The sequence below is a fragment of the Abramis brama genome (assembly GCF_963993115.1).
Source record: "Abramis brama genome assembly, chromosome: 23".
Taxonomy (NCBI): domain Eukaryota; kingdom Metazoa; phylum Chordata; class Actinopteri; order Cypriniformes; family Leuciscidae; genus Abramis; species Abramis brama.
Window position 1 is genome coordinate 27,326,055 of NC_139985.1, and position 128,995 is coordinate 27,455,049.

Here is a 128,995-nt window from a genome sequence, read left to right on the forward strand (position 1 = left end):
AGTCTTTAAGTCCTAGCAATACCGAGCACATTTTGACAAGTTCCTTTCCCAAGAATATTACAGTTGTACCAAAAAAATGCTTCAAAATGGTTTTCAAAACAATGCTTTTTCATTTCTAAAATGAAATGAGTTAAAGACGCACAGTCTTTTGTTATCTCACTAATGAGGGGCACTTATTACAAAAGGGTTGACCCTGTGATTGGATGCATTATTAGAATAGTACAAACGATTTCTAAGCCTCAATCGTTGAGAACAACAGAATGAATTGTGGAAACTGTATGCAAAATGATGTGTGGAAATTGTTGCACTGAATTAAAATGCACTTTTGCAAACGTTCGTCAAGCTCATGTTTCCAGAATGTTTCGCTTGAACCATAACCAGTATAAATCTACAATTTTGCAAAGTGATACATTGGGGTGGGGGGTGGGGGGCGTGGGGCAGGGGGGGTGCAAGAGATTATTTAAACTACATTATTTAAATCAAACTTTGGCAACACGTTTGACGCCCGTTTTGATCTCACTTTAAGAACAAAACAGACGCATTTTAAAAAAAAGATGCAAGATGGTATAAAGCAGCATTTTTCACAGTTTTGAAAACAAAAGTTCTTTGAAGTAGATTCTCAGATCATTATTTAATAAATTTGACATTGTTATGAAAGACTTCACAGAAAAGGTCCAAAAACTGTTCTTTTCATGAGCGCATCACTCAGTTTCAAAGGACAAAAATGGATAATTTGGTCAAAAACAGCTTATATTGTTAATAGTTCCACGTTCTAGAATGGCAAACTCATATATAATCTTAATGAGGATGACATGCTAGCTTAATGACGCTGCAGTACACACTTCTGTCCAATCTAAAACCGTGTATATGCTGCGAACCACTGGCAGAAATCTATTAACCTAAAAGCTAAGGAAGTCTCAACCGCATTCTTCCTCATGAATATGTATGTATGTAAATGAGCTTTACATTATGCAAATGACTCCAGTCTAAAGACTCATCCTCAGAAACACATTGTAGTAGCTTTAAATGACTGACAGCAGCAATGCCACATCACGGTGTATTTGAAAATAGGAAAATATACAGATCAAAAAGGGTAACTTGCTAATTTGATCAAATCTCTTGTCATAGCTTGGGAATCCCGCAGCGCTTGATGTGTGATTCTCCATGCAGTGGGTCGTTCATCAGATAAAGCACATCCCCGTCGACGGGAAATAAGAGCTTCTCGTGTACACGACTGCGTTCAGGTGGGGAATCGCCACGGGCCGCCCAAAAATCTCTGTGATAGATGTGTTTCATTAAAAAAAGAGTGTAAATCTGGGAAAGCCAGAGAAGGGAGTGGCGTGTGGCACAGCAAGATTGATGGCGTAAAAATAAACAAAGTTGCATGTGTTCCACCAAGACAAGCTCGCAGACGCCCACAAACCCCCATCAGGCACGGCGAATCCTCCGATGCAGAGGAGGCTGCTTCCTATTTCATTTAACAGGGTGTGAAACTCTGAGAGAAGGACTGGAAAACACACTGCCGGATCTGACCTACTTTACCACGGCTGCTTTTATCATGGAGGGAGAAACATCAATGGCTGATGTTCTTCTCAGAATGATTTTACATCTTATTAGGGAGAAATAGAGAAATAGAATAGAGAAATAATACTTTACTAAACTTATTGTCCTTCCAAACCTGAATGACTCTCTTTCTTCAATGGAACACAAAGGGAGAAGTTTAGCAGATTGTTCCAGCTGTTCTTTTTATTGTAACGACAATGAACGGAAAGAATTAATAAAAATAGTCCACTTGACTTGTGCACTATATTCCAAGTCTTCATACCTGTGTGACAGATTTGCTGGAGAAACACACTAAAGTCATTATAGATGTGAGACTTCTTTAAATGGCAGAGGAGAAACAGATCATTTTTATTGAGTAACTAATTGAATGGACTGTTTGGCTTCAAAAGACTTTGAATATAGAACAACAAATTTATATATTACTGTTTTTTTCTTACATTTTTGGAGCTCAAAAGCTGCGCCCACTGGAGCGCCATTGTATGGAAAAGAGCCGTTTGAACAATCTATTACATTTCTCGTTTTAAGTTCCACTGAAGAAAGAAAGTCAAAAGTTTTTATTTTTGAGTGAACTATCCCTTAAAAAAACACAACATGGACCAGGCAGGCTAAGCACCTCAAAGAAAATCAAAAGGCGTTGTGCAAATTCTCATAACACTTATAGAGGGTAGGCATAATATAGAAAAATATAGGGCTAACAAAATGACCAAATTTATAATATCCAACAATCCAGTGTTAGATTGTCTGAAATTCGGTTTGTCGTACCAGGACTGTGTCCAGCTACATGAAACAAAGCCTGCTGAATCCTTTTGTACTCTCCTCAGGGGATCATTGCCTTCGATCACATGCTTGAGCCTGAGGAAACATCTAATTCTGCCGAGAACTGTCTGCAAGTGTCACCAAACTCTACAGTCTCTCGATGAGACGGGCTTATTACCCTCAGAATGTCCACTCAGCAGACTCTGAGTCCTGCTTTACACTTCTGAGACCTCGGTTCACACATCTAGCAGACAATAAAGAAGTGCAAGAAACCAGAATCAGGGAAGGTTTCACACACACACAATCTAACTTCAAACCTGAGGTAGAAAACATAAAATTCACAGCAGGATGGAGCGAGCGAGGTTAAAAGCAAAGGAAGCCTATCGGAAGAGGGTTGTACACTGTTTAAGGAAGCCATTAGTTATTTGAAATGTTCATAGAAACCCCCTGAAGAGGAAGGCGTTGGAAAACGTGGTGGTCAGTACTATTGCACAATGTTTTAAGGGAACGTGGGACTGGGATTGACGGCAACTCAGCTCATCCTTAGTAAACGCAAAATCTTCTGGATGCTGAAAAGAAGTGATTCGGTTTCTGGGAATAGGTCAAGGCTAAAGTCATATGGCTCTCTAAGAATAAAAAAAAAGGATCGTTCAGTCTCCTTGACGTGATAAATATTCAGAAGTAAAATCAGCAGCTACAGATGAAGTCATCTCAAGAACAGGAAGTGCAGAAGGACACTTCAATGTACAGATCACTCAGTTTCGGCATCACCAAAATGGCACCTTAAAACATCCAGAAGAAAGCAACCGGCAGTTCCTCAGACGATCGCGTTCCTCGGATGCGGTTGAAAGAGTCGTGTGTCCTCTAAAGCAGACGGCTGTGTCTCATCTCCCTGAAACTGGCCCTCTGGATTGAGACGGCTGACCCCTGGACTTCTTTCCCAAGGTCGGTTTCGGACACCTAAAGTTGTGGCGTCCAATTAGCCCAAAAAGGCACCATCGATAACAAGCTTTCCAAAAGGAGGATCTTCACCTTTTCTTCCCCATCTTCGGATTCCAAATCTTCACTCTCATGTCACTGTGTGGGATGGAGAAACAAACAAAAAAACAGACATAAATTAGAGGTGGAGGAGATGCACAAGGCCAATAATCAGAAAGACCGAATCTTCAGACACTCTTCGCACTGAAGAGACGGCACAGACATCAAAACCCAGAGTTCACAAAGGGAACCGCCACACGAGTCCCCGCTCCTCTCACCAATTAGGCGCATGAACTGCTTTATCCCAATAAAAATCAAAACCCTGCTGTGTGAAGCAGCCCACAGAACCACACGCTCGCGTCTTAACTAACACGCCGCGTCTCGGAAGAGAAAGAGGAGTTCTGAATCGCAGCGGGATGCAAATGAACGAGTCATCAGGTTGGGATAAAGTTCAAATAAGTGCACATTTATAAAGATGTCATTATTTTTCTAGAAAAAAAACAGGATTAATTCACTTGAGATAATAATACATCTATATATTAAGTGCTATCAAAATTAATGCACAAAATAAATGTTTCAGTTTAACACGTTAGAAATATTATTAACGCAGTATTTAAGAAGGATTAATCTATGTGTAATTTATAATTTATGCAGTGAAGACTGTGAAGTGTTTGATAACTTTATTCAATTTCTGTATATATCCGTTTACTTGAATTAAAAGTTGTTATTTTATTTAAAGCCTAATAAATGTAATAAAAATGTTAGCTTTCAATTATACTGTAATGCTGAATGCCTAAAATGAATGGTTAAAATTGAGGACAAAAAAGTACTGATATTACTGATCATTACTGATACTGGCCTTCATTCATAAAAAGATGCCATTAAACAAATATTTAAAATATAGACTACTGTCTTTGTTGTTTCTGCGTTAATTTGGAGATTAAATGTGAAATTATTACAATATAAAAAATATTAATGTTCAGTTTTATTAATCACGATTAATTACAGAAAAAATGTGCGATTAAATAGTAAAAAAATGTAATTGATTGACAACACGCATACATACATACATACATACATACATATACATATACATATACACATACACACAACATATACATATACATATGCATATATGCACACAACATATACATATACATGACCCTGGACCCCAAAACCAGTCACATGGGTCAATTTTTAGCAATTTATACATCATCCGAAAGCTGTATGCATAAGCTTTCCATTGATGTATGGTTTGTTAGGATATAACAGTATTTGGCCGAGATACAACTATTGAAAATCTGGAATCTGAGGGTGCAAAAAAATCGAAACATTGAGAAAATCTCCTTTAAAGTTGTGCATTTATGTTTGTGATTGTGCTGCATTCACTCACAAAAATAAATGTTTGATATATTTATATATTTAGAAAATATCTTCATTGAACATGATCTTTACTTAATATCCTAATGATTTTTGGCATAAAAGACCATACAATGTATTGTTGCACTAATATACCCGTGCGACTTGTGACTGGTTTTGTGATCCGGGGTCACATATATACAACACATATGCTGTGTGTGTTTCCAAAAAAAAGAAAGAAAAAAAGATCAATTCACTTGATAAGCAAAATTACGTAAGATATTAAGATTGAGTTTTCAGTTGGGATGAAGTTCAATATTTATAGTATATATTTTTATCATCATTCCCCCTTCTGAATTCTGTAAAGTTTTGTTCTGTCATTGTTTTTCTCCATTTTTTCCATGTGTGCTTTGGTGAACATCAATTTATGATTCCTTATATCATTTGGTTATTAGATGTCCTTTTGGAGTCCCAAAGTATTTTTTTGAAAGAGACAAATTTACGTTGAAAAAGCTTGCAGGTATATATATATATAAGCAATATTACGACGATAATACCACATTTTTAGGGAAATATAGCTTAAATTAAATAAACCATTACTTAACCCAGTAGAAAATGTTTTTTCATATTTAAGGCATAAATCATATGCAATTTCATGTGATTTAAGCCAAAAAAAACAAAAAAAAACCCTTGCTGATTAGATATGAAAAATGTTCTACGAGAATGTTTTAGCCTACATTTCTAACACTGACATCATGTCTTGCTAATATCACTTTGGCTTTGCGCTAGCACATGACCAGCTAAAAACTGCAGTGGATGCTGGTAAAGCAGGGCGATAGTGCGATGTATCTTGTGGTTCCTAGACCTTAACTTGAACCAATTAAAAGGATTTACGCCACCGGTGGTCAACACAATTGAAGGTGCAATACGTTTTTATTGCTCTCTGAAAGACGAGAACACTGAAATGGGGGAAAAAACAACACATGGAGTTTAATTAGTGAATTCTTCTTTACTGGGCCAAAGTGAAAGAGCCGAGGGAAAGTTCTGTGGAATCAGACATCTGAGAAGTTGGCCTGTGAAACAAAACTGGTGCAAAGTATGAGAGGGCTGGAAACAGAGATGGATGATGTACAACTGACAGAGTGAGAAATAATTGACAACAACAAAAAGACGCAGCTGAGCCGTGTCGTTTGTTCTCCGACAGTGCAGCTCGCGTCCCCTCGAGCGCATTCACTCAACTCGTCTTTAACCTTCAGGAACTGTCACGCCTTTGCTCAAGTGTCTGCCAGAATCCCATTCTGTTTGACCAGCAGTGTTAAAGATGGGACGGTCAACCCACTGAACCAGAGTAAACGGCCCAATATCTCCCTTTCTCTCCAATATAGCAAAGCACTGAGTCAGATTCATGTTAGAGAATCAGTCTATTTAATGAATTCATCCCAAAAAAATTGATTTACTGATTTTCATATAGATGCTTCCACAAAATTTTATGCTGATATATAACAATAAATATTAGATTATTCAAAATTACGAAAAACAATTATATCTGATATTTATATTTATTTTTATTCATAATCTTTTTTTTTAACCAGTTACTCATTTCAAACAGATTCGTCACATCATTAACAAAATGATTTGGGTAACACTTTACAATAAGGTTTCATTAGTTAACATGAACTAACAATGAACAATACTTCTATGGCATTTATTTAATTAGTTAATGTTAATTTCAACATTTACAAATACATTATTAAAATCTAAAGTTGTATTTGTTAACATAAGTTAATGCACTGTGAAATAATATGAACTATCAATGAACAGCTGAGTTTTTATTAACTGACATTAACAAATGTATTGCTCATTGTGAGTTCATGTTAGTTAATACATTAATTAACTAATGACCCGTGTTGTGTTCCCATGATTTGAACAGACTTCACTGATAGGCGAGTGCTCTTGTTTACAACACTGCACATTTGTTCATCATTTTGTAAACATTTGAACATTTGAATGGAAGACCAGCAGAGAGAGTGTTTTTATCTGTCACTTCAATGTGATATTTATATCACAAGACCTCCTTCAGCAACAGCTCCTTCATTTTTACCAAGCTTTTTGTAGGTTCTTGTTTTGTTTTTGTTTTAGTTTTTTGTTCCGCTCCAGCAATGTGAAGACGACAAGCACTCCTGCTCACGCTGACTTAATGAACAACATCTCACGAATTATTCCAGTGGAATAAACTCGAGTTCTCTCCCTAAATCCTCACTTATGTATCTCTCTTGGTCTATTTGACATTTTTAAGGGGGGGATTTAAAGTCGGCGTGACGTCAAAATGGACAATTCTCACATTTTTATGGAATAATGCGGTATTTATTATAAATAATTTATCTTTTTTTTAATTCATGTGCCTCATAATCTTGAATCAGAATAACTTCCCCTCCCTCTTGCAGCATCTCTTCTCTGATGATGAGGGCGGGGCAACCTGTCACTCACATGAGATCCACCAATCACAAACCACAACCATCCAATCAATTCCTTACGGGCAAAAGCCCCGCCCTACATTTTTACTTTTCACTCGGATATACATCACAATAGGGAAGAAAAGGCTTGCGCAACTTCCGTTTCATGCCGACTTTAAAACTTTACTAGCTCCCCTTGTCTTCACATTTAAACCATTTTTTTTAAACATTCTGTTGAAATGTTTGCACACTTTCTGAATATAACAACCCTCTACAATGCGAGTAAAACACTCGCATATGTAATTAAATCTTCACTCTGTGCGACTAAATAATGTCTATCATTAGCCATTGGCTGATAAACTCTTTACTTGAAGTTCTGGAAGATTCTTGACACTTTTATGTGCAAAACGCATCTGATAATCACAGGCGCACCGTCTGAGGCTGAAACGACCACTTTCATGTGGTAAGTATGCTGTGTTGTAAGAGTTTCAGCTGAGGACTTGTCAGAGGGAAAAGGGAAAAGGGGAGAAAAGTACTGAAGCGGAGAGACATTAGAAGATGAGCGAGAGAAAGGACAGTACCAGAGGGAAGCAGGCAGGAGGTGGTTAGTGGAGGCTCATGGGAGGCTGGTGGCCCGGCCCTTGATGGCCAGGACCCGACGGGGCAGACAGGGCGTGAGCCCGGGGACATAACTCCACAACTTCACACGACAGTCACTGCAGTTATGAAGGCATGAGAGAGAGAGAGAGAGATGAAGGAACAGGAGAGCCGTTAATGAAGAACAGTCAAACAATCCCACAATCCCCTGCCTGCACCATCTGCTCTACAAACAAGCACCCCGAAATGCACAAAAGTAGGTCTTAACAACATATTAGTCTGAGTGAACATTTCTAAGCAGTCTACTGTCTGGAAAAAAGACGTCACAGGAGAGTAAGAGACTGAACAGTGTCACAGAAACAGACGAGCAACACATAACGGACTCGTTGAGCTGACGACCCATTTAGAACCATTACAGCGCCGCAAATAACTGCTTATATTATCATTTCAAAATGACCATATTTAAAACCTGTTCTCTTCATCTTGTTTGAAGTTTACTTCTCACCTGAGAAGTTTCTGCTAATTTGGGAAGTTCAACCACGAACAGGGTCTTTCGAACAAACAATTCGTCTTTTAGATCAATGCATTTCCACACATTACGTGACATTTAAATGCTTTAAACTAGGCATGTACAATATGTATCATCTACGATAATATGGTAATTGTTGTTTTAATGGCAGTCATTTTGTCTCTTGCTCATTTTGTCTTGAGATAGAATACTTTCATTGCATGATGTAGTCTAGTTGAAAGCAGTAACAATCACCCTAAATTCAATATATGGGTGCAAAACTGCCTCTGTATGAGTTTTTGTCTTATATTTCTATGATATCGAAATATATAATACAGACTAATGCTGTGTCTGAACGTGCCTACTTCTATATTACTACTTCTGACTTCCAGCAAGTCCAGCATTCGATGGACACTTTACTATCCCATGAGGCCACAGGAGAGGATTTATGACTGGAAGTTATGCAACACAGCGCAATGTCGTAGGTCACATGACAATGACAACATGGCGGATGCAGTACGACCAAATTGCATTCATACTATATAGAACTTTTTTTTTATGGTCACAAACCATACGTTTCAAACCAAATGTAGGACCTACTACACAGCATGCAACTTCAGACGCATCATGAGTTCCTGCTGTTCCTAAACGCTTCCACTTTCCAATAATACCACTTACAGTTGACCGTGGGATATCTAGCAGGGATGAAATTTCACGAACTGATTTATTGCAATGGTGTATCGTGTCACAGTACCACACTTGAATTCACTGAGCTCTTCAGACACATTTTTTCACTGATGTTTGTAAATGCAGACTGCATGGCTAGATGCTTGATTTTACACAGCCGCCACGGCTGATGGGTCTGTTTGGGTCTGATTGAAACTATTGAATTCAGTAATTAAGAGGCGTGTCCCAATGCTTTTGTCCATATAGTGCAGCTCCAAGCAAAGCCACGGCAGAACTGAAGTGCATCTCTGAGTAACACACAGGAGTGGTTCGTTCCTTATCCATTCATGCTCAACTCATAAAGCTTTGCTCCTGAACGAATCAGCTTTTTGAACAAATCGGTTGAATAAATGATTGAGTTTCATCGCAACTTGAAACTTAGTGTTCAAGTGTGAAAATTAGTGCTTATTTTGCAGACCAGTCTAAAAGACTGAAAGAACCAAACACACAACATTGTGCATGAGTTGCGTATCACTAATAATTTAGCTTCTTCCTGCATGAGCTACGTACCTGGAGGCGGTAAAGATCTGTTTGGAATTAGTGCAGATGGCATTGATGGGGCTGTCATGGCCCTTAATCTCTCCGATGGGCGTGAAGTTGTCCACGTTCCACACCTTGAGCATTCCCGCCCTGCAGGCGCTGAGGAGCATGGGCCGCCCGGGTACAAACGCAAGAGCACACACCCAATCCTTGTGCGCATTTGGGATTTGCTGTGGAGAAATAAGAAACATTCGATTTTTAGACAACCTCTCCTCTATAAAAACACAAAGTCCCTCCAGCAGGAGTTCCTCTATTTATCTTTGGTTCACTGTTTCTGAACTTCCTGAAACGCCTCCATTGTAGGCTTGAGTTTTCTTCAGGGAACAAACATATCACAATATTCCTCATATAAATAATTGATACGCAGAATAAAGGATGAGGTCTGGTTGAGTTAGTGTGTTGAGACTGGAGGTTATGGTAATGGTAAGTTGTACTTTATCTTTCAACATACCTTCTGATGTTCACTGATGTTTATTATTACTAGTTAAGCGGAAGAGATGAACCCAAAAACAAAATCAAGACTTTGAAAACGGCCTCTTTAACTCTTCAGTTTAGGTGTTAACCTCAGCTACAGTAAAAGTGACAGCAAGCACCACTAATAATAAGACTACAAATGAGTTCAACAAACTAGCCAAATTAAAATTTAAACAAGCCTCATAGTAACAGAAATACAGAAATATAAAATAAAATTCAGATACTAAAGAAGGATTATACAGATGCAATAAAAGAGCTAAGAGAATTATGAATCTTTTTTTAACCACTAAGCTCCAGCTGATTCAGGCCTGTGGGGAAACGGACAGAAGATCTCATAAAAGAGAGCAACCAAAGCACTTTATCATGGCAGATTTCCCCAGTGGTTCAATCAGAGAGGACAGGCGTAATGTAATGTGTGTGTTTAGATAAACTCACTGCTTACACACTGTTAACTGCACTGGGATTTAAGCGTCTTCCTATTGAGGGGAATTCTGTCAGTCAATAAAATAAAAAATAAATAAAAAAGATATGGATGTGCAATAAAAGCTGTGAACCGATTTAGCCCAGATGTGCGTGTGTATTTAATATAAGAGTGAGGGAGCGCTGCATACATTTACATAATGAAAAGAAATTAAAGATTGACGTGAAGATATCGCTTTATATAAAGGAATCTTTCATCTTCATGCCCAAAAACTGACAATAAACTGAAAATGTTTACAGGTAAATACATTTAAAGAGCTTCCGGCATCATGGCACATTATTTCTCCAGGTGATATTTATTCTCTATTTCCAATTTCAGCATCAAAATGCGATGAAATTATCAACATGACAATGAAATTTACCTGTGTAATACATAATTCAAATATCCTTGACTGGTAGGAGACTCGATATGTCGAACCCATTTTCATGTCGTCTTATAATAATCTTCCATTATTTTTGACCTTTAAGCTCTGGATGATGGGAACGTTGGAATGTGTTTTTGTCTAATATAATCAGCTGGAGAAACCATTCAAATCAAACTTATTACTAAGAGCTTCCTCAGCAGTCAGAGCGCCATGACGTCAACCTCCAGTGATGAATCAAGCTATTCTACATCCATTGACACAGGAACAATAGGTAAACGCTGGATTATTACCTTATGAAACATCATTTGTCTGTGTATATATTATTTTTCGGGTTTGGATATTGTAATTTTGTCGCTGTCAATCATGTCTTAACTTTAATACAATTGAATCTCTTCAAAGCACTAACAGCTTAATAGTCAGACAGTTCTTTGCTTATTTTTCCTAAATTAATATTTAACTTTAAAAAAAATCTTACTGACATTTTTTTGAAAGACTAAATCTACATTTCATCTTAGTTTCTTTTGGTAATTACGGGAAAAGAAGGAAAAACATTCTCCACACATGGCTCTTTGCTTTGACTTTGATTGTACATAGCACAGGAATTAATATATTTAACCACAATTAGTTAATACATTAGAAACAGGGTGTGTATTATGGGTGGGGTTCATGCGACATGACATTACGTTTTCACGCATTAATACAAGACCAAAATGCGCATACATGTAATAGTAATCTTTCATTTTTACCTGAATCAGTTCCTGCTGTCCCAGATCCCATTTCTTAATGCCGTTGTCACGGGAACCACTGAACAGTATGTCACCGTGCACAGCGAGACACTCAATCCCATCGTAATGAGGGGGCTCGAAGTTATGAGCCGGTCCGATGTTGCCCTGGGCTCCCTCCGCAATGTCAAATATCTGCATTAAAGGAGTCATGAATTGAGAAATGAAATTTTCCTTCATCTTTTCGACATAGTGCTAAAAAAAACAAAAACATACTGAAAGTTCCAGAACTCAACTTTCTTGTTAAGGTCCGTTCACACCAAGAATGACAACTATAAGATAATTATTATAACGATAACTATATTAGCGTCCACACCAACGAACGATATCGTTCTGTTTATTATTAAGTGAGAGCTATAGGGCCCTATTTTAACAATCTGAAACGCAAGTATCAAGCGCGAAACGCAAGTAACTTTGTGGGCGGATCTCGGGCGCTGTTGCTATTATACCGGCGGGATAAATGACTCTTGCGCCCGACGCAAATCTAAAATGTGTTGGTCTGAAGTAGCTTCATTACTCATAGGTGTGGTTTGGGCATAACGTGAAATAAACAAATCAGAGCATCATCTCACATTCCCTTTAAGAGCAGGCGCGCTTGTTCCATGGCGGATTGCTATTATAACGGCGGATTTGCCAGACGCACGCCAGGAGCGGGTCACAGCCGAGGAGATCGACGTTCTCGTCAGGGCCGTAAAACACAGAGAAGTGACATTGGGGATGGAGAAACACACCCAAATTAGCTTCGGTTAAACAGGCGTATAATCATTTTGGTAAATGTGTAAGCTTGATTTATGCCTATTTTTCACATCTTCATGGACACAACAGTGATTTCCCTCGTGTGTTAATATTTGTCCTTGTAATAATGTATGGTTTTATAAAAATGAGAACTACTGCGTCTGTGTGTAGATAAGATAAGCAAAGTGTATGTGCGTTGTGCACACGTTACATTGATTATGGCCAGCATGCGCCCTTAAAATAGCATCTGAATAACATGTGCAACGCGCCGCTGACTTTAGACTAGGTTTCTCCTGGTCTGTGGCGGAATTGTTTTCTAAACCTGCAAAATAGCACCAGGGAACGTTTGCGCCGGAACACGCCTCCTCTCTTCGCTGAACCGCCCCCGGGAGCGCAAGTTCATTTCCTAATTTACCGACGTGCCTCTGTGGAGGGAAAAGTCCGCTGTGCGCGGGTGCAAAATAGGAATGATACATGCGTCGATGTACAAAGTCAATTGCACTGGGTGCAAGATAGGGCCCATAGTTTTTGTCATCTGCTGCTTTAAATGCTTGAGCTCTTTGAAGCAGGATGGATTCTGATTGGCTGTCAATGTTTTTAGATTTTCTTATGGGTTTTTCAATTTATGTGTGAAATGAGGTCTGTGGTAAACATAACTTGACGATATTTTAACGTTTTACTCCACAACGTCAATTACACACACACATATGGAAAGTGTGAATTTTGAAGCTGTTCTGTTTTTAAAAAAACAAAAAAAATATAACAGACATAATGTTTTTTTTATAACGTATGTTTCTAATAAGTAACTAGATAAGGCAGTTTGGGGTGTGAGTGTGTGAGATGTTCAAGTATCGCTAAGTTACGTTTACCACAGACCTTCTTCTGTCATATACAGAATGATGTCATCGCCAGTGCAGAGCTTTCTCAACATTGGCAGCAGGTGTGATGAGCGCATCTGCACACACAGGCAGGCAAAGACTTCTGGACAACGGCCTGGTGTCAGGAACGGCAGCAAAGAAGCCAATTCTTTCCAGGAAAAACATCAAGAACAGACTGAAATTCAGCAGGAAGTACAAGGACTGGACAGCAGAAGACTGGTGCAAAGTAATTTTCTCTGATGAAGCACCCTTCCAACTGTTTGGGACATCTGGAAAATTGATTGTCCGGAGAAGAAGAGGTGAACGCAACCATGAGTCCTCTGGTCATGCTGACAGTGAAGCATCCTGAGACCCAAGAGAGTGGGCTCTCTCACAATTCTGCTCAAAAACACTGCCAGGAATAAAGAATGGTATCAAAACGTCCTGCAAGAGCAACTTCTCCCAATGATCCAGGAGCAATTTGGTGGTGATGCATATATTTTCCAGCATGATGGAGCACCATGTCTCAAAGCAAGAGTTATAATGAAGTGGCTCAGAGATCATTACATTGAAATTTTGGATCCAGACCAGGAATCTTAATCCCATAAGAAAGCCTGATGTGGCCAGAGTGGAAAAGTAGAAGCCCACAAATTGTGATCAACTCCGAGCACTAATAAGGCGAAGGGATCACCATCAGTCAGGATTTGGCCTGATATCTAGCATGCCAGAGTGAATTACAGAGGTTATGAAGAAGGGTAAACACTGTAAACATTGACTCTTAGCATATCTCAAATGTTTTTGCCAATAAAAGTCTTGTTTTCATAGTATACCATAGAAACATGTGAAAAAATAATCTTCAAATACTGAAGCTGCAAACTTTGCGAAACACAAAACTGATGTCACTGCCAATACTTTTGGCCACGGCTCTAGAAGAAGTCTATATGAAAGACACAGACATAAATAAAAGGGAAATCAACTAAAATGGTTAAACGGACCTTCACGTAATGGTCTTTGGATCCAGTGATCACCTGATCCTTGCCTCCTCCAGAATAACCCACTGTAAGACACATGACTGACCCAATGTGTCCTGTCAGCTTCCCAGTGGCCTGCATTCTGCACACAAAATCTTAAAATCAGCCAACTGTACCACAACATTTATTATAAAACACTGACGTGTTTTGAGAACAGAATATGCACATGGTGATGAACTCTGTACAGCACACTTGCCTGGTGGGTGTTTGAATTCATCAATAAATGGACATCAATAAATGCTAATACTACTTCTGCCTGTACTTGGCTTAGGAATAAACTATGCACCTGTTGAGGTCCCACGTGCGGACAGTGTTGCCTGCAGAGGCATAGAGCACCGATCCGGTGGGATTGAGGGCGATCTGGTTGATCTGATACTCGCCCTGGGCTGTAGTGATGGTGCGGGTGGTTGTACCAGCACAGGCATCACCTGAGACCACCTGACCCGACGACCTAATGATGGACGGACAAAGTTTACACTTTCGTTCTAAACTTTAAGCTAGGTGCATTCAGATGCTACAGCTAATTGCCAGTTTCAGACACTGAAAAGATACTCACGTGAATGTTCGGACACACTTGACAGAATCACGAATGTCCCATACTTTGATATACGAAGTGGAAACGGTGAAGACCAGGCTGGAGTTGCTGCAGTATTTGACAGACACTACGTTGTTAGGATGTCCTCTCAGGGTCACGATTTCCTGTCCGGTCACCAGATTCCACATCTTGCAGGTTCGATCTGAACACAAGGTAAAAATGTTTTAAAAAAAACATTGTTTTTTTACTATTCATCTCATTTACGATGCACTATGGCAGGCGTCTGCCACCTTAAGTCCTAAGTGTACTTCCATTTTGATGTGAACACTCAGCAAATTAAAAAGAACTGTATAATATATTTAATATCATGCGCAAGCACAGCCGGTTGACACGCACACTAGAAAGTGCTATTTCTCTCCAGAAGTTACTGTGTGAGTGATAAACATGTCTTTGTAGTTTGTAGTTGTGGGTGTCCCTTAATCCCCTCACGCAAGCGCTCATCAATGTGGGAGTCTCTCGTTGCGTCCTTAAGTAGTTTGTTGTTGTGCCAACTCGTTTTATTTTTCAACTGTGAAACAATGGCCCGGGGCAGTTTTGCATGTGGGCCAATTACTTGGTGCAAACTAGTAAAGCCACATGCGCAAGGTGACCATACAGAATATGTGAGGTTAGAAAAATCAGGCTGCGTTTGTACAGAACAAGCTTTCTATGCTGAGGACGAAAAAATTTATCTAGCATATGCATAAAAACTGAAGTATATTTTGGGCTTTAGGCACACAGCACCACTGGCAGAAGGTTAAACATTGGCTTTATGCTGAACGTCATATGAACAAACAGGAAAACAGGTCTCATTGCATCCATGTCCCGTTTATATATATAGCACTTTATACAATAGATTGCTTAAAATCAAGCAGCTTTACCGTATTAAACATGAAAAACAGTGTCAGTGTCTCATTTCATCAGAAGTACAGCTTAATTTTCTACTATAAAGCAGCTCCTCCAGTGTGTTCGTGTTTTCACTGGCGGACGTCTGACCGCAACGGACTCGTGAGGAGAAATGAACTGGAAAAGATTTTCACGTGAAAGAAGGCGGAGCCTCCGCGCACACCTACCTATTACGTAATTGCCATGGACCAATGGTAAAACAAAGGTGTTTACCAGCCAAAGCAAACCTTTCCGGAAAGTTCGCTTTGGCGAGCTGTTTCGAACTCTCAAAACAAACTTCAAACGAAGTTCGTTTTGGCCTGATTTGGTTCGAAATGTCACATCAGTTCGTTCTTCGATTTCGCTTGAAGTACATCGGGACCTTTATGCTCAACTTTGCTCACTCCTTTAAACGCTCTATATTTAACGAAGCCCATACAAATGACCTGAACCGAAGCAATGTGACCTGTTTTACAGAAAATAACCCCCATTAGAGGAATATTACATGCTTAAAAATAATTGCAGCATTGTGAGTAATATCTATAGATTCAAAAGATCAAGCTACCCACGGTTAGCCTTCTTTAAAGCAATGGGATGTTGAATAGCTCAAAGCATGCTGAAACTTTGACCTCGAAGCAAAGAGAAAATGTATTTCGAATTGGCTCAAATGTTTATGCTAATGGATGTTTATGTTTTCATGTCAAAGGTTCAGCGAGAAATAACTGTGAGAATGAACCTTAATGGTGCACACTGTACCTTTGGAGCCGGTGAAAAGCAGCTCGTCAGTGGCATCCAGGCAGAGCACAGGTTTGGTGTGTCCCTCGGCCATTGCCACGCACTGTAGAGGAGCCGTCCTGCCCCCCTTCAGCCCACCTGTGGGAGTGATCACACCCCTGCACAAAGACACGCAGCATTTCACTGTAGTGAAGTGAGGAAGACTGTGAGGTTAGTCTCAAAGCGAGTGGGTGGAAAGGATGCAACAAAGCTTGTTTGTGTTCAAATACAATGTGTGCCATCTGTTCCACATGGATGAACAAAAGCCTTTTTTTGTGTGTGGATGTGAGAAAGAAGAATGAGATAGGGAGAACAGAAAGAGAAAGAAAAGATAGAAATAGGAAGAAGGTCTCCCGATATGATAAATCCCGATCCATTAACCTAATTACTGTGAGGTTTGTGGAGCCACTATAGTATCACTACCAGAGTCCGCCTAGGACCACAAATGGTAATGGATGATTTAAAGCTGTAAAGATTGCTGTGTTTATATGTAGGGTAAGAGACTTAGGGTATGGACTAAGCTAGTATGCTATGTTAACATTATGCTAAACAAGTACATTAAGCTGTTAAGCTGAAAAATGCAAAGATTAGTCTATTTACCACTATATGTAACATCATCTTAAAAAATATGAAAAGTATTGAACAACATGCATCATAAAGCAATTTTGATGATTTTTTTTAATCAGGCACTGAATAGAGTACTCATTAAATGATCTTTCAGCCTGCTTTGGGGTCCTAGGCAGACTTGATTGTTTTGTGAGATCCGGTGGATGAACCCTGCACACTTCAGACCTTCAACCTTCGGTTACTCTCCGTGGAGTTCATTGTCAACGTGCTGATATTTCATTTGATTTATCAGACTCCAGCTGTGTTCAACAGCACTCTCGTCCAGTCCGCCACTCAGGCTCCACGGGTCACCCAGCATATGGCCATCAGCCAGGCAGACGGACATCAGTGAAAACAATATAACAGACTCCATATATCGAGCAGGTGTTAATAATGTCCTATAATAGTGTACCAGTGCCAAGCAGCAGGGGAGCCGATACACGTGACGTCGATGTCACACCGACTGCAAAGCCGAATGCACACTTGAAAGGGAAGCCTGCTTGACTGATGCAAACTGCAGCCAAGTCCTCCGTGAGTTGTGGACTTTGGTTCAAAAGCCTAAATCCGCATTTCAAAGTGGCTCGTTTGGTCACTGCTGACTTTGCAGGGTGGCACAGAAAGTGGATCTATTTTAAGACATCTTCAATGTCCATATGCTTTGCAGAAGCATGATCGACTCTGTTGTGTTGCAGGTGAAGGTATAATGTTTATCTCTAGACCCCAAAGTTTGGGACTGATGCCGATGTTAAGCAGCTTGGCGCGGTTTTCCATAGTAGTAGCATACAGTAGTAATAGCATTCCAAAAGTAGCATATTATCTACTATAACTCGTATATCTCTGACATTTTGGAGGGTCGGAACATGTCAGGGTCCCAAAAGGCACCTGGGCACAAGTCTTTGGAGCCCACTGCAGTCCCTAATTGCAAATCTGTATCTTGCATTTTGTGGGCCCTCATTTCAAACATGCACTCTACTGTATGTACCACGGTGTTCGCTGGCCAATGGGTCATATGCAGAAAGTGTTCATTTCCTTAATTGCATATTTTGAGGCTTTTGATGCCACTTCCTCTATTGGCCTAGTCCATTATCCAGTCGATATGCACAAGAACAGGAAGTAAATATAACTTGTGCATGATGCTTGTGCACGTGTGCTGATGCAGCACGGAATTTGCAAATGATCTCCTGAAACTCTTGCACTCAGGCAGGGATGAAAAGGATCCCACCATGTCTGAGGATGCAGAGCAACACAGGGCTTTTTAAACTTATTTATATCCACATAAATTGTTTAAAAGACTCTTTGCTGGAGACAAGCGGCACTTCTTCCTCTTGACAGCCTAAGATGGTCCCAATTATGGACCACAGAGTTTCCCAGCAGCTCCCAAAAGACACTTCAGATCTCTTCCACACCAGTATGAACACCGTCAAACTGCCCATCAGTTTTACAGCCTGTCAATCATTGAGACTGCAGCCAGATAAAGGAGAGGCAGGAAGAGTTGCTCTCAACCATGTTGGGACTCGTGTTATGATGTCACCATTTTGTGGTCTGTCTAATGGCTGACGGACTTGGCAGAACCATCACACAACACCTGTCATAGTCGCTCACATCACATCGAGGAGCGGACAATGTTTCGTCTTGGACTGAATCCACTGGCTTTTTCTGTTTTCCCCCAACAATAGTGCAGGCAAGCTGGTGTGCAATTGAAAACTGCAATCTCCACATCCATCGTTAACAGCACCACAGAGCCAACTGCAAATGGATGTAATGTTTACTGACAGCTGGCAAGCCAAATTTCTGGTGAGATTTATGATGGACCACTGGCATGGGCTAAATGAGGGTTTCTATCGCAAGAGATATGTTCTAAACACACATGTTGTTTTGATGGAGGAGAGGATTCGTCTATAAAACTGCTCCAGAATTTCAGGAAACAAAAATAAAACGTAAAGTCTCAAGGACTTATACTTGAGGGACCAAGACAAGTAAAAATGACTTTGGGGTTGATCTCTCATCTCTTGTCTTATTTCGGTCTTATTTTCCCATGTTCCCCCTTGTGCAGAGCGGAGGATGCATTATGTCAGTTGGGGCATTTTCAGCTCAGTACTGACCCCTCCTGGAAAGTTGACAAGTCATTTCTCAGAGTAAACAGGTGGAAGTAATCTGTCAGAAGAAAAACAAAATCAAAAGTAGGAATTGCTTTTTAAAAATCACCTTTCTTTTTGGTGTCAGTTTTTGCTGCCGAGAAAATATTGCAACTCCAGTTGTGGCTGCCAATTAGCCCACATACAACCTGGCATGGCTAAACAAGCCTCCCCTTCCCTAAAAATATAATGAGGCTCTTTCCCTTCAGGCTGACAGCGTTCCCAACCAGCCCAGACTCAGAACGCTCTTTCCTGCCGACCGAGCGAGACGGAAATGAAGCTGGAGTTTGGGATGAAGGGAAATTGGTCTCCTGTGGGCTGAGATCAGCCTCTGTCCGGCTCAGCGCCTGTGAAGTCCTAATGATGGTGGAGCCGTCAAAGCCTCTGTGCAGGCGCAGTCGAACAGAGGTGACAAGAGGATGGCTGATTAAAGAGGAAACTGGGACATCCCGGCTCTCTGAGGACAGATGAAACGCGAGAGGCTGCTGTTGGCACATTTGTGCTCTCTAAAGTGGAAAAAACTCCAGGGATGTCCGGCAAACAGGAACTGACGGTGATCGGGTTCCAGACGAACATTGTGTGAGGGGTTTAAAACATTAGTAACTTATGTCTTTGTGATACAGCATTCAACTGAAGCCATGTTTACATTTCATTAACATTTTTCAATTGTATATTCAACTAGATTTCTTTCCATCTGAAGAAAGTATAAGTGGTGTTTGCCCATGCAAAACTCATGGCCTTGATGTTAGGGTGTTCAAGGTGGTTTCCAGGGCGTTGCTATGTGTTTGCTAACCAGGTCAAATTAAGACACATCATCGTTTCTAGGTAAGACTCAGTCTCCTTCCTTCAGACATTTTTTGTTGTCTTTTATTGCCCACCAGGCAAAACAGTTCACAGCTGAGAGTTGGGTAATGGTGCTGATTGTCTTAGCAAGCTCCAGTAATGAGCACTAAACAATTTCTCCACACCATGCAGCTTAATTTTTTGCTCATTTGAGTCGATAAGTGAGGAATTAGAGTTTAGAGTGAATAAGGACATTTTATTTCTTACTGATTGTCAATCAAACAAACTCAATACAGGTGTAGTGCCATGCTGTGCTTTAAACATTACAGCCATAAACCAAAAATCAGCCTATGCACACACAGCAAGAAACTAAACATGCAAGCCCTGCGATACTAAAAACGCATGAAAAAGGAAACACTCCTTGTCACATGAGTGCAAAAACCAAAACATTACAACAGCAAACTTTAAGGAATGATGATCTAAAAACTAAACCATCATGCAGCACATAACCAATGAGGAGTGAGCTCGTGGTTTTGGACCCTTCCGCTGGGTTGAAAGCAAAGAAATCAGATGTTCTGAGAAAAACATGGTGTGAAGGGGGAGGGGGATGGGGGGTGTTGTCCTGTTGCCTCTTCTCCAAGTCTCCTCAGTAGAGAAGACGAGCATGAGGAGGTCAGGATATGGAGGTTCTGTGCTTTTCATGGATAAACGAAGAGGGGGGTTGTTATGAATGAACCTTATCTGAACATTCCCATAGCAGGATTTAGAGCAGACTGCTGCAGTTCAAAGAATAAAAGCCTTCCCTACTGACTCATTCAGCTTCACGCCGATCAAAGAGGCTGTTGATCTTAAAAAACACACACACAGACTAAAAACACTAATCCAAAGTGCACACTGGCCCTAGATGTGACAATTTAGCTGAAATAATAAGACATCATAGCGTGAAATTCATCATCATCATGCTGTTTTGTTTCATTCTGGAATAGTTTATCACCACTGACTCACTTGGTGAACAAGTTAAGCCAGCTGTCTGTGATTCTCTCCTTAAACAGATTTGCCTCTCAGAGGAAATTTGGGGCCGAGTTGTTCCAGGCACTCCATGTTCCATCATGGAGTCATTAACTTCTAATGGGATAACGAGAGCAACTCGAAGGAAACAAGAAAAATGCGATTGTGCTGTCAGGATAATGGGGTGCTGAGAAATCACAGTGTCGCTGTATTGGATAAGAAAAGAATATTGAGTAACATACTAAATTGAACCTGTGGGGTTTGTGTGAACCAATTTTCTTTTGCAGCCTTTACAACAGAGACCAGAAGAAACAAAGTTTTTGCCAAAAATAAAATTAGATCAGTGGTGGTTCAAAGGACCAAAAGATGTAAAACTTGCTGGACATGTTAACAAATTCGGCCGGCATCTCTCTAGCCAATTTTCCAGACAATTCTTTTATTAGTAAGCCTTATTTACATAGTTGTTGAAGAATCACGAAACAGGGCATCTCTCAGCCAGTGGGTGTTAACCCTGAGTTAATGGCCCTGCTGACTCAAACAACTTCTGGACAGCTTGAAAGAATTGACCGGTTGGTGAGGCAGACTCTCACGGCCTTGGCAGCAACCAGTGAGGTTGTACTCTGTCAGATCTGGTTATTTTGACAATTTTTCAGGGAAATCAGAGAAAAATAAAGGCAGTTGAGTAGGCTAGTGGGATGCCACCTTTTGATCCCAGTCCAGAGCTGTTGCGAGATTCAAATAGGGTTTGTAGCAGGGCCTTCCCAACAGATCGCCAGGAAGCAATCAATCCAATGATTTTGTGTCAAAAGCTGACATTTAAGCAAGTACATTTAGTACACGATTTTGAAATAGTTTTTTCCTTCCTTTGAACCTTCAAGATCGTTAAAGCTATTCAATCAAGTCCATCCATAAGGTTCATTCAATTCTTACAGAGTTCACAGCACAGGACGCAAATGGAAGGGTACATGCATGCTCACGCCGTGACCACACCTGGTGGGGGTGTGACCAGGCGGGACAACCAGACAACAGGGAACAGAATGACAGACAGAGATCTCTACCTGAACACCTCCGAGAGAGAGGAGTCGCTGTCATCCGACCTATAGGGCAGAACAGCAGTTGGGTTAGGGGAAGGCGGGAAGAGTCAGTAGAAGACAGAGAGGGAGGGGGAAGGGGAGGAGCCTTCCAGGGAGCAGGCAGGAGAAGGGGGTGGGGCTAGAGCAAAAGGGGAGGGGTTAGCAGGAGGGTTATGCAGAGTTCATTGGGTGGGGTTACTGGAATAAGACTCAATGTTGACAGCAAGAGCCCACTCCGAACCTTAGCTCTGATCCACGTTTACAAGCCTCACAGTGATGTATTCCCACAGCTCGTGTTGTCGTAATGGGATGCTTCATGTCTCAGTTCACTCGGCTGTTTGATCTAAACTGTTTTTATTGTGACTACCAAAGAAATAAAACATGACTCTAATAAAAGCAGCCAGCGTTTTAGTGAGACGTATTATCAATACACGTTTCATTCATGCAGCATCTCCTATTGAAATTGCACTATAGTGCTCTAGGCTAAATGACTCCCACTATTCACAGAGACAATATACAAGTACATGAGATTCAAAAGCCGCACGCTGCAATCATCACTCACACATTATTCTAAGTGCTATTATGTGAACGTGGATGATTGCGGATGTTAGGATAATAAAATATGAATGATATATAAACAAATAGTTTTCTTTCATCAAACAGGAAGACTTTTTAAATTATTTAGTGATTAAAATGGATAAAATGAGGAGTTAAATTGGTGTTTTGGAAGTGGTGAAAGTCTAAAACCAGGTTAGGACACAGTATTAAGCTCTACTGACAGTATCTGTGAGCTACAGTTGATTACTACGGACATACAGAATGTTCATCAAAAACAGCTTTTACAGCAATGCATTTATAATGGACGCCTTTGGGGCAAGACACTGCACTGGGATAACTGTTAAAAATAAAATACATGACAGTATGGGCATAAGACTTAAATATTATATGATTTATCATGAGACTAACAAGTAACTAACTCATTAATCATGTTAGTGCAGAACATTTCATTAATTCTATATCAAACTTTATATTACTAAATCTCACAGGGTTTTCTCGACTCGACTTTATCAGAGCGAGATCTGGTATAACTGCGGAAAAAATAGAGTGGCCACAAGGGTTTAGGAGCCTTCTCATTCTGAACAGGAACTAATTCATGTGACAAGATCATGGCCCCGGTGATCAGGGTTAGCCCCACTAATCATCTTCCAATTGCATATATACGTGCGACGATGTTTAATGAAGTCAGTGCTGAGTCTAAGAAGTCTAAGAGTCAAAAGAATAACAATATGAACCACTGGCGGTCCCTCGGATAAGCATCTGATTGGCTGAGATGTTAATAAAGTGTCAAGAATTAATTCGCTACATTAAAATAAAGATTCAGTCAAACTAGAAGTCCAGAAACTTAAGACATGCACACACACTTTAAATGAGAAACGTATTAATGAGTGTGTGACCAACTGGCAGGACGCTTTGATTCACTGACACCAACACTGATTTGAATGTTGATGAAGCTTTATTAATATTGGCCTGCATGAATGTCTTCCGTCTGCTGTCCGGTTTTGTTATTCTGTGCTAACCCAAGCAAAGACTGAGAGGCTGTCAGGATTCCAATCTAATCAAGTCAGACCCGCCCACTGGGGACCAATCAGGATCAAGAGGAGAAGAATAATTAAGATCACACTAGCTTATTTACCGAGACTGACGTGCACATAAACAGGTGAGATGTAAAAGCATGTCAACAGACATGAGAATAGGATCTAATTTAAAGTTCTAAATAAAAAGGAGTCGGAATAGAAGTTCATTATCGCCATATGAAAATCATCAAAATTAATTTCCATATGACGACCAGCGTAGACAGAAATGTCACATCTTCAAAAACACAACTACACTGAGTGCTAGAGCTGTTGTTAGTATGTTGTTATGCAGTTTTGAGTGGTTACTTATTGGTCCAAGTAAAAAAAAGCCCACACCAAAGTCTCTGGTATTCTGGTCCCTAAATACTGTATAATTACATCAATACAACTTTAAACCTAGAAGGGGGTGTTAGTATGTAATAATGTTTATATCTTTTAATAAAACCCTTAACATTTTTTATCCTTTTCACAATTTTTCACGGCCTCCAAAATTTTTTGTTGTGTGAATATCTGAACATGCAATATATCAAAAGAAAGAACAGACGCTCTACTTTTAAACAAAAGCAACATTTTGAGCAAAAAGCTGAGAGAATCGTGTTTTAATCAAAGACTACATCAGGATCGGATTCAGAACGGTGATCAAAACACAGATGCAGTAGATCGAGTCCATCAACACCCCCAAAGCTTCACAGTCCTGTCATCGGCAGTTTTGATTTATATGCTGTTTAATATTGATGATCGCGTTGTTTTGCATATGCATATGATTACATATGATATCGTATGTTTCTGCATTTTCTTTACATGTGTTTTGATCAGGAGATTCAGCACTCTTTCAGAAGGCGTGCAGTAGCGCCCCCTACAGTATAACAGTGAAAACATGGAAAGGCGGGAATTTCCGTCAATGGCAGGGAAAGAGTTAATATTCCATTTATTCCTCCCAAATCTTGGACAGGAATGAGAGTCTCAGCAATGCCAGTTACATATTTGTTGGTCATAAGTTTAGAAAAAAAAAAAAGATCAGTATGACCTCTATGCATTTTTGGACTCACCATGGGATTTTTCTGTCAAAAGTAGATTTGTCAATTATAATATTTAATACTTCAACACTTCATGGATTACTCAATTTTACTCAATTTCATATTTTTTTATTTATTTTTGGAGACAATTCAAAAGGATCAAAGTATACTACAGATTTTTTTTTATCGTTGTTACTGTCATATCAGTATTAAAAAGGGATTTCACCAGTCAAAAGTTTAGACACACTTGAATTAATATTTTTTCATGATCTAAAAAATGGTTCTCAGCAAACCTCCAAAGGGATCACAGAATGACTTAAATACAAATAAATAATCATTTTAAGTCATTTCGTGACCCCTTGGAAGTTTGCTGAGGCCCCCTGGTTGAGAACAACTCTATTAAAGGCAGGGTAGGTAGGATTTATTAAAAATTAAAGATCCAAATTTGTTAAAACTTTCTATATATATCAATACATAATTAAAATGTAAGAACTCTGAAAAAAAGAGTATAAAAATCAAGTGACTCTAGACCGTTTAATCTGTATTAAACACAGCTCATTATTTCGATTCGGGACGAATCAAAGGATTGGCTTAGGCGACTGTCACTCTCTCGCAACCATGGCAACCACCCTTTTGCCACACAGCACCTACCCACTTGCGCGCGACCGTTTGATTTGAGGAGTGCGAGAGGCACGGAACCTGATCACACCTCCGTCCAGTAGATGGCGGTAATGCACTATGTTTGCAAGCTGCCAATAAAATCTATCGAAGAAGAAGAAGAAGGCACTGAACCTAGGAATACCAAAACAATGGCAGAGAAAGAGCAATCTAAATTTACAGTACCGGCATATGCAGTTAGTGAAGGCAAACCAGGCAAAAAAATGCCCCTTCCCCTCCGCTTGTCTCAGGTAAATAATGCGTCCTCTAGCTCAGCGGTCGGAGTCGCGCGTTCATGTGTTTTGGGGACGTGGCTTTGGAAGAAGCACAGAAATGAGGGGGTGGAGTGAATGGAAATAATGAGATGTCTTTAAAACAGTCGTGAGAGGTCTACAGACACTCGATTTTGATACTTTCTTTTTCAGAGTACTTACATTTTAATTATGTATTGATATGTACATAAAGTTTAAACAAATTTGAAAAATAAAATTTTTAGACCATTTCTACCTACCCTGCCTTTAATAATGATATTAATATCAGTATTAATATTAATAATATTAAGAGTTACTAATATTAATATCATTAGTAACACTTAATTAAAATGCTAAAAAAAAAAAAAAGATATAAATTGCAACATTAAGATTGAATTCTTATTTCTTTTTACTCTCAACTATTGTTTTTATTTACAATGTATTTATGTTTTTTGCTTTTAATAATAAGAATAATAATAATAATCATTTAAAGTTACCCCGTGGCCCCCTTGGAAGATTTGAGACTTCTGGAATCACCAAATGAATATTAATATTAAAAAAACTTTTACTAATAATAAATAATAATTTTAAGTCACCCTGTGGCCCCCTTGAAAGTCTTGAAACTTCTGTTCTGTGTGTAAAGTAATTTACAGTTGCTGTTATTTATTTATTGTGTGTTTGTGTTGGACAGTGCAGGGTTCTCAAGTCAGAAACATTGAGAACCAAGTAGGTATGTCTAAACATGTGACTAGTAGTTCACATTACTGAAACATTAAAACATTGTTGCATAATAAAAACAATTATAATAATTAAAATAACAATAATAACAGGATGCCTTTTTCTTCTGTATTTTCTCTTGGTCATGCTTTCTAGGATTTTTCGCCCATTTAAAGCCTAAACGCTAATACAAGTAACATTGTGCTTCTCCTCAATAATCCTGCAGGATCCGAGGCATCACGGTGCGGGACGACAGGTTACACTTAAGTTTAATACCATCAGGGGTTTGCTCAAATCCCTAATTCTAAGTATGAGCTACAGTAATAGTGATGCTAGCTTAAGCATACGGCACTAATTATGGTGATTTCACACGGAACACAAAATTACTGTGCTAAAGGTGCTTGAATAACCACCAATGGGATGGCAACCCAAGCGTTGTAAACACACTGCGGAATGATACGGCCTGGTAGAAATTACATTAAGAGAAATCTACAGTCTGTCCTACTCCACACACACATACTAGAGCGCAATATACAAGGGGTTGGAAAAATAATGAGATAAATCCCTGACAGGCGCATCAAATGACCAATTTAGATCTCTATGGCAATATCAGACACTGCGGATTCAATTATGAAGGGAAAGTGCAAACAAAACCCATCTTCAGAGGGTGGAATAATTGGTTATCCTACCCTAATGTGCCCACTTGTGGCGTTATAATGAGAATTCACAGGAGCCGAAGAACTGACGCTACTTCTGCTGTCGGCTTTGAGTTATCCTTACCATTCGACTGCAATTAGAGATCGCTCCTGCCGGCGGCACGCGCAGGGTTAACGCTGAGCTACCAAACTAGTGGATTAAAATACAGTAATAAAGCACTCGGAGTAACCTGGCAGAAAGCAAAGTCATTTACTTGTACTGTAGCGGAAGGAGTAAAAACTAGCTGGGTGGAAAAGGGAAAGAGTTAATAAAACTAGAGAACATGTGGGCGGATGCAAGATCCCATGCGCAGGTAATTGGCCTCTATAAAGGGAAATCATCCTCTGATGAATTTTCTTATGTAACAAGATCGTTCATGCTGTCTGTGTGTGTTTGTGTGAAACTCACTTGTCGAGCGCTGAACCCTGACTCTGGTTGCTCGTCAGACGGGAGAACACGTTGCGGTCGTTACGTGTTCGAAGCGGAGGGGAAGAAGGAGGGGTGTAGCCTACATCTGGACTTCTGGCATAAAAAACACACACACACACACACACAAAAAAAAGAGGAAAGAGTATAGCATACAGAACATTGAAAGTTAATTTTTCTGAACATATCAATTGCTACCCTGGCACACATCTTTAAGTATGTTCATTTTGTTAATCTTCAGGTTATGTTCAGAATAGCATACTACCAAAACATACTATTTCTGCAGTATATGTCCATGTCAAATTTATCTATCTATCTATCTATCTATCTGTCTATCTGTCTATCTATCTATCTATCTATCTATCTATCTATCTATCTATCTATCTGTCTGTGTGTCTGTCTGTCTGTCTGTCTGTCTGTTAAGGGGCATTTTCCTACAATATCAATTATAAAAACCAATGTATACTTAAATATATATTTAATACATATCATAAAATGTTGTTTGCAAAATTAAATAATTGGCTTTAATGCTGCCATTATACTAACAGTCTAAGAAAATGATTAAAACACTATCTGAAAGAATATCCTTACTCTTAGATTTATAAACCAGAAAGTAAACATTTTTCAATGTATGTTTTTATTACTTTATTTTAATTTTAAAAAGTGTTACTGTATTATTTTTTTCCCCATTTATTTTGCTAAAGCAACAGAAAAGCCAAAATAGGGGTGTGATGAGATCTCATGGCGATATTAAAACGTGAGGATCAATGAAACCATATGATAAATTGCTTTTTATCTTTTATTTGAACCTATTTTTGCCTCATTGTTATTATACATGTATTTTAAGTCATTTTAAAGGCTATTGTTCACTTAGGTCTATTTTTATTAATCACGTCAAATGAATCGACTGATTGCTTTATTAACAATAATGACAGCCCTAGAAAATATTGTCTTGTCTCATTTTCGTCAACCCAATATCATGTATCATCTCGTCTTGTGAGCTAAGTGTATTATCACACCCATTCTAATACAAAGTATTCTTGAAAATACGTACATTGCAATAATATAGATGGCTGTCTATAGAATAAATTGTGTATTCATTTTGTGATTTCTATCCAGTCTTTAGAAAGAAACCCCAGCACTAGCCTTGCATTCTGAAAGCATTATGTGTCAGATTCGCGCTGATGAACGCACCTATACGGCTGGCCTCGGTCATATGACTGCCTCCTTGTTAAGGGAGATGTGTCGGACCCTCTGGACTGCCTTGGGCTGAAAAACAAGCATACAAACTGTGTTATGTTCTAAAAAACTGAATAATTGTGAGGAGACAGATTACGAAAGGCTGATGATTACACCTATTTTATTTGAGCTGCACTCACAAAGTGTGTCCTCTGACGGGCAGGCTGATGGTCCGAGACACCAGCTCTCTGGAATAGGCCTCTCTGAGGACCAGGCCGTTCTCATGGATCTCTGACAGAGAGGCCAGGGACTTGGTGATGCTCTTGGAGCTGAGGTCCAGAACAGGGCCCAAATACTCAGCTGACACCGCCTTCATTTGTACAGAGAGCCGAGGCTCGACCTGTAAGAGGACACGCAGTGAACATTTCAACAAAATACTACACTGCCACCTGCTGGTTATCACACACACAACAGAAACTAAGAGCCATTTAATACAGTCATAAATCGATTAATCGCGATTGATCACATCTAAAATAAAAGTATTTGTTGACATAATAAATGTGTGTATATACTGTATATTTACATATATTATATATATGTGAATGAGTATGTGTGTGTGTCTGTGTATAAATACACACGTTTTTATATATATATATATATATATATATATATATATATATATATATATATATATATATATATATTCTGTATGTATAAATATATAATATATGTTTATACAATAGCGTTTATACAATAGCAGCAGAACTGTTTCCAACTTTGATAATGAATCATCATATTATAATGATTTCTAAAGGATCATGTGATAGACTGGAGTTATGATCCTGAAAATTCAGCTTTGCATCACAGAAATAAATGATAATTTAAAGTATAATAAATTGACAACCAATTATTTTAAATTGTAATAATATATCACAATATTACATTTTTTTCTGTATTTTTGATCAACTAAATGCAGGCTTGATGAGCAGAAGAATCTTCTTCCAAAAACATTAAAAATAGTAATGTTTCCAAACTTTTGGCCTGTACTGTACATATAATTATATATATATATATACACACATATATTATGTTAACAAAACTTGTATGTTAGATGTGATTAATCTAATCACAATACTGTTTGATCAATGCTAAGACACTAAGTTTGAGTTGTACCTTCATCTTAAAGTCATCTTGACTTGCAGACAACTTCATTTGGGAGAAACTGTAGCAGAAAGACGAGCAGTGATGTTCAAACTGAAACCCTGATAGATCATTTCATGATAAAGTGTGTGTTGATGTGGAAGTAGTCATACCCGCTCTCTGACGCCTGACTGAACTCAGACACCTCCTCATCTGTGCTTGCATAACCATTCTCTGAGGAATATAGCAAACCAAAAATCACTAATTAACACCATAATTACAAAAATGTGGAATGTATTTGAAACTATAATTATTATCCATTACTTTCTACATTACTAAAGTATGTCAGTTTGTCAGCTGCACATAGAAAAAGGAATATTTCTTGTTTATTTCATGGAAGAAAAATTAAAAGTACAAATATTTTACACATTTGATCAAAAGTATAGTAAAAAAGAACAACAAAAAACCTTGCTGGACATTGTGGATTAGGGCATGTAGCTCAGGGATACACTCCGCCTTTTCCCTCAGAGCATCCAGGATCATGTGATTTTGGGAAGAGCCAATCACATCAGTCTGCCGCAGCTGACCCTCCAGCAGGCGAATCTGAGCCTCTTTCTGAGCAACTTGCAAGCCCTACACACACAAACACACAATCATGTTTCATGTTTTTGAATGAAGTCTCGCCAAAGCTGCATTTACAGCAATATTGTGAAATATTATTATACATTTGAAATAACCCTTTTTTAATCGCAATATATTATTTAAATGTAATTTATTCCTGTGATCAAAGCTGAATTTTCAGCATCAATCCTCCAGAAATCACTCTAATATGCTGATTTGATAATAATCAGAAATGTTTCTTGAGAAGCAATGTTGAAAACATACAGCTTAGTATTTTTATGGAAACCATGATAAAAAAAAATTCTGGATTCTTTAATGAATTGAGAGTTCAAAAGAAAAAGATATTACTGACCCTAGACTAATAGTAGTGCATCTGTCCGTTCTCTCTTTATGATTTGAATCGGTGCATGACCTTAATCTTGTATTACTTAGTCTGGATGACCATAAATTAAAACAACAAAGAGGATTTGTCTGCTTGGATTCACCTTGTCAATGGAGGCTTTGAGGAAGTAGTCGAGGAGAGAACGAGCTTCAGCCAGCGAGCAGGAGCTGATGACCACCGATGTGTCCACTGAGTCCAGCTCATCCTACAGCAATGAGTTCACCGATTACAAAACACCCTTATGTCAATATAAGTGCAAGTTGTGCGGATTCAATTACATACACGCAACCATATGTGACCCTGGATCCCAAAACCAGTCATAAGTCGCACGGGTATATTTGTGGCAATAGCTAACAATACATTGTATGGGTAATTATCGATTTTTATTTTATGCCAAAAATCATTAGGATATTAAGTAAAGATCATGTTCTATGAAGATATCTTGTAAGTTTCCAACCTTAAATATATCAAAAATTTATTTTTGTGAGTGGATGCAGCACAATCACCAACAGAAATGGACAACTTTAAAGGTGATTTTCTCAATATTTTGATTTTTTTGCTCCCTCAAGCGACACGCAGCGACATAATCCCATTCATTTCAATGGAGCGCAGGCGACTTCCGGCGACACGAGCGACAGTGACCGTTGGCGACAGAATGTGGGCGTGTCAAGCGACGCGAGACACGCGACAAAAGTTCAGAAATTTCAACTTTATGCAAATGAGAAGCGATTTTCACAAGCGACAACCAATAGGAAAGAAGACTTTCAGTGGAGCTCAGCTCACGTCACCGTCTCGAGTGCAGCAAGACAGAAGAGTTCTAGCAATTTCACTGTTTTATATGATTTGACTGTAACCTATAATTAATACATTGATATAATAAAATGATGCATGGACAAGAAACTGTCGACAGTCTCAGTGAGTTTAATTCACACATTTAGCTCGAGTGTTGTAATTATATGATGCAAGTTTAGCACTGCTGCAGTTCATTTTACAGTTTCCCCTGCATTATGTTGACTATTAGGGACAAGAAAATTGATTATTTGTCAAATTCGAATGACGTTTTAGTAATTTATGACAGTATGAGTTAATTTGTTGATTGATCAATCGTTAATCTAGTAGGCTAAATGATTTAATATTTAATATAAAAACACTCTCCCAACAGCATACTGTTTCTTTTGAGCCTAATTCCTAGTCAGATTAAAATGATATAGTTGTATATATCACTTGTGATGGTATTTTGTATAGATATGGCCAGACGTGCAGTCTACCAATAACATTAGAGCGACAGCACAACGAATGCCCACAAGTGACCTCACAGTACAGAGACTAGCGACATACAGCATCGAAGTCGTCGGCGGTGTGAACGGGGCTTCAAAATCCAGATTTTCAAATAGTTGCATCTCGACCAAATATTGTCCTATCCTAACAATGGAAAGCTTATTTATTCAGCTTTCAGATGATGTATACTAGTGATCGACCGATAAATCGGGCCGATATTTGCGGGTTTGACGTGTATCGGCATCGGCCGATACGCGGCTGCTGCGTTCGCCGATAGTTTTTTCCGGCATTATTTACAGACAGGCGTCCGCAGGCAGCTCTGTGTTGCTGGAGACCATGCAGTTCACGTGCAGCCCATGCACTGCCCCTCCCACACTAGCAGAGTGCTGGAAGCCTCTTCAAGACAACAGCCAGTTTTAAACTTTCAAAGCATCTTTTAACTGTTTGACTTAACTGGAATATTGCCATACACTTCGAAAGTGGAAACACGTTGCTCTATATGTGCGTGCAACTAAGCAAGTTTGTGGGTCCAAATGGAAAACGCGAATGCCGAATGCCTCATCTATAAAACTGCTTATCATTGTGTTTAGGGAGCTGCAAATAGCTAAGTTTGAGGCTATCCATATGCATACGGCAGCTGTTACAAACACTGGTCATAGGATTAAATAATGCCGACGTTGTTCGGTGATTCCGTGATATTTGTGGGAGTTTTATTCAGAGACCACCTGGCTGAGATTTGGACGTGTGCTCATAAAAGAAGCGACGCGATTGCGACACGCATGCGATGCAGCGCGCTCGTTTGTCCAGGCGCTCCTATGCCGTGGTGAGGTCATGTGACAAAAAAACAACTGACCTTTCCATCCATGACAACATCGAAAGCTCGGCCGAACAGCTGATCATAGCTGGACAGGGCGGGTTTTTATTTCTCATCTCCATAAATATATGTAGTCGTAAAGGGCTAGAAATAAATTAATCCTTACTTCCTCGTCATCATGGAGAGCGCATTTCATGGTTGCATAGAAACGACAGACGCCACGGGAACGCATGCGCTTGTAGAAAGGAGAAAGCGACGCGGCCGTGCTTTCCACACGTTTATTTAGACGCGATATGTGAACAGTCCCTAATTCATAATAGACTGAGAATCTATTTGGTTTTAAATCGTTTTTGTTTTGTTTAAAATGGAGATCACGATTACATATATCAGACAACTACACAGAATAACATGTTCCAGTCAAATTATTTTATTTATGCTTAAATATTTATTTTCAGAATTTATTTTCAGAATTTGAATTATGCTTAAATATTTATTTTCAGAATTTATTTTCAGAATTTGAATTATGCTTAAATATTTATTTTCAGTATTTTCAGCACTGAACTTTTTTTTTTTACTTGTTCTACCTCACATGTTTTTAATATTTGTCAAATATTGTTTTTTTTAAGTTCAATAAATGTTCCTTTTTTAAATTGAGACTTGTAACATTTGTTATCATCATTGTGTCATTTTTATGATTTAAATTGAGTGAGCAAAAGCAGTATCGGCTCCAAATATCGGCCCAAGAAAATCGGCAGCCCGTATCGGTCATCGGCTAAGGCTGATGAAAAAAAATCGGTATCGGCATCGGCACTAAAAAATCCATATCGGTCCCTAATGTATACGTCTCAATTTAAAAAAATACCCATAAGACTGGTTTTGTGGTCCAGGGTCACATATGGATGTTACGACAGTCACATGTGAGACGCCCGTTACCTTGGTCTCCTCGATCTGAACGATGGTGGCCTGGCAGTCTGACAGACTGTCGCTGATGTAGTCAATGTTGGCGTTGAGAACCTCGATCTCCTCGTTCATCTCCTGAAGCACTCTCTCCTCCTCGTCCTCTCTGAAGCCCTCGTTCAGTAACTTCTCTCTCTTGCGTAACAGCGCCTCCTGCTGCATGGACAGCTCCTCGCGTTTCTGAAGACACATTACCACACCGTCTGATCGATTCAAAATTACACAACAATCCCGTGCAGGAAAAAGCACAGGGTTTCAGGAAGATCACAATAGAAGAAAAATAAGTGTAACAATCACCTTGATGAGGCGATCCATATCAGCTTCCACGTTAGTGATGGTCATTCTCTGCATCACGATATCCATGATCCTCCTCTCCAGAGACTGCCACTTCTGACGGGCTGTCTTTGAGAAACTTGCGCTCGTTCCCTTTCGCTGGAACTTTTTTCTGCTACTGAAATCAAATAGACTACAGTTTAAATCGGAATGAAAACACTTTTTCACCTAATTATGGAGGCTTGTTTCCGTCACTGAATAAAGAATAAAAAATAAAAAAGGTAATTGCGACTTTTTATCTCACAATTCTGACTTTTTTTCTCAGAATTGCAAGTCATAAAGTCAGAATTGTGAGATATAAACTCACAATTCTGAGAAAAAACTCAAGTCTTTTCCCCCTCAGAAGTGGACTTTATAACTCGTTTATATCTCGCAATTCTGAGAAATGAAGTCAGAATTGTGAGATAAAGTCGCAATTATCTTTTCAATTGTTTTATTCCGTGGCGGAAACAAGCTTCTATACCTTATAGATCTAAGATTAACCATTAAATAAATGATTTATTACATTATCCTTTAAATTAAAAAATTAAACTGAATTCAAAATGCATTTGACTTCCATAATGTGCTGCATTTCTGACTGAAAAACATTGGAAATATTCTAATAAATATTCTAATAAATGTAAGACAGGATTTGATCCATAGTGATTTGTTTGAACTGACATATTATTATTATTATTATTATTATTAATAATAATCATATTATTATTATAAAAAGTATTTAAAATGTTGTATTTATTTATAAATAAATATGTTAAGTATCAAATGTGACAGTAAAGACATTTATAATGTTACAAAAGATAAATGTTGTTTATTTGAAGCAGCGTGACTGTATTCAACATTGATAATAATCAGAAGTGTTTCTTGATTTTTCATTTCATGATTTCTGAAGGATCATGTGACTCTGAAGACTGGAGTAATGATGCTGAAAATTCAGCTTTGATCACAGGAATAAATCACATTTAAATGACATAGAAAACAGCTATTTTAAATTGTAATAATGTTTCTCAACATTATTGTCTTTACTGTATTTTTAATGAAATAAATGCTGAGCAGAAGAGACGTCTTTGAACTCGCTGACCTGGCCAGGTTTCCTCCAGTCCCGTTCCTCTCGCTCTCTCCCAGATATCCATTCATTTTGGTGTTCCAGTGGCGTATGATGCTGGAAACGGAGCGTGTGGAATCGGGTTCGGAGGATGTTGGTGTGGTGCTGGTGTTCAGCTCTGCTCCTGAGTCCACACTGGTGATCCTGCGGGACACTCGGCCGGCCGCGCGCTCAGACATGGGTTTAGCCAGCCGTCTCAGAGCCGTCACCTCCTGAGTCTTCCTCCGCAACACCATCTCCTGCTGGCGCTTCTGGGACTCTAAAGAGCGGATCTGATACTGACGGAGCACGCAGAGCAGAGGAGAGACTTTAGTCACCACGCTAAACAAATGCTAGGACACGTTCAATTGTTAGTCACTCAAACCTCTTGCCGTCGCTGCTCTTTCTTCAGCTGTGCGATTTCTCTGTTCCTCTTCGCATCGATCGCCCTCCTCCTCTGCTGTTCCTCCTTCATCTGCCTCATTAGCGCCACCTATGGGTGGAATGACAAACAAGCACTGTGAGAAACACTACAGAAGTCTTATAGTTTAGTTCGAGGTTTCAAATCATATTACATTTCCATTCTACAGTATTGTTGCTCATGAACAAAATGAAGTTATTTTGGATTTTTAAATCAATTGTGTACAAATTTATTAACTTAATGTCTTTTGGCTGCACTTATTTCTGCATAATGCACATTTTACAAAAGTAAAGAAAAATGTAAATCCTTCAAAAGTTTGTCATTAAGATTTTTTCCAAAAGTCTCTTCTGCTCATGCATTACTTGATTAAAAAACACAGTAAAAATAATATTGTGAAATATTATAATTAAATAACTGTTTTCTATTTGAATATATTTTAAAATGTAACTTATTCCTATGAATTTTCAGCATCATTACTCCAGTCTTCAGTGTCACATGATCCTTCAGAAATCATTCCAATATGATGATTTGCTGCACAATAAACATTCCTTGTTGAAAATAGTTTTTACTGCTTAATATTTTTGTGCAAACCATGATACATTTTTTTCTGAATTCTGATATATAGAAGGTTCAAAAGAACAACATTTATTTGAAATTAAAATCTGCTGTAACATTTTAAATGTCTTTACTGTCATTAATTTAATGCATCTATATAAATGCTTATCGCTTTAAATAATTCCTAGTGGTCCCAAACTTTTGAGCGGTAGTGTATCTAGGTATAGCCACTTTTCCAATACTTTTAGTACACAGCATAAGTATGCAAACTGGGACACGGTCTACGTTTAAAGGATCATCAACTTTCATCAAAAAAATTCTACACTCGTGGGAAAAGTGGTGCTTTTTTAATTACAGTCTTAAAATAAAAAGCTGCCACTGTCTTGATTACAGTCAGTTTTCTGTACAGTTGAAGTCAGTGTTAGTCTCTTGAGGGCCTCTAGGGGGCGCTGTGTGTCTAAAAATAAAGCTCTCAGCGCTCACCTTTGCTTTCTTCATCTCAGTCACCTCAGACTGCAGTTTCTTGAGCTCTCTCTCGTAGCGGCTCTGGTTCTTCAGCAGACGAGCGTGTTCTTTGTGAGCGGCCTGCAGTTTCAGCAGATCTCTGTTCATCTCCTTCAGACGCTTCTCGTACTCAGATTTGATCTTACAGGCTTTCTCTTCAGTGTAGTTCTCCATGGACACTAAAATCACAATGAAAATTGTGGAAGAAATGTTTACTGGGATTATCAAAGTGCCTTAAAACACCCATTTGTATAACACAAATATTACAACTTAACATTTTACAGCAGAGTTCTTTGAAAATTATTTGTGGAACATTTAGGGTTGCATTTGTCTGCCACAAACATCATCAAGGGATGTCTCATTTCAGAAAACAAAAGTATCAATTATAAAATGTTACTGTTAATCCTTGTGAAGCATAAATTGTTGTAATTTCCTTATGACTTGAAGGCACTAAACTGCCAGAAACGAGTCGTCGTTCCAGTCTCACTACCTGCTGAATCTGCATAGGTTTGTATTAATTAAAACAGATTTGCATAATGCCAGTCTATGTTCTTCATTGGCTGCCGTGAACAACGTCTACTTTGACCCTCAAACACTGTAGTTTATCTGAGACTGGAAGAGTTTGGTTCGTGTTGTTCATGTGGAGAAGACGCTGTTTTCTGCTGACAGAGCAAATCCACTTTGATGAGATTGATACGGTAAAACCGACGCCATCGTTACTGTTCGTATCACTGAGTGTCAAGAGCTGAGGAAGATCCGGAGATGAAATTCAGATATGATAATGAGCGTTTAGTTTCTGACACACACTGTACACGGCCAAAACAATCACAACAGTTTACTCGTTTACTCTGCTCTAATTGGTCAGATGACCCAGTCTGTTGTGAGTGGTCTACTCTGCTCTGATTGGTCAGATGACCCAGTCTGTTGTGATCGGTCTACTCTGCTCTGATTGGTCAGATGGCCCAGCCTGTTGTGATCGGTCTATTCTGCTCTGATTGGTCAGATGGCCCAGCCTGTTGTGATTGGTCTACTCTGCTCTGATTGGTCAGATGGCCCAATCACAACAGACTGGGTCATCTGACCAATCAGAGCAGGCTCTCAGAAAGGGGAGGTTTAGAGAGACTAAATCCTTGATCGAACCGTTTCAGACACTGTGAGACAAGAGCAGATGCTGCAATGTATATAATGAGAAAATGAAAGTGTTTTTTGACCTTGTATGCACGTAAACCTATTGTAGGAGACTCCAAAACAAAAGAAGGACCCTTTAAAATAGCCTAATAGGGGCTTTAAATATTGCTGTTTTGCCCTGAAATACCCATTTTATTCTTGTAATTTTGCAACTTTTTTCATTTAATTTTGACTTTATTCTCATAAAACACTGCCAAATGTGTTGTGAATGTGGCAGCCGCTCACTGAGGTTGTGCAGCACGCGGTCTCTCTCCAGCTGTGTGTCTCTGATCTTGTTCTGAAGCAGAATCAGCTTCTCCTCATACTGGCTCTTCAGCGTGAGGAGCCGCCGCTGGCTGTTCTCCAGCTCATCGATGAGCCTCTGCTTGATCTCGATCTCACACGTCAGGTCTGCAAGATCGGCCTGCAAGTTCACTGAGAGAGGAGGAGCCGCAGGTTAAAGGGTTAGTGTGAATGAAAGGGGCTCATGGGACGTTTGTAACAAATGCATCCCAGAATGCACCTTTCTCCTCCGAGTCAGAGTCAGAATCCACCAGGCTTTCGTCGCTGTCAAACTCTTCCTCCTCCCTGGTCTCCTCTTCCTCCTCATCCTCATCACAGCCGCTCTCCTCGCGATCATCCTCCACAAGGGTATACATGCCATCCTGCACACAGTGAAAATAAAGCAGAGCATTGTTTGTAAAGGTTTTTTAAAGTTTATATAATATACACATTATTACATATATAAACATAAACATTTCTTTCATATACAGTAATTACTGTATGTCCATCTCTAAATGTTACAGTCCTGTAATATTAAGACTAAATATTTAAAGAAAAAAAGTCACACAGCAGTGTTTTGTTACATTACGACTTTATTCTTGTAATTTTATGATTTTATTCTTATAAAACACTGCTTTATAACCTTTATTTTTTTATATTAAGACTTAAAGGGATATTTCACCACTGGAAAGATGAATGTGTATTTAAATTGGGTCATTTATGTAGTAGAAATGTGAAATTTTTTAGAAGTCGGTGCCTTCTGGACTGAGAAAAGCCAGAAAATGTATTTTTGGATCATGTGGATGAAAGACAACAACTCCCAGAATGCACTTGCTTCGCTGCCCTGAGGCCACTCCCAAGCCACGCCTACCGGTTACAGAGGGCAGTGTCGGAGGAAATGATACAGCTAGGCTACTAGTCGACTGGAAACTGAAAAGACGGCGTTTTATCGTGAGATCCCACTATGGGCAGGTTGAAGACATGCGGAACGAGCTCCTCCTACTGGCTGGAGTCTCTCGCCTCTGGACAGAAAAGCCTCTGATGACGATAAATGACGATTTTTGACGTTTTTTTCCAGACACACAATACAGAAATCTCTGGTCTCAGGGGGACATGAGGGAGGGAAGCACGGTCATTCGAAAATACTACCGGGTTTCTACTGATACAAAGCTTAATGCTAATCGGTGAAGTATGAATAACTTTATTATTGCAATATTATGATTGATCAAACACTGCTGTACGACTTTATTCTTATAATATTATGCCTTTATTCCCAAAAAAATTACTGATGTATGACATTCTTTTTTTCTTTTTTACATTTTACAACTTTATTCTTTTTTATATATTTATATCTCAAAACTTTATTTTCATAAAACAATATTAACTGCAATATTGTTTTTTTTCCTTCTCATTTTACAACTTTATTCCAAGACTAACGTTTCTTAGAAAATTAGAACATAAGTGAAAATTCTTTGAAAGTTCTCATTACTTTTTTATCAAAATATTAAGGCTTTATTCTTGCAAAATTACAGCTTTATTCTCATTAAATACTGCTGTGTGAATTTATTTTCCCTGAAATATTAATTTTAGTCTTGAAATTTTACTGCTGTACCATTACAATTTCATTCAATTTTGTCTTGATTCTGATAAAACACTTCACTTCACTCTCATAACATTACACATTCATTTTCATAAAACATTGCCATGCAACTTCACAATATTACACCTTTCTTTCTGATGAATAATACGATGAATACATCTCCTTTCTCTCACCTCTTCAGGTTCATTATCAGAGTCTCCATCTCCATTTTCTCGTCTCTCTTCATTCTCTCTGCTCAGTCCATTCTCACTCTTTTCTCCATTTTCTTGAGGATGAAGTTTGGCTCTCTTCTTCAAACCCTTTTCTTTCTCAGGACTAAAAAAAAAAAGACAATAGTGAACTATCATTAAAGCTTCAATAGACAAATTGGCAGACTGACAGATGAAATCAATACAGCATTCATTCATTCACAAAAAATAAGGGATCAGGCCATAATTCTGTCAATCCGATGCAAACGTCATTTAATAGTCATGTAATCGCACCACAGGGACCCATTTACCAGGAGAGATTTATCCTGGCGCTTCTGCTTTTTACCCTTTGCAGGACAGCCGAGACTTCTAGAAGTAATTCTGTAATGATGGGTTCACAAATTACCCATGGCCTCTCTCTCGTTACGGCCACATTACAGCTCATCCGAAGAGCGGGACGTTCCTGTAGTCATATTCTTTATAACAGACAATTTACTGAGGGATACTTGTCTCGATGCCAGCTTGCTGTCCTTAGATTGAGTCGGTCAGGACATACTGGCACACACACACAAACACGGAGATAAATCTAATTCTGGCACATTTTACAGCCTCTTATTGGCTCAGTAACATAAAACTGGAAGAGGTCAAGCATATTAAAGTCTTCTAAACGCACAATCAATGTAATAAGACCTCAGCTAAAGCTAGAAAAAGAGAAATAATAGAATAAAATATTGAAATAAAAGAATGAAATAAACAATAAATCGTTAAAACTATCACTGACGCCTCGTGGAGTTTGTTTTGACGCGTATGCGCTGCACTGAACGGGACAATTCAGATACGGATTTAAAACAGACCGATGAAACGGAAAGTATACAGTGCTAACATGAATGATCAAGGTATAATTAATATATTAATATTTTGTATATTTAAAAAGTACAGTACATTATCATGGTTCAGTACGATTTTTTTTTTTTTTTTTTTATGAAGTTCAGCACTATTTTATGCTTGTTTTCATGCAGTATTCATTTTAAAAACTATCGGTTGATTCGACCAGTGTGGGCCGACCTAGTTATAGTTATCGGTAAAATCCACTATTGGTCGACCGCTAATATAAATAATTACATAACATACACACACATACACATGTGCAGACGCTTGGTTGCTCCTCAGACCTCACCTCTTCCTCCTCTGATTTCTCTCCTTCTTCTTCAGCCTCTCCACATCTAATTTGGCCTGACGAATCACATCCGTCATCTCTGCATCCATGGAAACCGAGGGGGAGGAGCCTAGAGGGTGTGCTGGAGAGGCCGGGTACGAGGAGCGCGCGGAGAGGCGAGACAAACTGCGCCTCAGAGACTCGTTCATGGCCTCACTCTCCAGCAGCTTAGACCTGCGAGAGAGAGAGAGAGAGAGAGAGAGAGAGAGAGAGAGAGAGAGAGAGAGAGAGAGAGAGAGAGAGAGAGAGAGAGAGAGAGAGAGAGAGAGAGAGAGAGAGAGAGAGAGAGAGAGAGAGAGAGAGAGAGAGAGTTTTGAGTCATTGTGTTTTATTGCTACGATAAGACATCCAAATACAAAAGTGTCACTTCTATTGTTACCTCAGCTCTTCAATTTCTCGAATGTAGTTCTGGATTAGATTGCCAATCTCCTCATTCGTTTCACCTGCACAAAGAGTGATAGATTTATTTAGCAAAGAAGAAATGACAAGAAATAATGATGTTTGTTTGTTTTTACACCACGCCAGCTTCTTTGGCTGTTTTCATGGCAAAAACTATGAGTTACTAAAATATAAATAATATAAAATTATTTTAAGGTGATGTAGTTACATGTACTTACTCAAAGTACTGAGTAATATTAATTAACTACATGTATTTATTATAGAGAGTTATGGTTAGGGTTATGGGTTACACTTTATATATTTAAGTACTGAATAATATTAAGCAATTACATCTAATTACTGTAGGGTTAGAATTTGGATGAGGGTTAGTTGCATGTAATTATGCATAATTTACTGTTATTACTATGGTAAGTACATGTAACATATGTAACAAGGACACTGTAAAATAAAGTGTTAACGGGTTATGGTTAGGGTTAGTTACTTGTAATTATGCATAATTTACTGTTATAACTATGGTAAGTACATGTAGTAATGTGTAACTATGTCACCTTAAAATAGGTGTTTCCAAAGATGCATGTTTCTAAAACTAAATTAGAATTAACTTGGTTAAAAACCTTTTCAAGGGTATCAACAGAAAATAATTTTCTCAGAGGAGTGCAAATAATACATTACATCATAATACATATTTCCAAGAAATAATGAAATGTTGAATAGAGGCCTTTAGTGGCCAACTAAACTAGTTACATACAGAGTAACTAATACACACTGCTATTTTGCCTTTTCTTACAACTAGATTTGGGAAAATACTCTGCAATGGTGCTGACTTATGAATGTGCATATAAAACACCACATAAGACATATAAACAACATTAAAAGCTTGATTTCTACCACAGGTGAACTTTTCAATAATTTATATAATTCACTAATGTTAAATGTCTAAACAATGCAAGAATAATCTTCAAATAAACAAAAGATATACAATGGAGTTTAATCTAGCTAGCACAGACTTGAATAATTATTTAATATCTCACTGAATAAACTAAACTAAACTGTTTATTAATAAGGCGTTTGCATTACTAGATTCATTTTGGGATTAATGGTGTTGCCATTGAAACACATAATTCCAGTGTAGAATGTGTCGGGTTGTCGTCTAGTTTTTACAGTAATTACGACATGGCATGAACGCAGCGTCAGAGACACCATCAAGTGTATTTTAGAAGTGAAAGCAAAACTGTTGGGTAACTTAAGGCCGTGTGTCCACCAAAGCATTTTTAGCCAGCTGAAAACACCTAGCTGTGGCGCTTGAGAGCGTTTTGCCAGCGGTGCGTTCTTTGCTTGTTATGATACAGAATATCCGCGAAAGTGTTACTAGTATCTCATTTGATTCTATATTAAAATGTAGATACAATGTAACACATTTTCTCTGGCTCTTGTTTTAAATTATTTTGTTCCGTTATTATGCTTGTTGTTGTCCTCTGTTGACGTTGCACAAGCAGAATGTGGCGGTTGGTCGGTGTGGTATTAGTCCCGCCCCTCCTCCACTGTGATTGGACGGTCGGGTAAAAAGTGACAGTGATGAGCGCTGCGTTTTACCCAAAGCGGAACATTCTTCAACTCTCGGCGACCTGTAAAAAACGCCAAACGCTCAGCACTTCAGCGTGAAAAAGACGCTCAGCGCCTCGTTACGCTCATGGCGCTTTAAAAACGCGGCGTTCCCATTGAAGACAATTGAAAAAATACACCAGCCGCGTGAAAAAATACTTTGGTGGACACACGGCTTAATGGTAAAATAAAAAATGAATTACAATTATTTCAATATTCATGATGTTAAAATTATACCAACAACAAAAATGAATACATTAAAGAATACAGAAATGTCAATGGTGATGCCCTGTCCAACCACTAGGGGTCCCTCACCAGTCTTGGAGAGCAGCAGGCTGACTCCGTTGGTGAGCAGCTGAGTGACCCGAGTGTTGAGGTGGTCGATGGTTTCCTGCATGGCTTTGACCCGCATACGAAGAGTATCGTTCTCTTTCTGGAGCATCGAGTTCTCCTGAAACAGATCGCTAAAGCCCTCGGATCCATCGTCACAGGCCACTCGCTTTCCCTGAAACAAACCCAAAGAGCAAAACACTGAGCAACAGAAAGCTAGGCATCGACCTCGTTCTTCCCTAGCGACAGACCCCCAATGCTTTCGTACTCGGCCTCTCTGTCAGGACGGCTCATCTCTCTCAACGCCATCACTGCTAATCGCTAACTTCTTCCAGCGGCCGTTTATCATCCAGGTCAGGCTGAGGCGCTAAGCTACTGCTACGCTCCATTAACTCCAGCGAGATCCCATGAGCTGAACCACGTTATCATGGCCCACAAGCCCAGCGCTCAGGCTTCCTCATCTCCTGGACTTATTACATCAACAGCTCCAACTGGGTGGCAGTGAGAGAAAGAGAAGTAACAAGTCTAGGCATGAAAGAGTATCACCCGACTCACTACCTACTGTAAGTTCTCTATTTGATTCAGTATCAGAGGAAGTAATTGTTTAGCTGTTTGATGAGAGTTTAATGTCAGCTTGAATTGTTTCCTCTCCAGTAAAATAAACAAGTAATCAGATATCTTGACATTTAAAGTAAATTCTGTCCCTCTAAACTGGTTCCTGCTGCCTACAACATGTCTGTTGTTTTACGCCTGCTATCCTAATAACTCATGGGAGTTGGCACTTCTGTCTTTCAGACTCGCCCGAAAATGACAAATCTGTCATCATCCTAAGCCCGTATGATATCCTCTCAGAAGCAAGAGTTGTGCAATTTTGTATGAATTGTATTGGTATGTTTTGTTGGTAATCCGTTCACCCCTAGGGGTGCGAGTAGATCATACAAAAAGGTACATAGTGGCATTTTACCAACAAACATCAAGTAAAATCGTCTGAATTCGTATGATTTGTAGGTAAACCCTCACCATGAAGGTCACCCCTAAACCAAACCTTCGTGTGAGTAGGTCTTACAAAAATGTATGAAAGGGATTATTCAAATTCATGCAAATTCACAACCAATCCAAGATGACATTTTACCGACAAATTCATAGACATATTATTTGTAGGTAAAACGGCACTATTAAAGGATTAGTTCACTTTTAAAAAAACTTTTGCTGATAATTTACTCACCCCCATGTCATCCAAGATGTCCATGTCTTTCTTTCTTCAGTTGAAAAGAAATTAAGGTTTTTGATGAAAACATTTCTCCATATAATGGACTTCAATGGGCCCCAAACGGTTCAAGGTCCAAATGACAGTTTCAGTGCAGCTTCAAAGGGCTTTAAACGATACCAGGCGATGAATAAGGGTCTTATCTAGCGAAACGATCGGTCATTTCAAAAATAAATAAAAAAGTTTAAGTTTTATAAGCACAAATGCTCGCCTTGCTCTGTTCTGTGATGCGCGTTCGTGACGTCACGTAATACGCAATTACGTTGAAAAGTATGCCCAAAATGCCCATTTTGTGTGCGTATCCTGGGTGTTTTAATTTTAAAAAGCCTAAAAGAAAATTTTCGTCAGGACAGAAAAGCGTGACCTTTTCAACGTAATTGCGTATTACATGACGTCACGAACGTCATGGACATCTTGGATGACATGGGGGTGAGTAAATTATCAGCAAAAGTTTTTTTAAAAGTGAACTAATCCTTTAAGGACCCTAAACCTAACCCTCAAAAGGTGTGCGAGTAGAAATCCCAAAACAATTTTTTTGTAAAAATACTTACAAATAGTCACGAGACTAGATTTTCAGCTAATTATACATTTTTTTTCTGTCTGTTCCTCATTCAAATGGCTTCAGCACATTTGAAATATAGTGTACAAGTAGTATGGACTATTTCTATGTACTTTATTTCGTAATTTTAGGAGCTTGGCAGAACCAGTGCCAATTCACTCTCATTGTTTTGAAATATTGAAACATTCTACAATTCATCTTTTTTTCCACAGAGGAACATTTTATGTTACGGGGGCGAGTAAGTGATGACAGAATTTTCATTATGTGGTGAATTGTCCATTTGAGGGCTTTTGTGTGTGTGTGTGTGTGTGTGTGTGTGTGTGTGTGTGTGTGTGTGTGTGTGTGTGTGTGTGTGTGTGTGTGTGTGTGTGTGTGTGTTGTCCTCCTCCTCACCGCTTTGTACTCCACCAGCTCCATCTGAAGGCGTGCGATCTCTGCTCGTAAGGCGCTGATCTGCTGACTGGTTTTATCCTGGTTCACGATCACTTTGTTCTTGATGTTGCGAGCCCGGTTGGCGTACTTCAGTGTGTTTAGCGTCTCCATGAAGTCCCGGTCAGAGGGGCTCACGCAGGCAATCATCACAGTCCGACTAGATGGATAGATACACAGCAGAGGAGAAAGAAAGACGATAGGAATTCAAAAGGGTCTATGAGATCTTACACACACACAAGACAGAAAGATAAAACACACAAACAGATGACAGATAAACACAAACGCTCTCATGGATGCGGCTGGGACTGAGCGCCACTGTCTGCAGTCTCTCATGTTTAATTCAATCAACTCCCCCTCTGAACCCACATCATAAGAATATATGTGCAGCCAGTGATGTCCAGTGTGGGCTGAGTGACCCAACACTGCGTTTCACACACACACACACACACACACACACACACAGTGCACTGTGAGCATGCATTAACCTTCAAGACACAATGACTGCACTGTGCACAGCAATGTTTACAAGTGCACGAAAAATCTGAGGCTCGTAAACTAAGAGTGTAAGAACAACTGTTTCTACAACTGAAAGCTTAAAGTCTCATATAGTGAATGAAAATAATTAGGGCTGTTATTTACATGTTAAATTATTCATTTATTATTTAAAAATACATTTTAAATTATTAAATAATACTTACAAATGATCACAATCACACCCCCACACTTGTATAAATTGTGTAGAATTTATGTCTGTCAATTTAATGTTATTAAAATTATTTGAAAATAACAAATATAAAACAAATAATAAAAATTATCCAAATTAATCATGCCCTCTAAATTATATGTAAATTCTGAAGTAATTGGGGCTGACAAATAATGTTGAGAGTGAGACTAATTATTTAAAAATACAAATTAATCATTTAAAAAAATTATAACAAAAATATATAAAACCTTAAATGTAAATTCTGAAAGAAATTAGGGCTGAAAATTGACTGTTAATACATATTAACAATATAAATAATAATAATAATAATAAATAAAATATAAATATAAATATAAATACACAAAATAATACATAGAAAATAAATAAATAAATAATAACATACATGCATACATACATACATACATACATACATATACACGCATATACACACATATACAGTACATATACATACATACGTACGTACGTATATATATATATATATATATATATAAACTATACTATTGTCCTATGAATGAAATTAATCATGCCCACTGACAATATAAATTCTGTAAGAAGTAATTATCCTAAAAATAATCAATTATTTAATGTAAATAAAAGGGATAAACCTAACATAATAAAACTAGTTCTTGGTTTGGGTTAAAAGAAGGGATGGTCTACAGTATTTATAATTATCTTAATTTAACATAAAATGTAAAACATCTGACAATATAAGTCATGTTGCTAAGTTTGTGGGGACTAAAAGCGACATAGAGAGAACAATGTATTTCACGTACAACAACAACAAAAACTGTCATGTGAGAAGGTGTGGTAATAATTATATAATTATCATAGGAGGTCCCTATGAAAACAAAAATAACAAAGCTGAATACCGGAATAACTTCATAACTTCATAAAAAGACTAAATGACGTCTATGCATCTAAAAAATGTCAAGAATTATGGGTAGGGTTAATCTACAGTGATTATAATTAGCTTAATTTAAGAACAATGGTTCCCTAGTATGACACAAAAACACCTGTGTCCGTGTCTCCACACAGCTCAGTTCTAGAGCCTATTCTCGTATTCAGAAACAGTGAGCGCAACGAAACTGGCTTTTAAAAGTTGAGCTTAACCTAAACGATTATAAAGATGTGTATATGGGTTAGAGATGAAGAGAGATTGCACAGGGACTGGAAGTTACTGTAATGCGCATGCAGTGACCGCCTGTGTGTGTTACACGTACAACTGTGCACGTAAAATGAAGAATACTTTGGGCTTTGTGGTGTTTAAGTGTGTATACATGTGTATCAGACGTTACCTGTTTCCTCCCAGCGAGTCCTGCAGAAGGCGTGTGAGTTTGGAGTCTCTGTAAGGCACATGACCTGACTTCTTACTCTGATCTCCCAATGCACTGATCACATTACCCAGGGCCAGCTGCCAAACACACACATACACACACAGAGAGAGAGAGAGAGACCCGGTCACGCTCCATCGTATGCTGCTATCTAAGATTAAAAGCTTTTAAATAGGCTCTCTTACAAATGAGTAACTAGGCAATAAAAACAATAGAGCTCTATTCGGCTCAGAACAATGGCACTTCTTGGCTTTCCTCCAGGCTTTCGCTCTTCTTCAGAACTCTCTCACAATGTAATCACCTTTAGTTCCCTTCATCTACTCTGACAACTACTCAAACCCAGCAGTAATGAATCGAGAGGAGGCACAACTAACGCGGCACGAATATTACACCATACTTAACGTGGAAAAACACGACTCAGCTGAAAGGACCTTCACTATTATGATAATGAAGTCTAGTTATTTAGAAAATCCCTGACAAAGCCAGTTTGTGTGGTGTCGAGGTGTTTGCTTAGCGCTCATCTGAGAACTTTCTAGAGCATTTGTTAAGTCAAATGTTAAAGAGATATGTCACTTAAATATAATACTCATCTCATAAATCATAATCTACTCACTCTCATGAAGCTAAAATAATAAACTGCTAGGGAAAGTTGTGGACATCTACTTGTTTACTGATTTCATAATAATTAATTGTTTAATTCCATGATTATTTTAGAATTTTTCCACATTTTGACATTTTATATTTTTTATATAAATATACTATAAATATAGTTGATTATTTTGATGAACATTCATTTTGCGATAATTTTTTTCTTCAGTTTAACGGTAAAAATGTGAATTAATTGGGGTTTTTTTTTAATAGATTGACAGCACTATTATTATTATTATTATTATTATTATTATTAACATTTTAAAAGTGCAAAGAAATTGATCATTTTATACAAGTATTTGTTATTTCTTAAATGATTTACTAAAAATATAAATGTTTGTCTACAAAAGTAATTTTAAGGATTTTGAAAAGTTTAAGATCATGGGCCAGATTTACTAAACAGGGCAAATTAGTGTGTGAGCGCAAAAGCACAAAAGCACAGACGAGAGTGTAAAGTTCTGCGCGTGATCTACTGATGACATGCAAATGAAAGAACACAGACGCAGCCGGATCATTTACATAAAGACCAATGCAATCTACCAAGAGCAGCGCACATTAGGCCTCGTTTACTCTGCAGGTCTTGATGCCCAATTCTGATTTGTTGCCTGTATCCGATTTTTTTTCACCATCCATTTACACGTTCTTTCAACTGTGACCCATATCCGATTCATGCGTTTACACTCGCCATACTATCTGAAACATTGCACATGCTTAAAGGGTTAATTCTCTTGCACAGATGGACGAACGCGAAATATGCTTGATGCTAGCTCTGCGATGCGAAGTTAGCCGAACATCACCATGATTTTGAAACAACGCTCATGCTTCAGTTGTTGAGTGTGAGAGAGATCTCAGGACTCGTGGGAGCATATTGAGTTTAAAATATTGGCTTTGGTCTGAAATTTTAGGATGTGCAAGCCAACCTTTGATATGTTGTGTCAACGTTTGTCCATATTCCTCTCCTACGACGACACGATGTTTCGTCCCTTCGCAGACGTGCGTCGGTAGCCTGGGAAAACCCAGACAAACTTCCAGCAAATTTAGATTTGCTCTGCAAGTAGTCTGGCAAAGAGCTCATTCAAGCCGATTTCTAATCCGTCCAAATCGAGGCACCAATCAGAAACGTTGAGGCGGGCTTTACACGATGACGATCGCTCTGATTGGTTTTAGGTCTATCCAATTGCGCCCAGAGGCATTTGAGCGACGTCCGTTGGTGAAGCGCACCAACTTTTAAATGCATTATTATACATTTACTACTATTTACTACTACATTTACTACTACTTTAAATGCATTATTATACATTTACTATTATACTACTACATTTCTCTCCGAAACGGTAGGAAATTAAATTTTTAAAATTTTTAAATTTTATTTAATAGAGGATTTTAACTGTGACAAGATGATTGACAGGACATGTCCCAAAGCTTGCCTACTTTATTGCTACACATTCAAAAGTAAATACCTTTTCTTCACAAAAAGAGTACTTACTTTTATGGCGTAGTGTAACTTAGGCGAATTGGGACGCAGCATAAGGCTTTACACGATGACGATCGCTCTGATTGGTTTTAGGTCTATCCAATTGCGCCCAGAGGCATTTGAGCGACGTCCGTTGGTGACGCCCCTTTGGAAATGAGTTATTAATGAAGCTTTGCCAGACCATAACTCAGTTACTACGTGCCCACGTGCACGCGCACTCAAATACGTGATGTTAATTTCTGCGCCGACTTGACGTCAAGTCGGCGCAGGATATACCATATATGGACACCGCAGACCTATGCTGCAGGAAGCCCGCCCTGCCCCTCTCCCCCTCATATTCAGTCGAGCGCCGCCATTACTGAATTCCGATTCGAAGTACGCACTCGATCGTGAAAGATGCAGAAACGTTCACAACTTGTGCCATGATGTCATTTTGGAATGATATGCTGAAGCGTGACCTGCGGTGTCAACCCCCCTCCTTCCTGCCACCAATCAACGCGCCCCTCATTTGCATTATTACAATGACCGTCCACGACAGCCAAAACATCGCATCAGATCTCGCGAGACAATAATGCCTTCAGCAATAAGGGTCAGAGGAGCTCTGTGTTTATTTTTTTTCAACTTTTCTTTTTTAGAAGGGCCTGAAAGACTATAATAGAGCGTGGGTATCCAAGGTAATACTAGGTTATGACTCCTTTAAACCGCGGAGACGTAGATAATGTCTCAGAAAATCCGATCTGCCTGTTTACATGACAGTCGCATTGGCACACGTCTGATTTATATCTGATTTATTTCCACATATGAACAAGGCCTGAAACCGATCTCGAAATATCCTGTTTACACGTTCATAGAACACATCCGATCTGTGTCACGTGAGCAAAACATCGGAATTGGGTCACATTTCACTGACAGTGTAAACGAGGCCTTAGAGTCTGGGTTAAACATCATTTTTGGCCGTTAAATAATGGCACAAATATCAGTAAAATGACTTAGTAAATCACACTGCATGATTCATATAAATACTCTCCTCCCATAAAAATTGCGTCTGAAAGGGAAACTCCTACAAATGCATATGCAATAAGTTCAGCCGCAACAATAACCCTGTCCATGCATTTGAGCACAAATCTTTCACTGCGTTACTTTAGTAAATCCTGACAGTAGTTTTTAACATCAAAAGAGGGTTTGCGCTGGTAAGACAGTAAATCTGGCCTCATGTGTCTTCTGAAGCCAAATGATAGCTTTTTGTCAAGAACAGACTGAATTTTAATTTGGCACTTACTAAAAATCTTGCATTCTGCCCTTGAAAGACTGAAAAACAGCAGACAGGACATTCTGCTAGCTAACTCGACTCTCATTTCACAAAAAATAACATCACTGCTTTTAGCAACAAGGCCACCTTCGGATGACAGAATCTCATTTTCGGATGACCTATCCCTATTCTAGTCGGGACTGGAGGAGTCTGCGTACCAGGCCACAGTTGATCGAGATGCCCTCTCTCGCTCTCTCCCCCGTGGCTCCTGTGCGTTTCAGACGCTCGGATCCCGCCAGGTCCACGAAGTGAAACTTGGCAGAGAGCGTCTCGTACTCGCTGTCAGAGACACCGTTCATCTCTCCGTTCACCTGGAGTGAGAGCGGGAAGAGTACAGAAACAATGACAGCTTTAAGCTACTAACACAAGCATCTTCTTAAATTACAATTGCAAAATTACATGTGCAATCTTCAAAGTTTCTGCATTTTCGGTTTGCACGGACATGTTCAGTGTTGACGTTTCTAATGCCAGTGGTTTTATGTAATTACTTTGCTTTGCACCGCAGCAGTGTGATTTTTAATACTTTAAAACTCACGACCTGCTTAAACTTGCTAACGGCTTTGTAACCCAGTAGTTTAAGCTTCCAGCTCTCATCATGATGAATGCAGCTTCAGTTAAAGGAAAACTCTTGTCAAAATGCAACCTAGGGTCTTTTTGTTAATCTACCTGAGGCAAACTTTTGTTTAAAAGCATAATTAGAATGGAAACGCCACTTTTAAGTTTGACTGTATTTTCGTTTTCGGTCAAATTGACTTTTGAATGGGAGTGCTTGGGGCACTTCTATGATAGCATCAAAAATCGCTATTTTTAAAACACTAAGAAGGCTCGACACAACATGACACTTTGCTGGAAGTATCACCAGCGGCTCTACACATGAACTCCAGCATTGACAACATTGTTTGTGTTCACAGAGTTTACTAAAAAGAAAGATTTTGATCAACTCACTGTCTCTGTGTCCGCCGGTGTTTTGACAGTCAAAAATAGTCGATCTCCGAACACAAGGAGGAGAGTAAAGATGGAAAGCTCCTAAAGCTTAGTTCCATATAAATTCACAGATAATTTGTTGTTTTGTCGTTAGTGAAAATCAATATTGACCTTGTATTTGAAAAAGGATCCTCATATAAGAAGCAATACTAAAATTCAGAGTCAGTTCATTCACATTCGGAGATCGACTATTTTTGACTGTCAAAACACCGGCGGACACAGAGACCCCGCCGGTTGATCAAAATCGTGGCGTTTCCATTCTAATTATGCTTTTAAACGAATGTTTGCCTCGGGTAGATTAACAAAAAGACCCTAGGTTGCATTTCGGCAAGAGTTACGCTTTAATATTCACGTGAAGTCTCAGTACCAGCTGTGGTTGTGGACACACTCTCATCTGGCAGAGGTGGATGGTGAAGATGGCATGAGAGCGGGAGCTCTGGGCGTTCATCTGTGTGCTGGCGGTGGTTCGGGACAGAGCGCCCAGCTTCAGACACTGCAGGAGCTGAGGAGAACACACAGCGGGATTGAGGAGAACAGCACTGACACACACACCGTTTACTCTAGTCACCAAAGCTTTATATGCTCATCTCAGTAAGAGCCATTCAAAACAAATAAACATGATGCTAACAATAGTTTTATTTGCATAGCATTTAACTTCTGTGATGCGTCACGTATCTGAGTGAAAGCAAATAAGCTGTTATCAAAATAATGCAGCTTTTCCAGCAACAAACTACTACTTTCAATGCGTTTTTAATACTGTACTACACAAAAACAAGCATTGATGTTTAAATATTATTATTTGTATTATTTCAGAAATCCTAGTTGTCATCTATATTAAAAAATGAATCAAAAAATATTCAATATATACTTCTACAACTACTATTAATAATAATAATAAACCTTTTATTACTATTAGTTATATAAAAATTATATATATATATATATATATATATATATATATATATATATATATATATATATATATATATATATATATATATATGTATATATGTATATATATATATATTAAATATTGTTTTGTTATGTATTATTAACAACAACATTTAATATATGCACTACAACTTATTACTATTAATAATGATAATAATAATATTTAATATGATATAATTTGCTATATTATTATTATCATAGTAGTAGTACTCGTCTTCTATATTAATTAACAACATTTAATACATACTAATACTACTATTAATAATAATAATAATAACATTTAACATCATATTACTATTAGCATAATTTATTAAATATTTTTGTTGTTTATTTTTAAATATATATTAAATGTATACTAATAATAAGAATGATAATAATAATAATAATAATAATAATAATAATAATATTTAATATTATATTATTTGTTGTATTATTACTATTAAACACATTATTATTTGTATTATTATTATTAATAATAATAATACTTGTTTAAATAAGATTCTTTGGGGGGTCATATTTGTATATCGCTTTTTGCAGTGATATACAAAGCAATATTAATAAAGGTATCTAATAAATACTATTAAAGGTATCTGAATCTGAATATTAATTACAATAATACATATTAAATGCTTCAGTTCATCACTGTGTTTTCAACAAAATATAAAAATGATGGTGCTTTCTACTCTAATTGTTGGTTTACATGTAGTTAGCTTGACTACAGTTAATGAAGATGGACAACTAGCTTGCTCACTACTAGCTTATAGCAAGACTAGCTGTTGTTTTAATATTATATATTATTGGGATAGAATTATTTTTCTCTGTTTCACACAATACACAGCATTAAATATTTTTTTAGAATGCTGTGCACTGATTAACCATTAACATTAAAAAATAGTCAATTAAAATGATTATTTTTTTAATTCATGTTGATTTGAAATGACGGATAACCCAGATATCTGACCTCCTCCTCTGAGCTGACCAGCCGTGAGGTCACTCCGGTGGTGTAGATCCCTCCGCTGCCATCCTCATGGATCTTAATGTTGGACCTTCTGTGTCGAGCCTCGGGATCTCGTGCGCTGTCAAACAGGTCCAGGATCTCCTCGTTATAAAGCTGCAGGACACACACACACACACCCTGTGACCTTCAGAGGGCAAAGGTCAAAAGGCCAGAGCCCCTGCATGTTTGACCTCGGGAAGCCCAGAGACCACACAAGCTGATGGACAAGGAAATGATAAATAATGATAACGTAATTCACACAACACAACAGCAAGACTGCGACTGAGCATCCTTTACTCGGGGAAGTGACACACAAGGACTTGATAAAATCAATTCAGGGTTCAAAACAATAAATCAAACTGCTAACATAGAAAAACAACGTACAAAGTGCAAAAAGGAGTTCTGGAAAGGACGAGACTAATGAAATAAGGGCATCTTAATGCCCTATTAAAGCCGCCCCAGGGGACGCCGTCCGTTCGCAGCCGCAGGACGCGAGACGAATCGGTGAGCCGCGTTTGTGCTGAACACACAGCAGCCTGTGCCAGACAGCAAGCGGCCCGGGTCGTTAAAACGCCCTGTTACAGGTTTAAACTCATTACCTAAGCCAGACTTTACACGAGGAAGGGGGTAATCAGTTTACAGCGATACTGCTGTCAGTGCGCCGCCTCCTCGCCTGATGTCACGCTAATGACCCATCTCTGAGAAACATGGACGTGCGAGGGGGGTTTCTCCATGTCATCAAGATGTCAATCACATTCGTTACGAGATGATGAGGCCAAGACACTGGGACTCCAGCCATCTTCCAACATTAATGACGATAGATAAAATATTACAGCAGTATGATTTACAAGAAAATACTATTCTACTTTACGCTTAAGATTTTCTGTCAAAATACATTCTCTGATCCCAGTTTAATGTTTATTGACTGCTATTAGTATGCCATAGACCAATTTCGAGCCGACGTCACAGTTACGTCACGGCGTTAGCTGGTGGCAAAACTAGAGGCGGCCAATACAAACCAGCACAGATTCGGCTACATAATAAGGAGCTTAAATTATTATTATTGTTATTAAATGTCATCTTGTTGTGTTGTTGGGTGCAAGAATCAACGGAGTACAGTCTCTAATTTGAAATTTTATCGCATAATGTTTTCTAAATGAATGTGATTATTTGTGAATCATCTATGATTGTATACATTGTTTTGATTGATTGTGACTAGACTTTTTGAAGAACCTGGTAAGAAAGGGTAATCGAATACATAGTTAAAAATGAATATGCTGTATCTGGAATTTTTATTTCTAGAAAATATTCACATCATTAAAATTGCACCGTAATGTCACTCTTTACATTGTCGTCTTCTGTCTGGCCGTGGCGCTGGCTAGGCAGAACTGCGGATCGTAGTCTACCACACAAGTCTTGTGACTATTTAGTACAGTTATAGGCATCTAAAGATTTATATGCCCTCAGTTTCTCTTTACGCTCAGTTTCTCTATCAGGTAGGTGTAGAAGTCAGGCCACTCAACCGGAGGTAGCGTTAACGTTAATCCTGTCAGATGGTCCATCCATTGACTGAGCGTGTACGGGTCAAAATACTTAACGTTAAAATAACTTTTGCAAATAAATATCGCGGTCCTAGACAGTGAGTGACCTTGCACATTAAGATAAAATCGGATTTTCTCCAGTCATTATTAAACAACAAGCTAACAAAACTTGCACACTAACGTTAGTGAAGCGGCCAGAGGGATCGTTCTGCCTCCACCTAAGCTCCGCCCACAAAAAAAGTCACCATGTTTACCAACTGAAAAGGGGTCTATAGATGCATTTATCTCCCTCAAGAGTGTAAACATCGAGTCTCCCAGGCGCCATCTAAACATCGAGAGCAGTTCGCTCAGATCTGTCAGTCTCTTTACGGCTCGACCAATAGCGAGAGTTTAGCCGGTGTGGGACTGACGCGTTACATGGGGAAACACATTCAGCTTCGGTTACAGAAGTGCGAGCCAGAATTCACTGAATTTAGACCTTCAAAGATTACGTCTAAAGTGAACACGTCAAATTTACCAGTTCATAATGTTTATTTGTGTCCAGTTAGACAGACTCAAATAGCTGTTGCGCATCATGTCAAAAAATGCACATATGTTGGATGGGTTTATGATAAGTGAGACACTTGCGTTCGTGTTATTAGCCTACTCGATTGCTTACTCATGACACATAGCAACACAGCTAAAAGTATTGCTAATATGTTGGACCTTTTATTGAAAGTAGCCTCTATATTAACCTGTGGAGACATGCCTTCACTAGTACACGTCATGCCTGGTTCAGATTACACGATTTTAGCCCGATTTTGGCACGATCCGTTTGACGCAGGGTGTCGTGGGGATTCATAAACGACAACGGGCGTCGGGACGCAAGATTCGATTGGTTCATCTCGTATAGTGTGTCATAGTGGGCGACAACCGACGTCGCGTCTGCGATGCTTCACGACATCACGGTAAAAAGACTAGCGTGTGTGTGTGCGTGTGAGTGAGTGAGTGAGTGAGTGAGTGAGTGAGTGAGTGAGTGAGTGAGTGAGTGAGTGAGTGAGTGAGTGAGTGAGTGAGTGAGTGAGTGAGTGAGTGCGAGTGAGTGAGTGAGTGAGTGCGAGTGAGTGAGTGAGTGAGTGTGTGTGAGTGAGTGAGTGAGTGAGTGAGTGAGTGAGTGAGTGAGTGAGTGAGTGAGTGAGTGAGTGAGTGTGTGCGTGCGTGAGTGAGTGAGTGAGTGAGTGAGTGAGAGTGTGTGTGCGAGTGAGTGAGCGTGTGTGTGTGTGTGTGAGTGAGCGTGTGTGTGTGTGTGTAAGTGCGTATGTGTGAGTGAGTGTGTGTGTGTGTGTGAGACGGCACGCGATGACTGGTCGGAAAGCAACGTGTAGTCTGACATGTTTCTTGTCCACGACACGACAAGATTTTAGGAGTCAAAATCGTGTAATCTAACACAGTGACTATCGTAACAAACAAAAAACGGCATTAGAGATGTGTTTGTGAGGTTTGAGTTGGGGAGGCATGTGATGCACAAAAGATGCATTTACTAGTTTGTTGGAAAATATGCTGTATGTTTGTAATTCCTCAAGGTGCCACTAGGATGCAGAAACTACACACTTCACCTTTAAACAAGAAACACATTGAATATAAACGTGGAATTGTTTTTGAGTGAAAATTGTCCTACACCATTTTTTGTTTTCCGTGCAATTCAACCACAATCATAATAATTACCATCATAAGGAGACCTAAATGGCAGCTCTATTAATTTAGCCAGTCTGGTTGCAGTCTCACCTCCAGGAACTGGGCGCTGACTTTGAAATCCGGCGGGGGAATGTCAGCGCTCTGTGCCTCTAGTCTGCGCTTCTGGATGCCCTGGAAGAGCTGTTGCACTGCCCGAGGGATGATGCCCTTCTCCTCCTCCGTCACGTTCACGTCAAAGCCAGTGCCCATGGTGTAGGTCTTTCCTGAACCCGTCTGCGTGACAGAGCGAGACATTCACATGTGCACAAAACACACATTCACAACTAGTGACTGAGTAACTTGGCAATATTCAGTCATTTTAAGATTCTCAGCATCAAAGCTTTGTCAGTTTCTTTATTGGGTCTTCATTTAACAATTTTGAGTCTCATTTGCTGTTATTAAATTGTATTATATAATGTTCCTTCTTGCTGTTCATTCAGCAAGAAGCCATGTGCAAAATTAAAATTATTCAAATCTTTGACCCACTGTGCTGAATGCGAAAATACTAGTTTTAACTAATAAAAAAAATACATTTATTAAATGTCATAATATCTACCATTTATATAATTGAAGTGATTACACTTACTTCAATTGGCATAACTTTACACTAACAAATTGCTTCAACAATTTTACAAAATACTGTTTAAATAAACTGACAAAACTGTAGTTGTGTCTTGATGTACATACATAATCTATTTATATGAATCTTATTTAAATCTAATTAAATGATAATTGAGATTAAATGTAATTTAATAACAATAAAAAAATATATATATTATTTCATCATATGCACATCGCTTTTACTTCATGTCAAAGTTCTTGATATAAAATCCGTTAAATTTTCCTGTTAATATTTTCAGCCAAATGTCTATTTTGGCTGAGAACCTAAAAATTGCATTTTAAGACATTTTCAGCTGCTGAAACTTTGAGGAAAACCATTATAAGAGGCGTTATTAGGCACAGCGTGAAGCAGCAACAACCATGTTTAATATTCATCAAATTATAATGTTCAAGAAATAATTACACATACTATTAAAGTCCCCCAGTAGTCAATAATTTATCCCTTAAAACTCATCTTTGATCACCAAAATTACATATTTAAAAGTTTTTTCCTTTAAAGAAAATTTCTTCATGCCTTAAAACAGCTTGAATGTAACTCAACACCTTTGCCTCATTTAGTATACGCGGTTCTATGAATATGCAAATGAGCCCCGCCTCCACTCACTCACTCAGCTCAGAGATCCACTCGTTGACGATCACACGTTGATCTGATTGGTTACAAGGTAGTTTGTGACGTCAGAAACACCAGCGATTTCAAAGCGTGTTTTTGAGACTGTCTTTGGTTCACTGCAGTTTTAAGGAGAAAATACTCAGGGATGGTGTCGACTTATGAATTTACACATGGTTTTTCTTAAAGCACATTAAAAACACCACATAGACATTTAAACATTAAAAGCTGGATTTCCACCACAGGGGGACTTTAATAATTTTAGATAATTGGAATAACATTAGATAATAAAAAAACAGGGCATTCTCACTATATTATTCCTCTGTCTTTTAACGCTTGTGTTTAGCAGATCTATTAGAACATTAGCAGAACTATTAGAACTACTAGAACATTAGCAGAACTATTAGAACATTAGTAGAACTATTAGAACATTAGCAGAACTATTAGAACTATTAGAACATTAGCAGAACTATTAGAACATTAGCAGAACTACTAGAACATTAGCAGAACTATTAGAACTATTAGAACATTAGCAGAACTATTAGAACATTAGCAGAACTACTAGAACATTAGCAGATCTATTAGAACATTAGCAGAACTATTAGAACTATTAGAACATTAGCAGAACTACTAGAACATTAGCAGAACTATTAGAACTATTAGAACATTAGCAGAACTATTAGAACATTAGTAGAACTATTAGAACATTAGCAGAACTATTAGAACTACTAGAACATTAGCAGAACTACTAGAACATTAGCAGAACTATTAGAACATTAGCAGAACTATTAGAACTATTAGAACATTAGCAGAACTATTAGAACATTAGCAGAACTACTAGAACATTAGCAGAACTATTAGAACATTAGCAGAACTACTAGAACATTAGCAGAACTATTAGAACATTAGCAGAACTATTAGAACTATTAGAACATTAGCAGAACTATTAGAACATTAGCAGAACTATTAGAACATTAGCAGAACTATTAGAACTATTAGAACATTAGCAGAACTACTAGAACATTAGCAGAACTACTAGAACATTAGCAGAACTATTAGAACATTAGCAGAACTATTAGAACTACTAGAACATTAGCAGAACTATTAGAACATTAGCAGAACTATTAGAACATTAGCAGAACTATTAGAACATTAGCAGAACTATTAGAACATTAGCAGAACTATTAGAACTATTAGAACATTAGCAGAACTATTAGAACATTAGCAGAACTACTAGAACATTAGCAGAACTATTAGAACATTAGCAGAACTATTAGAACTACTAGAACATTAGCAGAACTATTAGAACATTAGCAGAACTATTAGAACATTAGCAGAACTATTAGAACATTAGCAGAACTATTCCTGTCAGGTGTTCAAGTGTCCACTCATGTTTTAGTAGACTTGCATCCACTATCATTCATCTTCTAACACACAGAGTTACAGTTTGAGCGATTAACCCCGATCGCCACACAATAGGTGCTCTAAACCTGAAGAGCGTGTGACGAGTGAAACCCACAAAAGACGCCGGGCACAGCTGTCACATCACCAGGGGCGCTGAGGGAAAGGTCACGGGGTCACGGCCGTGTTAATACTTACTATTGAGAGAAATGAACGAGCTGACGATACGGGTGTGCAAACGAGAAGGTTTAATACGATTCAGATAAAGAGAGGATGTTTTTGCTAATCTTTGAACCATTTTTGGCATCGCAAACAACTCATCTGTCACACACATCGTTTTATCAAGTGTGTAAGACCTTACTTGTCCATAAGCGAAAACAGTTGCGTTGTATCCCTCGAAGCAGCCTTCAATGAGCTTGTGAACGCAGGCGCTGTAGATCTGGTGCTGCTGGGCGTCCAAGTCGAACACAAAGTCATACGTAAAGGCCTTGTCTTTACCCAAGAGCACCTGGGGCTCGCCGGGGGTAACCAAGGTGCAGATGTGACATCCCTCAATCTTCTCCTTCGCCATCTGCGGCCGGATCCTGGTGAACAGAACAAAAGACAATTCTACGTGAATAAAATTAAAGGCGTGTGTGAACTGCCGTATTTGACAGATCTGAGAGTCTACTCTGGCACAGAGCGGAAAGGGTTCAGCGTTTATAAAGCCAAAAAGCTGACTGGACGGCTAGCCAACTCTATCTCTATCTCTCAGGTTAATAATACAGCATTATAAATAGAAAAGTTATTTTCAATAGTAAAAATATAAGAAATATCAGAGAGAAATTAAGGTAGATACCAAACTATCTTTAACTGTCACTGGCTGTCAATTAAAGGCAGGGTAGGCGATTAGTTCCAGAAACATTATTTGTTACACTGGTTGACAGTATCTTCACATCCTGATAGCAATCACTAAGTCACTAAGCCAACACCCATTCATTTTGAATGTGAAGAAGATAGTGTCGTGATGATAAAACCTGGTTAGCGCGAGCACCAAGATGTACTTTTCAATATCTTCAACCACCTGACTTGAATCTCGCTGAACCACTGAGGGCAGTTTAGGAGAGAAGAGCGAGAAGTCGATTCTCTCCTCCAACATCTCTAAAGTAATAAGCAGATGTTCTGATAGACAATATTCCACTGGAGGCTACTCAAAAGTTGCATGAATCAATTGTAAGAAGGTTGAAAGCTGTATTGAAACCAAATTATGGTTAAAAAAAAAAAACTTAATAAAAGAAATATTGCCCGTTTCCCAGGTGTTTACATTACAGGTGAAACTCGAAAAATCGTGCAAAACTTCATTTATTTCAGTAATTCAACTTAAAAGGTGAAACTAATATATTATATAGACTCATTACATGCAAAGTGAGATATTTCAAGCCTTTATTTGTTATAATTTTGATGATTATGGCTTACAGCTTATGAACACCCCAAATTCAAAATCGTTCAAAAATGTTCATAAGCTATAAGCCATAATCAGCAAATTTATAACAAATAAAGGCTTGAAATATCTCACTGACTCTATATAATATATTAGTTTCACCTTTTAAATTGAATTACTGAAATAAATTAACTTTTGCACGATATTCATATTTTTCGAGTTTCACCTGTATTTTGCCCAACCGCTGTAAATACACTGTTGGACAATGTAAGTGAACTAATAGTAAAATAATCTAGTGAGTGTGTGAAAATTGTTTTAAGACCACAGGGCAAACAGGGCCCCCCAAAAAACTCCCAATTCCAGTGATTCTGAAATGACATGAATGAAACGAGGACATAGCCTCACTATTACCCAGTAAGAACCAACAATTTTCAACCAGGTTGAAAGAACAGGTTAAAGCACTTTTATTAATGGATGCAAACACTTCTCATGTTAACATCAAGATTAATTGAGTCTCCAGGCTAAACATTTTTTTTAATAATAATTCATTAAACAATTAATTAAATCAAGTTAATTAGCTTTTGCTTGGGGGCATTTCTGATTAGCTGATACACATTCATCTCTACTATGGACAGTTCTTTCTAATACATTTGTATCAACTGACATGAACTGAACTGACATGATCTTCAAAATTACCAAGACCACGAGGAACCTGCCCTTTTGACTACAATCAACTTGCCTTTAGGTTCTAACTTTTTTGTTACTTTCATTAAAAGGTAAAACCGCAACCAATCAGAAAACTTGCAACCACATCGCAACATGCTAAAAGCCATTCACAACCATGTGAGTGGTGATGCGCAAACAATACTCATAATTTTGTCTGGATAATGTAAAAATCTAATTTTAAGCTGCATTGTAATAATGACCACCAAGGTAGACCCCATTGCTATTGGATGATAACAGTCCTACTGTCCTCCATCTCTGATACACACCAACTCATAACAAACACAACACACACACACACACAGGACTGTTTCGCTCAGTTACATGAAAGAGGCCCGGAGAGACATGGGAACACTGAGAACATGTTACGTATGGACCGACCACTTGCTCGTTGATATGAATGAGGACATACCACAGGCTTAGACTATTATTTTTATACAAAGTCAATTCTTATTATTACAGACCCACCCAAACCCAAACCCATAAAAGAAAACCTTCAGCATTTTTAGAATTAAAAGGTACCGTAATTTTTCTCTTTAAAAAAAGTTTCACACATTAAGAAAACAGATACTTTTTTAAAAGTATTATTAGTTCTTTAGAAAATTAAACGCATGAATGCATTTATTTGAATAATAATTTATAAAGCATTTTAGCGAGAAACACATACATATATACATATATATATACATATATATATATACATATATATATATATATATATATATATATATATGTTTATATGTGAATAAAACATGGATTAGTTTTACGATCTTTATGAACTTTTTGAAGTGTCAAAGTAAAATATCTTCATTTGTGTTCTGAATTGTTATTTTCAGTTATTTTCAGAGGACAGTAAATATATACTGCTATACAAGCAGCACATTGACTACTCTAAAATATATCCAAGTTTCTGATGATATATATATATATATATATATACATACACATACACATACACATACACATACACATACACACATACACATACACATAATATAATTATATAAATATTAATATAAATGTATTAATTTAACGTGCTTTTTTATCATATTTAGCAAATTTCTGGGGAACATTTAATAGCAAAGTACAAACACACCACGATCTGCAAAGGCGGCCCTGCAAGATCAGCAAAACGTAAAGCAGACCGCAAACACACTGTCAGTAGCAGTTCAGACACATGTGTATGTTACTCACATCTGAAGCCTAATTCTGTGAGATACATTGATCATCAGCATCTACAGCTGTGAGGGATGCTCAAACCCACCCAATGTGGCAGGAAATGAGAGAGCACCATGAATAATCAATTAACAAGAGCACACATGCACAGACACACACACACACACACTCCACAGAATGCAGACTCAATCCTTTCTGCTTCACACACACATCTATCCACATCTACCCATCCTCCTCTCTCTGGCCTCAGCTGGGCCTCGGCCTCTCCTTTATCCTTTATCCTCTTCCACAGTCAGAAGAGAAGCATAATCTATAGCGCATTGATCAGGAGGACAAACACAACACATGAGGCGCTCCCCTGAGAGGATCACACACTAAAAATAACCCCCACGCTGGAGGATTACACATCCGCTTTAAAGCTGTGAACGAATGGCCGTATCTTTACCTGCCATCAAACACTCTGCTCTCACTGCTCTCAGATCAGCGTGTGTCGAAGGCTTGATCCGGTTATCTTAAAGAGCCACGCGATTTATAATTTACTGAACGTCTCAGGGAGATTATTAACACTTTGCTAAATAATTATGTTGATATTTCGCATAACAAAGTCATTTAATTCCCACGGGGCTGAAATTTAAATAGGGTTGGGACTAGCTAGTGCTACGGGTATCATTATCCATTTTTAATTATGCAAAAGGATTAACTCAAATCATAATCAGCATCTTTAGATGAGTCAGAGATGAAATCCTAAAAAAAACTGATATACTCAAACACAACCTCTATTTCATACAGCGTTGTTTCCCAACGTGTCAAGGTGCTATTCAGAATATGGTTCAAGTATCTGGATGGCTCTAAATTAGACTCATAAACAAGAAATCATATGTTACGCCTCACATTTTAATATCCGTAGTGATCCATCATTCCTGTCCGACAGTCACGTCACCCACGCATGCTCCTCACACATGACAGCGGGAGACATCTGCCCGCCTGCTGCCTCTGTGTGTGTGTGTGTGTGTGTGTGTGTGTGTGTGTGTGTGTGTGTGTGTGTGTGTGTGTGTGTGTGTGTGTGTGTGTGTGTGTGTGTGTGTGTGTGTGTGTGTGTGTGTGTGTGTGTGTTTGTTTGTGTGTGTGTGTGTGTACAAAACAAAAGGAAGTGTGTCATCAGTCATCAGCACTTCCTGGCCTGAAGAGGGAACTTCTTGCCACATCCTTCAGTTAGTACAGTCTGAGACCGTGGTGAAGCCGCCATAACCACTGAGACTCATTGTCCCGCTTTTAAAAAAAAAAAAGTTAAATGTTATGTTAAAAGTAGCTTTCTCACAAAATGTTGTTTCTTAAAGGAATGCTGTGAGCTAATATAGTATAGTTCAGCTACTATACACTAGCATAACAGATTACAGCAGCACCAGTCACATGCTGTCCATGAACATTAAAGGATTTACAATGGTAGTTAATGTGGTAAGACAGCACACCGGAATAACTATTTAATATTTTATTATTTAGAAAAAAACACACCATTTCAAAAGACTTAAAACTGTGTATACACATCCAGAGCAATACAATTGCCTACCATCCTTGTCTATGCAAAGTTCAACTCCTGTCATAGATATGCAAAGCCAGAAAACCCCGAAATAACATCAGGAAAGGATGCAAATTATATTACACTTATAATTATTGTGATAATTTGATGAGAACAATAATATTGCAAAATATTATTTAAATATATATTTGTCAGTCACGTTCAGTTTGTTGGGTTTTGTTTACATTCATTACATGTGTTCCTTGTTCTAGCGTCCCGCCGCTCATCAGTCACATGGACACTTACACTGATCATCACAGCCGTTCTCTTTCAGTTAATCACCAAGGGCCCTATCTTGCACTCAGCGCAATTGACTTTGTTCACCGACGCATGTATCATTACTATTTTGCACCCGACGCACAGCAGACTTTTCCCTCCACAGACGCACGTCGGTAAATTAGGGAATGAACTTGCGCTCCCGGGGCAGTTCAGCGAAGAGAGGAGGTGTGTTCCGGCACAAACGTTCCCTGGTGCTATTTTGCAGTTTCAGAAAACAATTCCGCCACAGACCAGGAGAAACCTAGTCTAAAGTCAGTGGCGCGTTATTCATATGCTATTTTAAGGGCGCATGCTTGGCCATAATGTAGCGTGAGCACAACACACACACACTTTGATTCTCTCATCTACACAGAAGCAGCAGTTTTCATTTTTGCAAATCATAGGCTACATTATTACAAGGAAAAATATTAACACACGAGGGAAATCATTGTTGTGTCCATGAAGATGTGAAAAAAATAGGCATAAATCTAGCTTACACATTTACCCAAATTATTATACGCCTGTTTAAGCAAAGCTAATCTGGTTGTGTTTCTCCATCCCCAACGTCACTTCTCTGTGTTTTACGGCCCTGACGAGAAGTCGGTCTCCTCGGCTGTAAACCACTCCTGGCGTGCGTCTGGCAAATCCGCCGTTATAATAGCAATCCGCCATGGAACAAGCGCGCCTGCTCTTAAAGGGAATGTGAGATGATGCTCTGATTGGTTTATTTCACGTTACACCCAAACCACACCTATGAGTAATGAAGCGACTTCAGACCAACCTGTTTTAGATTTGCGTCGGGCGCAAGAGTCATTTATCCCACCGGTATAATAGCAACAGCGCCCGAGATCCGCCCACAAAGTGACTTGCGTTTCACGTTTGATACTTGCGTTTCAGATCGTTAAAATAGCGCCCCATGTGTATTTAGTCCCTCCTTGTGCCTCTTCAGTTGGACGGCATTGTTCGTGTTACATGTTTACACGCTGTCTATTTTAATCTGTTTAAATTAACCCTGTGCTATATACTCATCATCTTCGTCTTCCGTGGATTTAAGTATTACAACTTTAAAATGTAACATATTCAGCGTCTTCACTCAAGTCTTCAGTAGGGCTGACTGATATTGGAAAAAACTGAACTTGCGCTATTTTGTTTTTCCGTAATATATATTGCGATATGAAAATAGTTTCACCAGATGATTTGAATAGCGCTATTTGTAAAGAATGAATCATTCTAGAACGATTGGGGTGATTTTGTAATGGAGTGAATCTGCATAGAAAATAATAAAATAATTACAAGCATAGATAATACAACAGAACAAAAGGTACAAATGAAATAAACAGTGCTTTGTTTTTCAAGTCTAACAGTATTCAGGTACAGAAATTGAATAATCAAATGTAAAATAACACTGCATATTCTTCACTGTATCAATTAAATACAATTTGTGTTAAAGCTACAAAAGTGATTTTCTCTTTTTACTTTGTTGTCGGGGAAGAACTGTGGCTCTTTTTACTACATTATAAATTACTTGCGCCTCAAAGCGTGCAGACGAAACGCTATAAATGCAGTCATATTATCTTGCGTTCTCGTTTTTACGCGCATAAAAATAGTTGGATGGAAATATAGCTAATGAGCACTTTAACAAAAATACAACTTTCTTAAAATACTCTAAAATATCTTGCCCCATAGAATATGGTTGTTTTACATTATGGTAAAGATGATTTTTGTTCGTTTTACAAACTTCAGTATGAGTTAAAATTATTGGTAATCGACAGCACATCACAAATGCTGTCCATAAAGCATAATGTGTTGTATACTAAAGAATGAAGGAATCAGAAATATCAATTTCAGCCCCTATTAAAAGTATATTTCACCCAAAAATGTCATCATTTACTCCGTTCCAAACCTGTATGACTTTCTTTCCTTCTGTGGAACACAAACGAAGATATTTTGAAGAATGTTGGTAATCCAACAGTTTTGGTGACCATTGACTTCCATTGAATTGAAACCGATATCACATAGAAAACAGTTGAAACGTTCCACAAAACATCTTCTTTTGTCTTCAGAATAAAGAAAGCCATTCAGGTTTGGAACGAGTAAATGACGACAGGATTTTAATTTTAAGGGTGCAAGCTTCCATATCACTTTATGGCAAATACATTTCATTGCAAAGCCAAAATCTTTTTTTTTTGTGTGCATATTTGGATGCCCACCAACATTCCTGGGCTTTGTTTTCAGGAAATTAAAGTGGGCAAGGGTACGATCAACCAGCCACATGCGTGATGAAAACAGGATCTGAAAGACAGAAAAATGCATGGTTGGCCGTCCAATCACATGACGATTCACTGAGAGGACAAAGGGTGCCACATGAGCTTCTCTTCTCCTGTCAGTTCTGTCAGATATCACCCAGTCAAAGATCATCTCCTTGACGACAAACAGCGTTTAATCATGACTTGATTAGTCAACTTTATGTAAATATTCTGTCCGATATCTCCTACTGTAACTCAAAGCCACCCACACAAATGGCCAGTCGAGTATCGCCAATTAGACCCAGCATTTATGGATGGAGAATCTCATCTGGGCCTCTATCCAAAGGTCCCGCTCTTCTCTGAGCCAAGAGCCATTCCACTAGCAATAAACTCTTTGTTATGACCAAGTCTTTCAAGTTTATGCGGCCTCAAGTTCATAACAGTTATGAAGTGAGTAAAGCGGAAGTTTGTGTGTAGAAAAGCACTAGGATCTGCGTTTGTTTTGACATCATCACCTCCCCCTCCAAATCCAAAGTCAACTCTTCCTCACTCTCTCGCTCTCTCCATCCAGCGCCTGGAAAAACAGATCAGTGGGTCATGAGGGAGGGGCGGCGGTGCAGGAAACGGACCTCCATTTCCTCTCACGACAGACCCTTTAACAGCCTGATCTCATGCGTGATTCCCTGAACCCGTTCACGCCAGCTGAGGCAAGGTCCTCCCCCGGACAAACCATAATGCAGAAGATCTGAATGACCGCTCATTTACTACATCGCTTTGTGTCTCTCGAACAGAGACGTTTTGTATTCGTCTCACTCACCGGTTGGACGCACACAGGAGCACTTCTTTAAAAGCAGTCTCTCAAGACCACAAAAGACATGCATGTGTGTGCCAAGGCTAGTACTCTTGGGCGCTTGTGTTGTGCTGACAAAGCATTCAGCATTCACTTATTGCAAAAGCCATGACAACACATAAAAACACGTAAAATTACACACACAGACACAGTACTTTTATTTATTTGTTTTAATTAAAGTGCCCCATTATGCTTTTTCAAATATTACCTTTCATGCAGTGTGTAATACTGAGTGGTTTAGTCCAAAATTTCAGAAGAAAATGTTCTGCTGCTGTAACACGAGTGAGCCTCATTGGTTCTCACGTCAAGCGAACATGCTTGAGCTTCTGTTTGCCACAACTGATGTGTGTTGATGAATGTTTATATGTGGATAAAAGCCTAAATTAAATCTGTTCATCATATAAAGTGATCGCTTCTCTTCAGAAAATTTGGACTAAATCGTTCGATTCATATGGATTAGTCTCTTTAGGCCATGTGTCCACCGAAGTGTTTTTTCACGCGGCTGGTGTGTTTTTTCAATTGTTTTCAATGGGAGCGCCGTGTTTTTAAAACGCCATGAGCGTAACGAGGCGCTGCGCGTCTTTTTCACGCTGAAGCACTGAGCGCTCGCCGTTTTTTACAGGTCGCCGAGAGTTGAAGAATGTTCAGCTTTGGGTAAAACGCAGCGCTCATCACTGTCACTTTTTACCCGACCGTCCAATCACAGTGGAGGAGGGGCGGGACTAATACCACACCGACCAACCGCCACATTCTGCTAGTACAACGTCAACAGAGGACAACAACAAGCATAATAACAGAACAAAATCATTTAAAACAAGAGCCAGAGAAAATACATTACATTGTATCTACATTTTAATATAGAATCAACAGAGAAACAAAATATGTGACCCTGGACCACAAAACCAGTCTTATGGGTAATTTTTTTTAAATTGAGATTTATACATCATCTGAAAGCTGAATACATAATCTTTCCACTGATGTATGGTTTGTTAGGATAGAACAATATTTGGCCGAGATACAACTATTTGAAAATCTGGAATCTGAGGGTGCAGAAAAAAAAATTGAAATATAAAAAAAAAAAAAAAAAAAAATCACCTTTTAAAGTTTTCCATTTCTATTGGCGATTGTGCTGCATCCACTCACAAAAATATTTATTTTATATATTTAAGGTGGGAAATTTACTAAATATCTACATGGAACATGATCTTTACTTAATGTCCTAATGATTTTTGGCATAAAAGAAAAATCGATAATTTTGACCCATACAATGTTTTGTTGGCTATTGCCACAAATATGCCCGTGCTACTTAAGACTGGTTTTGTGATCCAGGGTCACATATGTGTGAAATGAGATACTAGTAACACTTTCGTGGATATTCTGTATCATTACAAGCAAAGCGTATCAACTGAAAAAAAACGCAACGCTGGCAAAACACTCTCAAGCGCCACAGCTAGGTGTTTTCAGCTGGCTAAAAACACTTTGGTGGACACACAGCCTTATGAACTTTTTGAAGAGTCAAAGTGGTAGTTGTGTAGCGGTCAATGGAGGGACAGAAAGCTCTCAGCTTTCATCAAAAAGATCTTCATTTGTGTTCCAAAGATGAATGAAACTCTTAGGGGTTTGAGGGTAAGGGTGAGTAATTAATGACACACATAAAATTTAAGTAAAAAAAAGTTTTGAATTTGTTTGTTTTTTTCATGTCATCACATTGTTTAGAGCATAAGAAACAAAAGGTAAATTTATTTTTGAAAAATAATATTTTATTCATACGTTATGCTATGTCCTCTGTAGTGGACACCAGGACTAAGTTGTTTAAAAATTAAAATGACATGAAATTATATGTATAGGCAAAAACAATGGGATTTATTTTTTCAATCACCAATAAATGTTGGGGTTTCAGGATTTTTTTGCCAAAATTTGTATAAAGAGGATTCTCAACTATGTTATGAAAGATATAACAGAATGAATTGATACACCATTTTACTTTATGCAATATGTGGGTAAAATGGCAATAAATTAATATTCCCATTCAATGCAATGTATCTATACACTGTATCTAATGTGCACATTAATGTGTTCTTGGGGCAACATTTAATGAAAAAAGAAGTGTAATAATTGGAGTAATAATTAGCATCATTTTAATAATAATATCTAATATTTCATAGGAATATTGATGTATAATTTATTTCCATATTCTCTTGTTGTGTCTCCCGAAAATGCCTGATAAACATGCTTTAAGTCCTGATGTCTCTACAGTGGACATGTATGAAATCAATGCCCTGTTCAGGAACAGAAAGTCATTTTTTGATTTGAAACCCCATATTATTTTCCTGAGATGTTGGTTTATGAAATACAATTTGAAAAGTAGTCCGATTTAAATTATAATTACAATATATTATCATATTTCCTACATTTGATCACTAAATTAATGTCAGACATTTTTAAAGACTAAGGAGAAGTTGTTTTCATGGTGAAACCTCCAAATATTTGATATCTCTGAAAAGTCCCGAATGTGCTCTTTACAGGACACCCAGGTGACATGTGACATGTATGATGTCAGAGAAATTCACTAAAATATAATGTCCACTACAGTGGACAAAAGTCTATTCCTGGGTCCCAGGAGGTTAATATAAATAAAAAGTAACATGCATAGATACATAATTTAATTATATAACAAACCACTAGGCTAATATATGAGATATATCTTTGCTTTAGGTTCCGTCAAGATATATTTACCTTATACAAAGATCCCAGCCCTATATACCATCTGCAGAAGTGTATCTCACACACACTAAACACATGGTCACCAAAAGCGTGACACAAAGGGTGATGACACCAGTACAAACCCTGCATTATGGCACCTTTTACTCATCATTCAGCAGTTACAAGTCTCCTAAAAACAAATGCTTTAGTCTTTTGAGTGTGGCGTTGACTGAGCTCCAGTTGTGTCCAGAGGCCGTCCGGCTGATAAGACTGTGTCAACTCCATTGCTAGTGGACCAATCAAACCAATAATAGGTTTTATCTCCTTTTCAGCACCTGTGTGAGGGGAACAGGACATGGAGAACACTGCACACACACCTCACAATCTTCAACATGTAGGTGTGAAAAGCCCAAGCGACACATCCAGGATTTCCCTGAGCTGCCGCCAGGGCCAGATCTGATGCTGGTCAAACATTTCTGAACAAACAACGTTTTCATATCCAAAACACCCCAGATCAGGATCATATTCATATATGCTACAGGTTACCTGGTTTCCCACAGTTGGAATATGTCTATATGTTATGATTACAGCAAGAACAGGAAAAGATCTACTCAGGAAAGGCTTTCGCCGAACTCCCATCCGGGGCAGAACTGTCTCTCCTCACTTTCCTCACCCAGTATCTCTCTAAACCATCAGTCTATTTGCCTGAGGACTGGAACCATTTGCATAAACCCTCAGAAGCACAGACATATATAGAAAGCTCATTTCCCATGCAGTTTTCTTTCAGCTCATTAATTTAAATATCCATCGTGGATTTAAGGCCCGTGCACACTAAGAACAGATAACAATAAAGATAACGATAATGATAATGATATTAGCATCCACACCAATGCAAGCCAGCGTTCTGTTTATACCGTCCATACACAAAGTTGTAAAATTTAACTTGTGTGCAAAATTGGAATATTGCATTAACAAAATTTGCGAATAAAACGGTGTTTCCATCCCATGTGTTCAAGATTTAAAAAAATAGTCACTTCCTGGGAAATTGGCGCAACATATCTGTAATGAAAATTGAAAAAAAATTAGTTTTTTTTTTCTCCATCAGAAATGACTTTTTCAAAGCGATATTTTTATTTTTATTTTTTATGCGATATCCCAAATGCACATAAAAAAAGGTGGATGGAAACAGCTTTTGTGACAGGTTCACAAAACATCTGCATGAAAATGTTTTGCTCAAACTAGGTATGCACTGATACAGATAAATAACTCATATTACAATTTTATACTAATTTGGTCAAATGAATTCAAATAAAACACCAAAAACTAAAGATTAATTGTTTTATATGCCACAAGTAATTGAAGCATCACACTAGAGGTTGAAAAACAGATGTTCATTTTGAGATTTGCTAAAGATTACATTTTACAGTGTTATTAAATTATTAGTATTTTTAAATTACCTTTAAGTCAGTGTTAGGTGACTTAAAAATATCTGCCACATTTTTCCTCTTATCATTAGTTCTTTAGGAATAATGGTATCCATCCTAATTACTTCAGTATTATTTATATACTGTTATAGTGTTTATTCATATTTGTTATGTGCTTTCATAATTAAATTTTTTTTAGTTATTAGTTTTTTTGAACTATTTCGCTTTATTTTTAGTAATTTTAGTACTTCAACTTCAAAACTCACTGAAATACGGTTAAGTTTTTAAGATTACATGTTTCATCCAACTTTTATATTTTATTTTATTTATATATTATTTATTTGAATTGTTTTAATAGTTTTAGTAATCATAAACATTATGTGGCATTTAAATGTGGATGATCATGTGTTAATGTGTTTGTCTGATACAGGCCATTTTTGCAGCTTTTCGGACTGAGGAAGTTTTGAGCGCTGAAAGCTGTATAGCAGATCAAGCTCTTTTCAAGGAAAATTAGATCAAGGAAAATTAGATTTCTTATAACATGCCCCTTTAAGCATATTAACAGATGAATACAAGCTGTAGTACGACCTCTCACACACACACACACACACACACACACACACACTGCTGTGTGAGGTTTAATGAACTGACCACAAACACACTCACACATACACACACAAACTTGGCTGCCAAGCCAAGGACAACAATCAGAATCCGCTTACAGTGTGTGAGCCATCTGCCTGAACCTGTCTGTCACTCACACACTCACACACACACACACACACACACACACACACACGAGACATCAGAACCATGTCAGCACAATTTAGGAGCTGATCAATCCTGCGACTACAGGCCAGACGCCCGAACGCAACAGTTAAAGGACACTAATTCTTGGCTCCGTCACAAAAATGACACAGAGCAGTTCCTCATCCTGAAGACTCTATCTCTGCTCAAACAGACACAGCGCAGGCCGGATTCGAACCCACGTCTCCAACATGAGCACCCGTTCACCAGAAAAAAGGAATTGTTCAAATTTCATTTGAATACATTTTAAAAGATTAATTAAATCGTTAAATACTTAATTACATTTGATAAATTACATTATGCATTCATTTGATTACCACCATTTTTGACAATTAATTGTATTGAATCATAAAACAAAGAATATATAAAAAAATTTCAAACAGAAAAAACTGAATAGGGCCCTATTAATGTTACAATTTTAATAGATTGTTTTTTAATTCAGTTCAATTTTGATTTTTAAAATTGAGCTAAACCACTAAAAACAGAATGCAGAAAAATGTACAGAAAACAGATTTTGGGGGGAAAAAAATAAAGAGGAATTTGGAAAAACAATAATACAGATTAAAAATATAATAAATCAGGAAACTATGTGAGGTAAAATAAACCTGCATGTGAGATGACCTTCTCTTGATTCTCTTATCAGCTTGACCATTATCGTGCAACCCTACGTTATCCTACAGCCTTGACTAACATGAGGTTTCAGTCTCATCTGGAGAACATCAGATGAGTATGACCCCTGTTGACCCCCAGGACCTGAAAGAGACATGGGTTTGTGCATCCTCAACTACAAATCACCTCAGAGCTAGTTACAAGCCCTAGTGTCACAGGAAGCACATCTCATATGTGTGTTTATGGGTACGAGTGTGTGTGTGTGTGTGTGTGTGTGTGTGTGTGTGTGTGTGTGTGTGTTCTCATCGCCCCTCATGGGCCCCTTTTTAAAGGTATAGAGTCTCTCCAGATGTCAGATCTTCTTCCCACAGTCCACTTCTCCCACACGAAACTGCTTCCACCAACCATCTCCTCTCTTTTTAAATATATCTTGCCCTCCTAAAACTGATTTCTTCAGCTCCTCGATCTCTAACGTCCTCTAAGCTACGTCACTGTCCTCTACTCCATCTCTGCCTCTTTCCTAAACTCAATCCTCCAAGATGAGTTCCTTCATCTCTCGTTTCCACTCTCTCCCGAGTCTCGAGATACAGTCGGATGACGCAAACGTGTTCTAGAGATTAGGATTAACTTGTCCTGTCATGCTCATGTGCAAAAAACACACAAAAGACACATACACACACACACACACACCTGGCGAAGAGTGTAAACAGCTGCTGCCAAAAGCCTGTGTCCCTTGATTATATCTGCACAAAACACATCTACAGGGTTTCATCTAGCCTGAAGTGAAATATGGTAGTTCTTGGCATCGCAATGAAGAGGAATTCATGAAAATGTAAACAGTAAAACACGTCAGCCTGTGTGTTTGTGTGAGAAAGAGATAAAAAGAATGACTAAGTGTGTTTGTGGTTTTCTTGGACCTCTCAAGGAAGAGGAGGATGTCTGGAGCTTCACCTCAAACACACACTTCATGCCCTTTAGAAAAGAGGTTATCAAACTGCTGGATTTAACCGAACGGGAAACTCGCCCCAGCTCCTGTTCACTCGTCCTCCCCTACTGTGTTGATCTGTCGTCTTAAACTCAGATCCATATACCTCAGGAAAACGGTTAATCTCGCACGGTCATATTCCCGTGTTTTCATGAGCAAGATGAGGAGCATGAGGAGTGCGGCTGCACAATTATGACAAAAATCATAATTGTCTATTATTCCCTTGAAATTGTAATTGCGATTATAAATTACGATTATCACAATTTACATTGAATGATGTTTTGAATAGCTTTATGCCATTGTTTGAAGCCACTGCATGCCATATTGTTATATCAAAATAAACCAGCTGAAATGGGCTCTATTTGCTTTTGATGCGACGCTCACATCCAGTGTAGGCAAATGCCAGCCGTTAACTATTAACTAATATTAATGACTAATACTAATATGCATAACTGTTCGCCGATGTCTTGTCTGGAGGCAGTCATATGCAAATGTATTTGCCCGTGAAACGTCACAGATCAAGCAATATCAAAACAAGTTGTTTTTGGAGCTTATTTAAATAAATGCTTTGTTTATAAAAAGGAGGACGTTTTAAGCTATGAAACGTGTCTTATGTGTCAAAAGATCGTAATGTCCTGACAACCAGCCCCAACACACTAACATTTTGGCGGCTTAAGCAAGGGTGTTGTGTTATGGTTATACGTCCAAAACAGTGTTTATTTGCAGTGCTTTCCTCTTCACTGCCAAGTTTCCATTATAAGCAAACTTAATGCAAATACATCTCCCTTTTACCCCATAAACTCAATGAAATTAGTTTCTGCGGTAATCGACGACAAGCTACAAACTAGGGCGGCACAATATATCGAAATTATCGAAATGTCACAAATGTATATATCGCAATATGCATATCACAACAGCTTGCAATAACTGGGGTAATGAACAAAAGACAAAGGGAAAATCACTCACTGCTCTTGGCTGAATAACTTTTGTAGCGTTAATAAGAAGAATCAGTGTATATATTTAATTCATACAGTGAAAACTAATCAGTGTGTTATTTTTACATTTGATTATTCAGTTTCTGTTGTTAAATAACCCTAATGTAGGATAACCTGAACCCGGTGGTTTACACTGATGTTAAAACAACACTTCTTATGCTACAGTAAAACACTGATGTTCACTTTCAGAAGCTGTAGGGATGTTTTCTTGTCACAAAAAGAATGTGAAACACGTATGTAGGTTATATCATTTTAAATATATTTTAAAGATAATTTAAGTTCATTTTACACACTTTAAGCATTATCGTATCGCATTTCGAATATCGCATTATTTAATGAGTTATCACATATCGCATTTTTCTTCAATATAGTGCAGCCCTAAACACAGTTCATAGACGTAAAGCTGAAAAATGAGATACATAAAATGTATTTTTATCCTTCTAAAGAGGTTCTGTTTTGAGATATATAAATTTAGAAGCTTTTCAAGATCAAAGACATTCAATTGTGGCAAGGCTCTATTGTTTCCCTGACATATACTGATGTATCGCTGAACAACAGCTTGTAAATACTATTCTAACGTTTCTCCTAGTGGGCCATAAAAAGCTCTCGGTTATCTTGGACAGGTAATGAATAGAAAGCGGATGTCTATTCCGTCACCACACTTCCTGTCTTCTGTGTTTCGAGTCACCAAGGTGCCTGTGTTTGGACTGCCACACTGGTGCCTGCTCCGAGAACAATGCAAGCATGTGATTGTAAAACTTGTGGCCCCAGAGAGCTGAGGGTCATGTGTGAAGCTGATACACCAGCACTGAAGTGACACTGCACTGATAGCCTTTGAAGTCAGAGAACGAGGGAAACTGTTGTTCGGTTCATTCAGTGTCCGAGTAACCAGATATTCAGAGTTTTGAATCCTGAAAATAATGAACTGAAAAAGGCAACAATAATGGGCCTCATTCACCAATATCTTCCTAAGAACTTTCTTAACTTTGTACTTAATAAACTTCCTAAGAAAAGTCTACATTGGATTCATGACATTTTCTTAAAACAATAGAATTGTTCGCACATGTGTTCTTAGGATTGATGAATCCCACGTCTTCGTAATTGAAAGCGCGTGCCAGTTGTTCCTAATTAGCATTAAAAAACGCCCTGCAAATTCCCATATAAGGACATGACACTTCAGGCCATGTGCAAGAAAAGATGGACAATGTCCAAAAGACGCACAGATCGTCCACCGATCACCAAACGAAAAAAGACCTTCAGTAATTCTGAAATAGAAATTCTACTGCAACAGGGAAATGCCAAACGAGGCGTAATATTTGATTTAATCAGCTTAATTGCTGATGTAAATTGCAGTGTTAGTGTGATTTTTTTTCCAACAAATGATCAGAAATACATTACAGTAAAATACTATCGTTGTAAACGGCTGTAGAATTAAATAAAATGCAGTAACCAATTATTTGGAGCAAACTGTCATCACTCAAAAGTGCGTAAGAGTGCTCGAGTGTGCGTAGATTTTGTTCTTAGCTAAGAACAAATCCAAGATGAGAAAACATTAGTGAATGTCGGAATCTTCGTAAAAAGTGCGTAAGTGGGTTTAAGAACACATTTCTTCGTAAGAACGGTTGGTAAATGAGGCCCAATGACTTTGAAAGGTTTCACTGTGAGAGTCCATGAGAGCTAGAGAAGGGCTGATGCTGCTGTACTAGTGTCAGTTTAACTTTTTGACGTTGAAACGGTCGTTAAGAGTAATGTTTGATACCGCTTCGGGTTTCATTTAATTACATTCGACAAATAAGTCAAGTTGACTGCATTGTGATAGAGTACACCAGACATTACAACTCTCCCAGAAGTTCTGCAAATGATATACAATATCCCGGAAGTCAAGCGTGTGAGAGAGAAGCCCGGTTTCCAGTTGGTATTAAGATCTGATCATAAATGGTCCGCTAAGACACTTTTCACCAGGTATTATCATGCGTTTCATGATCTCCTGTGGCCATCTGTGTTAGGGGTGGGGGACCAATTTGATTCTTAGATGCATCGCGATGCGGACATGGACGATTCTGAATCGATTCACAAATGTCAAAAATGTTTGTTTTTTTCTAATAACGTAATATTGACGAAACGCAAAAGGCGGAGCTCTGAAGCGCGGACGTGCAGCTCCCGGACAGTGGCGTGCGCATAACAGAGACGCATGATGGCTGAGCGCGAAATCTGAACGGCATCCTCTTTGTTAAAAGCTAACGTATTGAAAATAGGCATAATTTCATTGTGGACTATTTTGTATTTTTGTATGAGAGCTGGTTTCTGTGTTGTTTAGTTTTCATATCAGTATGCTGTAAACAGATCTGTTATACATACGTTATACCTAGGTTTACTGTACAGTCAGTGTGTATCAGTGCAATGCCAGTCACAACAAGCTACATTTTGACTCTGCTCTGCAGATGTTCATTCACTTTTTTTGTATAAGCTGTTTTTGATTGTGGTATACAGCAACAATTTCAAGTCATAAGTCTTAGATTATTCATTATTTATTTGTGTATAAGAGCAGCTTTGTATGTTACTAATTATTCAGAATATGCATACGTCCACAAGCATTATTTTTGTATGAAAGCTGTTTGTGATTTTGATACAGCAAAGGAGGATTATATTGCTCATTGCACATAACATGAGGATGTTGGTTGGAAGTTTATTCATTTATGTTAGAGATTCAGAATATGATGTAGTTTGTTTGCTACAAGTTTGCTGCTAATACAGGCACACATTTCTTTTGCTGTTGGTTCTTTGCAATGTTGGGACATATGCTAGTCACACACACACAGTCACACACACACACACAAAAAAAGGATACATCGATAATCATTTTAGCGTCGCAGCCCTCTGAATTGTAATCAAATCGAATCGTGAAGTGACTAGAGATGACGCTGGTACATTTATTTATTTTTTAAATCAAGCACTTGAATTTAATCGAGGAATCGTGTCAATTCAGTTCTACTTTTGCAGTATGAATTATCATATGCAGTAAAAGACAGAACAAATATAATTCAAGCACTGTAAAAGGTTTTGCTACAAACTCAACTCCGTCCTGCTGATATTATGGCACGAGATCTCGTCACACCCCTAGGATCATGGTATGCTATTCCAAACACAGCCAATTTATTTTTAAAACAATAGTCAATGTGACTTTTTATTGTGTTTTGGGCCATGAATACAAAGAGAAAGTATAATTAATGGCATGAATCAGTTTTGAATAGTTGTGATTTCAGAATTCAGCTTAAATATGAATTCTCAAAATAAAAGATTATGGTCATCAGAGTCTAAATAGCCAGGCAATGTTTTAAAAATGATTCACTAAATGGTCATTGAGTCCTTTGACCATCAGTGTTTCCCTTTGTGAGCCGGTCATTTCCCCATGTGTGCATCCCATTATTGATCACATTGATTTATGCAGAATAATAGAGTACATTACTCTCAAAACTCTTTTGAAAAACACAGAGAAACAGAGCGCATGGAGATCCAGGTCATGGACAAACGTGCAAAACTAGCCTTTATTCACGGCACTAAACCACAAGGACTATAAAAACCAAAGCCTTTAGGCCCAGGCAGACGTTTTTCTGTCTCCAGTTTCCACACAATAATCCAGTTTTCTGCAATGTGTCTATTTCTACTTCATCATCGTAGCTTCCACTTTTGCATGGAGACGCCACAGCTCCGCAGGTGAATAATAGCCTAGCGTGCTAACATCTGCTACCACAGACGCCATATGAAGCTCCCGAGGACCGGAAGAACGGGTGCTAGCAGAGCAGACCATCTTATGGTGAATCGGGAGTTTCTGGCTTGGTTTTCGAGTCCCTTCACGATTTTGGCAGACTCTGGGATTTTCGACTGTGTTAAACTTTACCTGAAGATGCGCTGAGAGAAAGTGAAAGGACAGGCCACAGCAGGAATATTGGCCCACCTCATTTATTAAACGAGGGGCAGCTGGGAAAAGCAGGTGAGGAAACAAGCAAGTGAGGATTGCCAAGGTTCAGGTCTTCCAAGAACAGACATTAGCCAGGATAATCAAAGCCCACAACCAAACAACAACGGCAGACAATCTCATCTACACAGGCTTTATTGTGCTGCAACCCATTCGAGCTCCTCAGCATATTAACACGGTCTCTTTGGCCAGCCTGAGATTGTAATTGAAAAGCTTGAGGTATAGTACCTGCATGCTCTCTCTCTCTCCATCTCTCAAGTCACTTTGTTAGATTGCATTGCTTAATCTCCATAACTCAACAAATGGCACTGCCACTCCCCTGCGCTCACAAAACCGAATGCCTACGCATGCAAATCAAACACGCTTAAAAATACACACAAACACACACACAAGATGACCAAACCACAATTTGGACATTTACAATCTATAACATTCCATATAAACTTGCATACACAGAGTTATACTACTTGAAAGTGAATTGAGGCTTAAGTATAGTATTGATGTTTTCATTATTCAGTGACCGTGTCGCTTTAGTAAACGTGCAATCGAGTCGTATGGAATAATTTGATGCCCTTTTTGGAGCTTTAAAGCATTAGGCCCTACTGACATTTACTGGATGGAAAAAAATATTTTGTGTGTTTCACAGAAGCCAGCAAGAAGTTTTGGAACGACATGTGGGTGGATATATAAATACTTTTTCTTTTTTGTATGAACAATCCCTTTAAAAACGTCATCTAGGTAGGTGGCTTGCTAAGTTTTGTAACGAAGCAAGAGGACTTAATTAGCAGACTCATTTCCACCCACTGATTAACAGTCTGACGAATGAAACGGTCTTTCTGAACCGTCGACAACGGGCCCAATTAATGGTTCACACAGACCTTGAGCTCTGATTCCTAAACTCCCGTTCTCAGGCCTACAACTCCCAGAGGACCGTTCAGAGATCTGTGAGATCTGCAGGATGGGATTACCCCCATTACAGAGATCTGAGGAGGGCTTTGCGCACAAAATAATCGTGTGCCGGCCAGTCGGGCAGGCTGAGGGCAAGAGCAACAAAAAGCAGAATAATGAACGAAAGCAAGCACAGACATCAGGGAAAATCATCAAAACTGTGTGTGTATCCCAGCTGCGGGAGTGAGGTGAACAATTCCTCAGCGTCTGCATCCGGACAGCCGTCCGATTAAAGACGTGATCCAGTAATGCCGCAGTATTTCACCTAAAAAGAGATTCTGGGCCAATCCACACCTCCCCATCAAAACCATCACATTACACACTCACTTTCTCTCACAGCGAGGGTAAAAAAAACACAACAAAATAAAATGAAAACATTAACACAAAAAAACACATTTGCATCAAATAAAAAAAACCAACAATAGAAAAATCCCAAAACAAAGTTTTAAACAGCATACTACTCTTATTCTTTCTGCATTATGCAAATCGTCATTATAGAGATGCACGGTCGGCCACCATATATATATTATATATTAGAGATATATTAAAGCCGTTAAATAATGGATTATTTCCTTTAGCTGAGACACGTCAGATGTGCACTGTTCAACGTGATGTTTGCTTGCTTAGGTGAAAAAATTTGAATATCATGCAAAAGTTCATGTATTTCAGTAATTCAAATTATTTCAGTTTCTGAGATTTTGAATTTAGGGTTTGCATAACCTGTAAGCCATAATCATCAAAATTATAACAAATAAAGGCTTGAAATATCTCACTTTGCATGTAATGAGTCTATATAATATATTAGTTTCACCTTTTAAGTTGAATTACTGAAATAAATGAACTTTTGCACGATGTATGATTGGAATCACTTCAAAAACCCAAATTTTCATTTCGGTGCATCCCTACTTCTTTATGTATGAAACACTCAGATGACCTGCTACATTTGCCAAATACTGCATCCCACAATGCAATGGGATAGACTTGACCTTCCATTTCCAGTGTGATGAATGAACCGGACGTAATAACAACTCTGTCTTTCTTGACACATTATTTGATCACGCTACCAAAAAAGAATAATTTTACACATAACTTTAGAGAAATACGTGCCCTAGATGGCATTTGCTAAATTAAACATGCAATATAATGATGCCATGGGGTAACAATATTCCATTCCAAACTCAGACACACATTCACACGGTTTTAAAGGAGTGATTCTGGCACGTCGGTGGATTTCCAGAGGCTTGATTCAGTCTCTCCTCACTCAACACCCATTTCGACGTCAGATGGCACACTGATCGCAGCTGGGAGTGACATGGAGTGCGCGCTTATTGAATGAGAGCTTATTGTCTGATAAAAATAAGTCTTCGGTGAAGCAACAGACAGATTCTATTCACGTGAAAAGGTTCTTTATAAAAGATCACTTCTAAATAATTGTATTCATCAGTTTATTACCTTTAAACAAAAATGATGACCGACTCAACGGCCTAAACCACAGACATGGTAATCAAGCTCTGAATAGGTGTCACATTCATCTGGTCCTACTGGCACCGAGCAGCGGCCGTCGGTAAACCGAGAGCCAGACTGAATTTGCAGGACCAGAGAGCTGTGAAGGAGTGGGAGTGAAGGAGTCAGTGACCAAGGGTGACCAAGCTATATGCCATCAATGTCTTTTGTAAGCAGATGTGTGTGTGTGTCTGTGTGTAGGGAGTAAAACACCTCCAAACGCACAAACAAACACAGACACTTGTGTGTTTTCAAAAGGCTCAAGACAGAAACATGATGCAAGTCATGTACAAATGAAAGGCCGTAGAGACCAGGACAACACAACCTATAACATAACTATAACATCAGAATTTCTTAACCTAAAAAGAGTTCTACATTTAAATTTCCTGTGGTCATGCAAAACTCATGTGTTTAAAATGTTTTTTAGCATGTTGAAATGTGGTTGCTAAGGTTTTTTGGGTGGTTGCTAGGTGGCGGCAAAATCAACAGCATCTTACGACCAAGTTTCTATGATATTCTCGTCTCCGGAGTCCAGATACAGGTTCGTTCTTCAATGTACACTATATATCATTCAAAAGGTATTCAAAATATTTCTATTTCAAATAAATGCTGTTCTTTTGAACGTTCCATTATCAAAAAATCCTGAAAAAGATGCATCATGGTTTCCACGAAAGTATTAAGCAGCACAACTGTTTTCTACATCAGAAATGTTTCTTGAGCATCAAATCATCATATTAGAATGATTTCTGAAGGATCATGTGAGACTGATGGAGTAATGAAGCTGAAAATTACATTTTACAATGCATTCACAAAGAAAACAGCTATTTTAAATTGTAATAAAAGTTCACAATATTACTGTTTTACTGCATTTTTCATCAAAGCTTGGTGAGCATAAGTGACTTATTTTTAAAAATCTAACTGTAATGTAAAATCTATGGGATGTTATGCCAGTTTTACCATACACCAGGTGAAAATCAAAATCTGATTGCTTAGAAACAAGCAATCGTTATATACGCCAACATTTAATGAGTAATAATAAGTGATGCTCGCTTTAAAAGCTGCAAGGGAGCAAACCCGTTTCATCAGAGACCCCCGGCCCCGTTTAAGCTCCTTACTGCCTCAGATACCTAATCACCAGCTGGCCCCTTAGATCCGTTAAACAACTTCTTTATTATCGTTTACAAGCTGTGCGATGTCCAGAAGGTCCCTGTGAACAAAGCAGACGAGCCCAAGCTGAGCGCTCCAAAACCTGGGTGGACTGAACCCGTGGGACTGTCCCGGCCCTGGTTCTGTTAATGCAGTGTGAAAAGAGTATTACAGGGACCGGCGCAGAGAGTCCAGTTCTATTCACTTCATTGTCCCACAATCCCCCCCTCCTCAATTCGCAGGAGAAAGGAGGGCCTATGGGAGGGGGCTGGAGAGGGCAGCAGGGGGTCAGCTTGATTTCAAAGCCCAGGGTACGAGCTCGTCCTGAAAGGCTCTCGGACTGTCCGGCAGGGAGCCAAAAGAGTCAAGCGGAGCATGAAGGAGGAAAAATAGCCCATGTATGTGTATTTAAAATGCACAAAAGAAAAGCCCTATTGAAGTTTCCTGAACCTTTGCTGAAATTTGAATAAGAGTAAAAAAGGCCTTCTGTCAGCAAATGGTTCAGAAACACAAAATGCAAAAACCATGAAGTCCTCCAGGTTAATTATTCTATAACTATGATGAGATTAAACACGACCAAAGAGGATACGCTGGGAATTACTAATGCCATGCTCCCTTGATCCCAATTAAAGTCTTGTAACAAAGTAAAAGTACATTACAAGTTCACACACAGCTTTGCATTAACACATTTTAAAACAACTAATCTCTCTTAAAGGGACAGTTCACCCAAAATTAAAATAGACGTTATTTATTCAACCTCAAGTCATTCCAAACTTTCTTTATTCTTTTCTTGCAAAAGGAGAATTCTTGCAGAATGTTCATGGCTCTTTTCCATAAAATTCCTTTAAAAAAAAAAAAATTATACATAATTTGCAAAAAAGAACCATAAAAACACAGCAACAATAGTCTATAATAGTCTTCCAGCGCTGTACGATATTATAGCTTTGTATAAGGAAACAGACTTGAAAAGCTTACAAGCTACAGTTTATCCGTGCATCCAAATACTTCGCTACTATATAGTCAGAGAAAAACAGTATGTGAATTTGTAATAAAAATGTAGGCAAAGAGTATCCAGAAGACTTGCTATGGCCCTGTCCCAAATGGCACATTTCTTAGTGTGGACTAGTGGACTTCTCAATGGTCGCCACGTGCGAGTGATCGTGATCAACAAGACCGTAGGGTGTGCTAATGGGCATTTTAGACTCTAGAAGGGTCGTCGCGAGCTGATATGAGCCCTCGATCGGCACTTTTGCTGAGCAAGCACCGTTCTCCCCGACAGTGTGGACTCCGAGAAAGACCGCAAAGGCCATTTCTGCCAAGATTTTGAAATGGATACTTATATCCCATGAGGCCACAGGAGAAGATTTGTGAATGGCACTGAAGCGACGCAACAGACGCTAAATTTTAACAAACTATTAACAGTTCTTATCAAACATGAAATCTGCGTATGAACAAATCATGCTTCATTTATAACTTCGCAACTAATTTTATTCTGAATTTAGGTAAAAATGTAGGGACAACTGAAACCACATGCATGTATGCAAAAAAAAAACATGGGTGGTCCTATAAACGTCTTAAGATGACATTTTATACAAAATAATTTATCTTTATACTATATATTTCATTAGTAAAAGAGTAAGAAAGCTCAGAGATTCCACAGTATAAAAAAGGCAAATACTAGTACAGACATTTGGCTGATGTTGTAATCTAGGTCTGTAACTTTGGGCACGTGGTCGCTCATTTAGAATACCTCAAATTCATCGAGGTCAAGAACAAATCCATGTGTGTGTGCATGTGTTGCGAATAAAGCCCTATTCGCACGGGACTAGTATTACCTGGTGACCTCTAGTCATTTGAAATAATTGCGGAGGTTGTCTGTGATCTTAATCGGCCATGTCTGTAATTTGTAAAGTCAAAATTCCCCCGCGAATAACCTACCATATTTCGCCGAACACCGAGGTCCTGTGATGATATTAGTCCCCTGCGAATCGGCATCTCTGTGATTTGGCAGGTCGTATATCATTTTTTCAAGGTTTTTGTTTCCTGTGCGCTTTTTATCCATCTTTCGTGAAGAATGGAAGCTGCGTTTTTGTGCTTTTATAGTATTTTGGGTGCTGGATCATATCGCTATACACCACACAACTATACAATTTGCAGAAAGAGAAAGCTGAAAACCATCAGAAGAGCAAAAACAAAAAGAATGATTAGATGGAGATGGATGACATGTATGGCAGCGGTGAGGAACATTCTTCTGTTTATGATATCTCATACAGCTAGACCTATAACAAGACGACATTACCAAGCAATAGCCTATTGACATCATATCCGGGAGATAAGTCAGTAAATTCGAGTAAAATGACAGGCTTCGCTTATCCCGTGCGAATGCGCCACACGAAATTCAGATGTGGGGGGGTAACTTCTAAATCACACTAGGTCCCCAGATAATACTAATCCAGTGCGAATAGGGCTAAAGGCCATTCTGCAAAGCATCTCTTTTGCATTCCACGGAAAAACATCAGTACTTTTTTATAATAACATCCCGTTTATGCTCCGTCAAGAACATCTGATGCGTTTAACGCCCTGAAATCACGCTGTAGTGGCTTTACTCTACGGACCAATGTCATTGCTCTTCGTGAGAGTGTGACATATAGCCGTTTCTTAGAGCCTTTAAGACACACACACACACACACACACACACAGAGAGAGAACAGTGATCCATCACACGCAAATAATTAATAAATGCTTCTCTTTGTATGCTTCCACTGAGAGCTAATGTTGATTTTCCTATGCAGTCCTTTGACACCGAAAGAGAAAAAGACACTTCCTGTTTTCTCTTGCCCTCTCTGTTGCTCTGACTCTCTCTTTCTCTCGCCACCTCCCTTCAAGCCTCTTCCCCTTTTCATTTGAAACACAACTGGCCTTTTCTTCCAACCAGAGGACGATGTCTAAAAGAACAGCATCTAATTGACTCAGGGAGACATTATCAATTGAGGCTCTCATGTCAGTGAATCACGGTTGTGGGTCTGGAAGGGCTTTTAAAGGGAAGCCCTGAGGCGAACGGACTACTGGGTGCACGTCTTCACTGAAACTAGCTTCACAGAAACGTACCTCTGACCCCCTCGCGATCACTTCCTGAACTCAGTGCAGTCAACTACACGATCTACTGCCTTGCACAGCGAACGTTTTCCGGTGGAAACGGCAGGAAGGAGAGTCATAGTGAGATTTTCAGAATTAGTGTCTCTAACCTACGTGACTTTATTTGACACGCAGTGAGGAGTGTGTGATGATGACATGGTCTGTTGATGAAAATTTTGTCTAGCACATACCAATATTGGGAGCAAACAATTGCTGCATCCCAATTCCAATACTTAAACTACACCCTAAAAGAGCAGGGGTTCCCAAATCCACTCCTCGCGCCTCCACACACATTTTGTAGGCCATTTCTCTTTAATTTGACACGCTCAGTTGAGAGGCGTGTGCCATTCAACGGTGTGTGCGCTACGAAGTGGACTTAAAAGGGTATTTCGTCATCTTTAAGGAAGCTTGTATGCTGTTTGTGGGTGCAAACTGGAAAGCGCATGTGACGCTACAGTTACAAGTCAGCTATCATGATCACGGGTTCAATAAGATTAGACATTGTATTACCAAATTACATTTATTTTCATATTAAACATCGCAACATACATTTATCATTCATTATAGTGTTTTTGTAGCCTAGAAATCTAGATGTACCCTAGTGGCAGCACATTTTATTTTGCAGCCAGTGTAGTCTAGCAACTCTCCGTTGACTTTCGAGCTGGAAAAACCAAACTCTAGTCAGGCCAATCACATCGTGTATAGAGTCGGTGGGCGGGGCTTAACATAATGATGGCAGAGTTGTGACGGTTCAGCGTGAATTCCCTGCTACTTGAAAACAAAGAAGATGGGTCTTTCCAATCAGCTTTGGCTGCGACTCTGGAGGACTTGGAGTTAAGCTTTTCTTTGAGAAAAGAACAAAGAACGGCACTGAAGTCATTCTTAAAAAAGGAAGATGTGTTCGTAGTTTTGCCGACCAAAGTTTAATCTATCAGCTAGCTCCACTGGTGGGAAAACGCTCTGGTTGGTTGTAGCGCTTATTGCGTGCAGAGGGAATTTGAAAGACAACCGTTTATCCCGCCCCTCGGTTTGAGCCCTGCCAATGGTGAGTTCCCAGACCCAACATCTTGATGTGGGTCTGGCTAGCCAGGCTAGTGTTTTTGAATTGGACAGATACGATTAAGTGAAGTTTGTAATTAAATAATATTTATATGGAGGTATTATACACATGTATATTAAATAAAAGTATGGTAATTTGTATTATTTTTATGTACAGAAGAATATTACTGCATCGAACCATCAACTCCTCTAATATGCGCGACTTGAGTTTCGTCTGTGTTTGACATTCCAGGGTATTCTGAATAAATGCATTTTGTAAAAATTAAGTGAACTTCAACTGATATCCCCTGCTCAGGGAGTAGGGAGCAGTGACAACTACGTAGGGACCCTGTCAGCTTCATGCACATTCATATTCAATTTTTATTTGTGTTCGTAGTTCTGAACTGAATCCTCATTTAAAGTGCAATGGGTTGTGGGCAATATCAATTTCAACATACTATGCTTTGGGACACACTTTTTATTATTTTTATTTACTCCCTCACTCACTATTTAGGATGGCTAGAATTCACACGTGCTTGAGTTTTAAACTCACGGGACGCCACCCTTCCTGCCCCCCAGGACAAATATTTCATCAAAAGGCAGTGGAGAAACAGAGACAGACAATGGTCTGCCCCATGAGGCCGTTGAGGAAGTCATTGTATTAATAAGCACTAAAGAAGATGCTCCTACTCCACATTTTATGCAGCACAAAATAGTTTAGCCGACTTGAGAGCATTTCTGCATGCCTAAATTAATCCTAAACTTATTTAATCATCTGATCTGCCGCAGGCTTAAATGGTTAATGCTGCAAGTGCAGCTTAATGAAATGTTCAACTACATATGGCCCATGCAAACCAATCTCTTATTCATATTTCCATTGAATCCAGAGAAAAGACCCATACATTCAGTGTATACAGCATAAGGGTTACAGAACAGGCAGTAAGCAGGTCACCTCTACAAAAGACACTGTGCGCTGTGGGACGTATTTCAACTTGAGCTGCATTGTCCAGGTTCTTTAATAGAGCTTAATGGATGGCTAAATGGACTAGTCTCGATTACAAGAAAAGCAACTGCTAAGGTCAGAACACATTCAATAAACTACTGACAATCACAGAGGGGCCAATGACGTGACATTTTTTGCTCAGAACGACTACTAAAAAAAAGATTTTAAAGTTTTAAATTGCTTAAAATTTATTTTGATCTTTTGGGGGTTGGGGGGGGGGGGGGGGGGGGTTGACTTTCACAGGAGTCAAAGTGTTAGAATGACAGGGTGATACAACTGTGAGGATAAGAAAAATTAAATTGAAGAAAAAAGCTCTACATAGTCTGGCATACATGTTTATTGTTATTATTATAAAGAAAATATATAATATAATATAATATAATTAATATTTGAAAAATGTTTGTCTGCCAAATTAAAGTCATGTGGTGCAACTATAGCCGCTTTCCGACCGGAGGAACCTTTTCACAGTTCCTAGAACTATTGGCTAAAGTACCTGGATGTCGGCGTGTTCGCACCGCAGGAACTAGGAACGATTTTAGTTCTAGGAACTCCATTTGGAGGAACTAATTTAGGTCCTACTTCAGAGTAGGGTCTAAACCAGCACTATAGGAACTACCCGTGACGTTAGTGTACGCTGATTGACCGAACGCACGCGGAACACCAGCACCCGCCATTTTTAAAACAGCTAGAATGTAAACACACAGATTATAGCCTATATATTTACTCCAGAAACTAACTATACAAACATGGAAAACAGTGATAGATGGGTCTCTAAACCTTTATGCTGAAGAGAAAATCCAACGCAACTTTGAGGGGACCAAGTCAAACATGATTATGTTTATCTGCCCAGCTAGCAACACTGGACATCAACCACACGGCATAGGCTAATGAGGCTTTTTTTCATATACTGTCTACTTTCTATAACAGTTCTATCTAATAACATATTAAACAGTACTGTTAGACAGATCGCTAACTAATAAACACAGAGAATTAGAGCATTGTTTGCTCTGGTGTTCTCAGCGCCGCCAAAATAAAGGTCTGTCGCACCGTCAAAATAAAAGTCACCATGCTTGCGTCACTCCCTTACCCCTCCTACCAGTTCCTATGGCCACTTGGCCAGTGCGAACGCAAACAGCAAAACCGAGTTTGGGGGAGAGTAGTTCATAGAACTGTTTAGAAGTGGACAGTTCCTAGAACTAAGTTCCTGTAACTACTTGGTCGGGAAGCGACTGTCAAAGTCAATAAAGTTTGTTAAAAACCACAGCTCATGTTTAGTGGTGCGACTGCCCCAAAACAATATTTATGAATGAATAATTCATGCAAATGTTTTTTTTAAAAATCTAAAATAATGATTAAGATGTCTAGACTCATACTCAGGGATTCAAGGAGTAGGTAAAACATTTTAATTTGATGGTTACACCACATGACATTTAAGTCCTTAAATTATTATTTTTTCAAACCACATGAACCATGCTTGTTTTTTAGACTAGACGACTTAACATATTTTTCTATATTTCTCTGTATCATACACACTCTTATTTGTCACTGACCCAGTGATCACCATGCAACTCCAGAGGATGCCAAGGACCCTAAAACTCTTGGGGGAAGCTATTCCCATAAACAAGGCAATTACGAGTCTGGTTCCCAGGAGCCTCAACTATTAACATGATCCCCCTACAAACTCCTGCATTCTCAGCCAGACCCTTGAGGAAAGATCACGCCGTGTCAGTAGGAAGCGGACTGGACACATAAACAGGTCAGGCGTTTCTCAAACTGTCAGATGCAGGCACTTATCTAGCAGCCATAATGTTTGAGCTCAGTTCAAACAATATTTCTAAAAACAGTTAGTGATGTTAGAAGATTCCCAATGAAATCATCAGACGCGTTATCTCGAGACCCTGAAGGAATTCCTACGAGACCCTCAGACTACAGACAGTCTGACGCCACAGTATGGATAACCTTCTTTATCAGGCAAGAAAATCATCAGCAAAACAAATTTTCACTTTGTGTCTAATTTTAACAGCGCTGTTGAGTCAACACTCCTGGAGAACGTCTCACTTGTCTAAACCAGGAGGGAGAGGAAAGATGGCCTGCAGATGACACACACACACACACAATACAGATGCAAACTCCCACCCACAGAGAAAAACACAATCAATCTCTCAACCACAGGCTTTGATGGTGATTAAGAGGAAATGAGGTAGAAAAAGGGTCAACTCATGAGAAGTGAAGCTGAGCTTGCTATGTTCGATGTTGAGGTCACTTATTCTCACTGTGGCAAGGACATTCTGTCTCTCAGTAATAATGGAGAAGTAGTTTATTTCACAAAGGATGACAATGACGTGACATACTGTAAATACAGAAGCGTTTATTTAACCGCTCGCACTACTGTAAATTAGTCTACTGGTAGGAATTTCATCAAGTAAGAGCTTCTAAACTGTCCATCATCGTCTCGTCTTGTGCGTTGTTAGGGTGGGCATCAAGGGAGATTCTGGGTCAGCAATCAAGACAATCTGATTGGCTGATGTCCTCAATGTCATCCAAGCTCAGTCATATCCTTCCTGCCCTTATCCAATGACTGCTGGGAAATTCCAAAAAAAAGAACTGCCAATGATGAAATAAACAATTTTTCAGGATTTCACTGCTTAGTTCTGATTTTATTGAATTTAAACTTGTCCTGAAGGTTAATATGACTATTCATTGCTCCCCAAGAGGTTTGCATATGATTGCCTTTGCGAAATAAACCATCGTTTGTCAATACTTTCACACACTTCCTCAAACACTTTGTTTTACAATAAATCAAATCTAAAAGCTAGATTAAATCACACAACTTCAGCCCGATCTGCAGTTGGGCCGAGTCAGAATCAGTCTGTGGATTTTACTGAAAATCCTGTATGATACAGAAGGTGCAGACACATGTTCACCCCCAAGACTCTGATTCCATCCAGTTGGAGGATATCGAGGAGGAAACTAAAGACAACTCAGTACACTGAATCATAGGAACTACACCAGCCAGCTCTAATCACAATGTAATGGATGTAGCGACAGATTATTTCTTTCGTATTGCAATCAATGAACAATTTACCTCACACAACTGGGGGTAAGAGATATAGAAAAGGTCAATTTAAAATTAATTAATCCTACACACTATCTGTAATTGCAAAAATCTCAAAGAAAATTCTTTAAGTGCAACGTTTCGGTCCCATGACCTTCATCAGGTATACACGTATTGTTCTGAAACGGATTAGCCTATCGGAAAGAGAAAAAAAATGCAGGGCTGGTGCTTGGTTCAATTCATTGGTTGTTGCCGGATGGACGCAGATCTTATGTGCTCTTCAAGTCGACTCAGAAATATCGTAATTACAATTTCCAAAAACATAACTGAATCAGCAAAGTTGTATACAAGTGGGAATTCTACGAGTTGCCGAGTTGGAAGGGCATGACAAATTTTTTACCCTCAGACTACAGTACTCGATCTAGTCAGAAGATATCAAACATTTATGATATTTTGAGCCAACTTTAGATGAAAGACTGCATCCAAATAAGGTGGATTCATTTTTCAACAACAGCAGCCAAATGAACACTTATTTGATTTTCTAGAATGCCATATTTAGTGTTATGATTTCACCCATTTATTAAAGGGATGGTTCACCCAAAAATGAAAATTCTGTCATTAATTACTCAGCCTCATGTCGTTCCAAACCCGTAAGACTTTCGTTCATATTCGGAACAGAAATCCCTCCATTGACTGCAACTTTATTACCACTTTCAAGGCCCAGAAAGTAAAGACATCGTTAAAATAGTCCATGTGACTACAGTGTTTCAACCTTAACGTTATGAAGCGGCGAGAATACTTTTGTGCAGTCTATGGAGGGACAAAAAGCTCTCGGATTTCTTCAAAAATATCTTAATTTGTGTTCCGAATATGAACGAAAGTCTTACGGTTTTGGAACGAGATGAGGGTGAGAAATGAATGACAGAATTTTCATTTTTGGGTGAACTGACCCTTTAACGTAGTAAACCGCATCTGCTATGACATCTCTGGCTACGGTTTACTCATTTTTTATAATCACTTTGTTGCTAATTACCAATTAATTACCATTGAAAATAAATGACTTTCGGGTCACTTTGTCTCTGCACACTGCTGTCAGTGTGAACACCCCTTTATGTTAAGCATGAGCAATACTAACAGTGATGCTCGACTTAAGCATATGTTTGAGGAATATCAATCTAGTCCTGCCTTGCAAGCACTGGAACTGGATCCACACAACAGTCTGGATATCTAGATGAAGTATAGCTTTAAATAACAGTCCGCCTTCATGATGTTCAGCAGAACACGTGGGTCCACTTCATTCATTGATGTAATGCTCCCCCTCCCATCTGCAGGTGTGACCCAGAGTGAGCAGCAGACACAGTAAAGCACGCTTACTATACAAACCGTGCATCAAAAATCAACCATGCACCTGCAACCACACTCCCTAACACAAAAGAAAGATCCACTTCAATCTTGCATTACTGCAACAGCAGGTCCATTTGGCCTTTTCAAACAACACAATGCATGCGTGCAAGCTCACAGGAGGGGCTTGCAGAAATGGAAATGGGGACAGAACACACCCAGACACTGGGTTTGATCTCTAAACTGCTCTATGTTCTGGTATCAGAGTCAGACTGACTGAAGGGGATCCAGACAATTCTCAGACCACCGCCTCGAGTCATGCTCGTTCACTGCTCCTGACTGCTGACACGCGCTTCAATTTTACGACTGAATGATGACATTAGTGTGATTGGCAATTCTGATGATCATTGCAGACGAGGGCGAATCGATTCGATATTGATCTATGGCGATATTACTCACTGGTGTGGGGTTTTAACAAAGGAAATAAGGACATTGAGAAGGAGCGCGCGCGCGTCTTTGTCATTATCACCTTGCAGACATTCCTGCATCATCTGATGTCCTTCAGCATTTATGCAGAACTCATAAAGCAATTAAATGCACCTTACTGCACACTTGTGTACAGTGCACGAGACAAGTCAAACCTAAATGTAACTTCTGTCTCTATATGCATTATGCATGTAATTATGCATGCATGTAACATGCATGTGGCGGCACATGGAACTATAGTTCGCGCACATCTGTGTTTGACACTTGCAAGACATTTTACACTCAACGGGTTGCAATATAGCATCTGTGTGCATGTGCATCACCGGGGTCTTACCTTTGTGCAGCACACACCCAGAGAATTGCAACACCCTGTTTGTCCTACAAACTCTTTGTTGTGAACGTAAATAAACAGTGCACGATACATAAAACATATATATGATAGCACGAACAGTGCATTATACTACAAACAATGCGAAATGATGGTGGCATATGGGCACAGTCGGCAGATTCTGACAGGCAGGCTTACCTTAAAGAGACCTTGACAGAGCAGTCGTTTTGTGTCGCCATGCTGCGTGTTGTCGTTTCACCTCGCCCGTCAAAAAGAGAAGTGATGCCGCAAAGTTCTCGCAAAGTTGAGCTGAAAACACTGTTGTGCGTTAAAACGCGCGCGACCGCTCCGGTCCGTCAATCAGCGTTACGCAGCCAGACATCGCCGTTCACCTCTGTAATACTGACGAAATCAGCACAGCGATGTATAAATCGCATGATACATGATGAACACTGGCATATTTTCTTCTTTCGAGCTTGTATCCTGTCATATGTGCGAGTGGCGCTCAAGCTTCCTTACATCCGAAACCTCACACAGCGACTGTGTCCTCGCGTTCAATGTGCAGCGCTACTGAGAGAGGTGGGGGCGTGTCCAGCAGCGATGATTGACAGGCCTTTCGACCACACATAGCTGCTGTTCCCGCCTACACGTGGATGTAATTGACCAATTAGAGCTCGGTGTATTAGCCTTTAAAACAGACTCAGCGGTTATAGATTAAACGCAACTTCAGCGGACACGTCTCTGAACGCCGCGTTGAGAAATACGTTCATATTAATGAATCGGTTCGTTCGAACGCTTCACTCCAAAACAAAACCCCTTGAAAAACGATTCACCAGCCCGTTTAATTCTTCACTCAAAGTTACCGAGAAATGATTTAACGAATTAACGTGTTGTTTTATGTTATTTAAGCTATATGTAGCCTAATTCAAATGAATGTGTTTCTCTTACATGTTTAAAAATGTTGATCTGAACAAAGAGTGACATTAACGTAAACCATGTAAATAGTTTTACATTTTTTGTTCACTTTTTATCAAATTATGACTGTCTCACTGGGGACCGAGAAATGATTTAACGAATTAACGTGTTGTTTTATGTTATTTAAGCTATATGTAGCCTAATTCAAATGAATGTGTTTCTCTTACATGTTTAAAAATGTTGATCTGAACAAAGAGTGACATTAACGTAAACCATGTAAATAGTTTTACATTTTTTGTTCACTTTTTATCAAATTATGACTGTCTCACTGGGGACACAACCGCTAATAAAGTTTTTTTTTCTAAATTATGTAGGCCTGCTTGATAAAATGAAGAGGTGAAATAAGAGACGTGATGTGTAAGAAAGAAAGCTGATCGAAATCAAGGTAAATGTTACTGAACAGAATTCTTTATTGAGCATCATCTTTAGTCAAGCTTTAATCTGGTCAAATTATGCAAAAATGTGAACAATTATTTGTCTGTATTTATAGACTTAACAAAAAGGAAAGGACAAAAAGGTCTCTTGTTTTATTCATTTTGTTTTGTAATGCTCCTGTGATGCATTTTGACAAATTGCGAATCGGTTCAACTGAGTCATTCAAAAGAATCTGTTCAAATGAACGATTCATTCGCGGAACGAAAGTCACATCTGAAACACATTTAAGGGCTGCAAACGGAGAATTGCTCTGGGTTCGAGACTTATGGTTTAAAACAGCCCATTAGTCTCAGACCATGCAAAACAAAACAGAAATGTATGGGATATACATTACCATAATGACAAGCATGCTGGCCCTCGGTAACAGATTGGGAAACAAGAGACACTTTTTTACAACTTCACTTATGCTTTCAAAGTGGAACCATAAACTTCAAAGTTTAAACAGCCACAGGCAACTGTGTGAGGAACAAAAGCATGATATATATATTATATCCTTACATTTTTTAAAAATATAAGCCTAAAAAGAATTTGTCCTCAAATAGAAACCAAATGCAATAGTTTGGGCTTGTAACTTTGATCTAACACTACATATATAAGAGCTCAGCTGTCACGGGAGCACATTTAGCAGCTGCTCTGAGATGGGGAAAGGCACTTTGTCCAATTCACCACAAAATAATTTCACAAGAACACCAGTTTCCTGTGAGGATTACACTTATCCATGTGGACAGATTGGTTGCAGTCCTGTACAAATAGCAGTTAAAACATAAAGAAGCGGTTTCATATAAATGAACGCATGTTGCACAATGCAGGGCAGCCCACAGTCAGAGCTTCTGAACCCTATTCAGATGATGAAGCAGTTTATGAGATACAAATCATTCACATAATTAATGTCCTGTCATGACACTGCAAAGGAGGAGAATGTTTACGAATATCCCTGAAAACCCCTTTTCTGGATTATTCACTTATGTAAGTGTTATTCAGGGCTTGCATATGAACCTTCCACGCTTGGGGGTTTAAAACATCACATGATGCTATTTTAGAGACTTAGGAGAGGATTGTTTTTGCGGTAATTTGGGTAAGCCGATGTTTTTGAAAATGCCTCCGTACAGTCTTTCACCTTTCACCTTATTTTTTGCATCTACACATAAACATAGAAAATGTTTAAATTCTGAATGTGTGTGTGTATATATATATATATATATATATATATACACACACACATTCAGAATTAAACATTTCCTGCATTCCTATAATACCCACACACATATTCAGAATATTTCTGACAAGCAAAAATCTGAAACTGATGGAAACTACAGCAGAATGACAGAAAATGTGACTTGCATTTTCATTTTTCTTTGATGTTTCCATAATCCCTTTTGCGTAGTTTGCTATATTTAGCTTTGAGGTCATAAGCTGATTCAATTTCACATTCTTTAATCAACCTTTTCTGCTCTCTGGAAATGAATAGTATTATGTAGACAGTTTTTGCTATATGTGTCCATGGGTTAACAAAGGACTAAGCCCGATTCATTCAACTCGACGAATTTTAACGAATTAAAGTTGCAGTCGAGCTTCTGACGACAGCGTTCGCTGCGGTGTGTGTTTACAAGTCCCGGCACACTTCACACTAATGGTCGCCCCACACCAGACAAAAGCTTCATACAATAGCCAGGAGTGGAGTGGTGCGGTTGACTCGTTCAGCGCACGTCTTTGTGTGTGTGTGTGTGTGTGTGTGTAAGGGAGTGTGTGTGTGGGTGGGCAGATTAGCCACAGTCCATGTCTGTTTCTATCCTGTGAATACAGTAGCCGCACATTTGGGTATAGAGCGAGGGAACGGCCAGGCACAGAGTCAGCTGACGGCTCTGACTTCATCTAGGTCAGTCTGCTGTGTGTGTATGTCTGTGCCCCTGGGCTACACACACACGTTCACATATACAGACTCCCTCATCCGTCCCCAAATTACATCCATCCTCCCCCCCAGCAACATCACCATCTGTGTGGGAAAGGGTCCTGCCAAACACCCAGGTTACAGCCCAATGTTCACTTCATTCGGCCTAATGTGAAAAGTCAACTTGCAACATGCTGACTGTGTATTTCTACAGTAAATAGAGCGCTAAAGTGGTGATTCATTAAAAAATGAAAATTCTGTCCTCATTTACTCACCCTCATGTCGTTCCAAACATATATGACTTACTTTCTTCTACAGAACACAAAAGAAGATCTGAAAAATGTTAAACCAAACCATTTTGGTGACTTCCATTTCTCAAAATATCCTCTTTTACGTTCCACAGGAGAACGAACGTCATAAAGGTTTAAAACAACATGAAGGTGCATGACAGAATTTTCATTTTTTGGTGAACCATGTACCTTGTGAAAAACAAGCGTGCTTTATTCTATTGAATGTGCTCTACTTCAAATCCTAAAAGTATATTATTTTTAGTTTTATTACTTGCAGGTTATATAATAATGATGAAATAAAAGGCCAAGTAAGTGTAATTCAAGAGAGTGCACTTTCATGTTTCTTGTTAGAAGTGCTCTTCGTAATAATGTCAAATGTAATCTTTTGTCACGCTTTAAAGAAGTACACTTATTTTGACTAACATACTAAAGTAAATTCTTGATTATAATTTTACCTGTAGTGTTAAATCAATATTACAGTATTGCAAGTTTAAATATTTTAAGTGTACTAAATGTAATTAACTTCATCATTACAAATGTGTAATTACAAATGTATTTTAATAAATACATGACATACAAATATCAATAGAAAAAAATTACATTTAAGTTTATTTTAGTTATGCTTGCCAGTGCGTTTCGTTTGTTAACATTAGTTTTTACGTAACATGGACTAAGAATAAACAATACTTCTACAAGGAAATACAACAATAGTCCAGACAAAGACATGGGGGATATATGACACTTGACTATGTTATCACACAGCTAATAATGTTACAAACCATGTTCCCGTTCTCCATCTCAGTTTGCCATCTAAAATCAGTGTCCTACGAAACTCATAGAACGTCAATGGTGAAAGGCATATAGTTCGTCATAACATCATTTACATAATTCTCTCATATATTGCTATAATATTATCAACATTAAAAGCTTGATTTTTACCACAGGGTCTTTTGCTGAGTATTTTCTCCTTAAAACTGCAGTGAACCAAAGACAGTCTCAAAAACACGTTTTTGTTTTTTTTTACAAAAGCTCACTTTAAGTGTTTTTCCCTGTAAAGATTTGTCGCCAAATATTCTCCCAGCCAGCGCTTTGGTAGTGGACTAAATAAAGTGCTAATCTAGCTAGCGGCCACTTACCCGTCTTTCAGATAGAACTATTGGACAAATGTTATGCCACCTAATTAATATTCATGAGGCAAGCTGAAATGGTTTATAATGAGTCCCCAACAATTTATAGATTGTTTTGCCCTGATGTGCCAAGAAGCATTATAACGTTTACGATTTATGTGTTTGGGGGCGAATGTTTTAAATTAGCTGTGTTTTTATTAGCTTGCCCTGCTAATCAGTTGCTTGTTCTGTGCAACAAATGGCGTCTGGTTTTCATAAAGGAGGGGAATAATTACGCCGTTGAATGTTGACAAAGGCAAAGATGGTGTGATGAAGGCACAGTTGGCGGAGGGGGAAGTCAATGGTCGGGTCGGTCTGGTGGTCAAAAGAGTGTCTCTTCAGGGGTCCTTCATTCTCGCGTGCTGTTTCACCACACATACCCCTTTTTTCAATAAATTCTACAAATGAGCATGACAACTCGTGTTTAACACGCAGAACTTGACCCTTATAGAAAGGAATATTTATGACGGGCATGTTTTTTGACTGGCAACAATACAAAAAGCAGCATTGTACTGGACTGAGAACTAAACATCGATGAATTATTCAAGTCCCGCAAGTACCTGAGTTTTGTGTGAAAGTTTGCTTGCATAAAGTTCCATTAACACCTTTTGAAGAAACTCAAAGGTGTACATGAGATCAGATGGATAGCTCAGATTCATTCAACCTTGGTGCACAAGCCTTGGTGACGTCTCCTGGCTGCCGAAGCACTTTCACTCCTTCAACAAGGATCCCAACATCCAACGGTGGTTGTTCAGGTCCTGCACCTTCAGCTCGGACAATGACAACTCCAGTGACAAATGAGCTTTCTTCAAGTCATCCTTAAACAAACAACAAAAGTTAAACCATTTTAAAACATGAAACTTACTTTGACAACAACACTTCCTATATTAATATCATAACGAATAGAATAGCTTTAAAACATTTACAGTCACCTAAAGGGCATCATGTGGCAAGCTTTTCTTGTGATCCTTCTGCCTCTCATGTGTTCAAGAGCTTTTTATACAGTTCAACGCAGACGCACAAGCTGTTGTTGTTGTAGCGAACAATAATACCTGCTTGTAACACTTAGTGAAAATACCCCGCATCTAAGACTGAATAACTAAATATTAACTATATTAACTAACTAATATTAAGGATAATTCCGGTATTTAGCACTTTGAGTCTCTTTTCTGGTTTGTTTTGGATGAACTAGAGTGGTGGACACAGAAATGTTGACGATGGGTCCTGTCTCGACTTTTTGACTCGTTTAGAATCGCCTTTGACCGCTTCAGAGTGGCTGGCTACGGGCATGCACGAACATGTCCTTAAAACAACCCTTAACGTTCGTTTTCAAAACTGTGCAACTCACCGAGTGGTTAGTGGTGTTCGTTGATTAAAAACAAATATATCAGCGCAATGTATGATTTCAATCCATGCTATTTGCTATAGTGGAACTATTTTTTCAGATACCTCACAACCGCGTATAAACTTCCGCTCGATATTTGAGTCTAAAGCGCAGTAATATCAACGAGCAATGAGTCCTCCAACAGAAATCAATGGGATTTTACAAAATGCCAAATAAAACACGACAGAAACTGTATTTCGCTACGCTAAATTTTAAACATTAATATGAGTTCCCCTAGCCTGCGTATGGTCCCCCAGTGGCTAGAAATGGCGATAGGTGTAAATCAAGCCCTATAACCTATAAGCCCTCTCTCCTCCTCATTAGCGGTTAAAGCTACAGACACAGAAATGGCACGTCCTAGGGAAAGCTCATTGTGGGACTGGCTCGTAGTGGCTGTAATTCTGCACCAAGGCTGAATTTCGGGAAAGAGACTTCAGATACAGTATTAGGGGACCACTAAGGCCTATATAAAAGCATCCAAAAAGCAGCATGTCATAGGACCTTTAATAAAAAAACAAAACACAAGGAGAAATTGTTTAATTTATACAATAAAGTCCATGTAGTGTTTTATTTTTATATTTGTTCATTTAATTTCTTTTTTGAATGCTATCTTCACCACTTTGGCCTAAATGTCCGCCATTGTTTTATATTTTGTATTTTGTTACCTTGTAAGGCTTTGTTTTTAAAATAGGGAAATTAGTTTGGCTGTAATGCTCAGTCACCTGCAAAATAGAAAAAGCAAAATGAAATCGTAATAAAATCGTGATTTTCCTGAAAAAAATCGTGATAAGATTTTTTGCCATATCACCCAAATTAACTATTCATTTAACATAAATAATTTATGGAAATCATTCACAATCAACACATGAACACATCAATGGCAACACATCAACACATCAACACGTCAATGGCAGACATCAATTCGAATCTTTATTTATTATTTACCAGTCAAATTTGTAAAAAATTTGATTACCTTAATGCTGGGATGAACGGAAGCATGCATGCATTTCCTTGACCTTTTTCATGTTGTATTTGTAGCCTGTTATCGCAATCCTTGTGAGGGATGCAAGATGTTTATTGGTGAGGCGGTTTCTCTGTTTCCTCTTAATAATGTTCATGGGTGAGAATGTTGACTCACAAGTGTATGTGCTCACAAAAAAGGACTTCACTTTTTGCACAAGTGTCTTCAAAGTGGGAAAAAATTCTTCAGACACCAAACTCCAGAAGTGACCAACGCCTGCTCTGAGTTCAACTCTGAGAGTGTCTTTTGTCTGCAGTTCTACCATTTCACTACATCAGCGCGCTGAGTATGGCAGAGCAGAGTGATAGTTGGAGTGAGAGATGACACATCCACAAGGAAGGGATTTTCAATAAAGCTCATTCACATCTTTGAATCTGGAATCAAACTCCCCCCCTCAGCTCTTCCAAAACATTCACAAATCCTCTGTGGCTGAAGTGCTGCTGACTACTGAAAATGGATTGATTTCTTGTTAGACAAAGTCGCGCACCAAGTGGACAGAAACAAAGCAACGTGACAGTGCCAAAAGAGGGAACTAAAGATTCTGAGCAGCAACAACTGCAAATCGACAGGAAGATGATGGAGATGGGGTTTGTGGAGAGTCAACTCCTGCTGAAAAGAGAAAGATACGAATCATACAAGATGAGCATAGAACAAAAAGTGGACAGAGGAATTTTTTATTTGTCCTCCACGGATCGAATCCTTTGTGTTTACTATGCAAACAAACCCGCTCTGGTTTCAAGCCAAGTAATTTGGAGCGGCATTTCCAAACGACGCACCCAAAATTTAACGAAAGTTACCCGCATGGAAGTGTAATAAGGAAAAGAAAAATAGAGCAGCTTTCTTCCTCTCTTTCTGGACAACAAAGGCTCATATACAGGACAACTTCTACAGCTGAACGTTTAACTGAGGCATCTTTTCAGATCGCGTAATCTCAAAAAAATTGACATTTGAAATCCTCTGTGGCTGAAGTGCTGCTGACTACTGAAAATGGATCGATTTCTTGTTATAAAAATGGATCGATTTCTTGTTGGACGAAGTCAAAACCAGAGATGGGTCATTTGGGGTGACAGCCCTGAGTTTGGGGAAGTGAATGAATTCTCTGTCAGGTACAGGGAAGTTAATTTGTTCTGAAATGCTCTGTTGACATTCAGCATGTTGCTTGGAAGCTTATCTCTTCCTTGAAGCTGCATATTGAGAGTGTTCAGGTGACAGGTGATGTCAGTCAGAAAGGCCAGCTGTGTGATCCAGCATGGGTCTTCCAGCTCTGCCTCCAGTTTTCCTTTGCTGTCCAGGAAAGTGCAAATCTCAGGGAGGAGGCTCAGAAACCGCTCAAGCACTTTTCCACGGGACAACCATCTCACTTCACTGTGCATCAGTAAATCACCATACTCTGTGTCATATTCCTCAATGAACTGTCTGTGATTCAGCGCTCTGGAGACTATGAAGTTTGCCTCACGAACAACTGTTTGCATCACGTTTTGGAATGTATTATTTTTCAGTTTTGAATCCTGATGAATGATGCAGTGGAAACTGACAAAGTTGGGTATTTCTTCTCTTTTTTTCATGAGCCCAATAAGCCCCTTCTCCTTTCCTCGCATGCTAGGGGCACCATCCGTGCACACACTTGCTAGACATGACCAACTGGGATTGTATTCATCAAAAAAATGCCAGAATTGCATTCAGAATGTCCTCACCTCTCGTTTGGCCAACAAGTGGAAGCAAGCGCAGCATTTCTTCTCTGAAAGACTTTTCTTTTGGGAACCTTACCCAAACACACAACGCTGGTCACTCACGTCTTTGCCGATGTTTTCTATCCGCCTCATTATGGTGTCGGATAATTGTAACCATTTAATTTGCTTAACAATTGCGTCCTTGTTGTCAAACTCTGCAAATAATATTTCTGCTGAAGCCAAAAAGCATTCTTTCACAATTTCTGAGTCTAAGAAGGTTTTTTTTCCCCGAGCCAAAATCCACGCGATCTGAAAAGATGCCTCAGTTAAACGTTCAGCTGTAGAAGTTGTCCTGTGTATGAGCCTTTGTTGTCCAGAAAGAGAGGAAGAAAGCTGCTCTATTTTTCTTTTCCTTATTACACTTCCAGGCGGGTAACTTTCGTTAAATTTTGGGTGCGTCGTTTGGAAATGCCGCTCCAAATTACTTGGCTTGTAACCAGAGCGGGTTTGTTTGCATAGTAAACACAAAGGGTTCGATCCATGGAGGACAAATAAAAATTCCTCTGTCCACTTTTCTTGAAATTTTCTATGCTCATCTTGTATGATTCGTATCTTTCTCTTTTCAGCAGGAGTTGACTCTCCACAAACCCCGTCTCCATCATCTTCCTGTCGATTTGCGGTTGTTGCATGCTCAGAATTTTTAGTTCCCTCGTTTGTCACTGTCACATTGCTTTGTTTCTGTCCACTTGGTGCACGACTTTGTCTAAAAAGAAATCAATCCATTGTCAGTCCGTATATAACACAAGCTAACTAGCATGAAATGCTGGAAATAACCGTAGTTAAACTAGCGTTGTTATAATGTGCGTATGAAGTGCCAGGTTGAGTCGCCTCCAATTGCTCCAATTTACCATAACATTTTATTTTTATTTTTAGTAAATGCCCAAATATATTCCAAATTCACAGGCATGCTTATGATAGATACAGGGTATGCATAATATATATTTTATTGACCTTAAGTTATTTTTTCGACATTAGCCTATCATGTATCTAATCATCCAAGAGCACATTCGGCATTAAGAGCTGGAAAGACTGCCAAAACTGGCAACTCTGCAGTGTTATGGACGTAAGGGCATTGCAAGTTTAAATATCTTATAGTGACACCTATATTTTCATCTAATGCCGCTGTTTTGAGTATCAACATAAATTATTTGTAATAGAGCAGATGAGTTTTTTAATGGGTTACGTTATAGCCCTGCTTGTTTTTAATGTTTTATGACATATCTGTAGTGACTGCATGATCATATCACTGTATTAGTAAGTGCCATGCGAGCCACAGATTAAAGCTTGGCGAGCCGCACAATGAATAACCCTGACATAACTGATTCAAATTGGGAAAAAAAGACTACAGGAAAAAAAAAGAAAAGAAAAAAAAAACTCAAGATGCATGTCCAGACTCCAACAAATATGTCATAAGGATGTCAAAGGATTTTAAAAATATTTAAACATCACCTTAATTTGCAAAAGTACTTATTAAAATATAATTTTACATAACAATATAATAACAATAAAAAATAGAATAAAAACATAACGTTATATTGTAATAGAAAAGCCGAGCCAGTCATTAGCGTTTACATGAATCCTTATAATCCATTATAACCACATTTTGAGAGCTCAATCGGATTGAAACCTTCATGTAAACACCTCTATTGATCCGAATGAGCTCGATCTGAGTGAAATTTCATTCGGATTGTAAGTGGTGGTGAAACCTTTTGTAAACCGATCGTTTTAAGAAGATTTTTGCCATGATAAAACACGTGATCGCCTGCTTTCTGAAACCGTAATGATTGGTAGGTTTGTGCTGTCTACGCACGTGAAAAGATAATTTTCGATTTGATACCTGTAAACGCGCACATCAATCTGATTAACTTACTTTATTTTGCATATTCAAATATTCATACCTCACAAAGTCGCCAATGTCGTCATATACTCGACGTGTGTGCAAAGGGACATCCTGGTGGGTTTTTCTTTTCTTTTTTTTTACGTTTCACTGAACAATGATTTGTTGACTGAACAAAAACACCTAAAGTTAAGATGACAAGACACGGCGAATTATTTTTAAAATATAAAATAACTAAGTTAAACACATTTTATCCACTGAAAGAAATGACAAAACAGTTTATTTATATATAATTAAGTTACACACATTATATGCACTGAAAGAAAAAAGAAACCTCAACATTCCCAGACTCCAACAAAAACTCATAACATGAAGTGCAAATACTATTTGGTCTTCAACATCAGTTAATTATGTTTTGACAGCATTGATCGAGATGTCAAATGATTTCAAAATATTAATACGTTACCTTACAAAGTTTCCAAAACATTCAATCTGGTTCGTCTGCCTTTCACAGCTCAGCTCATCTACAATGAAAAACACGTATTCTCTGACATAAACTGACATTTCAAAGTAATAAAACTTTTATTGGCACTATTTTTCAGGATGGAAAAGGATTTAAGCAAAATATTCATACCTCACAAATTAAGTCGCCAATGTCGTCATCTCCTCAACCTTCGTCTGTCTTTGGCGCTGCTGCATTTGCATATGGTGTGTGCAAAGGGACATCCCGTTTTGGTTTTCTTGTATTTATGTGTTTCACTGAACAATGATTTGTTGACTGAACAAAAACGCCTAAAGTAAAGATGACAAGACGCGGTCTTTTGTTGAAATTACTGAGTTAAATTAATTATATGCAGTTACTTGTTACTGTTAAATAAAATGAACAAGAAATTATTTAGTAAAACTGACACCAACCATGTTCATTTTTTGATATAAAAAGTAGCCTGAGGGACTTGCCCCACTGACACGGTTATTGATAGTATTAGTGCCACATGACGGACAGAAAGGCCTGCTGTGTGGAGGGATGACAGCGAGGTCACGGAGGAGCAGAAAGGGAGGGATTTCTTTTGTCTTGATGGGTAAAAAGAACAGACTAGCCTAAACTAGACCACTTGGAACCACATGAGTGCACATGACAGGAGAGTCGCTCACATTTGGGCTGAGCGGTAGAAACAAAGACCATGTGTATTAAGTGAGAAAGCGTACAGTCCACTAATAGAAAAGTGCACTGATAGAAATGATTAATACTTAGGTAAAATTCGACACCTTTCCGCGCTGAGGACGGAGATGGAGCCCCTCTGTCTAGCACATTAGTGCGCATGCGCCCAAAGAGTACTTTAGCTCTTAGAGATAAGCGATATATATATACATTAAATAAACCATATAATGAATAAAAGGCACATATCTTCTAAATATAGCAATGAAATAAGTGAGGAAACTATGCAAATATACACACAAACATCTTTAGCTAGTTCGTATTGTCCAAAGGCGTGGGCGAAGGTATAATGGGTGTATTAAATTGTATGAAATAAACCCGAAAAAAAAGTACAAACACGGCAGAGATGCCAAGTTCAGCAGCAGCTGGAATTAGCTGAGGTGACGTGACGCTAACAGACAGCAGACAAACGGCTAATAGTGACAGCAGCGGCAATCCGTAGGAGAATGACATGGAAGCATGGGCGTCGGAACCATTGTATATGGGACAAGACCCACCCACTTTTTAAGACCAATGATATTATACCCACTCACTTTTACCGTCTCTAATTCAGCGCATTTGTCTGTTCGCTTTTCAGAGCCGCCGTCAGTCAAATCCAATTATTAGGGAATTCCCTAATAAATTAAACTCCATTTCCGCTGAATCGCTACATTATATTTCTCAACGAGCCGCAACTGATGAAAGTAACCGCCCGTTGTACCCTTCTAGTCAAATATTGCATTGCAAACATCAATAACAGCTTTAAGTTGTCATTGCTGGCAAATGACCATGGTATTAGGGGGATAATCCACGTATAGCTGTGCATTTAATGCACGACATGGAGGCAAAGAACCGCCCGACGTGAAGTGGAGTTTAGTTTACTTGTTTAATTAAAAGGCACCAGAATAGCCTACATGAAATGGTATTTACTCCAGTAACATTTTTTGTGGGGGAGGACCCACCCACTTTTTTTTTTCTTCTGACACCCATGCATGGAAGAGAAAAGATTGTTGAATAAAGTCGTTATTTTAGTTGTTGTTTTTTGCGCACAAAAGGTATTCTCATCGCTTCATAACATTAAGGTTGAACTACTGTAGTCACATGGACTATTTTAACTGTCTTTACCCCCTTTCTGGGCCTTGAAAGTTGCAATGATGTTGCTGTCAATGGAGGGACAGAATTTCATAAAAAATATCTTAATTTGTGTTCCGAAGATGAACAAAGGTCTTACGAGTTTGGAACGACATGAGGGTGAGTAATTAATGACAGAATTTTTGGATGAACCAACCCTTTAACAACATATATCTTTACTAGGAGATGCAGGAGTTCAACATGCAAGCATATAACTTCATCACCGTAACACCTACTAGCGCGCGCATGCGTAGAAGCAAGCTTGAACAACTCAGTCTGCTTAGATATAAAGCTACAGAGCACTATGTTTTACAATATCTATCTCTAGTCTCAAGTAACTCTGCCCACTCTGCAATGCAAATTTCTCAAATGTGTTTTAACTTATAAGGGGATAGAAATAGACAATATAAGGAGAATAGTAAACAAGGTTTTTAAATATTTCTGCTTCTAACTGTTTTTAATAATTATGTATTGATATTTCTTTAGTTTAAACTGTATATATAGGCATGTCACGGTATAAAATTTTCATTTAAATGATAATTGCTGAAGGGATTTATCATGATACGCTCTCAGAAAAAAAAGGTACATTTTAGTACCTAAATGGTACATATTAGAACATTTTTAAAGGGTACCGTCCAAGTGACAGCTTTTGTACCTTTTTTTTCTGAGAGTGTTTCAGTGTTTATATGGTAGGCCTATCACGTATTGAATTAGGTTTAATTTTGAATTAGTTCTCAACATTGATTTGTTCAGCCAACAGAAACAGAAATATTATGTCATATTGCTCATGCTCCGCCCACGACCACTGATGGACTGTCCCGTATTAGCATATTTCCGCCCTCAGCCATTTGTATACTGTTGGCAAGGCAGTCTTGTGTGGACACGCCCCACGGAAGAGAGGGGTGGGGTGAGCAGTTGCTCATTACCATTTAAAGAGACATGCACCTAAACGGGTCGCTGTGACCAGAGCTGTTTTTGAGGAGGTAAAAGGGTGTTGTTTTACACAACCATTGAGGAATTTTAACCAAAGTATGCTACAAACTTTACATGAAGACCCTAAAGAATCATACCAGCTTGTGGAAAATGGGTATGCGATGACTCCTTTAAAATATCTTGAATGTAACTCTACACCCTTGCCTCATTCAGTATACACAGTTCTATGAATATGCAAATGATCCACTCACTCACAGCAGATATTACTGAATAATAACAGCAAAACATACTTTGCAACATAAAGCTTTTTTAATATGCAAGAGCAGAGGCGTCACACTTACGTACTTGTCCATATATGATCATTTATGACAGGATCTTCCAGGTTCTTATAGTGAAAAATGTGGTGAAGGAATAGATTATCATCAGTTAAATATACAACTAACATTTAAAAATGACAGATTCCTTTGAGGGGTTAACCTGATGCACCAATACATTTGTTGATTACAGTGAAACATTGTTTTCTCCAAGCAAAGGTTGAATGGTTTCCATAGACATTAACATTTAGGCTTTTCAGAAATGTTCCAGTTGGCTACTCTATGAGAAATAAACAATTAAATCATTCAGAAATGTTTCCTTTGCGCACAAAAACTCCTCTGATAATTATTCAAGCATGCAGTATTTTTTTACCAAAGATAAGTGCATCTACTATACATATAAAGTTCTTCTGTCACATTTACAGTGTATTTATACTGTATTAAAGGTATACAATTAATCACTTCTGTGTTTCCTGGAAATGGACCCTGCAACCTTGCCATTCCGAGATCCACCAGTTTAAGTATAGGAGTATACAGTATAAACCAAGGTAACAAAAGTATAATGAATGCACACATTTTGTAGTCATTTCCCAATATTTATTGATATCAAACTATTTAAAGACAAACGTACACTGTAAAAAAATTAGCTGTAAATTAACAGTAAAATACTGGCAGCAGGGTTTCCAGCTGTGTACTGTAATCCTACACTTTCATTACCGTAATCTAAATTACAACTTTTCTGTAATTTAACGGTAAAATAGTGGCAGCAGGGTTTCCAGCTGTGTACCGTAATCCTGCAGTTTCATTACTGTTTTCTAAGTTACATATTCTTCATTAACTTTAATATTTATATCTGTACTTATCTTTACTTATCTGTACTTGTTTAATATCTGTACAAAAAAAATTATTACAATAAATGGTATTGTAATATTTAATTTATAAGATTTTCCCAAGAAAAAAACAAACAGCTCAAGAGGGTATTTCTTTAATAGCACACAATTTATTGACACAGTTTAAAGGTGCTCTAAGCTATGTTGGGTGACATCACTTCTTGTTGACGTTCGAAGTATTGTCAGACAGAGGCTAGCTCAGCTCCTCATCCCGTCCCCTCCCCCTCCATTCCGTCATGAACCATTTAGAAAAACCAAACTGGATTTACCCTCCTGTCCAGCAAAAACAGAGCCACCTGAATGTTGGTTTGGAAGCCCTTCTGCCGGCGGAGTTCTCGTCACCTTTTGAACGCTTTTCCATTGTAAATTCGGGACTTTGCGCGTTCCTTCTCCTTTTCCCTATTCTTTGTCATTTGTTCATCGGAACGTCGTCTCTTTGGTCGTGTGTTGGCCATATCAAAATTCTCAAGAATATACAATTTTAACGTTAGTCGTTGTTAGGACATCTCTCCTCTAGCTAACTTCCCTCTTCATGCTTCTCTCACCTCCACTCCCCACACCCCCCTTTATGTGCACGCGCACTAACCCCCCACCCCCAAATCATTCTTGTCGGTTATTAGCTGGAACACTGTTTTGTTATGTTTCGTGGCCAAGGCTGGGCCAGTTTGTTTTTCTTGCTTTTTGTGGAGCCTGGGGTGTCTACAGAGACCGTGTTTTTTACAGTGTGTTCAGGGGACAGGCAGCTAGCGGATAGTGAGGAGATGTTTGCTGGATGTGACAAAAAAAAATTGGCCTAAAAAAACACGTGACATCGCTTAGAGTACCTTTAATTTAGCAAATCATAACAACTGAACTATGTCCAATAGAATAATCAGTCTTTTTGTGTTTCCCTAAAAACAGCCTTTAAGAAATAGTAAAGAATGTGAAAACCTTTGAAGTTGATTTTAGTTTAATAAAAGTCAATCGAAGTCAAAACATGGCAAGTACAACCCCAAATCAGAAAAAGTTGGGACACTGTACAAATTGTGAATAAAAACAGAATGCAATGATGTGAAAGTTTCAAATTTCAATATTTTGTTCAGAATACAACATAGATGACATATCAAATGTTTAAACTGAGAAAATGTATAATTTTAAGGGAAAAATAAGTTGATTTTAAATTTCATGGCATCAACACATCTGAAAAAAGTTGGGACAAGGCCATGTTTACCACTGTGTGGCATCCCCTCTTCTTTTTATAACAGTCTGCAAACATCTGGGGACTGAGGAGACAAGTTGCTCAAGTTTAGGAATAGGAATGTTGTCCCATTCTTGTCTAATACAGGCTTCTAGTTGCTCAACTGTCTTAGGTCTTCTTTGCCGCATCTTCCTCTTTATGATGCACCAAATGTTTCTATGGGTGAAAGATCTGGACTGCAGGCTGGCCATTTCAGTACCCGGATCCTTCTACGCAGCCATGATATTGTAATTGATGCAGTATGTGGTCTCGTATTGTCATGTTGGAAAATGCAAGGTCTTCCCTGAAAGAGACGACGTCTGGATGGGAGCATATGTTGTTCTAGAACTTGGATATACCTTTCAGCATTGATGGTGCCTTTCCAGATGTGTAAGCTGCCCATGCCACATGCACTCATGCAACCCCATACCATCAGAGATGCAGGCTTCTGAACTGAGCGCTGATAACAACTTGGGTTGTCCTTGTCCTCTTTAGTCCGGATGACATGGTGTCCCAGTTTTCCAAAAAGAATTTCAAATTTTGATTCGTCTGACCACAGAACAGTTTTCCACTTTGCCACAGTACATTTTAAATGAGCCTTGGCCCAGAGAAAACGCCTGCGCTTCTGGATCCTGTTTAGATATGGCTTCTTTTTTGACCCATAGAGTTTTAGCCGGCAATGGCGAATGGCACGGTGGATTGTGTTCACCGACAATGTTTTCTGGAAGTATTCCTGAGCCCATGTTGTGATTTCCATTACAGTAGCATTCCTGTATGTGATGCAGTGCCGTCTAAGGACCCGAAGATCACAGGCATCCAGTATGGTTTTCCGGCCTTGACCCTTACGCACAGAGACTGTTCCAGATTCTCTGAATCTTTGGATGATATTATGCACTGTAGATGATGATAACTTCAAACTCTTTGCAATTTTTCTCTGAGAAACTCCTTTCTGATATTGCTCCACTATTTTTCGCCGCAGCATTGGGGGAATTGGTGATCCTCTGCCCATCTTGACTTCTGAGAGACACTGCCACTCTGAGAGGCTCTTTTTATAGCCAATCATGTTGCCAATTGACCTAATAAGTTGCAAATTGGTCCTCCAGCTGTCCCTTATATGTACATTTAACTTTTCTGGCCTCTTATTGCTACCTGTCCCAACTTTTTTGGAATGTGTAGCTCTCATGAAATCCAAAATGAGCCAATATTTGGCATGACATTTCAAAATGTCTCACTTTCAACATTTGATATGTTATCTATATTCTATTGTGAATAAAATATAAGTTTATAAGATTTGTAAATTATTCCATTCCTTTTTTACTCACAATTTGTTCAGTGTCCCAACTTTTTCTGATTTGGGGTTGTAATTAGAACAGGAACAGGCCAAGAACATGCCAGAATCTTCAAAATGATGTAGGTGTAGTCTGAAAGAAAAAGGGGGGGGGGGGGGGGGGTGCAGCATTCATGAGCAGCATTCATAATCATAGACTTCCCTCTCCCCAGGCACTTCTTCCAGCTCTTTCGGGGGGACACCGAGGCGTTCCCAGGCCAGCCAGGACACATAATCCCTCCAGCGTGTCCTAGGTCTTCCCCGGGGTCTCCTCCCGGTGGGACATGCCCGGAAGACCTCCCAGGGAAGGTGTCCTCCCGAGTGACCAAGCTCCTCACCCTAGGGATCGCCCAGCCACCCTGCGAAAAAAAGCTAATTTCGGCCGCCTGTATCCGGGATCTTGTACTTTTGGTCATGACCCACAGCTCATGACCATAGATGAGAGTAGGAGCGTAGATTGACCAGTAAATCGAGAGCTTCGCCTTGCAGCTCAGCTCTTTCTTCACCACGACAGACCGGTACATCGACCGCATCTGTCAATCTCTCGCGTTCCATCCTTCCCTCACTCATGAAAAAGACCCCAAGATACTTGAACTCCTCCACTTGAGGCAGGAACTCTCCACCAACCTGAAGTGGGCAAGACACCCTTTTCCGACTGAGGACCATGGCCTCGGATTTGGAGGTGCTGATTCTCATCCCAGCCGCTTCACACTCGGCTGCAAACCGTCCCAGCGCATGATGAAGGTTCTGGTCTGATGGGGCCAGCACGACAACATCATCCGCAAAAAGCAGAGACGAAATCGTGTGGTCCCCAAACCTGACCCCCTCCGGCCTCTGGCTGCGCCTAGAAATTCTGTCCATAAAAATTATTAACAGAACTGGTGACAAAGGGCAGCCCTGCCATAGTCCAACATGCACCGGGAACAAGTCTGACTTACTGCTGGCAATGCGAACCAAACTCCTGCTTCGGTCGTACAGGGACCCATACTCCTAGAGCACCCTCCACAGGACGCCGCAAGGGATATAGTCGAATGCTTTCTCCAAATCCACAAAGCACATGTGGAGAGGGTATAGAGCTGGTCCAGTGTTCCACGACCATGACGAAAACCGCACTGTTCCTCCTGTTCCTCTACTATCGGCCGTATTCTCCTCTCCAGTACCCTGGCATAGACTTTCCCGGGGAGGCTGAGAAGTATGATCCCCCTGTAGTTGGAACACACCCTCTGGTCCCCCTTCTTAAAAAGAGGGACCACCACTCCAGTCTGCCAGCCCAAAGGTACTGTCCCCGACCGCCACGTGATGCTGCAGAGGCGTGTCAGCCAAGACAGCCCCACAACATCCAGAGACTTGAGGTACTCAGGGCGGATCTCATCCACCCCCGGTGCCTTGCCACAGAGAAGATGAAGATACAAACAAATGAAGATATTTTGATGAAATCTGAGAACTTTCTGTCACTACACTGACAGCCTACACAACTAGCACTTTCACAAGTAGTAAAGGCATCATTAAAGTAATCCATGTGACTCCAGGGGTTTAACCTCAATTTAAAAAGCCCATTCACACAAAGTATTTTTAACACGCATGCATCATGGTGCTTTTATTCAGTAGAGAGGCATTCTTTGGATTAACTGTTGCAGACGTTTTATTCACCACCTTGGCCGTCTTTTGGAGACCACCTTGCCTCTGCAAGTCTTTGAGCCTCTTTCTTAAAAGGTTTATTCCCACGTAGCGTCTAAAGACAATTATATAACAAATTACCATAGTATGCAAGAATCGTGTCAAAATTCTTCTAAAGATGATTCTGAAAGGTAAAAATAAATGCAATAAGGAAAATTAAAGTGTCATACCTTTGAAGAAACTCCAATGTGCAACAAGCCTCCTCTTGATACTGCAGGTTGTAGAAGTAGTACTGTCCCGGAGTCGCCAGATCAGCAGGCTCCGCCCACTCGTTCACCGCACCTGCACATTATCATCTACACACACTATAAAGAGGCACTTCTCCTTCACTTGCTTGTCTGGTCTCATCCTTACGTACACATACAGACACATACATACCCTGAAACTTACCGTTGAAACTTACCATTGAAACGTACCGTTGAAACTTATCATTGAAACTTACCGTTGAAACTTATCATTGAAACTTACAATTGAAACGTACCGTTGAAACTTACCGTTGAAACTTACCGTTGAAACTTATCGTTGAAACTTACCGTTGAAACTTACCATTGAAACTTACCGTTGAAACTTACCATTGAAACTTATCGTTGAAACTTACCGTTGAAACTTACCGTTGAAACTTACCGTTTGAAACTTACTGTTGAAACTTATCGTTGAAACTTACCATTGAAACTTATCATTGAAACTTACCGTTGAAACTTACCGTTGAAACTTACCGTTGAAACTTACCGTTTGAAACTTACCGTTGAAACTTACCGTTGAAACTTATCGTTGAAACTTATCGTTGAAACTTACCGTTTGAAACTTACCATTGAAACTTATCGTTGAAACTTACCGTTTGAAACTTACCGTTGAAACTTACCGTTGAAACTTACCGTTGAAACTTACCGTTGAAACTTAGCATTGAAACTTACCGTTGAAACTTACCGTTGGAACTTACCGTTGAAACTTATCGTTGAAACTTACCGTTGAAACTTATCGTTGAAACCTATCGTTGAAACTTACCGTTGAAACTTACCGTTGATGACCTACCTCAAGGATTCCTTATCTGAACTTCGTCTCCGATCATCCGTCTTCTGTCATCTGTCTCCACCTTCAGTCTGCTGTATCCACTTCAATCTCCTGCAATCAAGAAACCAAGATTAACGCTCCGCTAAGTTTATCATCCTATTCAGACTCTCTACAACATACTCACCAGTCTCCTTTGCTGTTCCACTCTTTGTTTGCTTCCTTCTGTATCGTGACAAGTACACAAAGTTACCAAGGTATAGTTCTCCAGTTTTTACCACAATGAAGTTATGGTATTACGGTATGTTTTTGCCATACCTTTATTTTATCACGACTGGACTTGTGTAACTCTCTGTATTGTGGCATAATTCATACAAATATATCCACATTGAGGCAATCAATTACAGTGAAATATAACAACTTAAAAAACACCATTGTAAAGTAATGAATGGCTATATGGAAACAAATTAGGGCTGCATGATATTGAAGAAAAATGCGATATGCGATACGATAATGCTTAAAGTGTGTAAAATAAACTTAAATTATGTTTAAAATATATTTAAAGTTATATAACATACATACGTGTTTCACATTCTTTTTGTGACAAGAAAACATCCCTACAGCTTCTGAAAGTGAACATCAGTGTTTTACTGTAGCATAAGAAGTGTTGTTTTAACATCAGTGTAAACCACGGGGTTCAGGGGTTCAGGTTATCCTACATTAGGTTTATTTAACAACAGAAACTGAATAATCAAATGTAAAAATAAAACACTGCTTAGTTTTCACTGTATGAATTAAATCTATACTGATTCTTATTAAAGCTACAAAAATTATTCAGCCAAGAGCAGTGAGTGATTTTCTCTTTGTCTTTTGTTCATGACCCAAATTATTTAGGCATTAAAGATTTATCTTTACTGTAGATACTTTAGGTTTTAAAACAGGGATAATGTACAATTTCAAGAAATGCACCCGTTTTGTCTTCAAACATTAAACAAAATAACTCATATCTATCTTGCCTCATATCTAACCCTAACCAATGATGGTTGAAAAAACATATTCAATACTATGATAGCTTTCTTACCTTCAACCTCCTCATCTCAAAGCTCAAAACAGTTTTAAAAAGAAAAGTAGAGCCCATGTCCTGACAACAAAAAAGGCTTTTGTATAGTGTGTCGTTCAGGGTGTAGTGTGAATAGACAAAGCTCACTTCCACCTGAGGGCGAAACACATGACGGGATGAGCATCTGCCTTGAGCCACAGGGGAACACAACTCTTCTTATCATATCTGACTGGTAAAAATAAAGATTTAATAAAAAGCAGGCTGGATCTCAGTAAAGGAAAAAGGTTTTAGAGGGGGGGGGTTAGAGAGAATACTGCTGGTGAAGTGAAGCGTAAGTATGAGGCGCCGTCTAGGGCTTAAATCAAACTTCATTCATGCACACATATATGAAACACTTGCATATGAAATATGGCCACGTTTGCACAGCAAAAACACGAGACGCTACGGCAAGCCATTTTGACTTTAGTTCATTCCCAGGATATGAATTCTTGATATCAACAATTCAATTTTCACTAGTTAAAATACAAATTATTGATATCAAGAATTACATTTCAAATAGTAAAATTGTTTTACTATTTTTGATGTCTGCAATTGTTACTTTTCACTAGTTAGATGTCACCATAGGCTACTATTCAAATTAAATTGTTGATATCAAGAATTGATTTCTTACTAGTTGAAATTCCAATGTTAATGTCAATGTTATTTCTGATATCTGTAAATGTACTTTAACATGTTACATTTGTTATTTCTGATATCTGAAAATGTTTTTCTGATATCAATAATTAGGAGAGTAATTTCAGATATCTAAAATGGCTTTTTTACAGTAACAATCACATTCATGTTATCAGAAATTAACATTGTCACTTGTCACTGATGTGAAATTGGAATTTCAACTAGTAAGAAATCAATTCTTGATATATATATATATATATATATATATATATATATATACTGTGCAAAAGTCTTGATTGGGCACGTTCACAAAACAAAATGGTTTTAAATCAGTTATTTATATTTTTTACTGTATAGTGTGTCAGTAGGAAATTTCAGTTTACATTTCCAAACATTAATTTGTGTATGTACAGGGAGTCTGACATGATATGATCCTCATGGAGATCTGATCTCACCATCATCTCACCTTTTTTGTTGTCAGGACATGGGCTCTACTTTTCTTTTTAAAACTGTTCCCATGGAAACAAGGCGCATAATGCACTTAATAAATATTTCTGTTGCAAAACTGGTGGAAGATCAATGGGCCATCCTCAAAAACACTAGGGTTTATTCAGCAGTAATGACCAGTGAACTCCATATCATGGCACATTTGGTTTTCTTATTGTATTATCATTGTTCATTGGGAAGATTACTGTTATGTTTATTGTGACTACTATTATTTGTTATTGTTATTTGTACTTAAATATTTTTTTCTTATATCTTTATTTCACAGAAAACCACACACACATGCAAAGCTGAATTTAGTTGGGTTATTCCCGCCATATACCTGATCATCTCTGGTAAAAGTCTCTCACCGGACGCTCTGTATAGTGTGTCTGTTATTAACCGGCAAATTCAGCTTCTAATTTTTATTATACCAATATATATCAGTAATGAGAACTGTTTACAGTCACATTCATATGAAGCCAGCTAGCAGCAGTGATCATCTTAGCATTTTTCCAGTGGTGGAAAGTAACTAATTACAAATACTTTCGTTACAATACTTGAGTAGATTTTTCGATTTTTTTCTACTTTTTTGAGTATAATTAAATTGTGCTACTTTTACTTTTACTTGAGTAGAATAAAAATAAAGTATTCAACTTCGCTACATTTATTTTTCACCAAAAGTACAGAGTACTTTGATGCCGACGGAGCTACAGGGCGAGCTAACATTTCACAAACACTTTTCAAACTACTGCGTGCGGTGGAGGCTGAGCCCTCAGCCCTGCGCTTCAGCCAATAACAGACAGTTCTGAAAGCGCTTCAGCCAATAACAGACAGGTCTGACTCGGGTGCAAAACCAATCAAAACTTCCAGTTCAGCTGGGGGGCGGGGCGTTCAAACCGCGCTTTGACATTCAATCACTGGCGCTCGTGTTTAGAATCTGTATCGCTAACGTTTCCATATTTTAGTGAATGTAAGTGTGAGCTATGCTCATATTCTGATTTTAAAATGTAATTATGGCAAATCCTGAAATGGGTCATCCCATTGATATTACCAGAGCACTGAGCATTTGAAGTAAATAAAAAACTCGGCTCATAACATGGACACCTGTTATTGCATAGAGCAAGAACAATGTAAGTGTCTTGAAAACATTAACACAGTTCAACTGGAAGGTAAAGCTCACCCTCTTTAACAATACAATTAAACTAAATATACGAAGCAAACTTTGTACAAAGCTGAAAACCCTCAACAACAGTGAAATGAGATTGCATGATTTATCTGTCAATCAGATGGTAAAAGTGTACTCGTTGATTGTTTTTTGGGTCCCATTGACTTCCATAGTATATTTTTTTCCTACTATGGAAGTCAATGGGACCCAAAAATTGTCTGGTTACTGACATTCTTCTAAATATCTTCCTTTCTGTTCAGCAGAAGAAAGAAATTCATACAGCTTTGAAACAACATGAGGGTGAGTATATGATGACAGAATTTTCATTTTAAAAGTGAACTACTCCTTTAAGGACCCCATGAAGCAGATGGAAGTGGTAATAATGCACAAATACTTCTGGCAATCTTGAAATAATCTGTATTTGTTGTTGAAATGTTTTTTTTAAATGAAAATGAGCTACAGTAAAGATTTAAAGTCGGCACACAGCAATGTGTGATCAAATGCAACACGCAAGCTGATGTTTTTTCACAACTGCTGATCAATAACTTTTTTTGTTTGTTGTTGTAATTTTCCCTCCAGGTTCGGGACTTTTTTCAACTTGTGAGAGCCGAAAATACTGACAAAGCCGAGACGAGCCCGCAACAGGGTTAAGCAAGGATATATTTGTGACTTTGCCTATTTACAATCCTAGGAAACAGGAATATTAAAGCATTTCAAAAAAGCCAAACAATCTCTGACTGAGCTCTCTTTTAAGATAAAGTGATCACAACATGACAAAACCAGAGGATCGTGGGCCTGACAGATTCATTTACTCATAAACATTATTAAGGAAATCTTTGTTGAATAGCAGGGGGGATGTGTGGTCCCGAAATGTCCCAGAGGAAAATCCCATTACCATAAAGACTGCAAAGCATTGTTAATATATCAGTCAGTTCGCATTAGGAAGCGTTCTGTTCTAATGCTGCTGTTATTCATCAATGCTTTCACTGGTCTGACACTCAGCGGTGAAATAAAATCAAATCAAATAAAAGAAGCCCTGTGTCTGTGCTATCGAGTGCACCAGATGGTGCGTCCCGTCCCTCGCTTGACGTGCGTCTGCCGGCTCTTCATGACAAAGCCAGCGGGACGCTTGAGTTGGGCAGATGAGCACTTCATTGATTTCCTCACTCGACCCCGAGGGGCCACTGTATTGTGCTTTTGTCCCAGCACCTTTGATTCATATATTTTAATCATGAATTATTGTGCAATTATGCACCGGAGGGACAGGTGATGGGGATGGTGACATTATTCTCTTAAATGTCACTGCTGTTTGTCACTTTCTGTCACTTTCTAAAAATGGTACCAGGGCCAATTGTTGAAAGTGACAGGGTGATTATGTAGAAGTCTGCACATATTATTCCACTGACAGCAGGGCTAATCTGATTCTGCCAGGCAATATCTATATTTGTTAAACTGGAACATTCATGAAACTCTGTCTGAACTCTGAACACAGGACTTGACTGTAATAGAATAATGTCCCAGTTATTAAAGTGATTAAACTGGATATGAGATGGCCACTCTTGTTCTTCTGATAATGTCACAGCGCCTCCTGCTGGCTGAAGCCTGACACTGATCACTGGATTAACTGTGTTAGACAACAGCAAGAGTCTGGTTGTGTTTGACCGGCATTCAGTCTTCAGTAATGCTGGAACTATGCTATCTATCTATCTATCTATCTATCTATCTATCTATCTATCTATCTATCTATCTATCTATCTATCTATCTATCTATCTATCTATCTATCTATCTATCTATCGTCTGTCTGTCTATCTATCTATCTATCGTCTATCTATCTATCTATCGTCTGTCTGTCTGTCTGTCTATCTATCGTCTGTCTATCTATCTATCGTCTATCTGTCTGTCTATCTATCTATCTATCGTCTGTCTGTCTGTCTGTCTGTCTATCTATCTATCGTCTGTCTATCTCTATCTATCGTCTGTCTGTCTGTCTATCTATCTATCATCTGTCTGTCTGCCTATCTGTCTGTCTGTCTGTCTGTCTGTCTATCGTCTGTCTGTCTGTCTATCTATCTATCGTCTGTCTATCGTCTGTCTGTCTGTCTGTCTATCTATCTATCATCTGTCTGTCTGCCTATCTGTCTGTCTGTCTGCCTATCTGTCTATCGTCTGTCTGTCTATCTATCTATCTATCTATCTATCTATCTATCTATCTATCTATCGTCTGTCTATCTCTCTATCTAATGGATGGACAGACAGACAGATGAACAGAATCTCCACTATGTTCAGTGAATGAGAGACAGCTGTGAGTCTGAGTGTATCTATCTGTAACTGTACACCTCCATTAATTAATAATCCCGTGATCTCACAGAGTTTGTCTGAATGAAGAGAGCACTTTCACCCGCATCTAAACTTCCTCGTCAGTCGGGTCTAATGGACACAGTTGAGGAACACATCTGACTACTGTCGGCCTGCAGATAGAGACTCGGGTTACAGGAATTCTGGGTTATTTTATCTAATGCATCTCTCAGGGACCAGAGCTGTAGTGTACACGTCCTTCAGAATGGAGATCTTCATCATCATTTTTGTCTTTTCATTTTTATTATGAGGCGTGGATTGATCCAAGGAAGACTTTTGGCTGCTTGATAATCAATTCTGCACGGGACTTCCAAACACGACTTGAAGTAGACCACGTTTCTCACATCTTCTCTGTCTGAACGTTCAGTTAGCGAACACCTTCGGGTGGACCATCACCTCCAGCAAACATGACGAAGCTGTTATCGGCCCAGGAGGCTGCCAGGATCTATCACACCAATTACGTGAGAAACTCGAGGGCGGTCGGCGTGCTCTGGACCATCTTCACCATCTGCTTCGCCATCATCTGCGTCGTGGTCTTCATCCAGCCGTATTGGATCGGAGACAGTGTGGACACCCCTCAGTCGGGATACTTCGGGCTCTTCCACTACTGCATCGGGAACCCCATCACAGGAGAGCTGGTGTGTAAAGGCAGTGCCCTCGACTTCGGCTCCATCCCTTCAGGTGCCTTCAAAACCGCCATGTTCTTCGTCGGGATCTCTCTGCTGCTGATCGTGGGCACCATTGTTTGCTTTAGTTTGTTCTTCTTCTGCAACTCGGGCAGCGTGTACAAGATCTGCGCGTGGATGCAGCTGGCAGCCGGTACGTCGAACCATTGTTCTGAGTTTATAATACAATATTAAACCATCAATGTACAAATTTAATTATACTAGTGCAAAATGCCCGTGCAAAATCAGTTTTTGTGTGTGTTTTTAGTAATTGTTGGTTTGGTGCCCGTGAAAGAGACTGTGAACGCATTGAATTCAGGGAGCAGGCTAGGTTACTACAAATGATGGCTGTGAATAAACTATAATATTCAGAAGTAAACAGTGTAGCTGACTGAGTGTTTATGTCAGAATGTTTATTTTTAAACCACAACCTTCTAAGTGCTTCTTTTACCGATATATTTAAGAAAACGCTATGCTTGAGCAAACAGTTTGTGAATAGGCTACTACAAATGATGGCCGTGAAAGAGACTGTGAACACATTGAATAGGATATGTTTAGCTGGTGAATAGCATAGGCTACTATTACACAGCAGCGATAACGTTAAACACACCAGAATGAAATATAATATTCAGAAGTAAACAGCACAGCTGACTTATAGATTCAGTTTACATCCACAAATGAATATGAATTACATCCACAATGAATTACATCCACATCCGTCGATTCAGGGAGCAGTGCAAAGTGCCCGTGCAAAATCAGTTTTTGTGTGTGTTTTTAGTAATTGTTGGTTTCTTGGTAAAGAAAACTATAATATTCAGAAGGAACCAAACTATAATATTCAGAAGTAAACAGTGTAGCTGACAGAGTGTTTATTTTTAAACCACAACCTTCTTGGGGCTTCTTTGACCGATACAACCCTCTAATGTCAGAATGTTTATTTTTAAACCACAACCTTCTAAAAATGATAGATTTAACGATATCTTTAGCCTTTCTCATCCAAACAACGTCAAACTCGGCACTGCACTTACTCGTGCCCGTAGCGAGACACCTGTCGAATTTGAAATCCATCGGACTAACGGTTCGAGAGATATGCGAATAACACACACACAGACAGACACACAGACAGACAGACACACAGACAGACAGACGTTCCTGTTATTTATAGAGAGATTATATTATTGTCAGAATTATGTTCTGTTGAGTTGTTTCTGTCATGTCTGCATTAGTTCTCATTAGTTGCTATGGTGTCTGATGAGTTCATCTCTGTTTAGTGTCTTCATGTAATATGTGTATTTACACTCCTGTTCAGTTCAGTCCTCGACGGTTATTGTTCGTGTGAACGTCGTCATTCTCTTCCAAGGTCATTATTTGATTAAAAGGACTTTGTAATTGTCACCATTTCATTCGTTGTGCGCCTTTCTCAACCACCTAACAGTAACTTTTAAATTATATTATATTATATTATATTATATTATATTATATTATATTATATTATATTATATTATATTATATTATATTATATTATATTATATTATATTATATTATATTATATTATATTATATTATATTATATTATTTACAGTGGCCCCAAAAAGTATTTGGACATATTTTCCTAAAAACATCACTTTTTTTTATTATATATGAAAATATCATTCCAAGTGGCATTTGTTTGTTTGATTTGTTTTTCACTTAAAATGTAATATTTTATCTAATAGAATAACTTTGTCATTTTTAAATGTGTCTTAAGTGCAGTGTTATTTTTACTATTATTTATATCATAGTTTTTTCTCTCAAGATTTTGAATTAGCCTTTGTTTTTATATTTTAGTTTTAATTTTATGTAATTCATTTTTGCTTTTTAAATATTTCAGTTTTATTTTTTTATTTTTTTTAGTACTTCAACTAAATTTTATTTAAGTTAGTTGACAAGGTAACATTTCAAGTTTTTTTTCTTTTCCAAAAATGATTTAATTATTTATTGCAGCTTTATTTCAATTATCAAAAACAAAACATCTTTGAAGACTGTTTATCAATAACAATACAATGGGTGTTAATGGCATATGAAAGTTATAATAATGAACTCTTCAAAAGCTTTAAAAGTTCATTTGTATTCTTGAGGCTGAATTGAAACGGTTCCTCAGGACTTCAGCACCCTGGATAGTTCCACATCCTAATGTCAGACTAGACGTGCTGCTTTACAGGATATTAGTGGAATATATTTGTCCTGTGTTGCGAAATATAATGCTTTAAGTCTTGTCCTATCTAATGAAGTTATCACTGAGGACACAGATAACCCTCATCACACCATATTACATAACACTGCATTTGCAATGCATCCTCATTAAAAGAAAGTGAGTGTGAAACTGAGAGAGTGTGTGTGTAAAGCAATATCCACCGCAGCACCAGCTGCCCTGCAGAGAGTGTATTGTCATATGAATAATAAATGATGAGTTAAGTGTGGCTGGAGTTGCCAGGCAACAGTCCCAATGCAAAGTATTTCTGGTAGTCTTGAAGAGTATTTTTGACAACGATAAAAGAGAAATCAAGGTCATGCTTTTTCTCCAGTGGATATTTTTCAGAGCGGGTTTATTTTTGAAAGTTAATTTGCTGTATAGATTCAAACATTAACGTATACAATAATTACTGAACACCATTGTCTAAAGACAGATTTAATAATAATGATCAAACTATTTGGAGTAAGGAGTTTGGGGGAATCTGCTATTTTTTTCTGGCACTGTTTGGGAAGAATACCTTTAAAAAATATATAAATTAAAAACATATCTGCATTTTATTGAAAAATATCACACAAGTGAACATGCTGATGTTTTCTGAATATATGATTCAGCTTTTATAGCTCAATAAATAGAAAATAAGTTTTAGAAACGCCATTAGCTTTTTTGCTTCACCATATAAAAACACTTGTGTTTTTTAATGCTCTCCAAAGCTGCATTTATTTGATCATAAATTGTTATTACCAACTTTCAGCAGCAAATTTCTCTATTACAGTCTTCATTCTATTCTAATGTGATGATTTGCTGCTCAAGAAACATTTCTTCTTATTATTATCATCAATGTAGAAAATGTAGAGTCTTTGAAAAACTTCAAAAGAACAGCATTTATTTGAAATAGATAGTCTTAACTGGAACATTTGTTCAATTTTATGTATCTCTGCTTAATAAAAGTATTAATTTCTTTCAGAGGTGGACAAAGTACACAACTTCCTTACTTGAGTGGTGAAAGTACAGATACTACTGGTCAAATATTACTCCGGTACAAGTAAAAGTTGTAAAGACTGATTTTTACTTAAGTAAAAGTACAGGAGTACTTGTTTTTAAAAGGACTTAAGTATCAAAAGTAACTTTCAATGCATTGTTTTATTATTGTTGCATTGTTCTATGTAATACTTACAGTACCATATGCCTCTGAATCTATGCCTGCCTTCCCTCATATAAATATCACATTTATATCTAGACTAGAGCACAGTTCCAGTAGTGGGATTGAATGTGAGATTGAATAAGTCACTCAATAACGTCCACAATGGTTTCCGACACACAAATGACTGTTCCCTCAAATAGTGCCCTATTTAAAGTTTTTTGGCTTTTAGTATGAATATGTTAGCCTTGCTGTTAACTATAAGCTAGTGTGCTCCAAAAAAGTGACAAAAGTCGCATTTAGAAGACCAAACCCAACGTTGAAAATGAAAATCAGGTTGATGTCAGAATCCAACGCCGGATTTACATTAATCTCCAATGTTGGACAGACGTTGTATTGTGGTTGAAAACGAAAATTGGGTTGACGTCAGAAACCAACATCAGTCGGGTTCTGACGTCAATTCGACTTTCATTTCCAGCCAAAATGCAACCCCTGACTGACGTTACTACTTTCTACTCAAGGACCTGACAGAATTGTAGTGGAGTATAGATATAGCCTATGTCTTTCAAATGTAGTGAAGTTAAAGTAAAAAGTTTCCAGAAAAAATAATACTCAAGTAAAGTATACTCAAAAAGTGAAAGTACAGTAGGCCTACTCAAGTAAATGTAGGCTACTTTGTTACCGTCCACCTCTCTTGCTGAGCCGGACCTTTTGAACGATTCCAAACTAAACCGAAGCTGAAACCCTGAAGCAGCCGTTGTGTGTCAGACTCAGACAACACTTTCCTGAATGATTCGGCTGAGGGAACGATTGAAGGACATTTTGTCTGCAGAAACGGTCACTGAAAAACTCTGTCTGTCTGGAACAGGCAAACGCAAACAAGCGGAGTGATTCAAACAGTGAAAAGTGCCAAACGCCGCTTAGCCATATTTCCTACACAAAAATGTAAGTTTGTGTAATATTTATCTGACTGGGTATGTTTTTCATATCCAGCGACCTGCATGGTGGTAGGCTGTATGATCTACCCCGACGGCTGGGACTCGGAGGAGGTGAAGAGGATGTGTGGACAGCGGACGGATAAATACACACTGGGAAACTGTACGGTGCGCTGGGCGTACATACTGGCCATCATCAGCATCATGGACTCCCTCATATTATCCTTCCTGGCCTTCGTGCTGGGAAACCGGCAAGACAAACTGCTGCCAGAGGACTTCCAGGTGGAGGGGAAGAAAGGTATGCTCTGAATCCAGAACACTTGGATGTATGGCAAGCCGTTTTAGCTTAAATTGTACCCAGCGTTACTCGTCGTAATTGCATTTTTACTAGTAAGAATTCAATTAGAGAGCTCTAAAATTCAATTCTTACTAGTAGCAATTACAATTAGAGAGCTCTCTTATTCAGTTCTTACTAGTAAAAATTACAATTACAGAGCTCTCTAATTCAATTCTTACTAGTAAAAATTACAATTAGAGAGCTCTCTTATTCAATTCTTACTAGTAAAAATTACAATTAGAGAGCTCTCTCATTCAATTCTTACTAGTAAAAATTACAATTAGAGAGCTCTCTCATTCACTTCTTACTAGTAAAAATTACAATTAGAGAGCTCTCTAATTCAGTTCTTACTAGTAAAAATGACAATTAGAGAGCTCTCTCATTCAATTCTTACTAGTAAAAATTACAATTACAGAGCTCTCTTATTCAGTTCTTACTAGTAAAAATTACAATTACAGAGCTCTCTTATTCAGTTCTTACTAGTAAAAATTACAATTACAGAGCTCTCTAATTCAGTTCTTACTAGTAAAAATTACAATTAGAGAGCTCTCTTATTCAATTATTACTAGTAAAAATTACAATTACAGAGCTCTCTAATTCAATTCTTACTAGTAAAAATTACAATTAGAGAGCTCTCTTATTCAGTTCTAGTAAATATTACAATTAGAGAGCTCTACAAATGAATTTTTACTAGTCGTATGTCTCCATTGACTTCCATTCATTTTTAATTACGGAGCTCTACAATTGAATTGTTACTAGTAAGACTGTAATTACGACGAGTAACGCTGAGTACAATTTAAGCTAAAACGGCTTGCCATATGGATGTGTTACTAAACGATTGACTGTATGAGCAGTGGAGGAACTGCAGGTTTAAAATAGCATCGGTGGGGGCAAGCAGGGATCTTGTGTCGTTTCTTTTTTTTTTTAAATCTTCTGCTGTGTAAAAATAACAATGTCCGAAGAGACGTAGCCTACTGAATGTGCATATAGGATTTCTGTTTGCTCTCTATAACGTGATCACAGAACACACTTCAAGCGTGCAGTGCTAGTAGAAAGAATTGTATTATCCGCGACGGATTTGTGTGCACCTTTCATTAGTGTGATTATTCACTTGAACAACTCAGCAAAACACTATTTATCATGTCATTCCGGTTCTATTATTTCTCATACACTGAGGTGAATGTTGTTGGTAAACTAATATAACTCGTTTTTTCTCTTTAGAGGAAGCATGAAGACTTCTGCACATCATCAGCTCTACGGACTGCTTTCTGTCCATCTCTGGAATATGAAGGACAATAATCCTCAAATCATCCATTTGTGTCTGTAAAAGGTTATTACCATCTTTCAGGTTTATATAAACATTTTTTAGTATATAAACTGCATAAATATGTTTTATATTTTGAGACCAAGGCCAAATTGAGGTGTTTTGTTAAGAGCATTTGTTTAAAAAATCCCTTTGAGTTTAGTAATAATTAAATCAGTAAACCAGAAAGACCTACTGAGCTGATTTTTATTTTTATGGTGTGGACTTTCATCCATAGCAGCGACTCAAATATTTTTAATTCGTTAACTCATTCAGTGGCTTTTTCTGCCATTACATCGTTTAGGGGGCGATCACACTGCACTTTTCATTCATACACGTGAATGCTGGAGACCAGAAACACAAGCCAATGTGAAGAAGTTTTGCACTTTGCTGCGTTCCAAAGTACAAGTTTGGTGAACTTTGACCTGTGAATTTGTATCACGTATGACCAATAGAAGAATAATACGGCGTAGATCAGGGAGGGATGGGCAACTTCAGTCCTTCGCTCCAACCCTAATCAACACACTTGAACAAGTTTAGCATTACGTGGTTAATTTACAACAAAACAAAAGAAAACAATGACTTGATCTCCAAAAAAAATATTTAAAAAAAATTATTGCATGACAGTGAAATTGGACAAACTCTGCTAATTCTTTCCTTACAAATTGGAATGTGTGCAAAGGATTGTAGGCGACTGGAGGACACGAACGATACACCTGATGCATCCTTCAAAACATGCAGAATGAATGTGAAGCGGAGAGAGCCTTCAAAGGATCATTTAAACGGAGTCAGCCGAGATATAGCCTTAAAGGCGGATGCGCTTCCTGTTTAAAAACACAGTTTCAAGTTACATGTCGTCTAGTAACAATACACATCCCAGCATAAATGATTTGCTATTAAAGCAGCTATATGTTCACAAACCATTATAATTTAAAGGGTAACTCTCGCCAAAATGCAACCTAGGGTCTTTTTGTTAATCTACCTGAGGCAAACTTTCGTTTAAAAGCATAATTAGAATGGAAACGCCACTTTTAAGTTTGACCATATTTTCGTTTTCAGTCAAATTGCCTTTTGATTCAGAGTCAGTTCATTCACATTTAGAGATCGACTATTTTTGACTGTCAAAACACCGGCGGACACAGAGACTGTGAGTTGATAAAAATCTTTCTTTTTAGTAAATTCTGTGTACACAAACAATGTTCTCAATGCTGGAGTTCATGTGTAGTGTAGTGTAGAGCCAAATGTGTGTAAGTGCTAATGTATTTACGTGTCCTGCTGTACTCAGGAATCTCATGTACAGATGTATGTGTAGATTAGCAGAGTCACATAACAGCATCATCGCAACACTAGTGAATCCTGCATTGAGTGCACTTAGGTTCACTTCGAGATTGTGGAACCATTGGCGTTTTAGTCTATATGCTAATATTTGAACACTCTCCTTGTGTTTGTGGAATTTTGACTGTTGTAGTTTTTTATTTTTTATTAGGCTATTATTATTATTATGTGTATGTTTGTATAGTGCTATGGACCATTTTTTTATGCATGTCCCGAATAAAGAATATGATGATGATGATGATGATGATGTAGAGCCCCTGGTGATACTGAGAGCAAAGTTTCATGTTGTGTGGAGTCTTCTTAGTGTTTTAAAAATAGCGATTTTTGATGCTATCATAGAAGTGCCCCAAGCACTCCCATTCAAAAGGCAATTTGACCGAAAACGAAAATACAGTCAAACTTAAAAGTGCCGTTTCCATTCTAATTATGCTTTTAAACAAAAGTTTGCCTCGGGTAGATTAACAAAAAGACATTAACAAAAACATTTTGGCGAGAGTTACTCTTTAAACAGAAAAGCAATCACACTATATGCATGATTTGACATGGCAGCCATTTTGAATAATAAATAACCATTGTCTTACCTAATGCAGCAAAACAAAAGTTTTATTCAAATTTTTAATGGATTATATATAGAGCGCTGCCTTAATAATCAGTCACTCATCTCAATTCATCGCGATCCCACAAAGTTCTGATATAATCAATGAAGCTGACTGCACAATGAATCTCTTATTTAGCCTCATAAGTTAACTTATAATGAGAGGATTCGTGAGCGTGCACTGGCGTGTTTTGAGTGGATCCTAACATAAACACGTCTGATTCGGTCATTGCTTTCAAGAACTAAACTGATATGTTTGTGATTGGCTGCACTGCTGAACACTGCAAAAACACATTGTAAATAGAAACCTTTGACAGAGCACAAACATCAAATCTGTTTGGCTAATATATGCTATAATTATGGCGAAAACTGATCCTAGAGCAGTAGTAGTTATGGGCAGCTTTATTCCCTGTAAAAGCAGTCAGAAGCAGCAGCAGTCAGTGGTTTGAGTGAGAATATTCCAGGCTACTTTTGAGAAGCACCCTGTGTGTTACCAGTGAATCACTGAATCACTCACTCAA

The 128,995-nt window shown here is 38.5% G+C and overlaps 2 protein-coding genes across 5 annotated transcripts; one reads left to right on the forward strand and one right to left on the reverse strand.

The window, feature by feature from the left end:
• Window positions 1-609: 609 nt before the first annotated feature.
• Window positions 610-94,350, reverse strand: kif21b (kinesin family member 21B). Of its 4 annotated transcripts, none has more exons than XM_084101974.1 (33): window positions 93,977-94,350; window positions 60,409-60,631; window positions 57,470-57,652; window positions 54,129-54,278; window positions 52,584-52,718; window positions 51,391-51,543; window positions 47,766-47,881; window positions 45,708-45,903; window positions 43,474-43,663; window positions 41,537-41,600; window positions 41,119-41,331; window positions 39,927-40,068; window positions 38,395-38,536; window positions 38,118-38,306; window positions 36,684-36,883; window positions 35,610-35,717; window positions 35,222-35,523; window positions 34,108-34,261; window positions 33,787-33,990; window positions 30,865-30,966; window positions 30,226-30,391; window positions 29,932-29,992; window positions 29,792-29,840; window positions 28,819-29,018; window positions 28,634-28,708; window positions 27,422-27,535; window positions 16,420-16,556; window positions 14,761-14,941; window positions 14,491-14,655; window positions 14,169-14,286; window positions 11,546-11,716; window positions 9,451-9,650; window positions 610-3,396 (listed from the first exon to the last, which is right to left on the reverse strand). In XM_084101974.1, exons 1-33 carry the CDS (start codon window positions 94,015-94,017, stop codon window positions 3,348-3,350), a joined length of 4,893 nt encoding a protein of 1,630 aa, XP_083958100.1. In that variant the 5' UTR covers window positions 94,018-94,350; the 3' UTR covers window positions 610-3,347. The 4 variants fall into 4 exon arrangements, with proteins under 4 accessions (XP_083958100.1, XP_083958098.1, XP_083958099.1 ...); XM_084101972.1 differs by lacking the exon at window positions 610-3,396 and adding an exon at window positions 7,683-7,825 and having other exon boundaries at window positions 34,108-34,258; XM_084101973.1 differs by lacking the exon at window positions 610-3,396 and adding an exon at window positions 7,683-7,825 and having other exon boundaries at window positions 27,422-27,532.
• Window positions 94,351-120,341: 25,991 nt separating this feature from the next.
• lhfpl5a (LHFPL tetraspan subfamily member 5a) lies at window positions 120,342-126,523 on the forward strand (the record flags this gene model as incomplete). Its single annotated transcript, XM_084100803.1, has 3 exons — window positions 120,342-120,753; window positions 124,963-125,202; window positions 126,463-126,523. The coding sequence occupies 3 exons, from the start codon at window positions 120,342-120,344 to the stop codon at window positions 126,471-126,473; spliced, it is 663 nt and encodes a 220-aa protein (XP_083956929.1). The 3' UTR covers window positions 126,474-126,523.
• Between the last annotated feature and the right edge of the window lie 2,472 nt (window positions 126,524-128,995).

Bases quoted from the DNA above. Each gene is read 5' to 3' on its own strand.
- kif21b (XM_084101971.1), bottom strand. From the start codon at position 94,017: ATGGCGACACAAAACGACTGCTCTGTCAAGGTCTCTTTAAG. The intron at 34,262-35,221 runs GTCAGCGAGTTC...ATTTGATTTCAG, and splicing joins ACTGGAGGAAACCTGGCCAG to TAGCAGAAAAAAGTTCCAGC. The intron at 14,656-14,760 runs GTGAGTATCTTT...GTCCATCATTAG, and splicing joins AAGTGTGTCCGAACATTCAC to GTCGTCGGGTCAGGTGGTCT.